Below are 122031 nucleotides of genomic sequence, written 5' to 3' on the forward strand. Positions count from 1 at the left end.
AAACCTCTGACTTTCTTCCCAGGATCCTTCACAGGCCTCTCCCTTCTTGTTTTGTAGGGTGCCAAAAGAATAGTTGGATGTCTGAAAAAAGAGAAGAAACAGAGATGGAGCCCAGAAAAAAACCTCCAAAACAATCCTGCCCTGGCACACAAAAGGCATTTCAGGTCTGAGAGAAAATAGATCGCAGATGTTGCTGCCAAAACCTGAGGAGGAAATGTTTACAACCTGGTGCACCTTGTACACCAAATTGGTGCCAGCAGCTCGGCCTCATATCTCTCTGGTGTTACATCGAAGGAGAAAATCAGCGTTTAAAAGTGACACTAGTTGACAAGCTCTCCAAACAAAAGCATTGAGCAATCAGCATCTCGAAAACAAAGTGTGCAGGGAAAGTCTCACATCAGCATCCAGGCTGTTTAACCTGTTAAAGGGCTAGTTTGACATTTTGGAAAGTACTCTGATTCACTTTCCTGCCGAGTTAGATGAGAAGATCACTCCGGTGTCCAAACGGTCAACACGAAGCGCTTGGTTAGCTTAGCTTAGCACAAAGACTGGAAACAGGAAACCGGCCATCCTGGCTCTGTCTAAAGGTAACAAAATCCATCTACCAGCTCCTCTAAAGCTCACTAATCAAGACATTATGTCTCGTTCATTTAATCAGTACAAGACACGAAATGTAAGACAACAACTTGTGGTTTTGTGAAGGAGATAAAACCTGTTAATTATTAAGCTTTAAAGGCGACATTGGGAAGATTTTTTACATTTGGACGGCCATGCTGTCCATATTTACAGTACAGTCAAAGTGAAACCAGAACTTCTAGATTTTGGAAGTTTGTAACAACACTACTAACTAAGGCGCCTTTGTTTTTCTGAAAACTGTATTAACATCAGGAAAGAGAGGACTGAGTACTTTTGTTAAAGGTTACTTTAGAAGAGAGCATCAGTGAGTTTTATGGACCAAGTAACATAACACCTGCACTGCTGCAGCTACACGTTTACAACTGCTGCAGTGGAGCTGCTTTGTCTTTGAATATGAACATTAAACCCCAGAATCACACTTCACTTTTTCACAAAGACTGATGAAAGAAATGCTGAATGAGAGAATGCATTGAGCTACAGGAGCTAGTGGAACAGAGGCTGGCCAAGACACGTCATGACTGCCTCTGCAGCCGCGAGGGTGGTCAAGCTTCTCAACTCATGTCTGGCAAAGAGAGAATAAGTGCTATGTCCCAAAATGTAAAGTAAATTTGTCTGGATTTGTACTGTCAATTGTGAATGCCAATGTGTAAAATACATACATATAGAAGAACCATCCCATCCATGATTGTACTGAATGGTTGAACTTTCACCCCCTTTTTCAGAATTTATGCGTCTCCGGGTTTAGAGAAAACGTTTCTGTCTCGGTGCCTTCATCTACGTCACCGCTTCATGAATGAGATCATGAGCAGTGGATTTAATAGCTGAAAATCAAATTAAGGTTACGGCTTTCACCTCCATCCATCTGGTCCGCAGGTCATCCTGGAAATCTCCTTTAGAGCAATTTATCAAAATTTAGCAAGAACGCTGGCAATATTGACAATCTAATAACAATGAGAAACGGCCACCATAACATCAGTCATAAGGCGCTGCCAGTGTAAACACTCCATAGAGTGGAAAGTATATTTCTCAACATAAAACACATCTGTCTTCCAGACCATTGATATTAGGCTTCATACGACAGTAAAGGGAGGCTTTTCCTTCCCAGCTGGCCGCGCTGGAACGACCTTGTCGCTGTGCTTCACCTGCGCACTCGATGGTCCGGACGGCTGACGGTGCCGTCTGGGGCTCATCGCTGCCGCCACACACACACAGTCACCCCTCAGTCACCCCACGTGCTGTAAAATAAGCTGCTGCCACATGCCAACCAGGGGTCAATGGTGTGTCAACATGTTGCCACTGTCAAGCAGGAAAACACACATGCACAGGCGCACACACGCACGCAGGTTTGCACTGCTGCAGCTGGGAGGGCCTTTATTGTCCCCAAACCTCAAGCCGTTTTCCTCCCAGCTCCACAAGCTAAACCACAACGTATACCTTAAACCCAAAGCCCAAACCCATAAATGTTCCTTAAAGAAGTGAGGACCGGCCAAATTGACCTCAGTGAAGAATGAATGGCTCTCATTTGGATCGCGCTCACTTGGTGCTCACATCAATCATGTGTTGTGTGCAGGGAGCCTATTGAATCTATACGACAGTGAGGCCACAAGCCAGGAAGCAGTGACGTGGTTGGCGTATTCATGGTGACACGGTGACCGTCTTCTGGTGAGAGAGGGCCTTAAAGAAGCTTCTGCTCTCCTGGTTAAGAGTATCTACCTCTTCATGTGTTCTCCTTCTAACAACAACAAGCAGCCAGTTTGGCCAAAGCCCTTGTGGACCTCTCAGCTCCCATTGACAATCACAGCATGCAAAATAAAAAGACACATCAGGTGCAGCTTTTCACACTTTCAGGCCAAATCAAGTGGAGTCACTTCATTTATACAGCCCAACGTCACAGACCACAATGTGCCTCAGGAGGCTTTACAATCTGCACAGCATGCACAGCCCTTTACAGAATAATGCCCCCCACAAAAACCTTAAACTGGGGGAAAAATGGAAGAAGCCTCAGATTCAACCTCAGATGCATTCACCCACCGACAAAGATTATGAACAAGGTGACTGTAACGTTGCAGAAGAGCAAAGAAAACAAGTTCCTCGACTGTTTCCACGACTTGTGCAGCAAACAGGTTTACTGACTTTAATCCAAACATGAATTAATGCTTCCTCTTAGTCTTCATGGAGCTTTTTAAGAGATAAAGACCATCCTGACATGAATGAACCAGCACCACTTCTGACAGGTATCCCCCTGAGTGCACACCCTTCATTTGTCTGTCAGTTTGATGAAACGTTAACATATCTCGCGGTCATCATGTGTCGACATGTGTGCAGCTTTAAACGCCTGAAACAAAGCGCATCCCAAATTTCTAATATGTTTGCTTTACTGTTGCTGCCAAAGGACGAAGCAAAGACCCTGAACTCCCTCTTTAGCACGCTGCCAGGTTTGCACTTTCACTTGACGCAGCTATTCGTTTTGTTTATGGGGAGGATTCCTCCACATGTGATGTCAATGTTTCTTTAAGGTAAGAAAAGCTTGGTGTTTACACGCAGCTCGGTTGCTCGCAGTGCGCAGCATGGGCGTTAGCAGCGAAGATCCTCTGCCGCCAAACAAGGCCCTCTCAAAATCCCGACACCTAACCCTTGTGTGTGTTTACTCACGCCACTGTTAAACATTTACATACCCATCCAAACAGTGTCAGAGGGAAAACCGCATCATCCCGCTCTGTTTTACATTAGCATGCGGCCGAGCAGTTTGCCGTCTCCTCCGAGAGGGAGGAAAAAGTCCCAAAACATCCATAGTAATCAATCTGATGAAACCAAACAGCAGTATACACAGAGGACACGAGAGTAAACAACTTTTAACTCAGCCGGATTGAAGTCTCATCTCCACGAGGAGCGAATAAGACGTGACTCCATGTTTCACTAACATTTTGTCTTTTAGTTTAAGCTCCGAACCGCAAACAACCGAGCGCCGAGCATCGCTGCGCTTTTGTTTTGCGAGCAGAGACAGAGGAATATTTCTCCAAATGGACCCCGGCTCTCGTAAATGTTTAATGAACGCTTTCTATTCACAATAACTGAACCTTTTCCAAACTCACGTGGCGTTTTTTATAATCCACATAAGCTACGTACAGGACGTGCTCGCACCACATAATCCGTGTTTGTACAAGCAAGTGCACAGACAAAAGTCACACGTGGAAATACAAGTCTCCTGGTCTCCATTTTAACAAGTCTCACTTTTTAATGGGTATATCCTGGTGTTAAATATCTGTAATGTGTTTTCCCTGGCTGTGACGACGGTTGGGCATAAACATGCTATTCTTGCTGCGCCTATAATTGTTCTATTAATAACACCTATAATGTCTGAGTCTCGTTCTGCATGGAAGGGTGCAACAGTATTTATTGTGTGCAAACGCGACTTGTTTCCAGCTGCCACACGTTGTTAATCTCTGGCTACACCTCTGCCATTCACGGCCCATTTAGGTCAGACTCTTTTAGCGCTTGGCAGTCAGAGGGCAAGCTGCCGCCGCTGCCACTGGTGTCCCTCGTGGTCGGGGGTGCCGCCGCCAATCCGAGGCCGCACCTTCGTGACAAGACGTAACGCCGGGTCCTGCAGCCTGACACGTCTAGCCGAGAGCGGCATCACCTCGCCTCCATTACCTCTGGCCCCTCAACCTCGGTCCCATGCTTTAAGGTATTACACAACCCTCTTTCACTGGCAAGGCAGCGTGGACCACCTGGAGTGGCACTTGACAGAGTTGGGTCTAGAAGTCAGACCTGAACCTGGTCTGTAGCTCCAGATCCAGACTGGAAAATGGCAAATTTGAGACTCGGCCCAAGAGCTGAAGCTGTCTAAAACTGACTGTTAGCTCGCCAGGCTAATCCAACGCATTCCCTAAACTTAACTTTACACTAAATCCACCTTCTTGAGTTCATAAATTAATTTTTTTTACACCACGAGTTGATCCGCGTCACTGAGTGAAATGTTCCGTGCAACAGAAGTTTTCTTGCTCCGTGCACTTGACCACCCAAAAAGATCTGCCAAATACAACAACCCTGATTCCAAAACAGTTGGGACGCTGTATAAAACACAAATAAAAACAGAATGCAGCCATTTACAAACAAACTGTGATCCCGAGTCCATGTAGTAACCTCCTTTATGTAATCATGTGTTCACAAAGTGGTGAACCTCGCTCCATCCTCGCTCGTGAACGAGCCAGGATGCCCCTTTCATACCCAATCATGATGCTCTCACCTGTTACCAATGAACCTGTTTACCTGTGGAATGTTCCAAGCAGGTGTTTTTGGAGCATTCCACAACTTTCCCAGTCTTTAGTTGCTCGTGTCCCAACGTGTTTGAAACACGTTGCTGCACCTACGCACAGATCCAAAAGGTCCAAAAAAAAAATTGTTGGTTTGAGGACTGGAAATTTCCAGTTTGAATTACTTTAAAATGATGCTCATGGAAAATCCTCAGCATCCCTCCTAATTTAACCTTGAATGTCACCAAACAAGATCCTCAAGGGAAAATCTGACCCACCTTGATAATGTTAAACTAAAGCTTGAACGCTGCTCTGACTGAAGTGAACAGAACATACATACAAACATTAGTTCACTGTCAGGATTTCTGAGTGTTGTCAGGCACGTTAATAAGCAACATTTCCTCCTTATGATAACAGAAAACATAATGTTTTTTCTGTTGCTTATTAGTTCTATTTAAAGGTAATTTCTAGCAGACATGGCTGAATAATGACACTCACCACAGCCTGTCTGGTATTTAACTGGTGATGAACCACTTGTTCACATCCCCCAGATTTGACTGAAGATCAGGCCTGAAACCTAAAAACTTGTGTTTCCTTCTGAAGAACCTTTATCTCCTATCCTCCCTCATTGCCTTTGTTTATGTTCATATCTTTCAGAAGAGCTTTTGACGGAGTTGACCATCCGATGTGTATTCTGGAGCTCGTTAGAAGATATTTGCATCTCCATGACCCATCAAACCATAAATCCTCATATTCCCTGCAGCTTTTTGTTTAATAGGTATGTGACCCAACTGGCAAATGAGCAAAACAAGGAGTGTGTTTCTATTTCATGCAAAGTCAGCTGCATTGTAAGTACACTCCCGCCTTAATATCCAGGATTAACTTAGGTGTTCACCCTCATTATCACACAGGGAGAGTTAATGAAATTCAGTGTTTTGGTGGATGACTAAGACGCTGAACTAAACCCCAGGCCTGAAACACTTTACAAGAGTCAGTGGAAAAGTATTAGCTTTTAAAGTAAATGCTAAGCAAAAACTTTTTAAAGCTTTGCTGAACCGTAAACCCTCGTAATTTATTTCCTGTTTCTTTTGTATTGATTGTCACTTTAAAGTCGTGTATAATCCAGTGCCTCTACCTTTAAGACGACCTTTTTTAAAGGTAGATGTTTTGGATTTGAAGTTCAGGACTTGGACACCTGAGACCAGAATTTGCATCCTGCATCCCATGTGTTCTTAACTCAGGCTATTAGATTAAAGTGATTGATTGAGGTTAGGAAAAAGGTTGTGGTTTTGTTAAATATTTAGCAAAAGCAACGCATCCTGTTTTTCCTGCTTCTCTTCCATGTTGAATCTCTCAGTATTTAATGAAAACCACAATCTTTTCCTGACCTTAGCCGAGTGTGCTGAAGCGCCTGAAGATGACCATGAAAGCATCACTCATGTTTTAGTTGCCAGGAGTTCATAACAAAGCTGTTTTGGACCAAGTCTGGAGTCTACAGCTCTCACACTGCAGGAAAACTGAGTCTGTGTGTTGACAGTGAATGTTTGAACATTTTATTGTTTTGTTAATGTGAAAAGAACAAAGACATCCCAAACTCTTTGTCAGTCACTTGAACTTCTATACCAACGGCGTGGCGTGACATCGGGAAGTGAGGGACAGGGTGCAGTCAGTCAGCTTTGAGTGTGTTGCGTTCAAACCGACAGCAAACATTCAAATGTCAATGCAATTGAGTTTCATATTCACGTAACTTTTAAAATACACACTTTAATAGAGCAGTCACACATTGTTGGAAATATAATGTAATGAAATGAATAAGATGCATTGCGGAGGATGTTGGTGAGTGAAACCTGCAGCCTGAGACTCTGCATGACGTTTGATTTGTCTGCTTCATACAGAAAGGTTCAGATAAGACGAAGCCGCTGAATCGCCGTCATTAATCTGAGCCAGTGTCACCTCACGTGCTGTTTAGATTGTTGTGGACGAGTGAAAGCCAAGTGACGAGTGAGGAGATGTGAGGTATACCAGATTGTCAATGAGGGAACGATCGGTGGGGCTTCGTTCTGGTCTAAACAACACGTTTGTTGTTTCCTCTGCACACCAGCTGCTGCTGTGAGGACTCGCTGGCAGGACAACAAAAGAGAGCGTTCGCAGGTGCCTTTGCTCTTGTTAGTGCTGTCGATAACAAGGTCTAAATAATGGACAATTAGAGGAAAATGGGACTTTTGGAGCGCATATGATGTGCATGTGTCACAGCGAGAGGAGGGCAGGAGCAAAGTGTACAGTGTTTAATTCAGTCATAAATCAGGAGAGCAGATTCTTTTCAAGACAAGTGAACAATAGTGGAAGAAAAAGAGCCAATGTATGGTTTCACAGGTATGTTTTTCCAAGCTTTTTGACAATGACTGGGACGCTCTCCACAAAGCTAACCACACACACAAACATCTAGTAGTTATCTTCTGGTTTGCAGAAGGTGAGAAGAGAAAAAGGAGACGAGTCCAGGCTCCAGGCTTCTGTCCTCAAGGAGGTTTTTGGTATCCGTTGATAGGGCTCCCTGCCTGAGGACAGAAAAATAAACTGTAAGTGAAGATGACCAAAAGCAATAAACATTCGAAATGTGCAAGAAGGGAAATCGGACAGAGAGAGACGTCCCAGTAAGCAGAGTAATGGGAGGTCAAAAACATGTAGATATCGAGGTTAAAACTGGGCTTCATTTGGCTAAAAGGCGCATGTTTTTTAGATTACGTTATATAACTGTTGCTCCAACAACACATCAGTGACTATATATCAACTGTTAGGAAAATGCAGTTTGGACGTTGGCTCGAACTCCGCTGGAGTAGTTAATGAAAAGGCTGTTGAAACAACTATACTGGAGTGTGCTGCGGGTTTGGTTTCTGCAGGTCTTCAGGCTGATTTGTTAAAGAAAGTTAGAACTGTTGAGTGAGTTGTCTCTGCTATAGCCCTGTTTGTACAATAACCTCAGCTCTCAGCACACTGTGGTGAGATTCAACCATATTCTGTGGTCTCTTATTTGACTACTTTTTGCCCTGAATGATAAAAAGCATGGGGTAAAGAACAAGGTTCTGGGTTCAAACCTTTTTATCCAGATGCTCCAGTTTCCTCCCACAGTCCAGCTCCCCGCCACCCTCTAAAGGGTACATGGGTATACGTAACAAAGACTGTGCTGATCCACTGTGCTCCTCCTAGCTAGCTTCACTGATTTTATGTTTCCTATGAGATCACAAAATGTTTTTGAAGGTGCAACCTGCTGCTAGTTGTAGTAGGTAATAAAATAAGGTTTCAACTCTTTACCTAATTTCTGGGAATTACCAAATCACTGAGTAATGTACGGAGGGCTGAGGTGACAAATGAGGCAAACCTTTGACTTAGCTGTTAGCTTGTTGTAGCCAAACGTATGCTAGCTTCTAAGTGTAACCTCAGTAATCAAATGTTTGGCCAGAGTCAAGTAAAATCTACCGATGGTGAAGGTATGAGCTGAATCCAGAGGGAAAGGGTGGTCCCCCTCACTCAGGTTGAAGGAGTTGAGTTATATGTGACATGAAACACTAAAACAAGTATTAACTTTGAACCAAATTTAGCCCAGTTTTAACTCGGATGCACTCCCACCACTCTGTTTTTATCTATTTGGATTTTATCTCTTTAGCAACTAAGCATGATCTTCATGTCAACAGAATGTGAATCTGCAGTTTATATAAATCATGACAAGGCTGCTAATGTGTTATATCATGGCTGTTTCCTCCATGTCTGCGGCGATCCCCACTCCTCCAGCTACCTTTCCTCCCTCTCTGGGCTCCGCCGGGGCTGAAAAAAAAAGCACCCCGCATCATCTGTACTCAATCAGAATAATTATCCCGAGAAATGCATTGCAGAGCCTGTGAGAGGTGAGGGGAATGAAGCACAGAGGCAATCACCTCCCTCCAGTCATTATTAGTCATCTCTCTGCTGCTTTGGAAGAGGACCCAGACGGCTTGGGAGGAAGCCACGTGCAGCCGACAGACAGACAGAGAAAAGGCCCGATGTGACTCCGGTGCCCAGAAAGTATCAGCGAACTCTCAAGGCTTTGGCAGCACGGCAGCTCCTCTGGGGACTGGCAGCACACGAGTATCAGCCTTATGTTCTGTCTGTCAGGCTTCCTCTTATCCACAGGTTTTAAAACACTGAACGTGTCACTCTGAAGATGTGGGAGCTTTTGAAAATCCCAAAGCGAGCACCTTTTGGGTTCTTTGCAATGAAAAATCCTCCTGGAGGATGAAGCGTTTCAGATCCTGTCAGGATTGGTGAGCGCTCCCGGGGGGCTCTTTGTGGGACATTGTGGGGTTCCTGTTTGATTGCAAAATGGCTTTGTGATCTAAAGTTCCTCAAAGCCATCGAACTTTTTAAAGCAGGCGGAGAGAAAAACTAAAATACTGATTAGACTCCAGTGCCCATGAAGAATCAGTTTTAAGAATGTTCTGGCAGCCCTACAAGTCCACGGGGGACTGGCAGCCCTCTCCAGATGAATATCTCTGTGTTTTGAATTTCTATTTCACCCCTGAGATGTGCACTTGTCTCTGATCCAGAGACTTTAAGACTGAACTGGTTGTTCTGAAGGCAGAGGATCCCAATCCAAAAGCAGCTGCAGCACCTTAACCCTAAAAGATTCATTAAAACCCCTCATATCAGAGGTACAGTGTGATCCCTCTCTGACGAGGCCCCTCTATTATTACAGAAATACATCACATAACCCTCAAAGCTCGTTTACTTTTGAGATTAGAAGCATCTCATGAATTGAGAGAATAATTCTCTGGCATATTCGTTTATCCACCCTTTCAACTTGAGTCTCAGTTTTGTAGTTTTAGCCATAATTTGGGTTATGATAACATTTTACTCACTGAAGTAATGGCTGAGATCTGGAAACACGGTGACATCACTGCGATAAAGTCCCAGCGGGGTAAAACCAGAGTGAGAACATCAAAGTGTTAATAATCCGTCGTCGCTCAGGAGATCTTCTCTTGCACCGTCTGGCTTTTCTTTATGACATGTTGCAGCATTCCTGATCCCCCACAATGAACTTTTTGAGTTTATTGTTATTACTGATGGGGAGAGTTGCCAAAAAATACAAAAATAAGACTCAAGTTATAATATACTGGAATTCTTGTTAAGGATCATCATTTTTATTGAAATTTGTAGATTTTTCATCCAATTTTATGGCCCAAAGTTCCTAAAAATCTGTGCGCTCCCACCTGAAAAAACACACTGATCGTCCCAGTTTACAGCAAAGTAAGTGAGAAAAGACCTGTTGAAACATGAAGAGGTCATAAAATATTTCAGTAGTTCAAACTAAAGAGAAAAATGGAGTGAAACGCAAACAAGCTGCCGATTATGCTGTTATTATTACTGAAGCAATAAATGGTTAAATATCTTCTGAAATCTTATTTCAAAGCATTGTTTTTTATTGCTTTCCACTCATTATTAGTGTTTACTTTGAATACTTAAATAAATTTCTGCGTTTTAAAACACACAATTAACATGTCGCTTTGGATAAAAGCATCTGCTCATAGTTGGTTTGTGTGCCCCCTGGTGGCTGCTGGGTGGTATGGCACCGTCCGTCTGTCTGAAAATGCTCAGCAGACAGACAAAATAAAAGCAGTGATGAGACTCCAGTTCCCTGGAGGGGTTTTAGATGCTGGCACCACAACAAGCCCACTGTGGATTGGCAGCTGTGCCCAGATGAAAATAAGCTCTGCGTTTTGGATTTCTAATATTTCACCCCCAGAGATCTGAACTCGTCTCCGCCGACGCAGAGATTTAGACCAATCATTTTAATCACTGGTCTCTTCTAAAGTTTAAGTTAACTGCAGCCAGTAGGTAAAGTAAAATAGACCTGAAGGAGGTGGACACACTGACATATTAACTTTAAGTTGATAAGCAGTTACAGAGGAGCATCATTATCCACCTGATCGACGCAAGTCAAATATTCACTTAAATTTTAGCTCAGTTCTTGGTCTCCACCACCTCCTGAAGGAAATATCTGGCTCTTGAGCTGCCTGTGATGGCGGAAAACGACAAGATAAGAGCTGTGAGAGCGAACCAGAACAGGAACTTTGTGACCGGAGAGATGAACAAAGAGCTGAAAGTAGGTTTGTCACCAGGAGTCACATCACAAATATCGTTAGTATTAAAATATTGATTATAGCCGTTTTAATGCTCAGTAGAAACGTTAAGTTCATACTCCGTAAGAAGGAGGTCGGGTGGATGGATTTATGTGCAAAACACTCGGCTGAAAGAGACTTTGTACCTGAAAAGCTTAAGGACGTGCTGTCAGTGTCCGATCTCTTTAAGAAACGCTCAGCGGTTATACAATGAGTGCAAAAAGGCAACCTTTGAAAGGCAAAAACCAAAGATGAGACTCCAGTATTCATGAAGTTTCAAGTTCTGGCTGGATGTCAACCCCTGTGGTGACTGGCACTCGCAGCCAGTTGAATATTAGCCCTGTTTTTTTTCTTCTGCTTCAGCCTTCAGATCAGTCCTTGTCTTCCATCCAGAAATGTTTTAATATAGAAGTGGCCGCTCTTAAAATAAAGGTTCATCTGAGGGTTGTAGTAAAACACAGAGAACCAACGAGCACTTGGATTTTTGCAGGTTTCTTTTAAGAACCTCCACGTCATCATGCAACGATTAGCTGATTGAAAGAAAATTGGCAACTGTTTGATGGCATATTGATAGTTTTTCCAGTGTAAATGTCAACCTCAGACGTAAGGATTTGTTGCTTTCCTTCTTCATGTATGATAGTAAACTGAACATCTTTGGGTTTTTGGACAGTTGCTCCAATAAAACAAGGAATTTGAATACTTGGTCTGCATCTTTCAGTATTTTCCGACATTTTATAGACAAAACAATAAATCAAATAAAAGTTGAAAATTAATGGCTGCACATGGGCTGTTATGGCTCCATGTTTGGTTGCCAAAGAGCTTTCAGTGACCCCTACGGGTACCTGAAAGCCTCTTTACTTGTATCAGCCTACAGAAGACAGAAAAACACGCTCAGCCGCCCCGGTTCAACACGTACCTCTAATTTCTGGAAGAACTGACAGCACAGCAACTCCTCTGAGGCTTGGCAACGACGCTCAGATGAATATTAGCCCTCCCTAATAAATCTCTAATATTTCACCCCTGAAGTTTGCACATCTCCCACCCAAAGATTTCAAAACTGGAGCTGGTGGACATTTAGGGAGCATTTACGTCGCCTCACAAAGAGCGAACGCGATGAGACCTTTGCCGTTTCTAGTCGTGCAGCACACGAGCGTTCAGAAGCAGATAATGAAGCTGGTACCTGGTTGAAGAGCTCCTCATACACCGTGTTTGACTTCTCCACCTGAGACTCCAGGTCAGCCTCTGCGTCTGCGTCCCACGATGTTATACTGCTTCAAACACAAAGGACGTTGTAAATTCACGTTGTACTGGAAAGCGAGTCGGGGTGGGCCAAAGTGTAAAGTGTAAAAATGATGCGAGATGAAGAGGAATCTGGTTTTCTTTCTTTCAGGCCCAGTGGGAGTTTCTTAAAAGCACTGCAGAGCTGAAATCTGCTGTCAGACGTGCAGCTTTATCACAGTGATTTGTGTACAGTGTGTTATCTGCCTCATCCACTCCTCACTGTTCAGCATTACCTGTCACAGCGTTCAGAGTCCTGCGGGGGACAGAGGACGCTCTGTGTGGGACCGTCATCGTGGAAGCTCTTCTTCAGCCTCTCAGCCTTCTTCTCCAACATGCTGACCTGTCGCAGCAGAGCTTCTCTGTCCTCCATCAGGCAGTCTTTGAACCTGGAGAAACACGTTTGTTCAAGTGACCAGCTGAGCAGTTAAAGAAGGGTTTAACCTTCTAACCAGCCTGGATGTGCACGCCTGCAGAGATCCTGCATCTCTTCGTTTGAGCAAACTCAGATGTAGAAGGTACAAAACACAGTGAGCGAGTGTCTCATTAAACTAAAAAGGAAGCAGCAACATGCAGTGAGTCGCTGCATTTGGAAGTCTGTAGGATGAATCACTGCCCAGAAATCAGATTAACCCCGTTTAGTAGCAAGAAGCAAAGCTCAGCACCGTGAGGAGGTTAATGCCTGTGAGCGAACCTGTTTTACATTCTGTGGAAGAGCTTCTACTTTCCGATGCTGAGTTCATAGTTTTCATTCTTAAAGCCTGCACATGTTTGTGTCCCACTGCAAATTAAAAACACACACATACACACACTGCATTGTATTTCTGCGTTACATTATTTACATCTATCAATTATCCTCATTTACTATGATTTGCCTTCTCGCCAAGAGTCACATGAGAAGATTGACTTGTTCAAATATGTAGCTACTGACAGACGCTGGTTAGCATAGCCTAGCTTAGCATAAAGACTGCAAATGGCTCTTTCGAGATGTAAAACAGATCTCCCACACCTGCACCTCTCAAACTTGTTTAACTTGTAAAAGTTTTTAAAAACTAAACAAGTCACATGCTAGAAGCTTTTGGAGGCACAAAGGGAAGTTGTCTCCATCAGCTCTCATTTATCACTCGCTGTGTGTGGTAGTAGAAGGCAGTTCGATCAACATCAGGGAGAAAATACCGACCTTTTGACACAACACATCCAGTAGCGCTGCTGCTGGCAGAGCCACTCGAACTGCTCCGCCGTCTCCTGCAGTTTCCCCAGACTGCCCTCGTTCTCCTGCTGCAGCTCCCTCACCTCAAAGACAACACAGCATCACTTTACTTCCCCCTCAGACGGGATGTGATGGAGACAACAAGAAGGCAGCACATCAGCAGGTTGATTGTGGTGCATGTGACTGATGGCTCCTGAACTCACCGCCGTCATCTGGAAAGATGAGCGATTGCAGTCGGACTTAATCTCCGACTCCGAGGACTTTCACAGTAATTCACCGACTTGATCCACCACAAATAAATGTTCTCATTACGTTTCTCACTGACAGGGCGGTCTGTTGTTTTGTTCTCTTGGACTTGTGCAGCTGTCTCATAGGGGAGATAATTGCAGACCTGGATTGTTTGCTGTTTGATGGACTGGTTGAAACAGGGGCCAGTGAGGGAGTGAGTCTTTGAGGCCAAGTGTAAATAAAAAAAATCCTGACAGTGCGTAGGAATGTTTCACTAATGCCCAGATTCAATGCACATTAATACAAACCCACTGCCAGCAACGTCTGAGTTAGGCCGCTCTCTGGGGTGGGTGTAGTTTTTAAAATTTGGCTCCACAACATAAATTTGAACCTTGAGGTTTTATGTTTCATGAAATTAATTGTTCAAAATGCAGCAGAAGACTTGTTATTCACTGGCTTTAACTGGCTCGCTGACACATCGACCTCAACTAGCCTGAGAAAAGAAAGGCCGGCGTTAATCCATTACTTCTGATTGGAGGAGCTGGCAGCAGGAGGATGTTGTGCTGCATTATTTCTGGAGGATTTGGCTTCGAGTTTGACAAAGAGAAATACTCCACATTCATTATAAAACCATTAAAAGTCTGTTATTTATCTATCTATGCTCAACCAGAGGAGACCAAGGAGAGTTTAACAAAGTGTCCAATCCTGACATCTGCTGGACAAAAGTGACATTACAGCCACTGAGCAGCAGGGCCTTTTGGAGCATAAAGCATTTGTATCTCCTGGGATTTCCTCAAATTATTAACAATACAGTAATATAACATACATTATTCTGAAATGGGACACGCTGCATGAGGAGTACTTTTACATTTTGAGCTTCAAGTACATTACACATCACAGGGACTTTGACTTTTTTGTTTCATACATGAGATCCATCAAAAATTGGAATAGACCAAACAGGTAATTGATTAATCTAGAAAATAATCAGCAGATTAATTGATGCATTGATGTCTGATATTATTTTTCATTGGTGTAAAAACACTTGAAGAAGAAGAAGAAGAAGAAGAAGAAGAAGATGAAGAAGAAGAGGAGATGTGTCTCTCAGACCCTTGACGAGGCAGAGCTGCAGTCATCTCTGTATGTTTCTGTCCCAGACTTTGCTCTCTTACCTCCTTCTGATGAGCGGCCCGTAACTCCTTCAGCTTCTCCGTCAGCCTTTTGTTGGTGTCTTGCAGCTCCTCCAGCTCCATCGTCTTACTGTTGGTGACAAACACGAAAGCATTTTTTAACATCTCGCCACTTCATTGAAGCCAGTTTGATTTGAGTCGTTTGGCGTCGTGTCTGGAAGCTTCTTGACTGAAAACTCACTTAAATTGACCTTTAATTGACTTTATATGATGATTTTTACATGTCGGCACTCTGGCTCATGTTGGAGCTCCATCCATCTGATCTGATCTGACCATCCATGATAATTTCGTTGCTTTCTACTTGAAAAAAACAGTGTTTGCTTTTTACAATGCAGTATAACTTATTATTATTCTAACCTGAGGAAATGAGAAGAAACTTTATTACTTTACTTTTTAACTTTACTACTGGAAACAATCTTTGATAGAAAATGAAAAAAGGAAAATGAAAAAAGCAGCAGCATGAAAACTTTTCATTTAAAAGGCTTCATGTTACAGCGCAATATATGACTGTTTGGTGCTTTGGTTGCTCTTAACTTAAATAACGTTCCTTATTTTTGAGTGTTTTAACAGGTGTGTCTTCCACAGATTTATCTATTCATCTGGATTTCCATTTCAACCCTCAGCCTCTCTGCCACAGACAAGCAAATGAGATTAATTTCCATGATTGTATCGATGCATTTAATGTTTGGGACCTCTCCGTTCACGTTAAGGTTTCTTTCATCTTCTGACACGCGGGCCCGGACTCATAATGTGATAACGTATTCTGGCATTAAGCCAACTCTCCACAGGGATTTAAAGTCAGCAGATTGAGGCGCGGCGCTGCTCGGAGGACGACTGCGTTTCTGCTGACTTCAAATCGCAGGTCCGAGTTCCATGTTTTCATTCAGTCTTGAGACAACAGTTTGAGATGAAGTTCTTCTCTGTGGGTTTGCAGAGCAGCTGCTGACAGCTTCACTTGGCTTCAGTTTGCTGCAGATGGTAATCAAACATAGTGGGATTTTTTTAATATTAATCTGAATGTTTCTTTTCTTAGTCTGCATGTGGCCTTATCTGAGTTAATGTCATTTTTACATTCTGCTCGGTTTTAACAGCTGGGTGGAACATGGAGGAATGTGTTTAAATCAGACCATCAGCAATTCAACGCGGTTAAGGAAAACAAGGAGAGTCCGACAGGTTAACACGGCCATTTTTTCAGGTATTTCCTCCACGAGTCAGAGCTGTGAGGCTCCTCATCTGCAGCACAGTAAAGGTTTGTGCTACACTTCCAGCCTACCTGTGGAGCTCTGCATGCAGGCTCTCCGTCAGCACAAGTCTGTGCTGGGCCTCAGCGTGCAGCTCTGCCTGGAGGCTCTCTGCCACCGCAGCTCTGCGCTGGGCCTCAGCGTGCAGCTCCTCCACCAGGCCCTCCAGCTTCACCTCGGAGCTCTGCAGACACAGCAGCTCTGAGCCGACCTGCTGCAGCAGCTCCCCGTCCCGGGAGCTCTCGTCCACTAGGAAGACCACACGCTGCTGCAGCAAGTGCACCAGGTCCTGTGGGGGGGGGGGGGGGGTACAGAGCATAGAATAGAATGGCTTCCAGTTTTTTCCCTGCTGACTTCTGTTACTTACTGTGTGTAATAGCTTCATCTAATCTGACAAATATGCAGCCATGTACATGCATCCAAACATGGGCAAAATACACATAAATGACACACATTAACTATGCATATTGATTATTACTCAATACTTCTTGACCTTTTGAGGTCTCCCAGGAGACGTCCTCATCACAGTAAAATGAACCTGAACAAACTGTGCCCACACCTATTGGTGAAAGAGTTTGTGACAAGCCCAAACCTGATGCTCTAACAAATCTGTGAGGGGAGAGTGAGTCACACTCTCCACATAAATACCACTGAGCTCCTGATTAAACAACCTGCTGACAACCTGCACACCTTCATTCAAACATCCGATTCCTAAATACCTGCATTTGAAAAAAGGTCTTAACATGATCAGCTACTGAAATAATCCAAAAGCATGAGGAGCAATGAGGAAAGGTGATTAATGGAAGAAGAGAACAGCAGCCTTTTTCTGCCAAACAAAATTAGTTTTTCACTGGATCCAGCCTCAAAAGAAATAAGCAGTTAAAGAAAAGAATAAAATCTCTCTTTAGTTAAACTGCTCACAGCTCATAGCTCACGCCTATCCAACCTGTGCCGAGGAGCCAAAAACCCAAAAAGGTTGGTAACCACATTTACAGTAAGACTGGCACTTACTGGTAGCCTAATTCCAGCGTAATTTCGGTAATTGCAGCACAGGTGGTCTGCTGTAAAGGTCGTGCCTTTGTGGATTTAAATTACAGGATTGTAATGAGGTTAAACACTACAAGGTGAAATGACACAAATTTCAAAAATCTCTCTGATTTGGAAGTACAAGACTCTAATTGCAGCGTCAACATCTGAGGTTAAAACAGAGCTGAATGCTGTTTTGGGAAGCGTGATTAGGTGAAAGGAGTCTTTCACAGCGACGAACCAACAGAGAATTATCAGCTAGCTCTGCAGCCCGTGAAGCTTTTAAGCTTTTTTAAACTAATTTGGGGTTTTACGGCACATTTGCTGTCTGGTTCGGTCTCGGCACTATCAGCCATCTCGTTCCCAACAGGAGCAGGCGGCTTGTTCAGGAAAAAACAAAGAGCTGTGATAAAGCCACTGAATGGCACCTCTCCAGCACCAAACAGCAGACAAAACATAGCTGGTGAAAAGGTAGCTAATGCTAGGTAGCTGCTAGCATTAGCTGCGACTTGCTGGAGACCAAAACGGAGCAAAAAGGAGAGTGTTGGACTTAAATGCATCAGACTGACAGAAGAATGTGTCTCCATGATGCTCTCACTCTACACAACTACAAATTACTACTTTTCACTTTGATCATGAAGGCAACGCTAATCTATAGACTATATAGGCTACAATATAGTATAGAATGGAGTACTTATAGTGTCTAGTTTAGAGATATTATAGATCCAAGACGAAAGGCTGGAATGAGAGAAAAGGGCACAATTACAAATCCACCTGCGACTCCAGCACCACGGACAGCACCGTGGATTAATCAATACACAGCTGATAGACTGCTAGTCCAGTGCTAATGTACCAGTAAGACCAGTATTCACTCTCCTAAAGGCTCTGTTTTTATCTCCACCGGTTAGGATATCTGTTTTTTTAGCTGCTCAATGCTCCGCTAACTGCTGTTTGGTGCTGAGCTGATAGTTCACAGTCAGTTTTTAGAGCTTTTTTACTGAAACATCACTGATGAGAGCAGCAAGAAAGAACCAAAACAATGTGCTGAAAGATGCTAAAATGCACTTTTGAGAGGGGAAACTGCTGAGATCTGTGAGTCCTTTCATATACACGGTCATTTGATCCATTGTTTTATATGACAGTACTGATTTCAGCTGCTTTAAGATCTGACAGAACTGTAGATAAATGATCTGTAAAAGTCAAACAGCGGGATTATTTCTGTCTGTCACACAGAGCAGCTCGGCCTCTGGCGCCTCACCTGCTGCTGGTGGATCCTGCCGGTGAGCTGGTCCTGTTTCATCCTGAGCTCCATGTTCAGCTGCTCCTGCCGGTGGAGTCGAGCGGTGGCGGCTTCCAGCTCGTTCTGCAGCCTCCTCTCATGGTCTCTGGCCAACAGCAGCTCCCCGTCGAGCAGCGCTGCAGCCACAGAGAACAGAACCAAAGTCAGGCCGGACCACTCGACCCAAGCTGCACGAATTTCATTAAAACAGAAGATGTGCTGAACGTGAGCCACTTGGACGTGTTTTAATGAAAGGTAATGAAAAAGTACTTCTTTCACTGCCCGCAGCATAAAATAACCATCATGTTTTAAACCATAACACTTTAAATGCAGGGTTGTATGTCAGCTGCTGACATTTCTGGCAAAACGTCCGTCTCTTTGGAGTTTGAAGGCATTCCCACACTCCGATCACCTCATCACTGCACTCATGTGGGAATGAAGAGTCCCTGATATCCCTTCACACACGTTTCTCTTGGATCTGCTCCTGGTCATCAGCAGAGGTTGATGAAGGTCAGATTTCTCTCTTTTTTTTATTCTTCATCCTCGTCTCGTCTCTTCTGTGTTTTCTTGTTCAGTTTTAACTAAATGTTCTGCTGTTACTCTGAAAATCTGCTCCTCTTAACAAAGAAACTCTTGACAAACAGGCAGTTTTAATCGTGTGTGCACATTTAAATTAGACTCTGATGGTTGGCAGCTGTGGGACCAGTCTTTAAAGTTTAATGGGACATGATTATGAGAGTCTCTGGAAACGGTGCGGTGTGGTTGTTTCAGAAGTGGAGGTGCTCAAACCTACTCTGATTACTCAGTGAAGTTATGACGGGTTACTGTCACTAAGGTGTGCTGTAGTTTCACAGGATGTGTCATTTCTTCCTGATTAACACCGACAGCATCAAAACGAACACAACCGGAGAGGCACACTTTCCCTTCCAGCTCAGGATCTTTGAACAAAGTTAAAGGATCTATTTTGGACGACATGCAGAGAAGATTCACGTGTATTAACACCACGTTCATCTCACAGTCAGCATGTAGCGTCAATCTTTATAGTTTTCCTGGTGGCATGAAACTAGATTTAAACATCATGAACCTCATAAAAAATGTAAAAGCCAGTAAATATCACGCACTATGTGTTAGATTACATATTATATTTCATTAGATTACATCACTCAGTACTGTGGAGTATAAAATCTGGGACTTTGCAACCTTGTCATTGTGGATAATAGTCAGCCATTACAACAGTGGAGCTGCGTCTTCTCTAAGTCAACATTAAGTTAGTTATTGGTGCCTCAAGTGTAGTTAATAAAGTTGTTGAAGAGGAAGAGGAGACATGACCAACACAGCCAAGCCTGAAGCTGTATGCTCCAGAAAAACGTGAATGTTTAACTTTATTCTCAGAGGTCAAAGTCTTGACCTCCCTGGCTTACCTTTATCATGAGCCAGGCGGGTGCACTTGGCCGTCAGGTACTGGATCTGACTGTAGTCTTCGTCCCTGTGGGCCCGGAAAAACCTCCTCATGCTCCTCTGCGTCTGAACTGCTCTCTCCAGCCTAAAGCTTCTTCCACCTTCCCATGATCCTCAGGGCAGGGCGGGTGCGTCCCGTCTGGTCAGACAGGACGCGGTGTGCACATTTCCTTTAATATCTCACTCTCCCTGTCCATGAAGGCTGTGTGTCTTACAGAAGACGCACCTACAGAGGGCAAGTTTAAGCATTAATCCAAGCTTCTGTTTTCATAACATGGAGGCGAGGCGTGCTGCTGGTGTGTGTGTGTGTGTGTGTGTGTGTGTGTGTGTGTGTGTTCAGGCCTGATGTCTTTTCTATGACTTGTTTCGTGTATAAATTGAAGGTTTGGTCTGTTATACGCAAATGTGGTTCTGAAATCCTGCCCCGAGGCGGCGAGTGCTGCAGGAGAGAGCTGAGTCGGGCGTGTTGTATCTAGCAGGCGGGTGTTTTTGTAGCAGTAGCCTCAGGTTAGTACTTTTAAATATATGAATGCATACGAGATTCCATGAGGAAAATACCACTGGCATTTAATAACATGCTGTATTTTATGCATCAGGTGTGTGTGTGTTAGTAATCTGCATGTAGAATATAGTCTAACACTGCAGAAAACTTTCTCATGAAGTCTGATCCCTGCATCCTGTGATCATCTGTGCAGCTGGATGCAGAATTCAATCATTTCAATCATTTAGATAACAAATAAATCAGTAATGATTTTGTTAATCAATTATTGCTTTAAACATAATAATGCATCCTAAAGTTTTCTTCATTGCTATTTGAGCTTCACTGGTTTAGTATGATGATGGTTTATGGAATACTTTTGCTTTCCAGCTTGACACTAGAAGCAGATTAGACACAGGAAATGTACAGAATGTTGTGTACTTGTAGTATTAAGCCTATAAAGTACAACAAATGATGTTGAGTGCTAACAAATAGCAGTTACTGAGGTGTTACATGAATAGAAATGAGAAGCTGTTTTCTCACCTCACTCTTTCTCTTCTCTCTCCTCAGAAAGGTGTCGACGGTGTCTGACTGTGCAGAACTTCACCTGCTGCTGCATCAGATTTGATGCCAGCAGAGGGAGACAAAGCAAAGTTGGTTTTGCCAACTTTAAAAGAACAAATTTGTGGGCTCTAAAGTTCATTCATGGAAATCGGTCAAGTTGAAGTGCTAAATTAATACCCCTGCATCTAGTTCTTGGTAATGCTTTAAGTCATCCTATTTAGTATTTCTAAGCAGTATTTAAACCTGTAGCAACACCATAGTGTACTTGTACTATGAAGACATATTTGATATAATTACAGCTGTTGTATTGTCATTCATTATGTGTCTGTACAGCAGCATCCAGTTACAGCCGCCCACAGGAGGAGTTTTAATTGTTGACAGACACATTATTAAACACTTAAATCTGATTACAACTGCATTATAGTGTAATAAATATAATAAAATGTGTGTACAGTGCTGCTGATTCATGCTAAATAGGAGACTGTTGCCAAGTCGTTAAAATTAAATCCTCCATTAAACTGCCGATGTCAGGACGGGATGATCACGCCGGCTCTTCTTCACTATGACAGACCTGTTATTAAAAATTATCGCCCTCCTTCTACCCCACATTACGAGATGTAGTGAGTGTTTTTCTGTCAAGTGATGAACTGATCCTCCTCGGGGCACAGCGCTGCTCAGACAAACTAACTCGGCTGTGCAGATGATATCAGTTCAGCTTATTTCCTGTGAAGTCGTGTAAAAGGAGTGAGTGTCCGTGTGTCTGGCCAGCAAAGCGAATGCATTTGTAGTCATTCAAAGGAGAGGATGTTCAAAAATGGCCTTTATTAAAAAAAAAGAAAAGAAAACCACCATGCTGACTTCTGCCTCTTGAACACAAAAGTTGCAGATAGAAAATGGCGTTGGACATCGACACAAAGCGTCCGATGAAATAAATAAACATCCTCCCAAATCTGTGAGAAACAAAGCGTAACATCTGTCTTCAAACAGAAACACAGAGAAACCCGTCTACACACCACGTTCTGTCACATCGGGGGCTTAACGTCAGACTACAGAACAGGAAGTCAGAGAGCGTTTGACAAACTGAGCTTAAAACAGACGCAGCGTCACACAGACGTCACGTCAGGAGCGCAGCATGGAGGTACCCTGCCTGTCCAACCACACACCGGCTCACAGTGAGTAGACCTACTGCGCCGAGCGCGTTCAGTTAGTGCTGTCACATAACAATATGCACAAATCATGTCAGTAGTTTTCAATAAACACATTTTGAACTGAAACTGAAAAGCTGCCATCGTTCTGGTGCTTTTAATACAATCAACGTCTTCACTGAGGCTGTGATCTCTGGAAGTGTGAAGGGTTCATTTGTAGTAGTGCTGAAAGCCAGACGTCCATTAGTGTTTTAGGAACGTGTTCCTGAAGCAGATTTCCAACTCTTTCCTCTTCCCACAGTGGTTTTACTTTATGTCGGAAACGCTTTAAGAGCAGAATGAACTGAGTGTTTCAGTTCAACCTTCTGACAGATGGGAGTTTATCTTTAGCTTAATTCAGTTCATTTCAATTTTATGTAAATAATTGACAGCCAAATTACCACAGAAGTTGTCCCAACACCTGCACATAGAGCAGGTTTACAGTCTTCACTGATCTGCAGAGACTCAACAACGTCCCCATGAGCGAGTGCCTGCTGACAGTGGAGAAACGTCCTTCTAACAGGCAGAAACAGGCTGTGGGTGGGTTTCATTGGAAATCTGCTGTGCATGGAAATCCATGGTTAAAGCATCTTCTCAGGTGGCCTAAAACATTTAATAACTCAAACATTTAAGTCTTGGGTTCAATTAAAACACAATACATTACTTCAGTCTCATTAATAATTAACGTTTTTATCTTCCAGAGAGCACATATTCAAACTGAGCCATCCACAAAAAAGAAACTCTAAAGAGGAAATGTTTGGCGATCAACCCTCCATTTAACACACCAGCGCTTCGCCGAGGCAGCAGATGCTGAGTTCCCTGTTTAGCCACCACTAATGCAGTTAAACAGCTAACAGGAGAGCTGCACCTGACTGACTGCAGGCTGTGCTGATCCCAAAGCTGCCGACAGATTACCCGAACCAATGTGCAAATTTCCCTCCGCACGGGCCGGTGAACACACAAACAAAGAAATCATAAAACTGTGTTTTTGTCATGAAATGCTGGTGTGAGGAAATGTGACGGCGTGCTCGCCAAATCTAGGCCCAGTGTGCTTCTAGAGACCAACACAACATCAACACTGAGCACAGACGCTGGATTCTTTTATTCTGAAGGAGTCACATTTAAAAGCTTAAGGGCTGTTAGTGGCCAGGCCTTGATTAGAAGCAGCCCAGTTCTTATCTTGGCTGAGTTTCCTACGCGGCTGCTGTCCTCGAGCTAATCCTACGCTAGCTGATGGCTACTATAGGCTTCTCATGCTTTCTTGATCTGCCTTACCCAGACTGAGAGTGAGGTACGAGCTATTATGTGCAAAACAACACGGTGAGTAAGCAGCCTGCATCCAGTTGGCACCTGGGAAATCAAGTCAGTTTAATTTGATCTCTGCAGTGATGGTGAGGGTGTCTGGATGAATCCTCTCCTCTCACTTCAAAGAGGAAACAAACACTCGCATTCTGCTGCTCCTGAACATCGTCTCCTTCCTTTGTGTGATGACACACTGTAGGATTTTTACGGATTTCAGTCATAAAACAAAAGCCAAGGGACAACATGTTCAAGTGGAAACACTTATTTCTAACATGGTCCCAAACAGAAAGAACATACTGGAAAGACAAAGGATTTAAATGGCGTTTACACATGTAACAGGGTTTGAAAGATGAGAGGGGTTGGTGGCAGTCACAGCCTCTCCGTCACAGACACACACTCATCTCAGACTTGTTCGCTTTCACAGCTTAGCAATGGTAGTGTCACATCAGCAGAAAACTAACAAAAAAATCTGCATTCAATCAGCTGAATTTTCACCTTTCATAGACACAGTTTCAACCAATACGACCCGTGTCAAATGGAAATAGAGCTTTTTCTCACTGTGAGTGGTGAGATCTAAACTTGTGCTGTGCAGATTTTCCATCAGTTTTCTGCTGATTTACACAAAACTCCGCACTTGGACTGGAAACACACCCCTCTGTGCTCGAAGTATGTACAGAAAGCTTCTTCCAGAGCTTTTCAGAGCGCCTACTAAACAGAGGAAGGAGCCCAGACAGATATGACCCTGCCAGATTGGTCAGATTAAGTCTCATTCGACATTCAATTTGATTCTTTTTCACAAATTTTCAGAGTTATCATTAGCGCTCATCAGCTCACAATGCTCAAAATGAAAGCGGACACACAAACGGAGAAAACTCACGAAAAAATCCAACCAAAAGTCAGCATTTTCCATCCCACTTGAGTCAGTTGAACATGATGCAGGCGGTAAAAAAAAGAAAAAGAAAAAAGAAAGTATTGCACTGGTTTGGTGTGAGTCTATGGATGGGCGATCATCATATAAATAACAACAACAAGAACCAAACAGTAATACCATAATAATAATAATAATTGTAACGCTAATAAAAACAGTTCAGACTAAGGTCCCCCGCTCTGCCGCTTTACCACTGCTGCCAACTGAAGTCATCATTGGATCCAAAGACCAGGAAGAAGCCCAGGATGGTCCCGAAGATGACTACGTTACCCGTTAGCACGAGCGCGCACGCCCCCCAGGCGATCTGTAAACCAACGCATTAATAATTCAGGTTAACAAATGCTGCTCGGTGCTGCCAAGCTGCAGCACATATTTAGGCCAAAATCAAGTGGGTGTCAACAACAACAGTTTGCAGAATCTCTTCCACACGCTGCTCTACAGTTCAGGACACCCAGCAGGAAGGGACATTAACGGCAGCCGGCAGCTAAATGCTAATCGTGTCCTGGTGCATCTGCCGGCTCCATCAGCTCCTCGGCTATGAAGCCAAACGTCATCTCTTAAAATCATTTTTACTGATGCAACTGCTGCTTTTGTTTAACTTTGTTTCTCTGAACGTTCTTGTTTGTCAAATTAGCATAAATCAGATGCTGAACCTGCTGCTAGAGCCAAAACCAAAGCCTTGCAAACACTGATAGGAAATACCTTGTAGTTACTGAACTCACTTACTGAAGAAAGAATATTTTGGAAACTGGGTCACAAGTACATCTTTTATATCTTTTCAAAAGGCAAAACAATTTTGTAAAACAGCTGATCACTGCAGTTTTTGGCAAATGCTACTGACACAAAAGCAAATAGTGCATTTGTTGGGGACTATTTTCAGCAGAAAGTCTGACTCAGTTTGACTTTGGTTTTGGAGTCTTACTACAGAACTGCATGCACATTCCTCATGACATTACTGTGAAGAGCACTGAGCAGCTTCTGTGACTTACTACGTCAGCTCTTGCGAAGACGATGGGCAGGCCGAAGGCTGAAATGACGATGCCCGTCGTGAGGAAGATGGCCAGCTCTTTGCAGGCGTTACTGGCCGAGTCTGTGTCGTCGACCACCCTCCGCGAGATGCAGTAAGGGATGGGAGAGAGGATGTAAAAGAAGAGGAGGAACAAAGGCCAATATTTGCTGCAGAGAGAGAGAAAAGGGAGATAAATATCCACATGCTGTGATGATAAAGGATGCAGTGAAGTGAACTGAAGGATAAAAGAGCAAACACTGTTCAGCACTCAGCACATTATCTACCTTCACAGGTGTTCATCATGAGGGAGGACGACATACCGCAACCTATTAACTCTGTCATAACTAAAGCCTGAATTTTAGTGCCAATAAGAATAAAAATCTGATTATTTAACATAAACACAAACATTTTGTTTGATTGGGATCCCTTACATTTGATCATGTTGGGGCCATGACAGCAGAAAGATAAACTAAAATACTACCAAAGAAAGCAGATACAGTATGCTGACTGGATATTACATTAGCTTCAGTAACGAGAGACAAACAAATTCAACCAAATTAGACACAAATATATTCAAAATAGTCTGAATTAGAATAAGATATACTATCCATAATAAATAGTGATTACACTAGTATTTGCTGTGGACAAGTCTGTATTATTAATATTAAATCTTTTTATTTTAAATGAATATCTTTAGCATTCCTGTACTGCTGCTATTCATTGACTGACAGTCACACAGATACTGATGTATCTATAATAAGCTCAAACTGGCTGATCATATCAGTCACTAACTGACTTTCTAACAGCCTCCTACACTCTGCAGGACTGAGGATGTCATTTAGCATAATGATAATGGCTGAAATGAGATTAGATTACAGGAGTCAGGTCTTGGGCCGCAGCCCGAGGTGTCCCATGTAGGGAGTTTTGAATAGGCAAATCAACTGCATCCAACTGCACTGGAGGGGGGGCGGTGTGCTGCAAATACACTCTCTTTTTAGGCTCTCTTTTGACACAGTCTCAGGGATGTATTTGATTTCCACCTCTGAACTGAATATTGGTACATCCTTGATGTGTTTTTTTACATTCATGCATGACGCGAGTACCAACTGTGCGAAGCCAGCAGCTTCCAATGGCCCCCAAAAGTCCAACCTTTACTGTCTGACTGTTAGTTTGAGGTCATTTCTGTAACTGTGTTTGTTTTCAAGTAAAACATCCATTGACACAGTGAGTGGCTTTACAGCAGGTCCTACTGTATTAGTTGAAATTGTGGTCCTGTAGGGCGTTAAAATCTAGTTTTAAGACCTTCACTGTTTGAGCTGCATAGTGTGCTTACATGGTAGCCTAGTTTCAGACCTGTGAACTCCTGCCCACATCTCAGATTAGTTCAGTAATTAAAGCAGGTCTGGTGTTTTGCCCACTGGCAGCCATTCCAGCCACTTTGAGAAACAGTCAATCAGAGCTTTGTTTGTAGGACCACGAGCAGGGACGTCTTCTTCTTACATGGCTGACTACACACCTAGCCACCTCCATGAAAACTACCAACAGAATAATAATGATAAGCCTGGATGAGACCGGCACAGCTGCAGGCTGTCCTGACTCCACAAACAGAAATCAACGCTTTGGAAAACTAACTGCTCCTTACAACTGGCACTTGTGCCACTGAAAACACCATAAAACAAATTACCACACAACAAAACATAAGTCACAGAAAGGCGAAGGACTAGAATTTAACTTGATTGTTCAAGAAAAAGTGGAAAACTGTCTCATGTGGCAGTTTGCATTAGCAACCCAGCAGCTCATTTATGACCTGGAGCCCAGGTTAATCCAGTCACGCATTCACACCTGTATGTTGAGCTGTAAACTTGGGATGGGATCACCCAAAGTGCTTCTGGGTGTGACGTGTCCCCCTCCCACACACACACATTAACAGGCTTACATGGTGTGTGATGGTGGTACTTACTCGTACACAGGGAGGGCACATCCTAGCATGAGGAACATGAGGCCAATGGCCCCTCCGAAGGACAGGCTGATGAGAGCTAGCAGCAGAGAGACAGAGGAGAGGATGTCAGCATGGGAAATGTCTCAGAGCTTCTTTCTGAATCTGTGTGTGGTTATCAAGAGACCCTCAACAATCGCGTCGCAGCAGCGGGGCCCCTGGCTACTGGAGCTATCATGTGATGAATCAGCTGATTTCACGTGGAACAGCCACACTAGAAATCTAAGCCGTGCTATTAGGGGCCCATGTTAAACTCTGAGAGCAATACAGTCGGCGTGGTTGCTTGTTAACAGCAATTAATCCAAGCAGATCACTTGAAACAAGCACAGCATCTCAGTCAGCGACTGTGTAATTACAGTCAGGTGCAGCTAGCATTAGCATTATAAGGGCAACTACTAGTTACGCTGTTATACTCCCGTAATGAAATAGCATTATACACGGTATAATAATCCAACGTTTCGGAGCTGCAGTGTGTCAATTAGCTAAAGTTAATATCCATTTAATAGTGGTGACTAAGTAGCGACTGCTTCAATCCCAGGGAATGCAGGCTATTCAGCTAATGCTAACGACTGTATTGGCCCTGCGGCTAACGTTATCTACTTCATCACGTTAACGTTAGCTAGCTGGACATGGCAACGCATGCATCTGTTATCAGGATATTTTGACACAGTTGTATTAACTGAGCCGGATTTCAGAAGCTTTCTAAACATGAATGAAAAGAGTACATTTCTTACCTTTAATCCCAGCCATTTCTCCTGGACAAAAGCTCGACACACAGCCCTGACGAATGACAACAGTGCCCCCCTCCTCGGCTGTCGAGTCGGACCGAACCTCCAACCGTGCCTGTGGTGCTACCTTCCAGTGCCACCGGAAATATCACAATTATGACCTCGTCACAAGAAAATTTACCTAGCCTACCAGAGGAACGGAGAAATATTATCAGCAAAATCTATTTCAAATATCAAAAGTAAACCACTGCTTCTCGCAGTGGTATAGTAGTATTAGTTTGTTAACATCGACGTACAAATATGTAGTAAGTAGTGTAATTTGTAGATCATAGGGGTTGAGCTAATTTCAGTTACTGTATATACTGTTGTTATACTTAAAAGAAATTCTCTTAACTATTCATGTTATATATGTAAAATATTAACTTACAAAATGCAGTACATCCAAAAGCACTTTTCTAGCTCTAAAATATAGCTAAGTATATCAATGTCAAGTATATCTCTGTCATTTCTCAAAGAAAGGCAAAAATGCTCAAAATATAATCTCAAAAACGTAAATCTTGTACATGAAGTCAGATATCTGTGCGCATCAGAGAGTGCTGCAGTACAACAGATCCGCCTTCTACGATCCGTGTTCGGCAGACGAACTTTATAGGAGGACTGTGAAGGCATCATTTGCCTTTATCACTGCTGAGCGAGAAACCATATAGCAATCTTATATTTCCAAAATATTACTAACACTAAAGCAACATCATAAATAAGCAGTAATCGTAAGTTTGTGTTTTTAATTTATTTTTAATTTATTTCAAAAATAAATAAATACAATCTTTGTTGACCCGGAAGTGTACGTGTTGTACTTCCGCAGTTCCATGAGCCCATTCAGCGAAGATGGCGAGCGCAGGGGTCTCGGTCGCTTCGCTGTGGACTGAAGTGAACCGCTGTGGACAGAATGGCGACTACACAAGAGCCCTGAAAGCTCTGACTAAAAGTAGGAATTCATATCTGTCATTGTTGGTCTGAAACGGAATCCGAGCTGTGGGCTGACATTAGACAGGCGCCCCGTTTCTTCTGCCTCGAACCGAGTCCGCTAGCTAAGCTAGTGCCATCTGCATGACCAGCTGTTAGCATGTGACGAGGCTAACGGTAGTTAGCTACGTTTTAGGTCTCACAAACACGGGCTTAGTTTTGTACACCAAACATTTTCTCATGAACATATACGTAAGCGATGTAGCTGCAAAGCTAGGTGTTGTATGTGGGTTTTGTGTGTCGGAATAAAATACTGTTTTGCCCCAGAATTGCACCGTCCTGATTAGTGACGTGTCCCTAGCCTTGTAGCTAACTTATCATGGTGGGCAGCTAATCAGCTTTCAGTCAGCGGTCACCAAACAATTCGAAACCCCTAGTTGATTCTTCTATTAATAATTCTGTTTTCACTCAATACTATGTTTTTCTTCAGTCTGTGTTATTAATGAGGCTTCTGCCATGTGTTTCCTCTTCTGTCGCAGTTTTGCACGAAAACAGGGATGATGTGACGGCCCTTCACTGTAAAATCGTTTGCCTTATTCAGAATGGCAGCTTCAAAGAGGCGCTGAATGTCATGAACACCCATTCAAAGGTGCTCGGCAGGTAAGCAGCTGGCTGAGTGGTTATTCCCACATTTTGCCCATTTATATTGTAGAATAAATGATTTATTGAGTTCTCAAGTTTTATTTTGAGAGCACAGTCTTCTACAAAAGGATTTCAAAGTGCTGCACAGCGAAATAAATAAAAGAAAATAAGCTGTACTCACAAACAAACACAAACTAAACTAACTAAAAAACTAAAACACAGTGTATTTGCTCACCTTAAGTCAACTAAAAGGCGGTTCCATTCTGTAGCATCATAGGCACTGGAGCTCTGTTTGATGTGATCAAAATGAAAGAAATTATCAACACATTAATTGTTAATGACAATAAGCAGTAGTTGCAGCCCTGTTTGATACAAAGCAATACCATTTGTTTAACTAAACACAGAGCTTTACGTATACCACCGACAGATTACTTGCTACATGTTGTATTGAAGGCGTTGTGTCCCCGTTAAAATCATTTTTATTTCTCTTCCCTCTCAGTGAGGTCTTGTTTGAGAAGGCGTACTGTGAGTACAGACTGAACAGAGTGGAAAGTTCCCTGAAGACCATCGAAGGTGCTCCTGAACAGACAGACAAGCTGAAGGAACTCTACGGTCAAGTGGTACGTCTGATTGACCAGGAAAAAAATCATGTTATTGCTGCATGCTTTTGATTCGTAGACTAGGCAGGGAAGCTTGTCTTCCTGCCCGCCCCCCTTGTTGACGCGGCGCATCGCATAAAAGCACGAGATTTGTCCATAAGATCTGGAATATAAAGACTTCTGCTGATTGGAGCCGTCTCTCCTTTGCTTGTCCAGCTGTACAGACTGGAGCGCTATGATGAGTGCAAGTCGGTCTACACAGATCTGATCAGGAACTCCCAGGATGAGTACGAGGAGGAGAGGAAGACCAACCTGGCCGCTGTGGTGGCTTCTATGAGTCAGTGGGAGAAAGCTCCTTTGGTAAGCACTGGTGTGAAGTGTGTTTATATGCTTCTCTGTGTTTTATGTTTCAGTATTGAAACAGAAAACCTTTCATGAACAATTCAAACTGATTGCAAGGTTAGATTCAAACTCAGATGACGTGCTATGTTCTGTTCTGCAGGAGGATCTGGGTCTTCCTGAGTCTACGTATGAGCTGTGTTACAATGCTGCGTGTGCTCTGATTGGCCAAGGACAGCTTACAGAGGCCCTCAATAAGCTACGACAAGCAGAGGGTCAGTCCCGCTCTGTTCTGCCTTCTGTCAAGTTGCTGTTTTACAATTTGACGTTAACTGACTGTTTTCTTTCTCAGAGCTTTGCAGAGTCTCACTGGCTGATGATTCTGTGAGTGCTGCTTTGTTTCTCTCAAACATTTAAGCACGATTCAAGCGTTCATCAACAGTTAGAGAAGGCATTCGTCTTGTTTTTTTTTTCATGTGTTCAGTGAAGTTGTACTGAACAACAACCAGAATGTTCAATTGGCAGAAATAGTCCCAGTAAAGTTTGGGATTTTGAAATTGATCTTTGTTCGATTTGAGATGGTTCTTAGTAAAGATACAGATACGCCCAGACTGAAGTGTCCTCCAGCTGGTGGAGTTCTGCTTTTCCCGGGATTCACTGTCATTGCTGGTTTGTCCCTTTCAGGACGTGACTGAGGAGGACATCGACTCAGAGCTGGCCGTCATCCACTCTCAGATGGCATATGTCATGCAGTTACAAGGTCGGACAGACGAGGCGCTGCAGCTCTACAACCAGGTCATCAAGCTGAAGTGAGTGCCGGGTTCATCACATTTAGTTTAGTCCCACAAGCAGATGAAGAGAAAGTCACACGGGTTGAATCAGTGTTATCGTGTATTTGTGCCAGAACCAATTTGGAGATGGAAACAGGCAGTCCAGTTAGTGTGTCAGCAGTGCAGATGGCAAGTAGATATTCTATAATATGCTTTTAATTACAGACCGTCAGATGTGGGCCTGCTTGCTGTGACTGCCAACAATATCATCACAATAAACAAGGTGGGTGTATGACAGTCTGACCAAGTTGAGTATTTCCTCATAAAAGTATCATTGTGCTTCCAGCTGAGCCAAGTCCAAAATCCTGAGTGTAACACAGTGCAGTGAGTCTGTCGTCCACCCACAGGTGTGAAAAAACAAATCCAACTTGTTTAAGTGTTTTCATTGAAGCTCTTTCTGTTTTCACAGGACCAAAACGTGTTTGACTCCAAGAAAAAGGTGAAACTGACAAACGCTGAAGGTGTTGAGTACAAGCTGGCGAAGAAGCAGCTGCAGGCCATTGACCTGAACAAAGCCCTGCTGGCCATGTACACTAACCAGGTACTGTTGTGGCTGAACCGCCGCTGTGAATCAGATGAGGAGGGCACATACATTTATTTAGATTTCATTACTGATCACGGTTTCTTTGCTGTTTGCTTCAACAGGCTGACCAGTGCAGGAAGCTGTCCTCCAGTCTTCAGTCGCAGAATCCGGGTCACCCGCGGCCGGTCCTCATCCAGGTCGCTCAGCTGTGCAGGGAGAAGCAGCACGGCAGGGCCATAGAGCTGCTCCAGGTAGACACGGCCAGCACTGCTGGTTATCAGTCTGAGTCACATCGACAAATGACTCTACAGTTCGTGGCACACACACTCATTTCACACACCTTTGCTGTGGCTTTGAATTGTTTTTAAGCTGATTTGCTGTTGTGCACACTGGGTGTAGCTCTAAAAAAAAGAGGCATTATGTGCATGTTCTGTTCATCCTAACGGACTCTCTTCTGTTTTCCAGCAATTCTCAGATCAACATCCAGAGAGTGCATCTGGCATCAAACTGACGATGGCACAACTCTATCTAGTCCAAGGTACTGAAATGTTTTAACACTGATCACAGAAGCTACAGGTTCATTATGTATCATCGTTCTACAGCACAGGGTCGTACAAGAAAAGGGTTGTCGTGCCTTTAGGCCACTCACAAAAGAAAAGTTAGAGAAATGGTGGATGTCTTTTACTTCTGCTGAAAACGTCCTTCTCCAGCCAGTAAACATATATTCTTTATTTAACTGAGTAGTTTGTTATCATGTAATCATTGAAGAACAAAAAGACAGTTTTAATGGAAGAATTTCGCTTTGATACCTCAAAAGTTGTCCAGTGATAAACTTCAGTTTCCAGTGATGTTAGGTTTGATAATATAAGTAATGGTATGCACTTTTGTGTGGTCACATTGGCTGTTTGTGTTATGATGTTCTGTTTTTGGGGGACTTGAATTATTATTATTTTGAATCCTCAGGTCATGTAACCAAGGCTTGTGATGTCCTGAGGTCCATTGAAGAGTTCAAGCACAAATCAGGGATGGTGAGTCTGAATGAAAGTTACTCTACAGATGATCGTGTTTGTCTTGGTTATAGTAAAGTCTTTGATGTAGCTTCAGCGCTCTCTCCACCACTCATCCAGACTGTCACTGACTCCTCAGGTTTCAGCTCTGGTCACGATGTATTCCCATGAAGAAGACATCGACAGCGCTATCGACGTTTTCAAACAAGCTATTGAGCACTACCAGTCTGAACAGGTTCGTGTCCAGGGTTTAGATTCCTCTGTGTCCTGGTTAAAAAAATTCTCTGGTGATGCATTTTATTGTTATTATGTTTGGTATGAACAGAAACAGAACTTGTAGCTAACACAGGCAGCGAAAGCTACAGATAGAAAGTCAAACTGTTCCAGCAGAACATTCAGGGAACGTACTGTGACTGTTTGACTGACAGTGATCTGCAGGAGGTGCGGCACAGAAACATTCCATCAGCTTTGCAGACAAAAGTCAAAGATGGAGTCAAATTTAAAACAAATCTTGCCGATCACCACCTGTGGTTAAAGCTGTGGGTCGTACTTTAATGCGACAAGACAAGCCAACGCATGAGCTCGTGTGTGATATCTGAACATGTTTCCACTGTGTAATGGCCCCGTTCTCCTCCACAGCCTGGATCCGCTGCACACTTGGCGCTAGTACGAGAAGCTGCCAATTTCAAACTGAAGTACGGACGGAAAAAAGAAGCCATTAGTGATCTGGAGCAGCTGTGGAAGTGAGTTACAGCCCGACATGCACTCAGATTGAACATGTGTGGAGTATTTGAGGAAAAAAGACACGTAATGTGCTCCTTAGAGGTTATCTCACAGCTGCTGTTTCTGCTTTCTGTTCACTCATCTTGCCGGCTTGATGTCAAGTAACTCAACTCTTTGTGCAGTTCTTAAACTGCTTGATAAACATCATCACAAGGTGCTTTTAGAGCAGGAAAAACAGCAATTATGAAACCAGAAAATAAGCTCACTGTGAAGGAAAAGCATTTATTCATTTACAAAATCACACAGCACATCCGAGAGTGGCTGAACGACCTTTAACCTTTCCATATGTACGTGTTAGTGTGTTGCTGCAAGTCCTTCTTTTACGACAATGAAGCTTGATTGTCATTTTTCTTGAAACAGGCAGAACACCAACGACATCCACACACTGGCACAGCTCATCTCGGCGTATTCTCTGGTGGACACGGACAAAGCCAAATCGTATCCTTTGACCTTCTGAAGTGAACAAAGCTGAAAGTTTGACTTTTTTAGTTCCTGGCTACTGTTTTGAAACGCAATCATTTCAGGTATTCAAGCAAAAAAACTAAATATTCTCTGATTTAGCTTCTGTGAGGATTTTCTTGATCCAAAGGATCTTGTTTTGCTCTGGGAAATCACAATCTGTCATTTCATAGACAAAAGACTTACCAGCTTCATTGTGAAAATAATTGGCAGGTTAATTAATAATGAAATTGTTAGTTGAAGCCCTCCAGAACAGAGCTGCAGATGTTGTTGATCGACTTTTGGATGCACTGTTGAGTAGTTTGATGCTAACTGCAGAGAGTGGACTATGATGGTGCGTATGAAGGTGTGTTAAACCAATGCAGAACAGTGCCTCCTTAGCATTCCTCTGCAGCCTCAGCAAACACCTTCCGTCCGCAGACACAATGGCCTTCAACGTGGACGTGGACGAGCTGGAGAACTCCCACGGAGCGACCTACGTCAGGAAAAAAGCTGCGAAGGTCACAGGAGAAAACCTCCCCAAAGAACAAGGGTAAACCCGCATCCATCTCTTCCACTTCGTGGTGTCCAGGACATTTTCTACGTTTAAATACACGTTCTGGGGTTGACTGTGTTGAGCAGAGTGGGGAGAGTGAGCTCAGGGACGCTTTCACCTGCTTTACGCTAATACAGCTGCATTCTCTTCACAGTGAAGGGGAGATCAAAAAGAAGAGGAAGAAGAAGAAAGGTATGTCCTCCATCACATGCTGACTGTGGGACTGAAAGTAACATTTTATTGGGATTAAAACAAATAATTGATGTTCAAAAAGTCCGTACATTTGTGGCCTCTGTGGACCAGCAGTAGGCATTTCTTCTAACAGATGACGTGTTTCTCACTGACACTTCAAAGATTTACTCCCACTGTGCTGAGCTGCTTTCACCTCCACTGACTCCTCCTCATTCTCTTTTTAGGCAAACTGCCCAAAAACTGCGACCCCAAAGCGACCCCTGACCCCGAGAGGTGGCTGCCCATGAGGGAGCGCTCCTACTACAGAGGCAAGAAGAAGGGGAAGAAGAAGGAGCAAATCGGAAAAGGCACACAGGGAGCGACGGCGGGAGCGTCGGCCGAGCTGTGAGTAACCTCACAATCACACGTGCTCGTCAGCTGAGGGAAGAGTCGTCTGGAAGCAGTTTCCTCTCATTGGAACCTAATAATCAACTCCACTAATGGAGGAAAAGCACCTGAGATTGTCCTTTTGTTGCTCTGCCAACGAGTCCTCAGTGGAGGAGTCCAGCTGCTGTGCAGGAGAAGCAGCTCGAGTGTTATTCAGGCCAAAATCCAGATTATTCACAGTCTCAGCCAGAGTAGAAGTCCAGTCAGCATTCAGTGTGTCTGAGCCAGTAGCAGCTGCTGAGGGGTTTGTTTTAATGTAAAATGTGTTTCTTTTAACATCACTCGTCATTTTTACCTGAATTTGATAAAAATCACACAGAAATCCTCTGCAGGCCGATGACGCCACAGATGACGTTTTTTTGGTTGCACAGTTATATTTACCGACGGTGATGAAAAATAGTCCGTTTTTCTATTAGGTGACTGATAATTGGCTCATTCATTTATTTCTCTGTTCCAGGGATGCCAGCAAGACGGCCAGCAGCCCCCCCACCTCCCCCAGGCCGGGGTCTGCATCCGGCTCATCTACGGCCGCCGCCAGCAACGTGGTCCCGCCTCGACAGCAGAAACCCGCGGCGTCGGGGGCCACGCGCAAAAAGGCACCACAGAAGAAGAAGAAGGGAGGCAAAGGAGGCTGGTAGTCAGGGGGAGGCTACACGTGAGGCGGGGGGGCCATAAGATCCACTGATGTCTGTGTGGCCGAGGCGTCGCCAACAAATCAGAAGCTTTTCTCTTTTTTACGTTTCAAGTTCAGTTTACTTCTTCGTTCTGGCCGTGAAACCAAAAGTTCCCCTTCGCTCCTCTTTCTCATTCATTTGTGCTGTTTTTTAAACGTCCACAAGAGAGAATATTCAAAGGACAGCTCCCCTGAAATTCACTTTTTGTTGCTCTGCAAAAGCAGACGGTTTCTTTAAGGGTTCCGGCTTTGACTTTGTTTTGAGGTCACAGTAAAGAGGATGGAAATCCGCCTTTTCACCTGGAATCACCTGTTTTGTTCTTTCATTATATGCCAAACGGACATCTGTAGAACTTTATAATAAAATATAAAAATAGATTTTCAGGTGATTCAGCCAACAGTTTGAATTAAAACCTTAAAGTCACGTCCTGAGACCTTACACCTTCATTTAGGTTTAAGCACAGATCGCGTCCAACAGCTCGGAAAATAAACTGCTTTTGCAAGTTGACTCAAAGTTCAGTTTTGGGAGACGTCGTTCATGTTTCGGGTCTGAGTGTTGGAACATCACACTTCATACTGTGGCTGTTTGCTTCATGTTTCCTTAAACTGTCCCTCTACTTTCAATCAGCTGCAAAGATTCAATGTTAAAGAATTATTTATTTTTCAGTCCCTGTGTTGGTCTAAATTCAAGCAAAAGAATTTTAATCCTTGAATTACGTTTTATCAGCTGCATGCTTCAGGAAATGAACGACCACACGGGTGTCCCATTTGTTAAGTCTTAATAAAACTCTTCACAGCGACGTGCGAGTCCTGTGTTTCCTGTAACGTGTTGAATAGATCAGACGGCAGCTCGTGAACTTCATTTGGATCAGTGGAGAGGTTTCATTTGCTTTAGCTCATGCTTGGTTTTGGCGGTAGAGCTGAATTTCATCCACTTGTTTGGGGAAAAAGGGACATAAGTGCTCTTTTTCTTTTTTGGTAAGATAGTTTTTGACATAATATCTTGGCAAGTTGACCTTTAAACACGAGCAGTGCTCCTCTGAGCCCCCTGGTGGTCACACAGTAAACTGATCCAAGTTTTAAATTTATAAATTAATCAGTTAAACTAAAACTTTCAAAATAAAAGCAGGTAACAAAATACCTCTGCTGATCTTAAACTTTAACTGATTATTAGCTTGGTCGATCAATATGGGGAATTACTGGGATAAGGAAAATGATTCCTCATCTTCTGTTTTAGCTGTTGTTCTTGAATAAATCCTCTTATAGATTTAAAAGATTTATTATTATCAATATCCACATTCCAACTGGAAGTTGAAGTTCAGTTTACAACTTTTGAAGATAACCGGCTGCAACAGAAGGAGCCTCGGCCTCGTGTCTTCACCCTCGTTCAACCAGTACTTTATCTCATCTTCTTCATCTTCGTCATCCCTGAAGAACTTCAGTGAGCAGCCAGTTCACATGAGTCACACATCACAAAGAAGAAAACAGGTAACTTTGTTTTTCTCCCCTCATGGAAAACTGGATGTATGAGACCTCAAAAAACACTTAAACTCATGATGACTCTTAAATCCTCAGCTGTGACTGCAGACATGATTTATTGATAATGGTTAGAAACCTTTAAAGGTTAATTTATACACAGTTTGTGCAACACACATGATATGTGTTTTAGTGCTATCAGTGTTTTTCTTTAATTAATCTGCTATATTACAGGGCTTAAATAATTTCCTCAGTTAATATTTCGCAGTATCTTGAGGGCTCCTGTCAGCTCAGGGCTCCGTCCACTTGTGGCTGTTGTTCTTTGCCAATTTGCCGGTAACGAGCTTCACCTGCCCTGAATCTGTGCAGAGCTCCGTCAGACTTCAGACAAGCAGTTTGAGAGCTTCAGCGTTTGTTTGCAGGATGCCTCGTTTGCAGCCTTTTTACTCCGATTTCTTCTACAGTCCTCTGACAGAAGACGTGGAGGAGCTGCTGGCTCGTTTCCAGCTGACTGACTCAGTGCGGTTTGAGCACTTTTCAGCCATCTGGAGGGAGATGGAGTTCTCAGATGTCTTTCTGGGTATCACCCGTGCAGGTGAGCTGAAGAGATTCTGCAGAATAACGTTGGCCACAGCCATGAAGTACTTCCTGCCTCCGTACAGCTACCAGATTCGCGTAGGAGGCCTGTATTTGATGTTTGGTTTTTACCACACACAGCTCGCCGTTCCACCTGTGAAGATCAGACTCTCCCTGCGGGACTGGGCTCATGTTGATAAGTTTCTCAAGGACTCGGTGGATTCTGGGCATCAGGATGTTGTTTACATATATCAGAAGCTTGCTGCAGCCAAAGCCATAAACTACACCGCCATGCCACATTTTCTCACCTTCCAGAAGCAGAGGAAGCCAAAGACTGAACCTGTGTGCGCAGAGTTTCTTGGGAGGACCACAGCTGTCCAGGACCTCCTCGCTTCAGACATCCTGGAGGAGATGAACAACATCCAGAGCCACTACGAGAAGATGAAGGAGGGCACGGAGGAGGTCAGCTCCCAGATCACCATGATCCATCAAGACTTAGTCGCCCGCCTGAAAGACTGCATGTCAGAGTTCATCGGCTGGCAGCACAAGACTTTCTCACAGGACAACAAAGACAAGAACTCTGGTGATGATGAGGAGAAGCCAGCCGAGGCCGAGTCCAGAAGCAGCAGGGCCCGGCTCCTGTCCTCCATCAAGCAGAAGAGCTACGGAAACTTCCAGCAGGCATCCAAGTCCAGGAGGCACCGACAGGCCGACACAGTAGAATCCTCCAGCTCGGGGGTGGAGGAGGCAGTGCAGCGGAAGAGGCCGCCCTCGCTGAGGGCTCGGACCTGGAAGACTCTCGGGAAGAAGGAGGAGGAGAGCATGCTCCAGGCCTGGCTCCTGAGTGCCCCCGAGCAGCAGGAGAAGGTGCCGGTGAAGAGGGTCTCCCAGGTAACGCCTGTCAAACCATGATGGGAAGGAAGGAAGGAGGACTTTGAGCTCCACGGAGAAGCTCTTTGTTTTGGTTCCTCTGCGTTAAACCAAGGTCGCTTCAAATGATCCTTTAATTTGATGAACAGTTTGGTTTCAGCTGAACTGAAATCCTTTGTTAATAAATGTGTTTCATAAGCATCTCACCGTCTTGTTTTCACTCCTAAATTTGCTTGTTTGAGTCAAGAAAATGTGAAAAAAAACATTGTTGCAACAAAATCCTCTTAAGCCTTAAATGCACTTAAACTCTGTGCCGTAAAGTTCATCTTTACGGCACAGAGACAAAAACAAACTTGAAACTTGAAAATGTTCCTTTGTGATTTTATTTTCCCAACCAAAATTAACTGAATCACAAATAGTACAACTGTGCAGTAGTACAAAAACACTGCATTTTATTCTCCATATCTTACTTGTGCAATTCAGAATTTTTCCCTGGAGAAACCGAGCCATCCTGTTTCAAGACAATAGTATTTTTAGTCAAATCTATTGTGCTACACAAAATTAAACCAATATGTAAAACAATGATAAAGTAAGTCTAAATCTCATTAACATTTCATTTTGTTCAGGCTGACTTGGAAATTGTGAATTAAGTCTAGTTAAAGGTTATTGTTCATATCCGTAGTAGCTGAATGTTTTTTTCTTCTTCTAGAGTTCTGCTAATATCAAAATATGGTGGCGATTTTGGCGTCATCAAGCGGTGAGATTATAATACTGCATCAACAAAAAGCAGCCCGGAAATACCTCGTGCAGACGTTCCTCCAGCTTCCTGTTTGGTAATCCACTTGTTGAGAAGGACGAAGACGTTAGAAACTTCAAAAATCAGCAGAAGTCGAACCATGGCGAAAACGAACGGGTAGAAAAAAGCGTCAGTCAGGAAAACAAAAGCCAGTGTTTGAGCGCCATGTTTCGCCTGAGAGAAGCCGGTATCCTCGGGGCCTCCGTCGCTTTGGCCGGGGGAGTCGCCTATCTTGTCTGGAACTACGCGTCCTCCTCTGGGGAGAAGAAGCTTGACGCAAGGCCGAGTCAAGACGGTAAAAGAGCCGGAGGGGAAGGAAAGGGAGAGGAGGAGGAGAGAGGAGAGGCGGCCGAACAAACTGTCGTGGTCGCTGCTGAAGCTCAGAAAGCATCAGAGGTAAAACGTTAACTTTACCGGACACACCTTCCAGAAAACCGTTGGTGGGGTCTGTATGTACTCCTAAACAAAGCGTAGAAGAAGACACATTTCCAACGTTACACCCAAAATACGCCAGATTACAGAGCATCTCTAGAAGATAATGTGTGGTTTAAGTTTGTTTTTACTATAAACATTCTTCAGAGTTTATGAACTGCTAACAAAACTAAATAAATGCCTTTATTTTTATGGTTAAAACAGCAACAAGTTCATGCAAGTTCTCTGGGGGTTGCTGCGGGGGATTGTGGGAAATGTAGGACTGACTAAAATAGCTAGATTAGAAGTGAAAAGAGTAATCGTGTCGTGGAGCCTCTCAAATGAAAAAAAAGAAAAAAAAACCTTTTTCTTAGTTTTCTGTAACTGTAAATTGAATATTTTGGGGGTCAAGCAATATGAAGACAGCACCTGGACTCTGGGAAACTATGATGGACATTTTTGACTCAAGAAGAAACTGATTTGTTTTTGTGGTCGAAGGTCAAAGGCCACTGTGAACCCACACACAGCACATTTTTGGCCTTAACTCAAGAATTCATAGGCTAATTATGACAAAATTTCACGCAAATGTCTCAGAGGATAAAATCAAGTGATGACATTTCCAAAAGGTCAAAGGTCAGCCTCACTGTGACATCGTAATGTTCTGCAGAAACACTTTTCTGGCCGTTATTCAGCACCATCGCTCAGGAACAGAAGGGCGGATTGTGGCCATATTTCACATTTGGTCAGATGCTCAACTGGTGACTCTAATCTTGAAACTGCTGATTGTTAAGATCTTCTGTACTGTCGGGTTGAAGATGTGTGTGAAGCGTCCACGTTTTGCAGTTTGTAGCTTCTCAGCAGCAGCATCCATATTTGAGCATTTAACCTTTAATTCAGTTCCTTCAGTCTTCACTGTTATATTATCAGAGTCTGGACAGATGGTGGAGGTGTACGACCATGAGGCGGTTTATGTTTTTGCTGGACTGTTTTACATCAGGGTGAAATTGAATATCTTCTGTGTGTGCTGCAGTCCAGGCCTGTGGAGTCAGCCGCGACACAGGTGCTGGTTCTGGGTCTGGATGGAGCCGGAAAGACCAGCCTGCTGCACTGCTTGGCCACCGGCAGCCCGGAACAGGACATGCGTCCGACGCAGGGCTTCAACGCCGTCTCCATCAACAGAGACGACCTGCACATCGAGTTCTTAGAAAGTGAGTTTGAGCTCTTATTCACGTCTGAACCGGATCACAGGGAGCGTTTGAAGTGGATGAGTTTGAGCAGTGAGTTGGCGTCTCAGCTGTCTGTCTGTCCATCTGTCTGTCTGTCAGTTGGAGGTAAGGAGGAGCTGCGGCCATACTGGCAGAGGTACATGTCCAAAGCTCTTTTGCTGGTGTTCGTGGTCGACTCCTCCAACGCGGAGCTCTTCCCCCTCGCTAAGAGGCATTTACACGAGCTGCTGGCCTCTGACCCCCGCCTGCCTTTAATGGTACTGGCCAACAAACAGGTGAGCGTGACAGAAAAACACTCCAGACTGGAAGAACCCAGAACACTTCAGACTTTGAGTGCAGCTGCAGTTTGTGTTCGGCTGCAGCTCCTGATTATTTTTCAAATGTCTCGTTTTGTCTCATCAAAACTCTTTAACCCAAATACATGTAGTTATTATTAGCTGTGATCGGCTTCTACTTGTATTTGATGACGTTTTTTCCTCCCACGTGTCTCTTGTCTCACGTTTTGCAGGACCTTCCGGGAGCCTGCAGCATCACCGACCTCCATGACGCTCTGTCTCTGTCCGAGGTCGGAGAGCGCCGCTTGTTCCTCATCGGCACCCATGTGAAGAAGGGAGACGCAGAGCTCAGCTCGGGCGTTCGTGACGCTCAAGACCTGATCATCCAGATGGTTTGTGACAGCAGATAAAACACTGAGTGATCAGCACTTAACCCTGTGTTTTCGATATGAACTCATAGGCTCTTTGCACCTTTTCACTCAAGTCTTTTCACCGCAGCAGACTGGCTGGAAGGCTTTTATTTATTTATGAGGGAATGTACACTTTTTTCTTGTTCTGGTATGGTGTAGTTATAAAATTCCTATTCTGGGTGTTTCAGTATAAAACTCGACTGACTTTGAAAAGCATTTCTTTGTTTCACTGTTACCAAATGAGGATCTTAATTTTCATTGGCTTCACCAAAGATTTATTACCTTTTCATCCAAGCAGCGACTTCAGTCAGTGCAGCCATGAATGTAACCGTGTGCTTCTTTGTCCTGTTCTCATTTAGTATGTAAACACAGTAGAAGCATTTTGTGTGCTGCCTTCAGGTTTTATTGTCAGACGGTTCAAAATCAATATGTTTCAGGTTGTAGATTCACTCAGGCGTCCTGTGTAGCTGCTAGCTTACAGTCTGTTAGCATCACACACAGATTTCTGTCCTCACAGCCAGCTGTTATTTTTCTCATTTGGACTTTTTCCCATGATCCACACAATATTTAATACCTCGACAGGAAGATTTAAAGCTAATATGAACCCGTCATATCACCAAAGTGAGGCTCCTGCTCACGTTTATCTCCTCCGTTCTCTTACTGTTCGTCCAGTTCGTGGTTCAGAGTTTCAAAGCAGATTGAAAGCAGCTCTGCTGAGTTCAGGTCAGTGACTCTATGTGATTTCTGGATATTAAACATTTTTCAAACAGTGACCTCTTTCTGCCATTTGGGGTCGCCAACAGGCAAACTTGACTCTGGAGTTACTGAATGCATGAACGGTCGTTAAATGGAGCAGGTGGAGATCCTGACACCTGACACACAGTGTGAACAGATCCTTCCAGCTTCATGCAGTCTTATAAACATATTTCTTACTGAAATAAATTGTTTCCACTAAACTGATGGTGTGACATGTTGTTCTTTCTTTGTAATTGAACTCATGAACGTCCACCCATCAGGACACCCTGCGGCGCCACATTCATGGTTAAAACTAATAAAAAGAGCTTATCCGGGAGCGCGGGCTGACTTCACGTGGGATGAAGAGGCCTCGTCTTAACGTTCACCCCGACAGCGTCTCTGCCGTCAGGCCATCAAAGTGTTTCTGTATGTGGAGTCTGATCCAAACACACTGCAGCAGCCGCTGACCTCGACGTATCGCTTTCCTTTAAACACCCTGCGACGGAAGTCTTGAGACAGAAGGATGGATGGGTCGAGTGTGCGGACTCCAGTTTCAGGGAGTCCTCAGGTGTGGAGCTGGTCGCTAAGGACGCCGGCTCCGTAGCAACAGCAGGAGATCATCGTGACACCATCGACAGGCGGTAAGACACATCCAGCCGCTGCCAGCCGAGATGGTGTCTGGAAAACAAGGTGAGTTCAGCCGCTTTCACGAGCCGCACAGTCCTCAAGCTGCTTCCTTTTTCACTCTGGTTTCTTTTGTTTCTGTTTTTTCTAGCAGGCCTTCGGTCCAGATTTGGTCCATCAAACAGGTGAAGTAACGAACACCATGTTTAGGGATTTCTCACCTTTTCAGGTGCACAAGTTCAGATCATAATGGACATTTTAAAGTAACTACTGAATATTTACCAGTGGTGCTTTTTTGTTTATTTGTTAATCATTTCTATACAGCTATTCCATCGTAATGTTCCTGTATAACAATGCATTCATCACCTTTGGCTATTTCAGCTGTTTATTCGTCACTTTTAGCCAACGTTACTCATCTTTATGAATCAACTTTTAGCTAACTATAAGTGTATGTTAGAAACAGTTATGAATAAACCTTTCAGCTTTCACTTTCAGGAATCACCGTGGAATAAAGAAAAAGTCTAAAAGCCGACGTTTCTCTTTCAGTCCGTCCTTTCATGAAAATGTTTGGTTCTCAGATAAACTCCGACAGTTGTGTCTTTGAGATTGATTAGAGGCCACAGTGAGGTTTAGAGGTCCAAGCCAACTTTTTAACTGAGGAGTACCAGACTTTGGATGTCACAGCTCCGCCAGGAAGAAGAAAACCCTCAGCAGAGACCCACTGAGTGATTGCATGTTCCCCGCGAGCCCAAAGTCTCTGAATTACTCTCGTATTTAAGGCTGATTTTGGGGAATGGTATGTTTTGGGTTTTTTTTTTTTTTTTTTTCAGAATCTTAGATCTGGCGCAGCACAAAACCTCAAAAACTGTTTGGGCCACGACTCCTTGGTGAGTAGCTGAGTCACACTGAGTTTTTCCTCTCCTTTCTGTCCGATAGCGCGTGAACTCATCATCACATGAACTCCTCATCACAGTGGCCTCTGCTCATTGGTGTTTGCAGGACCAGCTCTGTTTGATCGGTCACATTATAGGAAATCACATATTTGTTCATTGATCTAGTTTGAACTGGACTCCAGCCTCCAGGAGCCTCTGTGGTCAGTGTTTCCTGACTTGAGTGCCGTTTTTCTAAACTGCATAATTAAAGACAGCTGCCTGGCGCGCTCTGAATGCTTGAAAGGGCGAAATAATGAGGAAATGAACAGAGGTCACGTTTGATTGAGAGTATCCTTCTTTCATCCGCCGGTTTGGAAAATATTTATTCTGCTTCTGCACCAACATTTTCACGATGGCGTCTCCTCATTGGAAACTCCATCTCTTCATTGATCAGTGAGAGGCTGAGCTGGGGCGGCCGGGAGCCAGCGGGGCCCATCTCCACTGCAGCGCTCGGAGCCGTTCCAAGTGCACGAATCCAACACCTGGCCAGGCACAAAAGAGACTTCTCAGCAAGGGAGGACCCCCGGAGGTAACTGCAGCCTGTCTGCACCCACAACATTATGGATGACTCTATCAGAAAGGCGGGGGGGGGGGGGGGGGGGTGCTTGTGTTCACGCTCCAGCAGACGGCTCACAAGCTTTTTAAGTTGTGGTGCGTCAACATATTTGAGAAAATGTTTGCAAAGCTGAAGGGTAATGACTTGATGGCACACCGTTGATTCAGGAAATGCAAACTGCAAAGTGATGTTCAGGCCTGATGCCAGCTGCGTCCGATCACAGCCGTCGGGATCAATTAGTGCACGAGAGGCCGTGGTGGTAGTTACAGCTGCCGAGGCTTTTATTTTGATGTTTGTTGTTCCCCTGCCTCAGCTGTCACATTAAAAGCACAGTAACATCCAGTGAAATTCAATCAGAAGCCCACGCAGGAAGTGCACCTTCCCGGACAAACACACTGTTTACTGTCAGTGGAGATGACGTCGTCTGCTGCTTTGGTTCAGAGATTCATCGCAGTGTGGACCAACTGTGAGAAGATGAGGCTGGTTTAGGCTGCTGGATGCAAACATGATGTATATATCGGCTGGTTTTGCATTGATTAGCTGAATACTGAACTAAGTTTGTGATAAATATAGCCTGATAATTACACTTCTAATCACATCACTCTGCAGTCCAGTCTGTTCCATTTTCTTCATTTCTAATCTGATTATGTGGCAGACGGCTGCTCGATGTCCTCTAGTTTCTAAACACAGAATCAAATATCACACTGGCGTAAAGCCTCAGTGTCAATAGTGGAGAAATCACAGTGAGAATTTGCTGGGGGTTTTTTTGCTGTTGTACATCATGAAGTCTGTCTGTGGCGCTCAGCCTGGAGTCCACGGGTTCCTGCTGAAGATGCAAATCTGAAGTGAATCTCAGATATGTGCTTTAAAAAAAGGCTCAGTTATACCTTCAAAACTGCAGCGAACTGTTTTAAACTAGCGATATCCAAGCAAGTACAGGGCCGATTTCAGAGGGTGGAGTCAAAAACAAGAGACAGCACTTGTTAGGAGGATGAATTCATAACTCATTTAGTCTTTCATTGCTCAGGAATGATTTGCAGAGACGATTCACTCTTTAAAAATTTCACTACATATTTGACTGTTTGCTTAAAGAGCAAAACAATGAGTCACATTGAGACTGTCAGCAGGGAGCATTTGGCCTTTTGTGTCACTCCTCTGTCTCAACCAAGTGTTTAACAAACTTAAATGTTTTTGCAGTTGTAGACGATTTTCCACTCATACCTCCGTCATCAGCCACACACTGACACTCCTCCATTGTTCTGCACCCCCCCCCCCCCCCCCCATCCTTCTGCCTCAAGACATTCTTTTGTCCAAGCACAACATATAGTGGATGTGGTAATGGCTTCCATTTTCCTGCAGGAAGGAGGAGGAGGAGGAGGCGAGCTTCTTCAGGAAGACCCAGCGTCCTTCCTTCCAGTACGAGCACATTGTCCGCTTGTCAACACCCAAAACCAGGAGGCGCAGCTCCCAGGAAGTCGGGTAAAAGCCTCATTAGACATCAGACACAACCAGTAAGGTGAGAGGTGGAGCTGAACCAAACAAACCCAGGCCAAAGCAGTGATGGTGTTTAAGGTTACCCAACCGGCAGCTTTAAAGCTCAGCGAGCAGCGAGACAGATACATGAGAGCTCGTTGTGGAGGTGGTGTGCATCCACCCACTGAAATACAGGCCACAGGTGAACAGGCTCATTGCTAACAGGTGAGAGTGTCATGACTGGGTATGAAAGGGGCGTCCTGGAGAGGCTCAGTCGTTCACAAGCGAGGATGGAGCGAGGTTCACCACTTTGTGAACACATGATTGGATAAAGGAAGTTACTGCATGAGCTCAGGAACTCTTCAGAAAACTGCTGTCAGTAAACACAGTTTGTTTGCAGATGATTGAATCTGTTTTTATTCATGTTTTGCTCACAGTCCAGACTTTCTGGGATCAGGGTTGTGGGTTACGAACAGTAGAACCACCGACAGGAAACGAGGGACAGAGAGATGAAAGAAAGGCTCCCGTCTGGACTCGATGACGGGATGTTTTCATTCTCGGTCACCTGTTAACCTCTGAGCCACAGAGGCGCCATCGGCCATTGTTTAGCTTCATGTCAGTGTCTCGACTCGACTAAGTACAGTCAGGATGTGCTTCATGTCAAAACAGACTAAATTCTGTTGAAATCTGATGTCTAAAAAAAAGATGTTTAGATTAATGAAGGAGCTTTTTCTCTTTGCTCTTCACAGTTGTTGAGCTGTGGTGTTTGCTTGTTGGTGTCTCTTCTTTTATCACGTTTCTCTCCTGCTGTTCTGACGCTGAAATGATCAGCTCAGTGTGTTTGGAAGAAAATTACTTGAGATAAAGAGTGAGAATCCATCGATTGTCAGGAGGTTGCCCACGTTGGGGTCAGGAGCAAAAAACCTTGTGGTTGAAATTACTTGACGTTTATTGGCTCCACCCTCTCAAATGTGAAGATCTTACTGCCTTCATATAACTTAAATTGAATTTATTAAATATTTGTCTGCTAATCAGACAATGCTATGCTAATCAATGAGTCAGTTAATCCAAAAAGAAGAAAATAATTAGTAGTGGCCGTCCTAAATGTAGCTGAAGTAGGTAGAGGGCAGTGTTAGTTAGTAGTTGAACGAGTTTCAATGTCTTCTTATTGTATTTTGATTATTGCTTTATCTTTTCTCCACCGACAGCTTTGTAAAACTTCTCATTGCTGCTTTAATATAAAGAAGTGTGTTCAGTATGTTTCTGTTTTAGAGATTATGTCCACATCCAGCCCTCCAAAGCTTTTATTCTCTCTCAGGGCTCCACTTTCAGACCAAAGTTTAGCGCTGACTCGCTGCAGAATATAACACAACATACAGTTAAATATGAGAAGGCGAAGCGGAGGCTCGGGTCTCCACGCTGCATAAGGAAGCCAACGTTTGGACATCTGTTATTTCAGTGTCAGGCTGTGGGAGAGCGAGGAGCGGAGACAATAGAGCTCATTGTCCAAAGTTCAGGACCCCTGGGACGCCCGCAGACAGCCGCGGAAGTCTTTTTATAAATCCTGAACACCGCAGCAGAGCATGTTGAGGAGGGATGCATGCAGGCTTCCCTGAATCCAGCACACGAGATGAGTATTTGTTTTCAGGATCTAAATAGCAGACATGACATTGATTGCTGTTTCAGAACCAAAAAATAATCCTCACCAGCAGGCGAAAGCGGATCCTCTCATCTTGTTCCTCAAAAAGGAAACAACACAAAAAAAGCTAAATAAATAAACCAGGCAGCAGAAGCCGCGAGGCAGATAAATATCAAACACTTCTCCCTCTAAAATTAGACACACGTCCTCTGAGAGTACAGTGAAAGCTGCTTCTCATACAGACGAACGGCTCAATCAGAGGGCTCTCGTCTTTCTGCTGGTCCCACAGGCCTCCTCACACACCTCAGTGCGACACAAACTGTCCCATCTGGCACGTCGATGCCAAAGCGAAAGCTGCTGCGATCACCCTGCGGCTGCTGCAGCTCTCCAGACCCAAACGGGAGCATCCGGACTTCCAGAGCAGCCGAGAGGTGAGATCCCAAAGCACAGACACACAGAGGAAACCAGCAGGCAGCCTCATGTCGGCCTTGGCATTCAGCAGAGAAGATCTGTGACCCTGTGATCACAGTCCTCACAGTCTGCTGGTGTTCAAGTGTCTGTAAAGGAGCAGACAACATGATGATACGCTGTAAGAGAACGCAAATGCACCAGCCAGCAGAGAATTTACATTATGTCTTTAATATATATGATTTTATTAGACCACTGCAAGCAATTTAGCCAATCACCGAAGGCTGTCACATTGAATTCAGAGGATGTCTGTTTGTGTTCCACAGAGCGTCACATCCATCGTTTCCTCTGCGTCCAAGACGGCCCGAGCGTCTCAGCGCCTGGTCCAGCTGTCACTGCCCAAACTGAAGGAGAGCAACATCTGCTGGCAGCTCGGCCGCCCGGAGGAACCGATCTGGACTGTAAGAGCCTCCGTCATTCTGCTGCAGTTTGAGGATTCAGGGATTGTTGGATGAAACAGCAAAGTTTGGCCATATGCTTGAAATCACAGTCAATTCAAATGATTTCCAGCTGTTTGAAGCTGCTCTCTGCCATCAACTGTGGAGTTTCACATAATGAATTGTGCTGTCGCTTAATTGTGGAATTTTCCAATAATTTTCATCAGTCGAACGAGTATTTGATGGATCCTCTGCTTGCACAGGTTTTTATGATCAGTGCTTTTGCAGTCTGACTCTTTAATGACAGACAGAAACATGCGCAGTGACTAAAGATCATTTATTTGAACAGCAGCAACATGAGAAACATCTTTTAAGGCATGAGTTGGAGTCGTGTCTGAGTTTCCTGGACGTCCCCTCAGCTCTGAGATTACTGTCAGAATTAAAACTGTGCACTAAATGTCTGAATCTCTAAAATCAGGTCTCAAAGGCGGCACGTGGAGCCACAGCCAGCGCTCGTGTTGAAATGCTGGCGACACCGAAACAGCTCTCCAAGGACTACGTCCCTCCACGAGAACCGGAGTGGAGCCGCCGAAGTCTGTCGTCCACCTGAGCGTCACGGCCAAGTCAGTGCTCATCAGTGTGTGACGCTCATTCAGAGAATACGAGAGCAGATTGTTGAGGTTTTTAGATGATTTGCAGAAATATAATCAAAGTACATCGAACTGCAAACTCCAAACAAATGAAAGACAAATTAATCTGAATTTAGTGGCAGGATGTAAATGGCAGCATGAAAATTAACTAAAACAAATTAATTTAAACTACAAACATGATCAGAATTAGCACATTTTTAGGAAATCAAGTGATCTGGAGGGCAAATGTGAGCAAGAACTCAAACTGTTTTTTCCATTTCTGGTTGTCTGTTGATATCATTACCACATGCATGAAATTTTGGACTGCGATGTTAGAATTGAGGAAATATTACTGGTTTAAATGTCAGAGAGAGAAGGTGAATAATGTCAGGAATAAAATCATGTCTGTGATCTGCAGCTTTTGTCTGAGCCTCGGTTTGATATGATGATCCGCAGGGTTTTCCCTTTGCACATGATCTGGATTCTGCGTTTCAATCACAAGCATGTGTGAGCGAATCCTTGTGCACAGACGAAATCAGCTCGCTGATTTTTGTTCAGAAACTATTCTTCAGAAGTCTTCAAAGAGTCGTTTCTCCACTGACATCTCCATCTCTTTACCCAAGTCTTCCAGACGCTCCTCTTTCTCCTGTAAGAGGTCACAACTTGGTGAAAACACCACAATCTGGCCACAGCTGAGTTCAGAGGTTCAGTCTGGAAATCCACTGTAATCCCACGTTCACTGCTGGAGCCTGGAAGTGAGCGTTGCATAAAAAACGGTCACAGTTGATGTGTCAGAGGTGGACGCCTTGTCTGTAATTTGATTTGCAGCGCCGCAGGCGGTGGCAGCCAGCATGGGCTCAGATCAGCGCAGGTTCGCGGCCCAGTTCGGCCAGACATCAGAGAGATTGAACTCACGCCCCACCGGGAGGCTAATCTGGGATTAGCCCGCTGCGACTGCGACCTGGGGCCGCAAGTTAGTGAGGAGGAGGAGGAGGAGAGAAAGCTGAGGTTTAGCCAAACAAACATTTCCCTGAGGCGGATGTTTGCTGGAGTCTAACTCACAGTAAACAGGTGGAGCCAGAGATCTTTGTTATCGCCTGCCATGAATCAAAACATGGCTCTACAGCACCACCAGTGGTCAAAACCTCCACAGTGCACCTTTAAGAGCAGCAGGTGTGAATGTTTGACTTCAGTGACTCTTTGGATTCATCCAAAGTCTCTTCAATTACATCCACGCTTTCCTAAACTGCATCTTTTCTTTGTATCTTCATGCCTGGAGAGACGCAGGAAACCATGCAAGAAGAGAACAAACTGAGAAATAACGTTTTTAGAGAAATGAGGCGTCTTTTCTGAATTTGAAAGATAAGGGCCATGATAATTGATAATGAAAATAATCAATATTAGCAGCCAAACTTGTATTTTTGTAAGGCTGCTGTTTTGATTTTTGGCATCTGGATGTTGCTTTTGCCGTGTCCACACAGTCCATCTATATGCAAACCATTAATACTTGACAAGCTGCAGAACAGATAATCAGAAGTCTGACTTTCATACAGTAAATATGTAAACTTATTTCCGTCTTTGCACTCAGCGCTCATGTTCACGGTCTCAGTGTCTGTGCTGGTGTTTCGCTTCACACTCGTTTGTTCTGTGCCAACAGCCTCACACAGGATGTCGTGTGCATTCAGCCCACACCTTCTGTTAAACACAGGAAGCAGTTAAAACAAGACGTTCTCATATCGTCATCCTGCTCTGTCAGATAACGAAGGGGCGTTTATTTCAGGTCCTTCTTGTTCTGATGCCTTCCTGCGTCACACCTGAGTGATATGACTAATACTCAATAGAATCATCTCTATGTTCATTTTGCATGATTTGCATGGTGTAACTCTGCAAACAGCCGTGTCAGGGTGGAGTTACAGGAACTATCCAAACAACAACGCTCTGCTAAATGTTTCCTGAGCTGTGAGGAGCTGGCGGCTGTCTGATGCTGCTGTGGTTTTGAGCTGGAACCAGTTGGACCAATACATCTGCTGGACTTTACTCTGCAGACTCAGTATTTACTTAATTAACCACCATTTTTGCTGTGTGGGATGAGGTAAAACCAGAAAATCCATATGGTTTTACTTTGCTTTATTCGTTTGAGCAAATGGTCCAAAACAACAGAAACAGACGAGTGAAAAATGAGAATCTTCGACGCGTCGACTTCAGGAGGGAAGAAAAGCCGCGAAAGGGGCTGCCAGCCCGTCAGAGTTTATCCAGAGGTGTCTGAAGGGATCCAGAAGTCCAGACAAGGTCACATTTTATTCTGAAGGCGCTCTAGAGGCCGCCTGCATGTCAGAGTTTGTCGAGGAGGCTTTGCTTTGTTGCCTGATTCCACTAACTTTCACATTTTCAGTGACAGCATAAATTCACGACAAGTTGCGAACAGATCAGCGTGAAGAGGTCAAATCAACAATCTAAAGGCAGCGAGTACACTGACGAGTGGGGGACCTTCTGGTTGGAGCTGATTTAAAAAGTCAAAGTGTCGTATGGCACTGCCGTCAACTCGAACTGCGTCGACTCTCAAAACATCGTCAGTGAAACTTTTGGAAATGGGAGTCGTCCTCATGCTAAAACACAATCAGGGACCAGAATGTTTTTTGATCATTTTTGTTATTAATAGCACATATAAACATTGACTCTTTAATAGGATGAAGGTTCAAATTCATCAAGCTTGACATCCTGATGAATTCAGTTAAAGGAACAGTTCAGAGTAAACAGCACGACTGGATTTTGGGGTGAACTGTCCCTTTAAAGCCTCCTCCTGTCTTTTACTTCTCTGCAGGAATCAGTGAAAAAATGAGAGTAAGCTGTCAAATGCAGAAAGTATGTCACATGTGCACAAACACAGGCAGCTGATTGGATGAAGAACACAAAAGAGGCCTGAATTGTCAGCTGTTCTTTGTGTTCTTCATTTGGTTAAATGGACGTATTTGTGCACATATTTAGAATTTTAAAACCTCTAACTGTTCTGTGTTCATCCTTTCTTCTTTGATTTTATTTATGTATCATCTAAACACATTGGAGCTGCAACTTATCTGCCAATTATCATCTCAATCAATCAATTCATCACTTGAAACTCCTTCTCGGAGATGTATTGGTGCAGTAACTTTGTCTCTGCCCATTTCTTAAAACTAGTTTACACCTTATCTTTTATTTTATCCATTATATTATTACCTTGATTTTGGGTTTTGTTTTGTTTTGTTTTTTTCAGTTTTTCTTTGCAGCAAGTTTCTCTTGGAATGACTGAACTATGTTTTGTTGTATGCAGATACAACGACAATAAAGTTGATTTAAATTGAGTCAAAGTTTGTTATTTAATGTCAGAAAATAGAGGAAAAATCCCTATTTTAATAATCTGAAAGCCCATCTTGACACAAATTGGTTGTTTAGTCTCACTGTCAAAACCCAAATAAATTCAATTTACTGAGAAATGAAAATACGAGAACCAGTAAATATTCACATTTTACAAAACTGGAACCAGCACAATTTTGGGGAATTTTTGCAGAGTTAGTTGAAGAATCACTTTAAAAATGGTACAAAGATGGTATGGTACAACAGTTAAAGGCTTCAAAACTGAAAGTTAACCAACCTCAGAGGAAGACTGAGTGAGAAATCAGGAGAGTAAAACAGATTAAATTGTGACCCTGGTGGTTAAAAAACGGCGATGAAGTGATCAGATTAGTGTCACATTAATAAGAACAAAAAGTCAGGCTGCAGAAAGCGCCGCAGAGCGAGCTCGGCGGTCTCTAAATGGCAGATTCCCTGCAGCTCTGCAGAGTCCTCTTAGCAACAGACAAAACCAGACTGCATTCAAATTCTGCACACACTCTCATGGACTCTTATGGCAAAGCATCAGACACTCAGATCATCCTTTCAGAGGAGGACTGAGAGGCTGAGGCACATTTCCCCTGACGCAGGACAGCAGGAGCGTTTGTCTCCTTGACCTCGTCTACAGCCAACACAAAACTGATTTTCCACCAAACTAAACAAGCAGGTGAATGTTTGAAACTCTATTCCCTCACTGACTTATGTCACTGAAGTGTCATCTTCCCTTTAAACTGGCTCATATTGCCAACTGTTAGGACAATCAGCTGTTTTTAGGTAATCAGTCAAATCAGGTTTTTACAGGTAAAAATGGAAATTAAAATGTAAATCTTTACAGTCTTTAATTTGGATCATTAGATCGATGATTTGCTTTTCCTGTATTTGCCCCTGTGTGGCCATACAAAGCCTGTCTGACACTCTTTCTTTAAATTAGGATTATTGGGAGTCAACTCTCAAAGCACGAAGTCGTCACTGAGGAGTGTATGACAGGATGCTAAGTATTACTTTATACAGCCATATTGATGCATGTCAGTATATTTCCTGGAAATTCAACTAAAAAATAGGCTTCAGATGAAATAATGATATTTTGGATCATTCAGTAAATTAAATCCCATAAAAACTCAAAGTAGGCCACATTTTACAATCCACTCAATCCAACACTGCCATAATGAGTCTGGCTCACTGACTTCCATCAGTGTCACCAGTGATCTGAAACACCCGGAGATGTTTAGGAGAGACCGTCACATTATACATCGTCATATATTGTCTATTTATCACTGGTTTCATGGTCAGAAAAATGGTCCAGCACAGCCCAGTTTCAGACGTTATTTGACTCTTTGAAGCCGACCAGCGACACAAAAACACAAAAATCAACATCGGTGCAAATATTTCAGTTCAGTATTTAAGTCCACCAAAGCAGCAAGAGCACGGCTGTGCTTTGGCTCTGTGGTTGAAACTGGAAATGAGAAAGTCTACAGATGTCAGTGATTTGCAACTTTTTGTTCCAAAGCGGTGCGACTTTCTAAAGCCAAACATCATGATTTAAATCCTGCATCCATAATCCCGTCAGCCTCAACACCACCACGACCACTTCAACACGAGAGGAGGCACAAACAACCTGTCGCACCTTCACTTTACCTGTGTGAAGCAAACCGACATTAAATGGTGATGTATGGGTGTGTGGGAGACGGCGGGGGCTGGGATGTGATGTGTGTTTTCAGCTTGAACGACTGTGTGTGTGTGAATGTGAAGGGTGTGTGTGTGTGTGTGTGTGTGCGCATTATGAACACATGGGCTTGTTTTTAGCTGAACAGAGGAAAACACCCCCAGGCTCAGGAAACAGACACCACTCTGTGTGTGTGTGTGTGTGTGTGTATGTGTGGGTGTGTGTGTGTACTTGTGAGGATTTAAATGTCCACATAAATAAATAGAAAACATGTCCGGAGTGAGCGGATTTTAAATGAAAGTTTCAGTTTCTGGAGTAAAACGTCAGTAAACAGGAATATCAGCGCTGATGTGTTCATGCTTTATGAATGCGTGTGTGTGTGAGTGTGTGTGTGTGTGTGTGTGTGTGTGTGTGGCAGATGCCAGCGTAAACACTCCGTCACAGCGGCCTGTAAAAAGCAGCAGTGTGTTTTATGAGCAGTTGAACTACCTGTTGGCTCGGTGTCGGTTTCTGTCAAACTCGGTGCAGACAGTTCCCACAGTCACAGCGTTTTCACTCCAGGCTCTTTGGCAGGAAACCTCATCCTCGCTCTCTTTCTCCCACCTTCTTCACTGTCTTCACACACACACACACACACACACACACACACACACACACACACACACACACACACACACACACACACACACACACACACACACACACACACAGGGTTCAGGCTTCCCTTTCTGTCCTGTAAAATGAGCATCTGCAGCCCGTCTCAGTCTCCCGCTCCACTTTTCAGCCTCGGTTTTCTGATTTCATTACAAATTTGTGCAACAACAAATATCTAATACTCACTGTCCAATGAACACAACTTTGTCTGGTTGGGTCAGCCGAAAGAAGATTTTCTTCAAAACACCTCAGACATTTACACCATGTTTCCCACAACCTGGCTTCAATTGCTGCAAATGAGTTTTACCTCATTTTATCTAAAGGTGCCTGTTGTCTCTCTCTGCTCCTGTAGGTCTGAAAACTGTTGGCAGCTCAAGAAAGAAGCCCTCTCTCTCTTTCTGTTAAACTCTGCTGTAATGTGGCTGCTTGAAATATCCCCAAATCACATCACATCTTCATCCACAGGAATAAAGAAAATACTAGAAAGCACAAAGACAGAGAACCACACATCTTCACAAGGCTGAAAAATCCTGTAAGTTTCATGTTAATTATAGATCCTGATCATGGAAATACCAAAAGTAATCAATGCATTGACCAACCCTCTCCGCTCTAGGTATATCTTTGCAGTGTTTTATATATTTTTTTTTATGTCATTTCTCTATATAGTTTGGGCCTTGATGTTTACATCATGTAAGGATCCTAAACGATGGGTGAGAACATGTGAAGTTTAATGTTTCTGCAGGTCGTGACTTTTAGAGGGAGAGGAACCAGACAGAAAAATCAAATCCCAATGTGGAATCAACCTGAACTCTTTCAATAAAAACATTATGTTTGTAAGAGAAAATCCAAAATTTTCTGAAATGGTTTAAAACTCTTAAAACAATCTGGGAAAATTCTCCAAACAAGTCAGTTTGTTAACACATGACCTGAGACAAACTTTACATTTTAAAAACCTCCTGCTAACAAACAAACACACAAACCAAAACGCCCCTGACAGCAACCCAAAAAACAGACATGTTAAAGGATAAGGCTGCTGTTATTCGAGTTGTCTAATCCCACGGAAAGACCAAAACAAACAAACGTGTTAATCCGCCTCTCATTACTTCCTGACTTCACTTTTTGCTCTAACCCACTGATCCCTACTAAAGATGTTATTCTTTAAAAACTGGTCAGAAATACACAATTAGACTTTAAAAGACTCAACAGTCTCCTAAAACAGCTGCTCGCTGCAGCTTTCAGCAAACGTTACTCGAACAGGAAGAAAAGGAGCATTTGTTCAGAACTATTTTCAGCAGCGGATTAATCCACATTTGGTGCTCCAATTAGTATTTATAGCAGCAGGAAGGTGTGTGTGGGACTGAGACAAAATAAACTACAGTGTGTGTGTGTGTGTGTGTGTGTGTGTGTGTGTGTGTGTGTTCATGGTGATGAAACTCTGAGCTCTGTGGCACAGTGTGTGAAGGTATTTTCAGGCTTTGGAAACACACTCAGAGCTTCTTAGCAGCAGTTTTGGAAGTTTTTTGACGCTAAGAAAAATACACAAGATCTTTTGGGGACATCGAGCTCTAACTGGCCGCTGAGATCACATCCTTTTTACAGAGAGCGGACAATGAAATGACATCACCTGTCGTTTGTTTAGCCTATGATGCCGTTCAGCTCAGTCGGCTCACATGTCCCCCCCCCCCCGTACTACTGGATGTGTTCCAGATTTGCCCCTGAAAGTTCCTGGATAGTGGCAGCTGATTCCAGCAGCATCCATTGTAATCCCAGCGCTTCCTTACATCTTTTATAGTCCCGTGAACAGTTCGGCGTCCAGCTCCGCTCCCTGCTGACAGACATACATGTAAACAAAGCCTGAAAACAAAGGCACACTGTCCCCAAACCCCCACCCTTTCTAAACTTCATCCCACCATTGTATAACTCTGCTTCCTCAGTGAATTTGAACCCCAGACGTACAGCAGCCTCAAAGCACACTCGAGCCATTTTTAACTTATAATAACAATATGTTTATTTCTGTAAACATGGCGGTTATATTGGCAGCAACACACAAACACCTTCACATTCAGTACAGTAAGTTAAAATAGCTTCATAGATACAAAAAGAGATGGACACATGGTGGGGGAAATGGATGAGGAAGGGGTGGCGGGGTCAGTTTATCCAGGAGAAATAAGGTCAGCACAGAGCTTCAGGCATCCAGCAGATTCTTCAGCCTCAGTCCAGCACTGATCCCAGTTCAGCCGGAAGACCCTCCGCCTGCCTCCACTGTGCGTTACGCAGCTTGAACCATTTCTGGAGGGAACAAACAAGAAGAAAAGGATGGAGGATGGTGTTAAAAATGGGTAACCAGGAGGGATTTTTGTTTGAGGCAGCTGTGTTTTGCACAAACGGCAGCAGAGCCTGAAACACGAGAGCGATGAGGTAACTGGTCCGCTGACATGAATATTCCTGAGAAGTTCCGCAGGTGGACTTCTGGTATTGTCAAGAACGTTTTGAAGGAAATACTGGGTTCTCCAAATTCATTGTTCAAGCTATTTTTCTCACTCTCAGCCCACTGCTTATATTTACATACACAACATTTAATGATCACTGAGACCTCGGCTCAGCTGTCTGCATGATTCTGAACGAGGTAACCTGATAGTCCTGTTTACATGTGATCTGTTATTATGAATATTTAAGACACATGAGACACTAAAACAACTACAGTACGACTGACGTGCACCTTAAGCACCAATGTTTATACTGGTGTCTGTTACAGTTTGTTTTGGGGTAATCTGAGCATGACGGCCTCATTAGCTGCTAGCCTGGCTAAAGACTTGTAATCTTGCTCATAAGACGACACATCTAGACTATATTCATCATCTCCCGATTATAAAGCCGCCATAACACCTGCTCGGATAAAGAAATAGTTTTCTTTCTGAGAGTGCAGTCAGAACATGTTAACTTAGCTTAGCATGTGCACCAAATTTCCACTTTTTTCACAGCATCAACAGTAAACTTGCATGCTTTCAGCCTATTGACTGGAGGTTAACCTTAAAATTTTAGCAAGCTAACAAGCTCATAAGCAACAAACATTCACAAACTATACTATGTTATAAGTATGTTGATGTTGCTAAAGTTGGTGTGTTTAACAGCTATTATATTTTTACATGCGCTAACATTTAGCATGTAACATTTAGCATTTTTGCATTCTAGCATTAGCATGTTATGTAAAAAGCTACTGAATCTAGCACATGCTGATGTAGCATTTTGCATTTAAGCACTAACATCAACATGTTATCCACACAAACAGCCACTGAATTCAACACATGTTGACATTTAGTGTGTATCATTTTGCATTTTAGCATTAGCATATTATCCATCTAAATAGCTACTGAATTAAATATAGGCTGATTTAGCATGTAAAATTTTGCATTTTAACATGCCACTGTTGGCATGTTAATATAGTCAGAGTAAATGCTAAGATGCTGCTCATTAGCTTGTTATCATACTAGCTCTGGAATATTCATGTGCCTACAGATGGCACATGTATATGCTAATGTTACACATGTAACACTGCTGTTTTTAGGATGGAACATTAAAACTTGTGCTTGTACAAAGCACGCATGAAATATGTTACAAATGATTTCCAAGATGGCTGAAAGGTATATTTTGGCTTCTAAAACAGCAAATTAATGCAGAATTAAAGTTTTGTTCAGGCTGAATAATGAGAAGGTTTCAGGGTGGTCTGAGTTGGAGGCGAATATCACTTGGGATCATGGAGACATCTTCATACCAGCTGTTTTTAGTTTCGTTAAATGTCTTTTGTTTGGTTATTTCTGTGACCAGAGCACAATCGTCAATACAGAAACCCCAAATATGAAGTCTATGATTAAAAGAGAGTCATTAACTGCAGCTATGTTCCTTTCATTATCTTCATAAACACATTACAGTCACATTTGTGGGTGCATGTAAATGTGGTCACTGACTCACAGAGACACAGCAGTGACCCCGAGGCTAACTGTGTCAGGGAAACCGCAGAAGACGAACGTTTCCAACCAGTTTGAAAAGAGAATGCAGGCACTGACTGGGCCTGTTTCTCTGGATCTGGTTCCCTGCAGAAAGCTGTCTGCTCTCCAACCGATGCACCAGTCACTGCTGCGCTGCAGCTCGGGCCAGATGATGACTCGGCCGAGTGCCTCGACACACGCCCGTGACCTGGCGCATTGCTGTTTTGCGGTTCATGTTGTTAAGGGAGTCACAACAATGCTGACATCATCTCGATAACGCTGAGGGGAGAGGGAGGGATTCAGGATGGCGGCCGTAAGACACGAGACCCTGGCTGGCTGTGCGAGACATGTGCCTGGCAGGCGGGACGGTTTCCACATTCTGTACTGAGGACACATGAGATTCTCATTTGGACTCGTGGGCGTCGCTTAAAAATGCAGAGACTGAATCAATTCAAGAATTGGCTGTTCGTGCTGTACTCTGTGTTTTGGCATTTCAGCTCATTTCAATGATGCAGCACATTAGTTTTGGGAGTTACTAGAGTCCATTTATCAGTTAAAAAAGTCCCAGTCTACAAGGTTTTAGCCTTTAAACGTGCCACGTTCTCTTCTAGGTTTTGAATGGAAGTCAGTTGTTTTCTACTTTGCTTCTGGTTCTTTTCCAAAGTACAAAAGATCTTTGAATGTCCTGTAAAAGCGTTACACACCTGCCACTTCAGAACAATTATGGTGAGATTTATAATCCTGCAGACCCATACAACGCGGCTTGTGTCACTGTTCCTTTTACTAGCACCGGATTACATAACGAGGTCTTTCAAACTTGACTCCACCTTCACGCCATTGACTGAAAACAAATAAAACGGCCTATGAAAGGAGCTCACACATGCCGCACAGAGGCTGAAGCAGTTTGTAAATGTTGTTAATGTAAAGCTGGGAGTGGTAGCCGGCGAGTTTCTTCAGATAGACCTCCTCCAATGAGAGCTTTGTTAAATTAAGACAACATGGGGGGCAGCGGGAAATGAAGTCAGGTCTTACGGTGAGGGGCCAGACCTTTACACCACCCTGGACCTTTGTTTACGATGAACAGGCTCCAACACTGGAAAGGGACTTCGGAAGCTGCACTGTTTTAGTTTCAAAGCTGCTCCAGAAAAAGCTGATTTATGCACCTCAGTGGACGGAACGCCTTCGTGGTTCCACCTACAGTTCGTTTGTTGCTGTGTCATAGCAGAGGGCTTCGTCCTCATAGCTGCATGTAGAAACACAAGCCAAAAATCTCCATAGAGCAACCAGGATGAAGATACACACTCGGTTTGGCTAAATCCATCTGAAGCCTCACTAGCTACTTAAATACAAAATGAAGACTGGATTTCATCTTATGCAACATAGTCATGATTGTGGGACTGTTTTACAAACAGGAATGACGACACCTACCATTAACCCTTTCAGTGTTTCAGTGATTTGAACGTGTTGGAACTTGTCCTTTAAAGGGGGATCTATCCACCTGAGATATTAAAGACTAATATCAGTTTACTTTTCATGAGAACTACACAATCTGTACAAACTCTGAGGAAATTACTACAAAGTTTCATTATGGGAAATGTAGGATTTATTCAAGGATTAAATATCAGGATATCTCAATCTCTGCAGCACTCGTTTTGACTGTTTGTGTCCATCTCTTTTCCTTATGGAAATGCTGAATCGCTGGACTGCCCCTATAAGCCTCCAGGCTGGGACACACTTCTCTGGGCTTCACATAGATGAACATACAGGGTCGGACACATTTGCATGGCTCTGCGTGGTTTCACTGAGGCGTTTAAGGGTATGTTTGCCGAAGCATTATTTCAGCTTTACGGGGTTTCTACCTGAGATGAGTTTTGTCCCGTTTGGCCGCATGTCCCTCATTCTTTCTGCACCAAACTGCAAGCCAAAGCCTATTTTTAGGCTTTCGCTCCCTGGCCAGCCTATACAAGGTGTAAACGCGGCTACACCTGCACTTATAACACAAAATACTTAATCTGATGAACCTGTTCACACATGATAACGATCAGATCTGCTGAGTCAAAGTAGAAAAACCAGAGACAAGCATGAGAGTGATGTGCAGAGTTATTCATTTGTGAAACGTACTGAAAGAGTGATTTATGAAAACGACACGTTCTACGCCACGTGAGAGCTCCTGATCTTAACCCGTCTGTCAGCCTCAGAGCACAAACCGGAGCAGAAATTTGCCTATGAAACGAACCTGATGTCAACTCAAATGACAGAATTTACATGCAGGGTTTTACCTCCGAGTGAGTACAGCTAAGCAAACAGTCATGTTGTTTGCCTGCCAAAGCCTGAAGAGGAACACCAGCTGACCATTTTCATTCCAAAATGAGACGTTCACCGTTTAAAAAGACTCATTACGGATGATGAGAGGAACTCTGAGTGCCGTCACAGCGATCTATCTATCAGAAGAATGCTGCTGGAGGTGTCTGCATAACTTCAGTGCATGTTGGTTGTTATCTGCACTCTGAAGCTTCACATCTGGATCCTGATGTGACAGACTTTACAGTAGGAACAAGACATTCCTCAGATAGAGGGATGGTGGGAGTGTTTACATGTGGGAGGGGTCAGGTGGCAGAGATTAAATACCTAAGTCAGAATATGAAGTTTTGTATAATTGGAAGTTTTTCTGCTTCAATTCATGACTGAAACAATGGGTTTAAATGGGCTTTTTGTGCTTAACGATGGCTCTTGCCTCAGTGGAATTTATGTGTTTCTGATTTGAATAATGTGTTTATTCATAAGGTTTAAAGCTCCAATGATCAGTCTCTTAATTGATTAGTAAATGGATAGAAAATTTTGATTCTGTTTAAGAGTTTTTTGGGGGAAAATACATGATCCTGTTTCAGCTTCTCAGTGGGAAAATTTGCAGCTCTTCCTCGTCTTACTTTAACATTAATCGGTTACAAATTGTTAGCTGTCGCCCGAATATTCGCTAACTTGTGAGTCTTCAAGGAAAAACAAAATGGAACAAATCCTCACATTCGAGAAGCTGAAAAGTTTACATAAACTCTTAATTGTCTGGTGATTGTTTAATTAATCGTGAAGAGTTTCAGCTGTGCACTGAAGTCTTTGGTGTGGGAACCTAACGAGCCATAACCACATGTTTTCAGCTTTTTTTTCCCTCCCTACATCAAAAGCAGCTCAGTAAAAACTTGTTTACCACATCTGACCGAACATAAAGCAGCATAAACGCAAGAGGCGACAGCGTCCACATCCACAGCTACAGAAACTTTGTCAACAAAAGTGACATCACACCACAGGCCCGCCCACACGGTTTTATTGACACATGATCCTTCCTTCAGGTCGGGTCCTTTAAACTTTAAGTCCGCCTGTGCAGAAGAATCAGTTTGACTGAAAAAAAGCGGCAGGAAACTCGACTCTGACGTGACTTCATCAGAAAGAACAACCTGGAGCTGCTCCAGTGACGGTCAATGGGGCGATGCTGCCTTTGTGGTCGCTGTTTTACCCCCAGATGAGCTTTACTTCATCACATGCTTTAACAGGATCAGGCGGAGCACTGACAGTCTGCACAAACCTGCTCCGCTCACAGTCAGCAGAGCAGCTCCAGGTCTGAGATCAGTTTTGTAAGTCTTATGTGCTTTTAGAAAAACAGAAACATGTGCGTACACAGTTTTTCTCCCTGTAGCTGATAGAAACTGATAGTTTCATCAAGTTTCCTTTAGTATATTTACTAAAGTACTGTAGTTCAGTACAGTTTTTAGGAGTATTTTTTGCCAACATTAGGCTTGTGTTCCTATATTTCAGAGTGAAACACTGTGCTTTCTACTCATCTCATCTGTATGTACTTACACTTACACGTTACATGAATCTGCACTGAAAATGAAAATACTGCATTAACAGTTGAACAGGCTATTTTTACCCTTCACAGTTAACAGGGAATTTGTCATTTGTTATTTTCAGTGTGTTGCTCATCTGAGTTCACCGATGGCAGACACACAAGACTCACTGCCTGTGGGAAATATTTGATAATGTACAAATACATGTAAGTCCCTAAAGGATTAAGGAATACCACAGAGAATCTATATATAAAAAAAAAACCCCTACAAACTAGAAAATGACCTCTGACATGCTTGAATAACATTTAAATTTGAAGTAATTCCATAGGAAATCACATTTACTTCAGAAGCTTTCTCCATCTGTAGGATACGACGTTCAATAGCCTGACACCCCTGTGACACACTATAATCAATGTATTCCAGTCTAAAACATTCGGAAACCTTAATTTAACAAATTTTCTAATGATTTCTAATGTGATACAGACATGACATATGAGGCTACTCACATGTGTTTCCTCCTCTGTCAGTCCGCACTCCGCAGCGATCAGCATGAGCGTCGTGTCATCCGGTTGCTTGCTGACTTTTTTGAAATTGTCCTCCAGCACTTTGATCTGGTCCTCGGACAGATTCAGACGTCCCATCGCTGTCGAAGCCATGTTCCCGCTTCTGTCTGTCCCGGGTTTGCAGGGTTCAGCCTCAGGCTCTGAGCTCCGGAGCGCGGGGGGGAGACGTGCGCGCAGCTGGACGCGGAGAGGCGGAGCGGTGCGCGGAGGACGCGGAGATGGAGAGGCGCGGAGCGGCGGCGGCACACGGGCAGCTCGGCGGGAGTGTGTGAGCGAGGTGGAGGCAGCGTGTGTGTGTTGCTGTGGGTGTGTGTGTGTGGAGGTTTTACTATTGTCAACAGATGTACGTCATGAGGCCGTTCCCACCAGCAGAGCCCTCCCCCAAACATCTCCGCGCTTAAAGGAATATGATGGGGATATTTGAGGACGATGACAGGCTGATGGTGACCAACAGAAAATCATCAGGAGTTCATTCACTTGACCTGCAGAGGTTTGACAAGGAGAAATGTTAATATATACTGAATATAAATGGGCCAATATAATATTAAGAAAGAGGAAAGAAAGCAAAACAGTAAAACTGAAGCCCCTATGGTGGGAGGGTTAGCTAACGGTCAGTTACATCACGTAAGCCCCTCTAAAACTCAAATCTTGCCATTTCAATTAAGGTTAAACCAACAAGATAAGATGTGTTAATTAGTGAGTTTTAGAAAGTAAGCTGATTTTTGAACTTGGACAAAGCTAGCTTTTCCTCTTGCTTCCACTCTTAATGCTAAGCTAAGCTAACCTGCTAGCTCTAGCTACACAGTGGTATCAGTTGACTCCTCTAATGCTCAACAAGACATGAATAAGTGTATTAAATAATAAAGTTCTAATGTTAGTAACACTTCACAAGATAAAGTAATAAATGTCTTGGATAAAGGTCACTAAAACCTAGCTAAGTAAATAAGCTAACATTAAGCTCATTGGGGGGGAGGGGTTGAAAATGTGTGTTTGGTACATGTTAAATGAAATAAGACGTATTAATTGGGGAGGTTTAATTGTTATTATGCAGATTTTTGAGCTTCTGAAAAGCCTGGCTAGCTATTTCCCCATGCTTCGAGTGCTTATGCTAAGCTAATCAGCTGCTAGCTACAAATCCATATTTAACATACATCAATCTTCTCTTCTGACATTCGGCCAAAATCATGTCAGTGTTTTTCATAAAATGTCCAACTATTCATTTAAATCCTTATAAAAGCAATAAACTAAAATTAGAGGAATGCAGGTAAGATAGCTAGCATGTGATAATAAATGTCTTAAAGCGGATAAAGGTCACTAGAAACATACAGCTACACACAGTACACGTAAGTAGACTGAGGAATACTATTTAACAGCAGACGACAGTGGTTTACTATTAACTCACTGAGGTTCACAGCTGCAGTAATACCTGTATGACTCATAGGACAGTTAGAACCATTTTTATTTCTGACCAACATTAACAGTCTTAAATATACTCCTAATGCTGTGTGAAGGGATATTATCCAGGACAAATGTACCAAAAGTTGCCTAAAAACATAAAACACTCAATAACTCAGTGCTATTAATTAAAACAGACATCGTTTATGTCCCAACAGGAATATTAAGGTGATTTTTTTTAGGCTGCCATTAAACAAAATATATCACTTTCAGCTTAATCTCTCTGTTTATGTTTCTAAGTCTTTTCCGCTCTCGTTACTCAACATGCTGAGTAAGAACACAATGCTTTGAGAGGCACACGTTCAAGCATGACTACGAAGATAAGATGCTCCTTTTATACCATAAACCTCCTCACTCCCGCAAATACACACCCTGGAGAGGCTTTTCTTCCCTTTGAATGTTATTATGCAACTTTCACCGTGTGGATTATTTACAAGACTCACTGGACTCACTTTGATCGGACAGATACCGACCGCCGTGGTGAGTCCGCTGCAAAGGAAATGTCCTGACCGAGCATGTTGAATTTCACATGGTAGAAACAGTAAATACGGGCCTGATAATGCTCCCACAGCATCAACACACACACACACACACACACACACACACACACACACACACACACACACACACACACACACACACACAGAGTTTCTTTTGATGCTATCTTTGGATTTTGATTAGACCCATAATTACGTGGTACTCTCACTGAAAGCTTGACTTAATCAACTGCAAAGCTTGCTGGGCGACTTCCTCTTGCAGGATTTTGGTGGCAAATAATATCTCGCCCACACAAATCCACACAGAAACATCAGCGGTGATGCAAGATGGGACTCGTCCAAACATATTAACCTTTTTCAGATTGTTAATGGATCCTTTAATGCTCTCATATTTGCACTGCTGTTGAGGATGTAAGCTTTGACATGTGTGCTCAGCCTTTTTGGGTGTTTTAAGGCGTGCCTAGCATGCTTGGAACTGTTTATCCTCCGAAGGGTTTTTATCCCGAAGTTTGATCGGCAGAAGTGATCTTGTTCAATGTCATGTGGCACAAAATAACCACACAAACCCATCAGAAAATGCAAGACTGTTGTTCTTGACAGGATTTGTGGTGTTGAGGAAAAGACCCCAAAAATGCAAAGTTTGATCGGTATAAGGAGGCAGATGTTGATATCTGGTGACAAGCTGGTCCTATAGCTAAGCTGAGAAGGACAGAATAAAGTGTGAAGACATTTCTTTGAGTATAAGAGGACAGGATATAAGGCCTGGGAGTGGACTGCCATAGACTGACACCTGTCAATCTAAATGAACCTTTTACCAGCTGCTGTTCAGCTCGCAGGACACGAAAAAGATCATGAATATGATCACAGGTATCAACAAATTTGATAAATCTGGGCTCTTTTTGGTCATTCAAAACAATTGTCCTGGCCTAACAATAATCCAGATGTAATGCTTGGCAGTAACTGAAACACATGGTGTCTCCCTACATCCAAAGCCGTCTGACTGTCAAACACTGTAGTAAATCCTTGAAAACTGCATTTCTCACCACATTTCTAAATAAAATCTTTCACCTCTAACAATGGTAGACCAAATGAAATGAACTGTAAGCGTCCAATCGCACCAAAACAAACCAGAGCAAAACACAAAGGATACTCGTAGGAATAAATATTTTAAAAAGCTGCAGCCCCACAGCAGTTCATGTGTATTTAATGCTGGTTTTCAAGGTTGGTTTTCCAATAAAACAACACATAAATACAAAACTGTTCAGCAGCAAGAAGGAGCCAGATGTTGGACGTTCCACCAGCATGTGAACACAGACACAAATAAATACTGGAGGCAGATCAGACCACCATATGTCCACACTGTCTCACAGTAGACAGACGTGGAAGCTGTCCTAGTATCCCTGCCGAATGACACAGCATATGGTGATCCTGCTGATAACAAGCTCTGAGTTTATGACAGACAAACATAATATGCAGTTATGTGGAACACGGTGGAAAAAGTCCTGCACTTCACACTGCGGATGTCACAGCTGATTGGCTGCTGCTGATCATCCAGGCTGTATTTTAATGATAAGAAATGTCTCTGGAACGGGATCCAAAGTTCACTCGGAGGGCCCGGTCGTAAACATGGTCATTACTCGCTCGTGTTGTTGTAAACGATATGAAGTAAAACGGCAACTTTCTTTCACTGTTTGCACAAGTCATTAAATGTAACCTCTGTTCTCTGATATTGATTTTAGCTCCTGTGCGAGTCACAAGGCGATTATTTCCACCTGTCGCACAACTACCTGAAAGTAATGATGGTTTAATATAAGACAGGATGATTTGAGATTATATAAGAAATACTTTTATTTGCTGGACAAAAACTGAAATAATAAATGAGCAACTGAAAGCTATTAAATAACTGTGACAGGCCAATAAAGATAAAACATTTCAGCTGAGTCATACTACAACAAAAATAAAGATTTGCTGTAGGATCCAGCTTCATCTGTGTTATTAACAATCACTACTTTTGAATAATCTTTAAAAAACTGGAATAAGAACGTTAGGAATAAGAACCTCAGATAAACTGCCTTTCTTCTTGTACATTACATCATTTTTTCATGACTAGGTAAGAGTCTGACTGCTTGTGTCAGACAGAAGACTTTGTTTTGGCAACAATCGGCGTCCTGCAGCTGCTGAGGGAACTGTTGTGTCCGAACACTCTGAATCTTCAGATAAATAAACAGATATTTGATAGACTGCTGACACAGGGAACCGGTCGGTAGCTTTCCTTCCACTGTCGGTGTGAGATAACAGGGCTTATAAAGAGCCCGAAATAGAGAAGACCGTGATAACAGTGAGGGGCTGCGAGTCCAAAATGGATAGGACGGCAAAAATATCACAGGTCACAACCCCTTACTTCAGGAAAGAGTTTCTCTGTCCTGTTGGTCGTGATGTGTGTTAGAGAAGCACGTCTGTGATTGGCTGCTGAGCATATGATGGTAGTGAATGAGTCATATGCTTCAGCAGCAACCTGCAGTGAAGACCTGTGCATCAAGAAAGCTGATTGATTGATCCAAGTCCCGGTCTGGAAGGTTCTTGAATGAAGAACACTCAAACAGGCCAAATGGCTGAATTTTGAGCGTGCTGTCAATAGACACTGTTCTCCCACAACGCAATGCAGCTGAGGAACATTTAAATAATGACTAATCTCTATTGTGTGGACTTAACGGTTGACAAAATTTACCTGATTCAAAACTTTCTAAACTAACTTCTATGAAGAGACCTTTTAATGATTACCCAACATTTTCGTGAGTTTTAAATCTGGCTTTTAAGACCAACATTAGCTCAGCATGACCAGCCTTTTATAAAAACATTATTGTCAGTGCTGTCTGGATCAATAGCGGCCTTCTGTTCCTTCAGGATGTGATTTGTGTTGGGAAAATAAACCAAGCCTGAGGTAAACGCACTCGTGACAGAGTCTGAATCACGGCGATCTCATGCGGCGTCCCTGCAGTGAGACATGGGATCATCTCATCACAAGTCTGTAGGTGAGACGCATTATTGCACCATGCAGGCATGTAGTAAAGAGTTGTTTTCACACATAATTACAGGTACGAGTGGCAAAGTCCCGTCACGAAGTCCGAGCACAGCAGCTCCTGTGATTTCACAGTCGGGCAGGTTGAATGCAGATGCTCAGTCACATTCACAGCTGTTGACTTCTGAGTCAGAGGCTGATGTCATGATCGCATTAGCACCTTGGAGTCAATACAATCTACCTTCAAGAAAAAAAAGATGTTTTAAAGCAGTGAAACATAAATCACATCAATGCAATCACAGCTCCTAAAGGCTTTACCAAGACGTCCATTATCTGTATACAAATCTAACCCTGATGAGGATTCATTAAAGGCTTGAAGTCTGATGATTTTTTTTAAAAGGTTATAGGTTAAAAGAGTTCAATTAATTTGTTTGGAACTTATTTTGGCAAAAAGATTTAATCATCCTAAAGATTGCTGAAATAGAAATGTATAACATCACTAATTCAAAACACAAAAAAAGCAAACAGGATGTTTAACCAGTGACTCAACCACTCGGAAGGAAAGTAAAAGGAGAATCCAAGACAAACACTGGGCTTTGTGTTCAGAAAGAGCCTCGTCCTGCTCATGAGACAGTGGGCCCATGGAGATATTTGCAGTGGGTGGCTATTAATAAACCTGAGTCCTGTGGGAAACACAGAAAACAGATCTCCGGTAGTCTCACCAGTCGCGTCCTCTGTCTTCACCGCTTCACCCTCGTAATTCACAGAGACTTGTTCTCATTAAAGAGAGGCCGCGAGTCAGAACCGACGCCTGGAAGACAGAGTTCATTATTGGCCGAGGTTGGCGGTCAGCACGCGGTCTCAGCCCCCAGCCACCCACCCGCTCCCTGGCCAAACAGAAACATCTGGGAATGCAGAGTAGAAGCCAGATTGATCTGAGAGGCTGCTGCCTTACTGAGCGCTTCCAGCACACTGCTGAGAAAGAGGCACGAGCAGCTTGTGTTGGTAGTGAAATCGAAGCAGATAAGAACAAACCAGTTTGCAGATTAAATCTTTTAAAGATTGTATACATGACCACAAAAGTTTCCAAGATTCTCATGATTGATTCATTGGTGAGATGGCTGTGCAAGCAGTGACTGGTGAGCAAGTGGCTAATGGTGAAGGTGGATGAGCCTGAGTGGCCAGGGGCCCCTGAGGGGACTAATCTTAACCACCATCCTGTGGTCCCCAGGTCAGGTGGGAGATGCATTTGTTCCAGCATGCAGTGGACCTGCTGTGAGGTCTCCTCCGAATTGGACATTTCCATGATACCTCAACATGTCCAGAAGACACTGTGTTCAGCCTGAACCAACCACACGCCCTCCTGTCAGAATGGAGGAGGAGCAGCTCGTCATATGACCTCCTGTGTTTTGAGTTTTGCTGCTGGACTGTTATGTGCACATTTGAGTTAAGGACTGTAATTTTAAGGCAGAAAAACTAGCTTATTGGCTCAAGTGTCTCCCTTGCAGCTCTGCTCTCAATGTTTGTGCAACAAATCCAGCGTGTCTTCATACCCAAACTGGCTTACAACACCATGTGTGGCTACATTTTCAGCATAGTTTTCCCTTCTGGGATGGGAGCTCCTCGCCATGGTATCATAAGAGCCAGAATGGGAACATGGATGGCGACAGAAAGATTTCTATCCAGATATTTTCCGCTTGTTCTTCTCAGGCACTCAGGCAGGCCTTCATAGAGGAAGTGCTAAAGACGTTTCAAACAGCCAGCAAGGGAAGCCAGGACTTGACAGCAGGAAACAACTTCCTGAGGCGGTTTGGGGATCCAACCAATACAGAGGAAGCAGTAGAGGATCTGTACTTTGAGCAGCATAAAGACAGGATCTCTTACGTAACTGGGTGGATTTATACTTTCCACGTCAAACACAGGGGGCCCTCAGCGGGTAACGGACTTCTCTGGGGAAGGGGCTGAGTCTGAAACCCTACTGGTGCTGCCGGCCAAGTACAACAGTCCAGAGCAACAGACTGAAGAACTGCCACCTTTTTATGGAGGAGTATTAAAGTGAACTCCAAAAACAAAGCAGTTAAACCAGCGTTTTGTCCATTTAGGCAGCATTGAAGAGCAGTTAATCCTGCTGAGTATTTAACGCCTCCGTTTCACTCAAGCTGTGATTTGGGGATTGTACAAAATGTTTAGGAGAGGGAATAATGGAGAAACTATTGACACACAGCTTGACGCTGCCTAGTTCACACATTTTTAGTTTTTGTGAATTTTCAATTTTAACTGTACACATGAGACTTAACACACATTCCACATACTGCAACAAATGTAGGGCTGCAGCTAACAAAGAGTAATCTGATTAATTGAAATGACTGAAATTGTCCTTCACAATGCTTGTTTTGTCCAAACAACAGTCCAAAACCCAATTTTATGAGCCCCACTGGATGAGAAGCTCTCACCAGTTTCAACACACTGCTGTGGTCTGCGGTGTGTTTTGAGGCCTCTGCATCCCGGCAGCATTCCCTCTCTCTGAAGTCGTTCTGCATGTGGTTCAAGTTGAGGACTCTGGCCCATCTGAGGAGGAATGCTCATCAAAATAAACTCAGCTGGGCTCCTCTTAGGTGGAGGTTATTCTGCAAAGGACTGGCGTGTTGCTGTGTCAAGCTGCAGGAAAGCTGAACAAACAGAAGTGTTTGTTCGTCACCGAGCGGCAGATAAAGAGGCGTCGAGAGCCGAAAACGTTAACGATGCTCTGACAGACAGGTGGCAGAAAGCAGGCCTCTCTTTGTTTGAAATGTTGAATGGTTTGAAATGGCCACAGAGTGCATTTTCGGGAAAAGGATGCAGGTTTCCATCATGAAGTCTGCAGTGAGAAGAAGGCTGGGCTGCAGGAGGAACGAGGCTTGCTCAACCACAGGGATGAAAACAAGGCACATGAGGTCCTTATCTGGCCCCAGACTGAAATATTTTCCCTCACCCTCCACTAAAAGAAGTTTTCTCTGTATTTTGACTGCCGCCCGCGACTATCTGCACTATATCCGGTGCAACAATACCCCATTGTTTGCTTACAGGATGAACACAGAAACTGCTTTTGAGTGAAGCCAAGAGGAGACTCCCATAGAAACTCCCACAGGCTGCCAAGCAGTATATCAGCAGCAGATAACCTCAGAGAGCACCAGACCGGGGCTGCGTATGTGTCTGACAATCTCGTGTGGATTTCAGAGAGGGTAAGAAGGAAGATGAGGAGGGTTGCCAGGGGGCTTATCATCCAATGGCTGGCTCAAATCAAACCTGAACATACTGCATGCAGCAGTCAGAGACGATTCACCTCCAGCCCTGCTGCTTTCACCGCGATCGAATGCTGGAACGGCTGGAAAATGAACCTTATAACCTTAAGTTATTTTCTTTACAGATGATAATTGTGTATTCCATATAAATGAGCACAAATGAAGATTTGTCGCAGAGGCCGACCGACCGCTGCTGCATTGACTCGAATGACTTTAATATACAATAACTGTCACGTTGGCACGGTTCACTCCTGAATGATTTATCATGGTTTAATGATTCCTAAAAAAAAGTCTGGTGCCAAGAAGCCTTTTCGCGGTGGCTGCCAAAAGTTTTATTGGTTTGTATGATGTAATTAACAGACAGATCATTCCTAATCTTCATTTTATGCAAGAATAGAACATTTTTGTGGATTATTCACAATGTTTTCATGTGCTTTCAAAACTGACTACCTGTGGCACATAAAATCAAATCAATTCCATTGTCACAAGTGGTACTAGTAGTTTTTGTACACACTCTGTATGATCTCTTTTATGAGAACACAAAACGATTCCCTCAGCCACATCAAAAACATTACAAAAGAGCAGAATTAAACTGTATCACTGACTAAAAATCTAAAAATGGGACGTAAATGAAAGCATCGCCTCAGGGACGGCGCGTTCTCTGCTGCCATAAGAGGTAAAGAAAAATGAGTGTGTGACTGACAGGTGAATCACACCAAGGCTGCGTTCACGATGTGCGGAAGCTGACCTTTCACACCAACAGCAAAGTCATCATTAAGACTGCGAAACTCCTTGTATGTGAGCTTTGAAAATCTGAGTTTGCTCTTAATAAACTGGCTGTGCCTGAAAAAGCAAATAGATGACTCAAGTAAGCAACATGCAAAGGTAACGTCACCGATTTAATGGATCTAGTGCTGCACTGTTAGCGCTAAGAGTGTTTCGGCCCTCCACACACCCAACATACAACCGTCGTCACGTGAAGTGAAGCACTGAAAACATCAGCAAAACAGATTAGAACAAAGGGACGTTGTGGATTTCCACCATGAGGGATTAATCTGCCTCTGCTCTCATTTTGGCCCTTAGTGCTGCACAGGAATCACTGCAGAGTCGAATGCTTGAGGTAAAATGTACAGCCAGACGGGGAAACTGTGACTTCACGATCATGAATTTATCAAAGAAAGGTCTGTGGTGAGAAGGAAAGTTGGAGCGGAGTTGCGGCTGAGGTGGGTGAGGGGTGGGCTGGACCGTTGGAAGTGGGAGTGTGAAGGGTTGGACCAGTTAAAGCTGGAGTTTAAATATAGCAGGCAGAACAGCGCTCGCTTGTTGTTCGCTGGTGAAAAAAGAGAGAGAGCTGGTTCAGCGCGTTGGTGACGGTGGCAGGTTTGAAAAGCAAAGGAAGCCTCTGAGCGTCATCCGCTATGGCCTGTGCACATGTATGAGTGAGAGCAGCAGACACACGGAGGCCAACATCTGGCATCAGCAGCCACATTAGCTTCAGACGTACAAAAAGTACGTAAACACGGCTGCTCTGAAGCGCCTGAAATGACTTTTCTAACGCCCTGTTCCAGATGGACGTGGTCGTTTTGTCCAACACGTTCACTCATATTTTGGACAGTAACATGTTTTTATGCTTTTCAGAAATCAAAACAGAGAACATGAGAGCTTTGTGGATGTGCAGCTTTTTGCCTTCTGCCCAGCTGGCACCGAAAGCACCACCGGCTGAAATATTTGAGGTCCTGGCTGCAGTTTTCCGTGAGAACAGCAGCAGTTGGGCCATATGGGAGCCAGATATGTTTGCAAATGGAGCAGCTCGCTGGCTGTTGGCGTGTTTACTACAGGCGATTAGCTTCGGAGCATTTCACAGCTCCTTCTCAAGCAGCTCGACTCCGTTAAAGAAAACAAACTTCGCTCTCAGACCAGGGTCCTCCGCAGGTCTGTGAAGGCTGAAAACTACTGCAGGATGAGTTTTTCATCATTTCCTGCTGTGAAGAAGTTTAAGAAAACACAGAACGAGTCTGGAAGAGCATGGGAAAGATTTTCTAATTATATCCATTACACAGTGTTTGCTGATAAGAGCTCCTCAACTGTAAAATGGCTCAATTTCAGAGCGTACTTTCAGTGTCTCGGGGGAACAAAGACGTTCAAGAGTGAAACGCTGCAGGAAATCTGAAAGAATCAACTTGGTGGCATGAAAACAGTCAAATTTAAGACGCTGAATATCAATCAAACATCTATTTTCACTTTCAGTTTGCAGCAGAGCTGTGATGTGAAAAGTCATATGAAGACTGACTCGAGCTAGTTTGACTTCAGTTGGTCTGTAAGTCTGATTTCTGACAAGTTATATTAACATTTCAGCATCATCTGTGTTTTTATATTTAGCAGGAAAGATTTATTTTTATTATTTAAGTATGGATGTTATTTCAGACTAATTGTAGAGAAAATGGAGACAAAGGTCTGAGACATTTGACTTTAGCCAATCTGTTGACTTCCAGGAGGACGTATTCATTTCTGATTGGACACTTTATGTTATGTAAGAGGAGATGTCAGTTTTTAAGAGTTTTAGTCCTCTTAAGGTTTAATACAGGTGGTTTAATACACTTTAAAGTGGTTTATGGGTATTTTAACAAAGGTGATGATGTAGAAAAGATGCAGCACAGAAGATCAGGATCGGACTAAAAACTTAATAACAGCCTACAAATTTACACCATCATTATTCAGTTATTATTTTTTTTTGAGGCTCATGTTCTGGTTGGTTTAAAGCCACTGTTACTAAACTTAGTAAACTCTGCAAACATGTTTGTGCTGTTAATGTTTCCTGGAACATTAAAAATGATTGTCACTGTCACTTTGTATTGTGGCGGGTGGTCGAGGTTGACAGCTGGGCCCAAAGGAGGGAACACTGAGGTTATTATGTGGAAAAATACTCATCCTGTGTTAATGGTGAAAAATCTTCTGTTTCATCCAAAATCCAAACTTTTCAAATGGGATTTATTTTGAATGGAAAGTCAAAGTTCTTCCTGGTTGTGCTGCTTTAAAATGCTACAGGAGTCGCGGATCCACTGAGACGTGAGGCGGAGGGAGTGGTGGACGATATAAACATGTTGAAACATGAGAGCCATCAGTCGAGGTCCTGAAAAGTCACATGATGTCTGAGAATAGTGAGTGAGTGACATTACATCAACCCCTGATCCAGAGATAAAGGCAGAAAGCCTCCGAAGGTTTGTTCATGCACACGAACTGTGGGAACCTGCAGACTGACTGTGGAGGAATCCGTGAGAACAAATCCTGCTTGTTGTTAACTGACGGCACCATCACATCAAACAGGCAGAGTTCTGTTTTTGTTTTTTATTTAATAAGCTGATTCATAAATTATCGCACATAAAAGATTCTTTTCAATAGTTACAAAGTGGAGAGCAACTTCAGTTAGCGCCTGGAAAAAAATAAAACAAACGAGGAGAAGACTGTCGACAGCGGCGGTGGCGGTGGTTGGTTTGATCTCGACTAATCAGGAGTTCACACAGCGGAGCAGAGAGGAGCCGACGGGGGGGTTCAGCATCCAACCACTGTCAAATTCTATTCCCGGGACACAGACGGCTGTCGTCCGTCCTCAGACTAGCAGCAAACAAACCGGCGACATGCGTTTCGTATTCAGAGCACATGCCGAAAAACAACAGAAGGAATGCTCGTTTCTGTTCTCCAGTGTATTCAAAGAGTCTGAAAATAAAACCGAGGAGCGAGGAGGGGAATAAATTAGAAAATTCAACAAAAAACAGCACTAGCTACATGTGAGGCTCACGAAAACAAATCGAACTAAAACGTGTTGAAGTGGCATCTTCGTGGCTCGACTCTCCCCTTCTCTTCCCAGCAGCGATGGACCTGACGGGAGGCTAAACGAGGGGCCGGCATGACCGAGAGGCAGCGAGGAGCGCTTCAATAACTCATTTCTTCATTTTATTCCTTTCTGTACTTTAATCCTTCTCTACAACTGTCCCCTCCTCCCCTTCTGATGGTCAGATCCCGGCTGACCAATGAGCTTCGAGGATGGATGTGTTTAAAAAGAGGAGAAACGGGAGGTAACCCGCCTCGCTAAGACCGGTCTGAAGGAGCAATGGGAGTCCGTCATTGGCTAACGCTAGTTTTCACTCTACGAGGCTGAAATCCTGTTTTCTGGCTCTGGTTTGAGGACTCTAGCGGCTGCGCTTTGTCTCTGTGTGATGGGAGCCTACTTGGACATTTGCTGCTGAATGTGCTGCAGGAATTCATAGTAGGAAGAAGCCGAATCCGACCGATCCTCCACCAGGTGCTGGAAGAAAGTCGCTTTAGCCGAAGCATCGTCCCTGCAGGGGGAAAAACAAACAGAGGGGAGGGTCAAGAGGGTTTTTTAAAATTTAGATCCATGTAAGGCTGCTGACAAGAGTTCAAACTTTTCATTGAAATCAGGAATTTCCTGATCAGAGAAGTAAAGAGAAGCACAACTCTGACAAGAAATCAACTCGTGAGCTCTAATCCTACACGTTCAACATTTCTGGGTTTGAGAATTCAGCTGGATTCATTTAGAGGGGCTTGATCAAATCATCAGAAATACAACACAGTCACCGCTTTGCTTGATGACGAAAAGGGACGAATAAATTGAGCTTAATGCTGTTTAATCCAAATTTGTTAGTTGGGGCTAAATAAAGAGAAATAACCCAGAATACCTTTCCAAAATCTGCAGACTGTTTGTCAGACAAAACAAAGCGTTTCTCGATGGAGAAGAGAATCAGCAGATTAGTGTGTAATGAAGATAATTTAGGTGCGGCTCCACCGTCATTCAAAGAGCCTAACATGGTTTATAGTCTAAAAACAGTTGAAATTCAAAGCTTTACAACACTACACACAGCCAGTAATGACGCATATGAAGGTCAAAGCCATGGCGTTTGCACAGTGCTGCATTTTTTATCCTTAAGTTTATTGTTGTTGGATGAAAACGTCTTGTTTCAGTCATGATGTAATCGTACGTACTGTCTGTACAAGTGGCTCAGAAAAATCTCGTCCAACCTGTCGCATGCATCTCTCATCTGTCAGAGCGAAGCAAACACGCCTTCAGATGCCGCTCAGCCCGTCTGTGCTGACATCAGCTGACCTGCACAGCAGCACCGCGGTGTAAACATGTGGCTGAGTAACAATGGCGTGCCACAGAGGAGGACGGAGAGGAAACAGAAACAATGCGGTCCCTGTGGAGGCCTCGGCCGCGGCTGTCAGTCAGCGAGCTCGCTCTTACTATGTGTTTACACTGGAAGCATTTTTCTGTCAAACCTCAGGCCGATCTCTGCTGAGAGACGCCGATCTGGCCGCGCCCTGTTTGTGTGCGGCCATGTGCGGCCGAGATCGCTCCTGGAAGCGTGTTTAAGAAAGTCAACACATCTGCGGTGCTGTCGGCGTTTTGTCCTGAACAGCTGAACTATGAGACACACGATCGCACACTCACACGGGTGATGTGACAGTCGCTTCCTCTCGATGTGAGCTGGACACTGAAGCATCGAATTATTAGCTTCAAACAGGTGACTCTGGGGATTCTCAGCGGTCTGGTGGTTCAGACACAAACCGTATGAACTATAACTGCAACATGTCCAGTTCCACTCCAGCCGGGAACATTTCCTCTCACCATCCCTTCAAAATAAAATCTAGAAATTTATCAATTTAAAAAAAAAACGCTTCAATCAGCCTCCAGCCTTCCTGCCTCAGAGACACCACTGCAGACGAACCATCGTCTCTGGCACAGAGCAGACTGTAATCTGTTTCCAAAAAATATATTTATATATACTCCGTCTTCATATTTGAGCACGGAGGCATTGAAACCTGACAGAACGTTTGGGTTTGACATTCCTTTTGGGCGGAGTGAAGAACAAAGTGGGCATTGTGTGGCTTCGGCGCTCTAAAAAGAACCAGAACTAAACAACAACCTGAACCTGGTATTTCACATTTCCTCGTCCACGTCCCAGCTCACTTTCATGACTGAACGCAGGGATTACAGCAGCAGAAGAAGAGAATATGAGTCTCCTTTCTACTGAGGCTCAATCTGAGCCTTCTGATGCCTCCTAATTTTGGGCGTTTGGTAACACGGGCGGTGGAGGAAGTGAAACTCATTCTGCCGTTACGATAATTTGAGGTCAGTGCTGACAACTGACAAAACATTTAAAAGACAAACAAAGAAAACAGCCTCTTCATGAGCCTAATCTCCAGCATCTGGATGTCGCACTGGACCCCGAGTGTGGTCACATGTTAGTCCAGATGTGCGGCGGTGCTTACTTGACAACGTGTATGATGGAGCTGAACGCTCTGTTGTCCTGCAGCCAGTCCAGGAACGCTCGCACCCTCTCAGAAAGAGGAGTCTCCAGCTCAGGAATGTGACTCTGGGATTCATAAAGGAAAGAGAGGAGAACCCAAACATCAACACTGTGTTTTTTTTCACTGCTGTGTGTTTTAGATTGGAGGCAGATAAAGCAGAGTCACAGTCATCTCGGCGACACGGTGCGGTTAACAGAAACATGCCTGTGGTCTGCACTGTGCGGTCTGTAGGTGGCTCTTGGACGCATCAGCCCCCTTCTAGAAAAATACAATAAGCAGCATAAACAAGAGCTGACGGCTGCTGTTTGTTCTGGGTGTTAGCGTCCCGCCCGCGGTGCGGTCGTGACAGAGCTTTCTAGGTAGCTGCACGGTTTGTTAGAAAAGCTGCACCAGCAAATTTGTTTTGCTGCATGAGTTGTTTTTTTTTTACAATACAGAGAGAAATGCAGCACTCTTTATTGTGAATCTGTGACTCATTTTCAGGGGAAATATGTGCAATGCTGCATTGCATCATTCATGTAACGGCTGGGCGGAGGCGTGTCACATAAAAACACCGCCGTTTGCCTGATCGTGGTCAAAGTTCACCCACTTTCCAAATGACAAACATCACATTTTCAGACGACAGCTGCTTTTGTCTCTGAGTTTGTCCGACTGACCATGTTGGGGGGTATTGAAGCATAGTTGGGGCAACCCAGAACGTCTCGGATGAACATGTCGTTGCAGCATTTGCCGATCCACAGATAAAAGACCTGCGCAGACAGAAAGAGAGAGCAGCGTCACAGCAGTCTGAGTCTTTAAAATATTAACATCTGTATGGCTACACAAGCTGTAATAAAGTTTAGTTTAGACAGTTAAATGCTCAAATGTTAGGTGTCCAGGGCCCGTAAGGAACTAAATCAAATCAAAAATAAAAACTGAATCAACAGTGTCACAGCTAAAACACATCATTCCAACATCTACAGCAAACATCCAGGAATAAAACTGTTCAGAGCTGATATTTTCAGTGTCCTTAGATTAAATTTTCTTCTCACAACAATTCAATTTCCTCCGCATTTTATTTTTGTCGGGGTGGAAAAACCCTTAAATTAAATCATGTGGCACAACAGCAACTGGGCAGTGACGCTGCTGTTATCCTTCCAACAGGCCAATATTAACACTGCACTTGCCTTTAATTTACTTTGATTACACAAGTTTCTGATTAGCCGCTTGCTAAAGCAAACAAGGCAATTTGACAGGTTTGTGGCAAAAGAAGAGACAAAATCTAAATGAGGAGAAATCAACATCATCTCGAAGCCTCTGACACTTGAAAAACGGCATCCCGACGTGTTATGAAAAAACAAGGCTGAACTCTTACGTAGCCACAGTCCATGAGGAAAGCTCCATCCCTGCTCAGCCTCTCAGCAGACAGGTGGAGCAGGTGAGGCTGGGGAACCACTGTGTCGTTCAGATGGAGCGCCCCCTGCAGGCGTGACACAGAGGGTGCAGTGGATTAGCTGGAGGGCACTCAAGTTTGTCCCATTTCGTTTGGTTTTATTTTCATATATGAACTAAAGTCGCATAGAAAGTGACACCATCAGCTCAGCTCCCTACTCCCACAATCTGAATTCACTTCACTGACTCATGACATTTAGTCCAGTCTCGTCCGTGTGCTACCTGGTCAGACATGCTGTCCAGCCGGTACAAGTCGGGGTGAACCATCCGCATCAGCTGCTGCAGCGGCTGCGTCTTGAACTCGCACATGGCGGAGACGCGCTCGTCCAGCCGCGTGCTGGTGCCCGTCCGCAAGGCTTTCTGCAAAGACACAGAGGTGCACTTGAACGTGAGCGCTCGTCCTTCATTCTCTGTCCTGCTCCAGTCACTTCACACATGCAATAACACAGCTTTGAGTTACAGAAGAGCAGACGGAGCTCAATCCTCATTCACCGTCTCTGGATTCAAACAAACACACTGCTCAATTGAAGATGATGATGTTTTAACGAGGGCGGATTAAACCAAGGCGTTGTCGAACAGACCGACAGGAGTGTTTGTCTCACATGACACAAAGGGCGTGAGTGTGTCTGCAAGTGGACACACCCTGGATGTATGAATGGACGAGTCCTGGGTGGATGAATACAGTCACAGAACATATAGAAGTCTGTGTGACTGTAAAGCTTTTATTAGGGTGTGTGTGAGTGAGTGTGTGTGTGTGTGTGTGTGTGTGTGTGAGAGAGATTATGTAAAAGCAGCTCATATTTTAGGATGTGTAACACTGATTTAGGGGTGGATCATTGGGTGTTACTATGGAATGTGTGTGTGTCTGCCTGTGCGACCTTGCCCCTGTGTGTGTATGTGTGTGTGTGTGTGTGTGTGTGTGTGTGTGTGTGTGTGTGTGTGTGTGTGCTGATGCCCTCCAGCAGCCACACCTGTTTGAGCAGAGCGAGGATGTAAACGGGGAAGAGGCGCATGCCAGCGGGGACGACGAGTCCGGACTGCTGCAGGTTCGACACGTTGCTCTTGTAGGCGCTCACCAAATCCACCACGGCGTTCACCAGAGCGTCACGAGCGTCTGACAGGCTGGACGATATGGACCGGTCGATCGCTGAAACACCAGCGTGGAGGAGATTAGGTTTGATGTTAACGTGAGGATTAAAAAGTGGCAGCTGAGGGTTTACGCTGTGGACTCACCCATGTTAGCTAGCAGACAAGTGATGGCCTGAACGTCAGCGCCGGCGTACACATCGCTCAGCTGGTTGACCACTGGCAGGCACAGAGTGTGGACCCGGATTCGCCTTTTTCCTACAGGGACAGAAGGATGACCAATCAAAAAGAGTCATGCTGTTTGCAAATAGTCACATTCCAGCTGTGACGAGCAGCTGATTGAAAAATGACTGAATCAATGCTCAGCTTCTAAAACGCTCTCGGTGGGATATGAAGGCGTGCAGAGAATATGAATCAATCGGTGCAATCGAGGCGAAAGCGTGCCTGAGTTTTGTACCTTTACTGGAGGTGTAGAGCAGAGCAGCCTGGAAGCAGGCCAGCGACGAGTCTGCCAGAGAGTCTTCGATTGACATCTGGACAGCGAAGGCAGAGTCTGGGTTCACATTGGCCAGGGACAGCAGGTCGGTGGAGCGCACAAAGAAGTTACCATGGAACGTGTGGATGGACAAACCTGAAAAACGTTCAAAAAACAAGCAGAGAGTCATATTTACGTCTCTGTTCTTCAGCTCCTCTGTGCGTCTGACTGACGTCGTGACTCAGTTACCTTTAGTGCAGCGTATTCTCATCACCGCCTCAAAGCCGATCTTCCTGGTGAGGTAGCGCTCCAGATCCCTCTGGAACTTCTCCAGCTGAGCGAGGTTGTGGATGTGATGGAAGGAGGGGTAGTAAAAGATGCTGCCCGCTGAATACTTAGAGATACACGCTGAGGAAGAGGAGGAAGAGGGGGGAAGGTATTCATTTAATTCCACAGTGACTTTTTCTGTCATGCAGAAAAAATCCCACATAAATTTGCGCATGTTAACATGTGTTTAGCATATTACTGTTAGCATTAAGCTAATGGGGATACTCTGGCTCTGAGAAGTTTCTAGCTCGCTCCTCCTGAGGACAGCAGCCGTGGTAATCTTGGATTAACAGCAGTTTCAATGCTTTGCAATTATAACCCATCAATCATGATCCACCGCGAGGATCAACGACAGATAAGAGGATAATGCTGCGAGAGCTGTTTGAAAAGTTTCAATGCTCTCTGTGCCATAATTCAGGCCCTCCATTAGAACTCATTGTTACTGCTGTGAGTGCAGCTGCCGTCCTGTGTGAAGGAGCAGCCAATCAGCTTTTCAGATCCACCATTCAAGCACGAAGTCACCGTTGCTCAACAGACAGATTTTAGAATATCAACTGAGGCTGATCCTACTAGCTTTCGACACAGCCAGTCACTTAAAGAGAGAAGAGGAAACTCAGACCCAGTGAACCATCTAACAGTCGAGATATTTCACTGTCCATCAGCGTGTTGTGCCTGCAGGTCAACAGACTGACTGACTGACAGACGGACGCTGAGCTGAAACGTCGGGTGTTCTTACATAGCGAGGCGAGGTCAGCGTACTGGGAGCTGAGCAGGAAAAGATCCACACCAATCTGTTGACCGGAGCAGTCCAGTGCCAGTTTCTTGTAGAAGTCTGTGGCCGGGCCGAGGTGCGGAACTCCCTGTAGACACACAAAGAAATGCTGTTCAGCTCAGGAAAGGAACAAATCAGCATCGTCGGGTTTCAGGAGTTCTGCTTTCCTTAAAGCCTCCTGAGCTACTGGACACACGAGTGTTGATGACTGAAGTGTCACTAAATGATGTATGATACGCAGACTGAGAGCCAGATCTGTCAAAAGCATATTTTCCTTTATTTCCATGTTTGTTCTTCAGACCAAAATCCTCCTGAAATCACAGAAGCCAAAGAACAGAAAATCACTTTCCCTGAGAGAGAAAGCACATCTGTTCTCAGTTTGTTTTATTCAGGGATTTTGGAGCGCTGCTGTAACCTCAGATTCAGATCAAAAATAGAACACAGACCATGAAGATCAATAAATCACAAAAACACAGACTTGAGCTCTGCACCGTCCGCGGACGCTCGAAACTGAAACATGAGACCCAGCGATGACGCTGTGGCTGGAGATAACAGGGAGCTGAGGCGTGAATAGAAATATAACACGTTAGTGAGAATTCATCCACAAGACGAGGGGGTGAGGAGTCATTTTCAAGCTAGACTTCATCGGGGGCATGGCTTGGAACGCAGCTCCACCCTCACTTAGAAGTCTTTTTGAAAAAGTCAGCTGATAAAATGGTAAAAGATGTTGGTACAGACTCGAAAACATTTCTCTTTCTCACCTTCGTGCTCGAGCGCTGGTTGGGGTCTTCCCTCGACTGCAGCGCGCCGGCGCCCAGCGTCGGCAGCTGGGTCTGACACACTGTCACGCGGCCCCCGGTGGGCGACATGAGCTTGAAGGCGGCCTGAAGCGCCGGGCCGAGGGCGCTGTGGGTCTCCCTGCTCTGGCTGAACATGGCCGGCAGCGACGTCAGCAGGTCCTTCACCAGCTGGAGGAGGAAGAGGAAGGAGATAATAAATGAGGGGGGGGGTTTGAAGAAATGATGAGAGGACTGGGATGAAGAGTATTTACCTCTTTGCTTTCCTTTAGGTTCACCATTAGACTGTCATGAGACGGGATGAAGACATCTGGAAAAAAAGCGAAAAAAAATATGGATTTATGACAATTTTCATGAAACTTTCAGAGTATTTTAAAATACTTCAAAAAATAAGGAGCCCAAGCTTGTTATTCAGTGAAGTTTATTTTTAGACACAGCTGCCACCTCCTGTAAGAGGTAAAAAACAAAGCTCCTGTCCCGAGTGTGCAGCCTGAAGCCTGAGTTCAGTGAGCAAACGTACCGTCTATGTCCGACACCACCAGCATCTGCGGCTGGGACAGCCCCTCCTGCAGGTTGTAGAAGTGGATGGTGTTGTCGAAGGTGAGGAAGCCCACCCTGGTGCGCGTGTCCCCCGGCAACCTGGAGCACATAACAACCCTGTGTGAGAGCTAGTTCAGGCGGACGTACGACCGTCAGCCGCTCAGGACCATCTGCTTATTTTCCCTCTTCTCGTTCATGTGTTTCATGAGGAAATCACACTATTAGTCATTATTATTATCATCACTCACTTATCGAGGTTGTCCAGCAGAGATTCACAGAAGTACTTAAGGTAACCGGCTTCCACAGCATTGTGAGACACATCGAGAACAAACAGGTAGACCGCAGGCTGAGGAGGCCGCAGCTGAACACACAGGAGGCAGAATCACAGACACGGTCTTAAAAACGTGTGGGTACATGTCAAATGTGAAGTCTGTCTTTGTTGTAGTCGAGCGACACCTCGTGTAAGTACTCTTTGTTTAGCCTGTTAAACTGAAGTCGTCTCCAGATGTTTTAGCAAAGACCAGGCTGCCCTCTAGTGGACAAATGATCACACTACATGAAAACTCCACAAGTTCAGGGCCAGAGGAAGCAGCTCACCATGTAGTCTGAGGAGGCAATGAACTCCACCGTGGAGTTCTGGACCTCTGGTCTCTTATGGGGCTCGCCATACGACCTGGTGACCGGGTTGTACATGAACTCATCTGGAACTGAAAAGAGAGCAAAACAATGAAATAATATCACAATTACAGCACATTGGATTAACAATATTACCTTCTGAGCCAGAATAACTGGGGACTGGACTCATACCATCATTGACCCGATAACAGAGGTTACACTTCCACCTGCGCTGGTCCAGAAAGGTGACGAACGGATTGATGTAGGTGCGACAGGAGCGACAGCGCACGATCGTGTTCGACGTGATCACCGGCAGCTGCTGCAGAGACAGGAAGAAGAAAAGCAGGAGAAAAGGAGAAAATGCTGAGGCACAGCACAGTTGTGTCATGTGAGCTGAATATTTCACATTTTGTCTCAATCGTGACCTTTTCTAAACATTCCTCTCAGCCGGACACTGAAGAGAAGCTTTGTTTCGGACGAACCAATCTGAAAACGTTGTCTTTGTTTGACCCCCTGTTCTCTATCTTCTGTTCTTAGGACAGTGTGACTGAGTGACTCCTCCTGCCGGTCTACTCGGGTCACTTGAGGTTATTCCACACTTTGTCGTCACAGTGTCGACAGATTTTGATGATAACATTTCTGTACTTCGACTTTAACTCACAACTGAGTATCTGCAGATTATGGGGTTTCTAGTTTCACCTAAGTAAAGGATCTGAGTACTTCCTCCACTTCTGGTACCAGTTTCGATCCCTGTGTGGAGGCTCCAACATTAACATTAGTATCTGACCCTCGGATGAACCCAGTGAAGCAGCTGAAAAGCACATTCAGAGTTGGCTTTGTTATTAATAAACTATCAGTGGAGGATGAATGTTTGTTTTATACTTCAAACACAAATCATTACAGTGCAGAGGTGTGCAGTGTGAAGGTGGTGAGCGGTGTCGTGTGAAGCACAGGGTGAGCGTGAAACCTGCAGCAGAGACTGAGCGCTGACAGCTGTGACAGAGGCTGGATGTCTATCCCAGACTGTGGATACACTTTGAAGTAATGCATCTGTTTTACTGCATGAACATAAATCAAGGAAAGATCATTTCATTCAGTGAGTCCCTAGTAAATCGACTTAAAATACACTCGACCCGCTCACGTCTTTTTCCAACTGTTAGAACACAGCGGAGCAGCCAAACGTCGACGCTGCTGCAGCTTCAGCGAACAAAGTTTCCAGCCACTTCCAAACTTTCACAGCCCTTTGGCCGGCGTCAGCCTTCTACTCGCTCCTCCTGTGGTATCACTGCTCTCTGGCAGGACAGTCACCACATTGACGAACACCTCTATAAATACACTCACTCATCCTCCTGCACCTCCTCGTGATCTCCTCCTCCTGCCTGCCCTGCTGCTGACTGTAGACACATCTACAGACTCATCTGCTCAGCTTGTTGTGAAAGGGTATTTAAGTAATAATGAAGGAGACGTGCTTTTATTCACCTTTTCTGCTTAGAAAACAGAAAAAAACAAATCCCCTCAAATATCTAAAACTAATTTATCGACAAGACAGTTTGGCAAAAATCAACAGGGACAAAGTGTACATAAAGAAGAACCTGTCATCTGACGTGTATTTTGATTTCTGGGGGTTTTAGGCATCAGATCATACCTGTAAGTCTCTGAAGGGGTGCAGGAGGAGGCCCAGAGGGAGCCTGGCCTTGTTGAGTAAAGCCTGGGTCTGCGGGATGCTGGTCAGGGTACATCTGAATGTTCTGATCAGCAGAGGAGGGAGAAGGATTACACATCCAGGTGATGAGACAATGACAGAGATTCAGCGAATGTGAGAAAGAGATAACAAAAGATTTCATTCAAATAACAGATATATGAGTAAACTTTACTTACTGAGGACTACAGTTGACCTTCTTGAGCTCGGGGCTGAGGTTGGGTTCGGGGGCTTCGAGGGGCCTGTGGGGCAGCAGGTTCCTCTCCTGCAGCAGGTTGACGGGCCTCAGGGCCTCCACCTCCAGCTCTGGCACCCCGCTCAGCCCCCCCAAGGCCGCAGACAGCTGGGACAGGTTTGGGAATGGCTGCGGAGGAGGGCGGGAGACAGAGCTGGTATTTACTCTTGTGATAAATCAGAACAGATCTGTTTCTGATCTGATCTGTGAGGATCCATGAAAAGAGCAGTGTGGAGAAAAAGTTTCTGCAGCAACTTTATCAACAGTTTTTACAAAGACAAAGCTGACGTCACGTTGTGTTGCATCAGGCTGATGCGTAAACAAACACTTGAGCGACAGCAGACCTGAATCATGCAGACGTCTGGAGCCGGGCAGGTAAAACCTTTTTCACTTGCAAATAAGAAACAGTAACAGAACTCTCAGCATCTGTTTCAGTCGAGCTGCCGCCTCACCTGAGAGTACTGCTGGTAGCTCGCCTGGTTGTACAGGTCACGAGAGGGGGACGCGTCAGCGTGGGAGGGCGGCCCCGGCCTATAGGCAGGCTGCATGCTGGGGTAACCATAGCTACCATAGGGCGGGGCCTGGTTGGTCATGTCGTTGGAAGGCGGCATGGAGTCTGAGCAAGAAGGAAGTCAGCGTTAAAGAAAGCAGATGCATGTTTGGAAGACGGGTGGTTTTAACATGATTACGACAGAGCAAAGATCAGTGTAGCTGTGTGCTGCTTTTTGGAAATATAATATTTATGTGGGAAGTGTGTGTGTGTGTGTGTGTGTGTGTGTGTGTGTCCCATTTTCATCAGAGGCTTTTATATGATTTGAGGAGTGCATCTCATCATCCCTGCACTGCAGAAAAACATCTCTCTCAGATCTCCTCTGAACATTTCATTTTAAGTAGAAAAGCTTCTTCTTGCTATAATTATCCTGCTGCGCTGTTCTTCTGTCCCCACTCTGCATCCACCTGTCGACCTCTGCCTCCGCTTCATGTCTCCCAGAGAGCCGTTTGGCGACACAATAGATTTACTCCCATCAAACCAAAACATGGCCGTATGTACAGTTATCAAATGTAATGACAGTGAAATCTGCTCATTAAGTAAAACTCAATAAGAGCAGAAACTTAATTAAATCACAAAGAAGAAAAGAGGCCCTGGTGTGTGATTATTTGTTTGTATGCCTATTATTTAGATGAAGAGCGTGTTTGGGATCAACACACCTGGATAGTTTCCCCCTTCCAGGGAATCATAGCTGTTGGGCACCGGAGAGGCACTGCCAGTGGAGGAGGAGGAAGTGTCGCCACCTGAGAGAGGCAGAGAGAACGAGGGAAAGGATTAAAAACTGAAAGAAAAAAAAAAACAAAGACTGGCTGAGATGACTGGAAAGAATGAAATGAATGTAGTTAAACAAGATCCAGCAAAAGAAAAAGCACAAGGTCGGAAGATAAAAAAAGAGGGAAGGTCTGAGACTGAAGGACGACTGGAAGAGGAGTCATAAGAACGAAGGAGGGAGGGTCAGTGAAAGAGGAGAAGAACAAAGCAGGAAACATTAAAGAGGCTGGAGAGCAGTTTGTTTGTTTGGCCATGAAGACCGGCGAGTCTGTTCCCCCTCAGGCTTCAGAGACAGATGAAGCAGAGTGAACACAGGAGGGAGATCACGATGAAAGGATGCACTTTAGTCCTGAACCAGCGAGCAGACGAGTGCGTGGTGGACAGCGCGGGCCTCCGAGGACAGAAGACGTGGACGGAACAGAGGACAAATGAGGACAGAAACATGAGAGCAGCAAAAGATTACAGGGATTATGTGACGGGCACAGAAAGGCAGTCATTGTTTTCATCTCTCTTCATCTCTCAAGTCTTTCATTTGCTGGTTCGTACTTCGGTCCATCGTCTTCATTCACTCTCACACACACTTTCTTTCTCCCTTCACACTCTCTAACACACACTTCTTCTTAACTCGTGACTTTAAAAATGCAGCAATTAGCCAGAAAACAGTGGAGAAGAAGTCAAGCTGCTGTAAAAAAAATGCAGATTTTAAGATCTAAAAAAAGCTTTGTTCTATGAGGAGTGAAATGCATTCAACACATTTTAAAGCCTCAAGGAGACGAAGTTCACGTCGGTGAGAATCACTAAATGTAAAGTCAACGGGAAATTTACAAGGAAACTCCACAGCTGATTGGTGATTTCATACACTTCCCAGAATGCCGAGCACCCACAGTCTGATGAGTTGTGTCTACAGGCTAATTTGGCAATTTGTCCCAGAGGAGAAGCACAACATCCTGGTTTGACGCGAGCTCCCACTTCCTGTCTGATTCTCTCCTGTTTTCTACCAAATGAGAGCAAAAATATATAAATAAAGACGGCAGATGCACTGCATGATGGTCTACAGCAGCTACTGCTTTTCCTCTCGTGTCCGATAATGAATAGGTTTTCCAAACGGATTACAAGTGTACAATATTTGAATGAAGCCATTAATCCACGAGGGCCGAAAGGAGGGATCAACAGCAAGCCGAGACACGGCAGGCCTCTGGCACAGAGCTCATTGGACGGGACGCGATCCAATTATCTCCAACTAAATCGGACCAGCAGACTGCTGGATTATGTGATCTGGAGGAGGAGGACACCAGGACAGCTTAGCCTTCTTCCTCCTCCTCCTCCTCCTCCTCCTCTCCTTTGTTCTGTCAGCTCATACATTCATAGAAAGGATGCTTCTCAGAGGTAAACCAGGACTGTTCAGAGTAAACGCTCCTTGTGGAGGGTAATTCAGCCCAGTTTGCCTTTTTCTTCTAACCTTTCTAAGATTTTCGGTCATTGCTTGCTCCCCTGGCTGTTGCCTCCCAGATAATTAAAGATCCAGTCATACTGTGGCTGACAGGATCCCCCTCTGTGATCTGTTTCTCTCATGTGAAGCTGATCTGATTATCTACAATCAGCGTGAACGGAGGAAAAAAAAGCTGCGTGTCCTCTGAGATTTTCCTCAGGACCACACTTTGTCCACATTATGTGATACAAGATGCAACACGTGCTTGAACAATCAACTGAGACTCGCCACAGACCTGCCACGACAACAAGTACATCTTCAGACACTCAGCCGAGACGAGGCTCGTCTGGTCGGGCCGAGCGGCACGATGACTCAGCAGGTTTGGAAGAGGCCACGAGGAGACAAAGCAAAGAAACGTACTGTGTGTGCCTTCAACACACGGCTCTGCTGAACACTGTCAGGGCAGAGCTTTTCTGACATGAGGATTTTCTGCTTTTCTTTGCTTTTCTCTGTTTTAGATGTAGATTGAATCTCTTTGGGTTTTGGACGGCCGGACTGACAAAACAAACATGAAGACGCTGCTGAGCGCTTCAGAAAACTCTGATTGTCATCTGTTTGACCTTTTATGAAGCAAAAGATTAATCGAGAATCCAGATCATCGTTAGTTGCAACCCTGAGTGATATAAACACAGAATATTGTATGTATGTGTGTACGCATGTATGCATATATCTGTGTGTGTGGATACACACACACACACACACACACACACACACACACACACATAAAGTTTCTTCTTTTTACTGCAATTTCCCAAAAATAAATGATTAACTGGACTCTCTCTCTTCACATTGAACTGTGATTATTGCTGAGTGGGAATCTGATATCATCGCTCACAGACTCTATTGGTACCATAATGCAGATCACAGGATCATACTGTTATTTCATTTGACTAAATAAAATAACACTATTGAAGGTTTTGTTTTAACCAGTTGAAGAGTTTTGTCTTAAAGTAATGCATTAAGTTTGAATACACTGATTAATATCACACCTCTGATTCATCCACGAAGCAACAAGCAGTATTTTGTTGCAGCAGACGGCCCACGAGACAGACCAGGCAGAATTAAAGAGGTCACAAGGGGAAAAGCTAAAACAAGTCTCCCATCGAGAGACGTGTAAATGAGTCCTAACCGCGAAGACAAAATCTTCAGCCACTCTTCCTCATGGGGAGCAGGAAAGTCAGCAAACACCCGCACAGAGAGCCCGGGCCCGCCGGCAGGGGAGTGGCTATATTTAAAAACTTGTTAACCTCTGGCTGACGACACATCACCTGAGGGACAGTCATCAGCAGAACACCTGAGCGGTGCATAACACACACACTGCACGCATGACAAGCTCAGCACGGTGCTGTGTTATGTGACACACAGTACTTCAATCTCTCTCTTAATGCTGCAGATAATTAGGTTTATCTTTATTGACTGTAAGCATACTAATGCAATTTAAATGGAACTTTAATGTGGTTTTAAAATAAGGTAAAGTCAACATATTGGTGTCGCACATTGGCATTAAAAGAAAGACAAAAGCATTTTATGAGGCGGACGCTTCAGGGACGCGACGAATGATGATTTTCATTAGTTTGTTTCATCCTGATTCATTCAGGGGATTTTCAGTGAGGGCAAAGCTCCGCGTCTCTCACTGTCTCAAGGTCATTCTCTTGATTATTTTTGATAAAACAAGTAATTATTTTATGTAACCAATGTCAGAAAAATACTGAAAAATGCTCATCACAATTCTTCAGAACCACCGCGTTGCCAGTTTTGTCTGGCGATCAGTCCAAAACCCCAAAACCTTAAATTAATAATATGAAAATCAAGATGGGCAGCAAATCCTCAGACTTCAGAAGCTATGACCTATTAATCTTAATCTTGTCATTAACCATGTATCATCATCTACTTGTTTCAGCACTTAACGCCTCAACAGTTAAGTCTCAAAACACATGAACGTGAGCTTATAATCAGAAGGCAACCAGCTCATATCCACGGCCATGATTCACCACCCGAGCTCTGGAGCTGTAAGCCACCCAGAAGTAAGAACACAAGTTATTGATTCAGCAGATCCATCAGCAGCCGCAGCTGGATGTCTGCTGGTAATTGGGAGTTGCACTACTGACAGATCATCATATCCCAAAGGCTGCTGAGTGAGAGAGAGCGAGACAGCATGCAGGGATGCCTCCCCCCACAGCATGACAATGAAGACGAGCAGAATCTGGCTGAGGCTGCTGAAGATAACCGAAAAGCTAACCCACTTACCTCTCACCTTTCTGAGAGACACAACTTCACATCACTTCTCAGTAACGGAGCAACAGAGCAGAGTACACACAGGTTTAGACGATGATTCAGAGCCGGTGCTGATGACTGTGAGGGGAAAGATGGCGAGCACTGGCTGAACTTTGGGAGAGGCGGCGGGAATGGGAGGGAAAAATCTGATTAGCCTATTAGAAAGGGGAAAGTACGAATGATGAGGGACAAACTGATTAAGGGTGCCGGCAGTGACAGATGGCCGTCAGGCACAGAGGAGGACGTTACATGGGCAGGAAATGGAAACACACCGACAACAAACATGATGGGTGTCGCTCTACTCTGAGCGGACACTGAAAGCGTGAGGGCGTGGGGAGGTTTAGGACAGAGCCGGAGGGGTTCATGGGAGGGCTGAAAGTTTTAACATGAAGGTTGGTGGGAGGAAAAAGCTAAAGCAGACCTGCTTCCTCATCCTCCTCCTCCTCATCATCATCATCATCATCATCATCAGAGCTGGATGACGAAGGGGCTGCGGCTGGGCCTGAGGTGGCAGCAGAGGCAGAGCTAGCTCCGCTATTAGCAACATATCCGTACTGCATGCCTGTTGGAAGGGGGAGTGGGAAAGGTACATGAGAACACTGGGTAATCGACAGCAGACAGGACGGCGGCGGTCAGCAGTAAACTTTACTCCATGTGATGTGTGTTTAAGTGTGTGTGTGTGTGTGTGTGTGTGTGTGTGTGTGTGCGTGTTGAAGCCATGAACTAACTTCTTCCATTCACTGATAAAGTAGCCAGTTTCTCCAGTTTTTCAGACACAACCTTGTGCTGATGATCTTTGTTTTCATACAGAAGAGTTAAAGACCCTCCAGCGAAGTTGAAAAAGCCTCTGAGAGAGTTTGATTGACAGCCTGTTTTGCAGCAAGGTGTGCTGCCTCACATTAACTCGACATTCAAGTCTACATATGAAACCAGCTTTGTTTTAGAGGCCGACTGCCTGCAGTCCAGACCTGTCTGCCGTTGAAAATGTGTGGCACGCTATGAAGCGCAAAATACCAAAAAAACGGAGCAACTCCAGTCGCACATCGAGCAAGAACAGGAAAGATTTTCACTTTCAAAACTTCAACAATTAGTGTCCTCAGTTCCCAAACACTTACTGCGTGTTATCTAAAGAAACAGAGCTGCAACACAGCGTTAAACAGGCCCCTGATCCAACTTTTTTGGAAAGTGTTGTAGGCATCAAATTCAGAATGAATGTATATTTACAAAAAACAATAGTTTATCAATGTGAACATTAAATATCTTGTCTTTGTATTGTGTTCAACTGAACATAGGTGGAAAATGACTGTTTTTAATTACACTTAATTACACAGCGTCCCAACATTTCTGGAATCAGATCAATATTCTAAAATCATCCAATCGTAGTTGCTCTAGATCACTGATCTAGCTCTAGATCACTGATCTAGGGTGAACAGAAACATCTCTACATCCAAAGTACGGCGCACTATCTTCTGATAGTTAGTTAAAATCGCCTTAATATGGGTGTAAGAACAACCCATCGTCGATCATCCCTTCAACTTTCGATATAAGATGTGAGACTATGTGAGACCATGCAAAGCTTCAGTGTCAACAGGCTTTTGCAACTCAAATTCTGATTAAATGCAGGTGCAGCTGGTGCAAGAGCCCTTTGGTCTGAAGCTGCTCAGCAGACAGTGGAAAAACTCACAGGTCACAACTGAAATAAATCAACTGGCTGCTGAGTTTCAGCCTGAAACCCTCAAATTTGCATGGATACTCACCTGCGCTTCTGAAAGTGTGTGTGCGCGCGCAACAGATTACACGTGTCACATTTCCAAAGTACAGCTGTGAACACGTAAACCATTCACATACACGTGTGCTGTAAAATTAGAGCAGGGTTTCAAATATTTAAGTGTCTAAATCTAAACATGGGCTCACTGAACAATCTGGACCAGAACAGACAAAATCCAGGCACCAGAGCACAGCAAATGTTATTTTTCATACAAACACCTCATTTTCAAACATCAAAGCAAAAAAATCCAACCAAAGTATTTTCCATATATACATACATACTTGCATACGTGAGGCCCATTGCTCACATTCCTTTGTTAAAACATTCATGGCCTAACTTTACAAGCTGCTGTTCATCAGTTCCAGCAGCCCTGAAGAGCAGTAACAACGCTGAGTCATCTCTTTGTGTGCATGATGTGAGTCTTTAATAAACTAAAATTAAATTCTGGTCGTTACCTTGGTGGTGGCCCGGTGAGGAATGGACTGAAGTGGAGGGCGTTCCTGAGGGCGGTCGGTCTGCGTCTGCGCCACCACTGCTGTGAGCGACCCCGCCGTAGGAGTCGTAGCTCTGAGAGGCCAGGTGGCTTTGGTCATAGTGTTGGTGGACTGTGGTTTGGAAAGAAAAGTACAAAAAATAAAATGAAGGTCTGCGTGACCAAAGATTCAACACCTGTATGAAGACCGAAAAATCCAAAAACAACAAACAGCTTTAAAAGCAGTAACAGACTTAATGCTGCTGGCAGTCTTCTCAACCCTACAACGACCTGTACAGGAACACTGAATGATTATTCATGTAAGACCAGAATGTTTTGATGATTTTTCACTCTTATAGTGACGAATGCGAACATGGGTTTTGGTCTCGCCTTAAGCACAAATGCAGGCGTAAAGGTGCAGGTGCTGTCTATGAGAAGTGCCTACTCAAGGTAAGTGACTTGCAGAAAAAAGTAAAAGCTCATTAAGTAGTGAGACATTACTTCTGCAGTCAATTTGAAAGACATATTATGAGACACGTGGAAAAACAAACACAAAGTCCAAAAGTGATACCGAAACTGTTAACACACATCCCTTTGCAACACATACAGTGACCCGGTATAAACCTATCATAAGGAATGTCAAGGATTTTTTTCACTTTCCTGCCAGCTGCTGATCAGCCTCATGAATCAAGCACATACCTGCGTTTCCTTGGCCATTAACTGTTGGTACCAGCTGACTAGGAGGAGCCACACTGTACCCCGGCTGCACCGCTGTAGTGGAGACAGGCCGAGAGGCGCTGTACTGATGTAGGGGTGCACCCATGTGGGTTGGCATGGCCCCAGGCGTGGAGGTGCTCTGGGAGGAACTCAAGGTGCCGTACTGGCTACTTCCTGGCACAGACGGGTACGAAACAATCGGGTAGAGGGGAGCTCCAGGGCCGCTAGCTGGCGCAGGCACCAAACTGGGCTGCTGCTGCTGCTGCTGCTGCTGCTGCTGCGGTTGCGAGTGCTGCGCTGGGGCTGTGTGGTACGGCTGCTGTCCATAGTAGGATCCTGGAGTGGCGTAAGGTGGATGCTGCTGCTGGTTGTACTGGGCATTTGATGGTGGTGGTCCTGAAGGAGGGAGGGTGGGATATGGCTGAGAAGGAGGGACAGAGCTGGAGGGAGCACTGTATGGAGAGCGTGCTACATGATGCTGAGGGATGTGGTGGTGCTGCTGCTGCTGTTGCTGATGGTTGCTCTGGTAGTAGTTAACACTGTGGGCACTGTTCGTAATGGGAGCTTTGTTGGGAGCAGGAGTGGAGTGGGCAGGGATGGTGGGGTGGCTCTGATGCTGAGGTGGGGCTCCATAGCAGCCTGTAGGTGGATACATTGATTGGTACGTCTGAGCTGGACCTGAAAAGAGGGAAGGGGTGGTAAAGTTAACGTTCAATGAGCTTGGTGTGAAAAATTATTCGTATTTCACTTCTACTGTCAGGGTATAAATCAAACCAGTAGGAGAAATATGAAGAATAAAGTACAGAGCAGAGGTTAGCAACAAGCTTCAGCACCAGCTGTTACTTCAGCAGTGAGGGTTAATACCCAGTTAGCTCTCAAATGAATCCCTGACAGCACAGCAGCAGCCATCAATAAGAAGTACATTATTTCAGTGTACATTCAATCGACTAGTTGTTGATCAGAGCTCAAATATAAAGTGGACATTATTCAATGATGATGCGCAAAAAGACAAACAGATAGCCATCGGTTTACGTTAGCTTAACAGCTACATGTTAGCCGCTATCTCCTTGGGGTTTCGATGCCCAAGTTAGCTCTTCAGGTAGCTAAGGTTAGCAACAGACTAGCTTTAGCTGAAACACTCAGTTTTTCCGATTTTAAAGGTGGTCTTCCCCCTTTGTATGTAATAATACTATTATAATTAATACCACAAGACAGTTGTGCAAATAATATATTAAAATCAACAGCTCACTAAGTATCTGACATCACAGAGGGCTAGCATGCTAACGCTAGCGAGCCGGCTAATCGCTTCATCCGGCCTGCTTTACCATTGTGGTAGGGGGGCGCAGCTCCACCGTTCGGCGTCGAGTTCTGGCTGTAGCTGACGGAGCTGTTCAGGTTTGTGAAACCCGGCGAAGACATCGCTCGGTCCTCCCGTCCTTATGCCCACAGATACACGGGTGAGTAAATACACATGAGCTGCACTGTCCAGAACCTGGTGTCACCTCAGAAATGCGGCAGAGAGGCTGCTGCTGGTCAGTGAAGACCCGGGCAGCCTGGCCAGGTCCGCTCGGCTGAGGGCTGAAGCTTCCAGTCGGGATGCTGAGGATCTGAACTGACTCCTGCCTGTGGTTCTATCACTCCCTCTTGTGGATTTTCTCTGCAAGTCTACATAATTCAACTAGTTCATTTGCCAACTCTATTTCATTCAAAATACTTGGTTATATCACTTTTTTTTTTTTTTTTTTTACATACAGACATATATCTCTACTTCAGAGTGACTCAGCAAGTCACAGCCCTACCACCTAGACTCGTGATGACATGTAAATGCAACAGACTGCAGACACTATTTTCTTTATTGCATTTGATTATGATCCACTTTGGTGCAGGCTAAGTCTTTAAAAATGAAATGCCAGATGCTGCTTTCATTTTCCTTTTTAAATTGTTAGAAAACTATTCACCTTATTGTATCTGAATGCTGTCCACTTTAGAGCAGTTTAAGTTGAAAATGAAATGTCAAATGACTCCATTTTCAGTTTAATTGTGACTTCAATAATGCTTACATAAATGGAATAGTTGATCACATTTTTATATTGCATTTTAATTTTCAAATTTGAATTAACATGCAAATATTGTCCACTTCAGAACAGTTCAAGTCTTTGAAAATGAAACGTCAGGCAGCTTTTACATTTTCTTTTTAATGTGGTTATCGAACACCTACATGAGTGTGTGAAAAAGAAAATGCAAATTGGATCACTGCATTTTCATTTTTACCCAAATAACACACATGAAAATGAAAAATATAATGTTACTGTGGAATTACGTTTTCATCCCCTATGGGCTTCCATGCTTACGTAAAACATACGTAAAATGATGCAACTGCATCTTTATTCATGAGGGCTCAGGGATTAAAATCACTCACATGCTGAAACCTGCTGAAAATAAGACTTAACTCTACACCTGACTTTACTGAGGGTCTGCTCTTGCATGGTTTCATACCAGCAGGCTTATTCTCAGATAAGCTGAGGTGAATTCTATGAAAAATGTGTCATCCCACGTAAGGCACACAGATGCGTCGGTGCTTGTGGTTTGCAGGTGTTCTGGTGACACCTGCAGTGTCAGTAACCTGCTTCGGTCAGAGGCTGCATGATAGAAATGTGTCTAGTCTGTATGCAGCATGACTTCAAACAATTTTAATTTAAAATTGTCTGTGGATTTGGAACAAATTTAAAAAAAACAAAACATGCAATTAATATAAATCACTGCCAAAGCACTGATTTGGGGGGGAAAAAGGACAACCCCCACCTTTTTTTAAACACAAATCAACATGCACACACAGCTTTCATTACTAAGATGAGGCAGTTTTATGAAATTCTTGTAATAAAATGCAGATGCAGTCTTAAATTTTCCTTGATAAAAAGATTTGCGGATGGCTCCGTCTTCAGAATTAAACTCCTTAAATACAGTAAATCTGATTTCATTTCTGACATTCATATAAAAAAAGTCATGGCGTTAAAATATACCGTAAACCCTCCACAAATTCTGGTTGTACATTCTGATTAATGTGCCAGGACAGGCAGCGTTTTCCTGTGGCTGCGAGCACTGATGTCCAGTCATAACCTCTCTATCGCTACACATCCTGAGGGATCCTGGGACGTCCACCAGTACACTCGCACTCCTCTTTGTGATGCAGAACAGCGGGGGACGCCTTGCTCTGAGCTCGTCCTTTGTTCTGGCAGGTGGGGCAGCAGGCGGTGTGTCCGTCCTGTCTGCAGCCGGGACAGGACAGAACCAGCTGACAGCAGAACTGGGTGGAACAGAGCTTGTACTGGTCCCAGGGACAGCGGCAGTACCTGCAGTCTGGACAGAGACACAGAGTTGTTCACAATAACTCAATGTTGTTTATTAGTGTTTTCTGATACAGCTAGCACTCTCTTTCTGTGATTCAACATGCTGATAAGGATCTCTGTGCACGCACTCACCTGAGATGACGTCATTGTTGGAGGAGATGGCGTAACGTTCATCAAACACAAAAAGTTTCCCTCGATAGAAACCCTCTGGAAATCGCTCCAGGTACTTGTGGATTCCACCTTTCAGCTGGTAAACCTCTTTACAAACATTCTACAGGAAGGATGACACACAAGAACTTTCAGTGTTGGTTGCTCTGTGTTTGGTGCTGAATATCTGAACTACAATTCAAAAATGAAGTCACAGCTGGTGTGAGGCCACATGCAGACAATGACTCAATAGATCCCCGCTGTGAGTCCCTGCATGACGAGCCAGCTCCAGAAGCTGCTTCACTGTTAAAGAGTCCATTCTTTAGTTCACATCAAAGACAGGTGGGCTTACTTTTGAGCGGAGGTAGGCAGAGCCGCGCTCACAGCGGATCCCTCCCGTGCAGTACATTAAGACCTTTTTGTCTCTGAACAGTTCCAGATTCTGATCCACGTAGTCTGGAAAGTAGCTGAACTTGCGGATGTCTGGAGCCAAACACTGAGTGAACTGCCCCTGGAGGGAAAAAAATAATCATGGTTCACAATGATAAACATCTTTTTCTGGCTTCTGTCCTATTTGATTATGACGTTTGTGTGGAAATTGGTCAAAGTCAAAAAAAAACATTTTCTACTTAATACAAAGTTGTTCAAACCTCCACGTACTTACTGCAACAAGTTAAACATAGTAGTAATATTTGTTTTAGGCAGTTTGTGTAGATTTAGCACAAATGGAGTAAAATAAAGATTTAATAAAATAACAATATTTCAATATTACTATATCTTGTAGAACATCTGCAAGTCTGTGTTACTTACTATTTTACTCTCATAAAAATTGCGGCAGTCTAAGAGGATGGTGTCATTGCACAAATCCCCTTCAGCCAAAAGAGCCTCCACTTCTTTATGAAACTCCTCCGGCTCTAAATGAACCCCTGAGAGGGAAGAAGGAAAAAAACACACTTTTACTGCAACACTAAAAGCAAAACAGTAAGCAGCAACAGCATAAAAACACCTTTAGAATTCTTACCAGTGTCTGTATATGAAATAATACAGCAGACTGGAAATAACAGAGCTATAGGCAGCTATAGGTATCGATGGTAGTAGAGAGGATTTTACTGCAGTATTACAATAGTATTATTGATTTTACAATCACACCTGCCAGTCGGTAGGAAAGAACATCAGGATCCACTCCGATTGGGACGATTTCCTTATAGACCCCGACCCTCAGGTCTGTAAAACACTCTGCGCCACCATCACTTGTCTGAAGACACACACACACACACACACACACAGACAGACACACAGACACAATTTACATACAATCGGCACTACTAACAATAAACTCATGACAAGAAAGGATGGTGTGACAATTATTTCTCAGAAAACAGGTGTAAAACTCAGCAGCTGCGGCCACCAAGTGGAACAGAAACAGAGTTCATATTCATGCAGTGTGGAAACATTATGTGATGTGTTATTGAATACACAACAGGCACATCTGTATATTCAATCTCACCTTAAAATCTGCCTTATCCATCCTGAAGAGAGGGTGTGAACACATGGCGTCGATGTAAATGTCGGTGGCCGTGTTGGTGCCGCCAACTGTTCCATTGATGCCTTCAGTGGCCACCCTCACCTGGAGAAGATGATCATGATATATTTCAAGGGGTCAGAGAAATTGAATTGAACGTTGATCCTTCTTTTTCAGAATTTCAGAAACATATCAACAAATCTTCATCTGTTCTCAGTGTACACATTCTGCAGTGTTCCAGCTGGAGGCAGGATAAGAGAATTTATTCACCTTGCCAGTTAAGTGGAGTTTCTCACACAAAGCTTTCTGCCAAGCACAGATGACATGAGGATCTTTCACTTGGCAGTAGTGATAATAGAGGAGAACCTTCCCTGGACCCCTGAGAAGAGGAATTACATTGAAAGGCATAAATATTTTATAAATCCCATATGTTAATAAAACCATACACTGGATTTTCACTTTAAAACAGTTCAAAGACATGGACTGAACTGAACTCAGGAGAAAGAATCAGTACTTTTGAAGTTGGTCCTCAGAGATGTGACCTGTCTCAGGGATCCATGCAGAAACGTCCACTGGCTCAGCCTCGCGCTCATTCGGCTGCTGTGTTTCAGATTCTTCCTCCAGCTGGCTTAACAAATGCTCATATGCGGCCTGTGTGAGCTGCTGTATTTCAGCATCGTGAATCCTGGCCACATGTTTGTGAATGGCAGAGTGTTCTTTAAAGGTACGGCCGCAGCAGCACCAAGACGTGCTTCCTTCTTCCTGACGGCCATCCCTCTTGGACGCCACGAAAGCAGCAAACGACTGTGGAGAAGAAAAAGCATGAAGTGCTTTTAAAGTGGCAAAGTCAAATCCTTTTTTAAAATAAAAAAAAAAAATAGTTAAATGTGTTTAAGCATTACAAATCGTATGGATTATATCATAGTTCCCAACATTTGTTGCCTGAGCCCCATAATAGAAAGCCATGACCCCCTGTTTAGGATTATTACCTCCAACAAAGGAGGATATGTTTCTGCTCCAGTGAGAAGAAAGAACCCATTAAGTTTTGGAGTGGATCTGAATCACGGGGCAGACGTATGTATTATTTGACCCTTTCATTAATGCCGCATGTTTTTGTTCTTTCTCTTCTAAGCGCTTCACTCTGCTGTACATGTTGTGGGCATTTGGCTTTGGCAGAACAATCCCACACATCTTAAAATCCAGTGGGTGGTTTGTAAAGTTCAACAGTGACAAAACACTGCCGATCGTAGAAACACGATGACTCCATTCACAATTCACATATCTGGTACCAGTGATCCTCTGGGACAGCTGACACGTAGTTGCTCAAACTTCATGCAGAAAACAGACATTGTGAAGCGCTCGGGGACAGTGGTGTTCCCTTACCATGTAGTTAAAAAAGGTCAGATAACAAGATGTTAAGTGTTTGTTGTCACTCACCTTCCTCCTACAGAAGCTGTAGTACCTCCTTTGTGAGGCAGACAGTTGTTTCTCCTGTTTTAACGTTACTTCATTAGATGACGAGGTGTCAAGCTCCAAGTCCGTGAACTCTGAGCAAGGTGTATCTTCCGCTGCCATGTTTTTTTAAGTTTTTAAAAATACATTATCAACTTAGTTAGCCAAGAACACTTTCTAGCTAGCTAAGTTAGAAGATTCGTTAAAATTTAGAAGGAGCTACTTCCGCTGTTTGGTCCGAGTAATGCATCGTCGAAGCATTCAATACTGACCGAACCTTGGCGAACATTCAATAAAAACTCTTACACGTGACAATATGCGCATGTCACATATCCAACTACCATTAAACGTGCAGCAGAAAATCCAGCAGTAAACACCGGACGAAAAAAGACGGTGCACCTTCCGGTTGACTCCCGACTGCCCCGGATGTGCCTCACTTGAATCAGACCGCTATTATTTTTCTGCACTAGTAGCGGCCAGGCTGAAGGATCTGGGAGCTTGTTTAGCCGACTTATTATTTTGTTTCATAGCCATTTTCTTGCCGAAATACCTTAGCGCTGCTTTTATAGCGAGCGAAAGATGTCCAGGAGACGACACAGCGACGAGAATGACGGTAAGAGGACGATACGTGTGTAATTCAGACGTTAGGCTAACGACTGGTGGCTACCCACCGTTAGCGTGATTTTGGTAAGGTTAACGTTAATCTTGTGCTTGGTGCTTTCACGCATGCTGATTGATGGATTGCTTGACGAGGCCGAGCTTTAGTTCTTCTCGTTGCGATCTAAAAATGCAAAACACTTATTATCTCTTTATCTGTTCTCGCATTCGTGGCTGGAAAGCGAGAAGATTGAGCAAAGTGAGATATTAGCGGAAGATTAACCGGTACGCGGTTATCGTTAGCTGCTATGTTAGCTTCTGTTAACCTGGGTAGCTAGTAGGTAGATATGGGGGCGGTAACCCAGTGATTTGAATAATACAAATACCTCAGTGAGAGTAGTTTTTATAAAATGGACTAATGCCCATTTTATCCTTACAAGGTTGCGACCAACAGCTTAAGGGCTGATTAAAAGTTTACGTATTAAGTAGTAGTTAAAATCCATCCTTAAACAGAATGTACGTTGTGCTACTTTAAGTAGCAATGTTAATAACGTTAACGTTACCAGTGTTTTTTGTCGTTATAATGCATTGACTCTGAGATAATGATCGACTTAGTGCATGGTGTAGATACGTTCAGACATTACTTTCCAGCTTTGAATCAGAGAAAATGTCAGTGTCACATTGAAATCTAATGCAATAGAGGCAGAGGCAGCCCGAGTTTCAGTTCCTAGTATGGGACAAGCTCCAGAAATAAACGGAACATTAGCATCTTTTTTTTTTAAGAACACAAAGTTAATAGATAACCAGTCTTTGGTAAGCTGCTCATATGTTAATGTGGTGAAGCGTCCCTGTAAGGAGAGGCAGCTTCAAAATGACAAATTAAAACTGGGCTGTGCACTCTTATACGAATGTTGTGTGTTAATTCTGTTTTCGGGTGGATTTTCCCATCCTGGCTGCCCTGACTTATTCTCTCAGCTAATGCTTCTGGCTTCACTCACTCTGTGATCTTTTTGTGACTCGTTTACCCTTCCAGGAGGTCAGGCCCACAAAAGAAGGAGAACATCGGAGCCCATTGAAATTGAAGACCGCCTGGAGTCACTGATATGTCGTGTGGGGGAGAAGGTAAAGAGTCAGCTCTGGCAAAGGGCTGTAATTACATCAAGTGTGTGAGATTCTGTTCCATCTCACTCTGATTAAAATGGCTGCACTGCTTTACCTCTAAAGGCAATCAAGACAAAGAGTATGGCTTTACAGACTCAGCACGGAAGTGATTTTCATTCATTTATTCGCTAATTTCATGTGGCCCCTGGCAGTGCAGACTTATTTTAGTTGAATTAATTTGTTGGATATTGCGAATCCTAGATTGTTTCATGTTTCTTGGCAGAGTACATCGTCCCTGGAGAGCAACTTGGAGGGCCTCGCTGGCGTGTTGGAGGCTGACCTTCCAAACTACAAAAACAAAATCCTGCGTATTTTATGTGCTGTGTAAGTTCAGCTCTCAGCCTTTTCTGATTGAAATGATGTGTGTTCGCGCGGTCTTTTTTCACTGAGTCATCTTTTGTTGGACAGCGCCCGCCTCCTCCCCGAGAAGCTGACCGTGTATACGACTTTAGTTGGCCTCCTGAATGCCAGGAACTACAACTTTGGGGGCGAGTTTGTGGAGGCCATGATCAGACAACTCAAGGAGACATTGAAAAACAACTTGTACAATGAAGCTGTTTACTTGGTAAGATGACTTTTTATAAGTTTTGAGTCCCCGATGCTTCCACACTTTCTTCTTTTAACACTGTGTTCTTTTTGTAGGTGCGTTTTCTGTCTGACCTGGTCAACTGCCATGTCATCGCTGCTCCTTCCATGGTGGCCATGTTCGAAAACTTTGTCAGTGTTACTCAAGAGGAAGATGTACCACAGGTAGGTTGAATGCTGCGGTGGAGTGGTCCCGCCATTTTGTTAACTACACTGTGGTACTGAAGGAATCCATGAGCGTATTAACTGCAGTCTTGGCAGCAGTGAAGGATCGGGGTGAACTGTAGGTTAAAGAGAGTAAAACGCTGAAATGTTTTGAAGCTGTTTTTATCACACAGATATGTTTACACCTCCTAAATCCTCTAAGATGTTCCCTACAGAGTGACAGTTCCTTAAATTAAGAGTTCAGCGCCAAAATAACCGCTGACTTGAACACCACATGACATTAAATTGGGAAAATACTACTGTGATTTTCAGTCCTGCTTCACGTTGAGGCTGAAGTGACGAGGTCTTGTGTGCGTCCTCAGGTTCGGTCAGACTGGTTCGTGTATGTGGTGCTGTCCTGCCTGCCCTGGGTCGGTAAGGAGCTTTACGAGAAGAAGGATGTCGAGATGGACCGACTTCTCAGCCAGGTCGAAGGCTACCTCAAGTAAGACGTCTGCCGTGGTTTCCTGCTCATTGCTCTCGTTTGGTCTATTGTCTTTTTACTTTTTGCTAAATTTCTTGTCATTTTCTCAAAGCTTTAGTCGCTCCTTTTACCTGATTCCTTCATCAGCTGAAAGTCGTATTTTTCTCTCATTTTTAGGGGGCGAGTAAAGACACACGTTCCCATGCTGCAGGTGTGGACAGCAGAGAAGCCCCACCCACAGGAGGAGGTGAGAGGCAGATGGAGGAGCTGCACGTGTCCCTTTACTGTTTAGAACATAAAGAAAATTGTCCAAAGGTCACTTTGGTTTCAGTCATTATCTCTGAAGGCTGTGCAGACATTATGGATGTAAGGAGAGAAGAATCAGAGCGATCAGATGAATCTTCTCTGCTGGCAGAACCACTGGCACCATTTTAAAGAACAAGTCTTCAGTCAGATCCTCTCTGTGGGTCTCTGTTCTGACCCACCTGAACTGTCTGGTATTTTGCAAGATATTAAATTTGAAAGATTTTGCATGAATGCACAAACTCGCCCTGTGGTTGAAATTTTCTGCAGTGTCTGCTCTGACCTCGCTGACTTTAGCTTCACCTCGAGAGCTATTACAGCGGCGGCTGATATTTTTCTCCTTGTGATCAGAAACGATGTGATGGCTTGGCCTTTCCACACACTTGCATCGTCTGTCAGTTTCTCGGTATGTTGTTAAACACCCCCCCCCCCCCCCCCCCTCCCTGTCAGTACCTGGACTGCCTCTGGGCCCAGATTCAGAAGCTGAAGAAGGACCGCTGGCAGGAGCGCCACATCCTTCGTCCTTACATCGCCTTTGACAGCGTGCTGTGTGAGGCCCTGCAGCACAACCTGCCCCCCTTCACCCCGCCGGGCCACATGCCCGACGCCCAGTACCCCATGCCCCGGGTCGTCTTCCGCATGTTCGACTACACCGATGCCCCAGAGGTGCTTTAAGGCTTGTCTTTGAAAACACGTCACTATGTTACTGATTAGCACTCTGTTGTTGATGTTAAATAGTCAATATGATTTTGATAGGATCCCTAAAACCTTCGTCCTCTTTGTCTTTAGGGTCCTGTTATGCCCGGCAGCCACTCTGTGGAGAGATTTGTCATAGAAGAAAACCTTCACTGTATCATCAAGACTCACTGGAAAGAGAGAAAAACATGGTGGCTGACGAACTCGGTCATGTTTCAGTGATATCTGAGAGTTGAAAACAGACTGTAATGTTTTAACGTCTGTGATTTTTCGTTTGTATCTTTCAGTGCTGCCCAGTTACTCAGCTATCCAGGGAAAAATAAGATTCCACTCAACTATCACATCGTGGAGGTGTGCATGTTTTTAACGAGCCACATGGTGAGAGATGAATAATTCAATTCAAATCAAAGGCCTGTTTGAAGTGTTTATGTTTCTGTGTTTTCAGGTGATCTTTGGAGAACTCTTCCAGCTGCCCTGTCCACCTCACATCGACATCATGTACACCACGCTGCTCATCGAACTCTGCAAACTGCAGCCGGGATCTTTGCCACAAGTTGTATCCTTGATTGTTTGTGTCACTGCAGTTTTCCAACACAGCCTGAAAGGCGCGAGCTCTGAGAGGTCATGGTGTGCTGCTGTGTTTGTTCACCCTCAAAGAGACTGCGCCTTAACGTCTGCCTGTTAGTTGGCTCAAGCCACAGAGATGCTTTACATGAGGCTGGACACCATGAACACCACCTGCATAGACAGGTCACTGAACTGCACATTAACTCCACCGCACGAGTGAACAGCTTCCTGTCTGTGGTTGAACTCCGTCACACTGTGTCTCCATTTGCTTTTTATTTCCAGACTAATCAACTGGTTTTCTCACCATTTGAGCAACTTCCAGTTTCGATGGAGCTGGGATGACTGGTGAGCCTCTGCAGCTGCTCTTTATTCTTTTAAACTGGGTAAAAAAAAAAAAAAACCCGCTCAGCTGACCGTGATCGTGTGTCCTCTCTGAAGGTCTGACTGCTTGGCCACGGATCTAGAGAAGCCCAAGCCCAAGTTTGTCAAAGAGGTTCTGGAGAAGTGCATGAGGTATTCGTTTTAAACGTGGATTCTGCTTGTGCTTCGTCTTTCTCCTCAGAGACGTCAAATATCAGTCGAGTTTTTTCCTCGATGAAATGTTTCCTTTGATTCTTTCATTTTGCAAAGTGTCTCCTTGAACTGAAGTGGTCGCTTGTCCCCGCAGACTTTCGTACCACCAGCGGATAGTAGACATCGTCCCTCCGACCTTCTCGGCACTCATCCCAGCCGAACCCATCTTTGTCTACAAATACGACGACGAGAGCGCCTGTAAGCACGCACGTACATTGATCTGAGCCCCGATTGGTCACACAGATCTCGAGTTTAGACATGGACTCTTAGTAAATTGTGTCTTCTGTCTCACAGCTTCGTTACCGGGTTACCCACTGTCCATCACCGTGGGAAATGCCATCAAGAACCGAGCGTCCAACGAGGAGATCCTGTCCATCCTCAAAGAAGTGCCCAACCCCAACCAGGAAGACGACGATGGTCACTTTCTTTTTTCCTTTTGATTCCCTTCTTGGTGGCAGTGTTGTGGTTTTCTGTTCGTGGTTCTTTTTACAGTCCGACAAAGAAAAAAGTCTCATTTCCTTTCAGTGTGAAAGAAGGACGATCACAGAAGAATAAGTGATAATGTTTGTCATTTGTTTGGCTGAGAGTCCTTCAGCAATCGTCTTTAAAACATTTGGATATTAAAGTGTGACATTGTGGGTGGATTACACAACGTCTGTCACTTCACCCCAACAAGTCCACTTTTCTGCTTTAAGTGATGATGACATTTAGCAGCAATCAGCCAGCGAGTTTGAGATTTACCCAAACATCATTTCATCCTGCGTAAAATGGCCTTTTCACTCTCATGACTCTGTTCTCTTTCACTCCTCTTTCTTTCTTCCAGATGAGGGCGAGAGTTTCAACCCTCTGAAGGTCGACGTGTTCCTGCAGACGCTCCTCCATCTGGCTGCCAAATCCTTCAGCCACTCCTTCAGTGCCCTCGGCAAGTAAGTTCACACTTTTCGCTTTTTACCGTCTTCATGTCTTTCACCTGCTTTTAAGAGTGTGTCTCTCAATACAAACCAAAGATGTTGAAACCATCATTCATTCACCAAAAGGCTAGTGTCGATCGTACTCACATGCTGCTCATCCACTGCCCTTTTTTCCTGTGTGATGACTTAAACTGACCCTGCTCAAACACACACAGGCTTCACTTGGATGCTGCTTGGCTCACATGCTCATGAAAGTAAAGAGAATTAGAGAGGGAAGAAATTCAAAGAGAACACAACACTGACACAGTCGAGCGTTTCACTGTTGGCCTCACCCGATTCCTCCAGGTTCCACGAGATCCTGAAGAACCTGACAGTCAGCGACGAGGGCAAGCTGCACATCCTCAAGGTGGTCTATGAAGTGTGGAGGAATCACCCGCAGGTACCGCAGTCGTTCATGGTGTGCGTGTTTCTGTGTGAGAATGTGTGTCTGAGGTAATGGAGGTAACCTGTCCTCGCTGCGTCGCAGATGATCGCCGTGTTGGTGGACAAAATGATCCGGACGCAGATCGTGGACTGTGCCGCCGTCGCTAACTGGCTCTTCTCTCAGGATATGGCTCATGAGTTCACCAGGTGGGATGTGGGACATTTAACACGAGGAGGACAGAGCACACGTGAAGCTTTTATTGTGTCCATTTTTCCAGGATGTAAAAATCAGTGCTCTGTTTTCTGCGTTGTTCTTCACGCGCTGCCTCTGGAGCACCATGTTTTCTCCCTGCAAGAATAAAAAACCTCTTTTCCTCATCCAGGCTTTTCATCTGGGAGATTCTACACTCGACCATCCGAAAGATGGACAAACACGTCCAGAAGATCCAGCAGGAGTTGGAGGAGGCCAAGGACAAACTGGAGAAACAGCAGCATAAGAGGGTAACTCCATCCACCACACGGTGTCCATCAGGGCCGCGCCAGCTGATGAGAAATGACTGAGCTGGTTAACGTGTGTGTGTGTGTGTTCACCTTCAGAGGGACAGCGGTGACGATGAGGACATGGACAAGGCCAGCGAGGATGAGGAGGGCCAGTTGGAGGAGCAGATCGAGAGGCTACAGGAGAAGGTGGAGTCGGCTCAGAGCGAACAGAAGAACCTCTTCCTCGTCATCTTCCAGGTACTGAAGGGGGGCGAGGAGTCCTAAACCTTAGACCAGGACCAGAGGGTCCCAGCAGGGTTCTCAGGCTGCAGCGTTTTTCTCCTCGTGGAAGTCAAACTTCATTTAAGCCGTTATCTTGGAGACATTATTCCACGTCCGAGTCCCGTTTGGTGCAGCTTTAACATTATTATTTGCTGTCGTTGAAATGCTTTTTGCCTCCGCAGCGTTTCATCATGCTGTTGACGGAGCACCTGGTCCGCTGCGAGACGGGCAGCGTGGACATCAGCACGCCGTGGTACAAAAACTGCATCGAGCGGCTGCAGCAGATCTTCCTCATGGTAAAACAGTCTCTCTCACACACACACACACACACACACTCTCTGCAGCGGTGCACGTTTGACGTTAGCGTCCCCTCGATGACGTGGCGTCTCTCCTCGCTCCGCAGCACCACGTGACCATCCAGCAGTATATGGGAACCCTGGAGAACCTGCTGTTCACCGCAGAGCTCGACCACCACATCCTGGCCGTCTACCAGCAGTTCTGCGCCCTGCAGCTCTGAGACGCGTGCTGACGCGGGATTGGACGGCGTGGAATGTGTGCTTGTGTTCACACAGTACCTGTGCTAAACCTACACATTAGAAACTACCAGCTCTTGCATCAAGAATCTCATCACGGGCTTTATTTTTAAACTTCCCTGTTTTGTGTTTGGTGCCATTCGGAGTCGCCCACGTCTGACGGCGGCCTTCACAGTAGGAATTCAAACACGGTCGGTTTGACGAATCCTGTCGTTAATTTGCTGTAGTGTTTCCTTTTTTTGTTTTTGTTTTTTTTTTTGTCTTGGTTTTGAATTTTGTTCATTTTTACATCCTGCTCTTATTCTTCTGAATGGATCTTTTTAAAAACCGTATGAACTGTCTGAGTCCAGACGGAGCTGCAGAAATGATCGTAGGAGAGATTTCAGGTCAGCTCGCTTTCATTCTGAGTCGAGAGAGCGCTCTACTTTTTTATATTTGTTTTATGTGGAATTGGGAAAGAATTAAAACTCGACAGAGTCTTTATCCGCCTGCTCGTTGGTCGTGTTCTTCCTCCTCCGCTCTGCTTGGTCATGACCTGAAGGTGCAGATTCTCTGAAAATAGACGGAGGAATCCAGATGATCCAGAAAACAGCACAACAGGCGACATTGTTAAAGAAATTGGTTATGAAACTTCAGAGACGAGTCAGCACTTTTGTTTGCTCTTAAAATTAGAGCAACTTGGAGTTAAATGAAGTTTCAGATTTTAGTCCCCTCTTTATTCCCTTTAGAATGAACAGAACATTAAGCTTTAGCTTCAGATCGGCTCATTTAAGTGTCATAAAGTGTCGTTTTGCAGAATGTGTGTGATCCCCCTGAGAAACGTGTGATTGGTCTTCATCCAAACGGGCTCTGAGTCACAGAGGTTTGACCTTTTCACAGCAGCTGTTTTGATTCAGAACATCACACCTGGAAACACATGAGGTCTGCAGTCAGTTCAGGTGTTTAAGCGTTAAAAATGACGGTTCAATGTCGTGCTTTTCCTTCTGTCACTGAAAAACATCTGCCTCGCTGACGCTGAACGTCTTCAGTGTCTCACGAAGGTCTAAACAATGTTTGAAAGACAACACACACACAGAAGAATTAGATTCAGTGAGAAGGAACTGAATGCATTTTATCAACATTTTAAGGCATTAAAACAAACTATCGTTGTTGTGGTCTCGGCCTTGAAGTGAGAAGAACTTGAATTTGACGGATTCTCGTTCCAGATGATCAAATCTGAAAACACTGCATCGTCAGTTTACATCATTCAGGTTCATCAGTTTTCTAAATCCTTAACACTTCTTTGGAAACACAAAACAACAGTATTATTGGTCTTAAGTAGTGGAAAGAAATCACATTTATTTAGAATAAGTGTTAATGTTGACAGTGGACACATTCAGACTCGCTTTATTGCACAAAACCCACATTTGTCTCTGTGAGGCTTCAACATCTGCAGTCCTTTAGCTGGAAGTGTTTTTCCAACTTTAAGGCATTAACGTGTAGTCGAGTGCTGTCATGAGGAGCAATGGCACACACTTCAGTTAACACAGAGGACGATCAGTGAACATTACTGACAAACAGGAAACAGTTCTGATTCCAGGTGGTCGAGTCTGAACCTGCAGACAAGCTGCTGAACATGTCAGTTAATACGTTCATTCAGCATCTTTTATAGTGGCTTTAGTACAACAGGAGGAGGCACGTCTGCCAGCAGTGATGTGACAAAAGTGACTGACGTTTGTTTGACATGTAGATCAAAGAATCATTCAAAGAGGACATCTAAGAACCAAAGTGTCAAAGCGAGAGTCAGATCCAGTTTAAAGCAGCTGGAGATCATCACAGCTCGCTGAGAACACTGAATGTACCTCTGTCTAAATCCAGTCAGGGAGTAAATCCAGCTGAACTAGACCTGCTGAGAGGTAACCAGCCCATCTATGAGCTCTGTCAATGAAGTATTAGTTTAAAGGTCATCAGTGAAAACACATTCATTCGGTCCATCTGTTCCAGCTTGAAAACTTCAAACGTCTCTGTTTCTGTAGTTAGAGCTGTCTGTCTCTGCAGGACAGAGTATGTGGAATTACTGTTTTTCAGAAAATGCTGCAGGTTTTGTTGTCAGTCCCTGAGGGTCAGAGAGACTCTGCAGTTCTTCTCTGCACAGCAGCAGGAAGCAGACGAGAGCACGGAGCAGCTCGTACATCAGGCCACGACTTCGCTTTGGTGAGCGTTCAGAGAAATCCTGACGGCAACAGCCTGTTTTTGGTTTGTCTTCATTTAAGTTTTGCTAAAACTTTTCTCCAGACAACAAATACACTCGATCAGTGTCGGAATGTTAAGCGAGCTGCTTCATCAGCTGACTGCCATTTCTGACCCGACTGGTTTCGAGCCTCTGGGCTACAAAACAATACACAAATCTCCCTACAAACTACTTTTTTGTGTAAAAGTATACAATCTTTAAGTGCATTATTACAAGAACAGATTTCTCATTTTTGGAATGATGCTAGTAGAAACAGAATTAATATAAAGTCTGTTCCTGTAACCTGACGTACCAAAAAAAAAAAAAAAAGGCCCCAATACCAAAGGAAAGAAATCAATTTCACCCATGAAAACAACCTGCAGGCGTGATCACACCCATGAGTCCCTCCGTCGTCACGAGCCCGCAGCAGGTTCACGTGTCCACGGTGGCGGCGTCCTTATCGGCCGTCGAGCCGCCGCTCTGTTGGTAAGTCGCTTCTTCCTCGGCCTCCAGTCGTCTGTATCTCGTGTGGAAGAAGATGACGAAGCAGCACGAGAAGAGGCTGCACAGTCCCGCCATCACCAGCATGGGCACTGAGGGCGAGAAACGAGCACGTTAAAGTGCAGCAGGTCCCCGAGAGTCTGCATCCTCAACGGCTTCAATGATTTTTAAACGTTTCCATAACAAACAGGCCAAATTCACATATGATCGAGGCACTGCGAGCTAACAGTACACAGCTGGAAACTTCCTGCATTTGAATGAACTCATGTGCACCGTAAAATCTGTTGTACTTGAATACCCAGAAACCTTTGAGCTGAGGTCAGTGAACTCGCTCAGTGAGGTTGCCTTTGTTCAGCGCTCGCGGCAGCGTGACATCATGTGACCTACCCCTCCAGCTCAGGACTGCGTCCCCACAGGTGGACAGGGGAGACTCGGTGAGCCGGTGGGTCAAAGCCTGAAGGAGGATCATGTAGAGAACAGACTGAACCTGCCTGGAAGAGATCACAAGGAAACGATGAAGTCCAGGAAGCGACCTGTGTCTGTTCTGAATTACTCTGAGGGCTGTGGAGCTCAGCCTATAATAATGTGTATTCTGTGTGTACTGGATGCTCAGACAGTAGTACCCCGATATGAAGATGAGTCCGGCCGATGTGGCTTCTCCGACGGGGTACGTGCACTCCACAGACAGCTCCATGGCCACCGGGTAAATGGAGAAACCGAAGAAGCCAAACAGAGAGCAGACGGCGGCCACGGCAGCTTCCTGCTGCTGCATCTGAGACACCTGAGAGGAGGAGAGCCAATCGTAGAACAGCTCTGAATATCAACAGGGCAGCAAAAATGGCTCATTCATCACCCGAAAAAGGTTCAATAAGAGGTGCTCGGTGTACCTTTCCCACCCAGTAACATCCATATGAATGTAGAAAAACACGTAACAGGTGACAAATGTTAAGTTATTAGCGCTGGTGATGCTCCTGGTTTTGGTTGTTTGCTGCTCAGTGGATACAAAAATAATTCCGTTTTTAGAAAACATGTTTCACTTTCACCACCACGATGTAAACACTTAGCATTTTCTTGTTTTGCTGTCTTTTGTACTCGTTTCTTCCTCTTTTCTTTCCTCACCGCTCATCAGAACACTGAATGGATGCACTTTTGTTCTCTGAGCACTGAGAGCTCCACACGGAGACAATGACAGTAACTTCCACCTCCGACGCTGAACCTTGACTGCGTGGAGGGACGTGAACATCCACGTAGGTTCTGATGAGGCGTCTTCACTCATGAAGTGCTTCCTCTGCTCTGACCATAACAGAGTGAAAAACTCTTCTTCCCACCGTGGGTGTCCTCTCCGTAACCTCTCACACTGACTTTATTTATGCTGTTGTCTATTGAACGGCTGCATTACAGTAAAACAAAGTAAGTGTCAAAGCAGGTTGATGAACAGCAGCCATCTTTAAAGTGCTGCTCATCAAACACTGCTGCTGTTCTTATTCCCGTTCTTTGTTCACCTCGTCAGCTCCTGTCTCAAACTGCAGACGTGCACTTAAATAAATGTTCTCTAAATTTCTGCCAGAGAAAAGAAGTCGATAAAGTCGGCCTCCGAGCATCTGGGAGCTGCCATCTCCCTGAAAGATTTCACTGCAGAGCAGAAGACGATTTTCTAAATGTTTATTTCTGTCATCAAAGATTTGAAAGGCATGCTCTGCAGCTCATGTGACACTTACTTTAAATGAATGCCTCATCAACACAGACACAAGGATTTTTTCTTTCCTCCTTCATTCATCAGAAAAATCTCATCCACACGAGCACATTTCAAAAAAAGACTCTGTTTCTCAGTCTGCAGGCAGAGTTTCTGAAAATCTTCAGTTCACCAAACGCTCCGTTTTCAGGGACCTAAAACTGTGTTTGTGCGTGAACGACCGAAAGGTACAGTACATGAAATCAGTCAAGTAAAACAAAGTAGAAGCAGGAGCGATGTCCTCACCACTGAGAAGGCGATGCACGTGAGGGCAGTCAAGCTGATGTTGATCTTTGTGGCTTCTGTGAACTTCTTGGTCTTGTCGACGTAGACACCCAGAGCGCCGGCGCCCACGATGCCAAACACGATGAAGAGGGCGCCGCAGATGCCAGCAAAGTCCTGCAGGGACGAGGTTTTATACGTTCATTCGGTATCTGCATCCAGGCTGTGAAACAGCTCGTTTTCCTTTCCTGCAGCGCACTTACATTGGTGTATCCTTGCACACACAGGATCTGCTCCAGCAGAGCGGAGAAGCAGGTGAAGACGGCCATGCCCGAGCCGAAGCACAGCAGCAGGACCAGGTAGGCTTTGTTCTTCAGTAACTGCAGAGGACACAGCAGCAGGATTTAAAGTACGGTCACTGCAGCTACAGCAATCAGCGGGGGGGCGAGAGCATCAGGAAACAGACAATGAGCGATTAATGGGAAAATAAATACAAGCTTCACTCCGAAAAAGTTGGCACGCTGTGTAAAACACACATAAACACACAAATAAGAACAGGATGCAACAACAGGATCCTTCACCCAATCACATGCTCACTAAGTGGTGACCCTCACTTCTGAACGACTGAGCTGAACTTTCCCTAAGTGAGGACTGTGTTTAAGTCAGAGTTTAAAGTTTAAAGTTGAAGTTTAAACTCTGCCTGATGCAGCTTAAAGTTTGAGTCTGAGTGTTTTAATCCACTTTGGCTCCACGTTTATACGATCTGTCATCAGGCTGCATGTCCGTGTTGTCCTCACCAGTCTCAGCCCCTGTACGAACGGCTCTGAGCCAGAGGACCCGGCGCTGGCTGATGGCGGCGTGGGGGGCTCGCTGCTCCGTATCCCCACTGTTGCTAGGAAACAGATGATGCATGCCGGGACCGCATAGGCAATCAGCTGGAGGAGGGAAAGAAACACACGTAATGTGATGAAAAATGGATGTTAGCACCTTAAATCAAAAACGATTCATCATCATTAGCAGGTGAGGTGGGCGGAGCCACGGACGCTCACAGTTCAGCTCTTTAGTTTTCAGAGCAGCAACAATGAATTGTTTTTCCAGGAGAACTTAGTCCTCACACACGTTTTCATCTTGTGGAGTTGATCAGGGCCTGTAGCTGAAAACAGCAGCGCGCTCCTGTCAGGGCTCAGACCACGACAGACTTTCTCTTAGTCAACCTACCAGACCTGGGATTTGTTTAGGCGTTTCAACCACCATGGGGGAGATGATGTTAGCCAGGAGGATGCCCAGGGGATTGGCTGGGGAGAGAAAAGGGAAGTGTTACTGAGTGTTATTCTGGTTTCAGACTCAGCGCAGCCTCACTCCACTTTCTGTTCCCTGCTTCAGTCACACCGCTTCTAATTTTTAAAGTTCTGCTGACGACCTGGAACATTTGAAAACTGTATCTTCAAAAAATGATATTACTCTGATCTTTACGTGTAAACATTAAAAGTAAAACAGTTTGTTTTCCACTGGTTATTGATCTCTGGACACATCTTCACTTTGCTGTGTGCACATTAAAAGTTTGCTGACGTGTGAAAATCTAATCTAAGCAGCACGTGTTGAAACTGACTCAGTTCCTGTTACACAAAGCACAGACATGACATGAGGCATCACCACTGACTCAAAATATCATCCAACATGTCCTAATAAATCCTAATCCTGATAAAGAGGAAAATAAAAGCATGCAACAAGACCTTTTTTCAATTACTAGTCCATAGTTAATTAGTAAATTACTGTTTCAGTCAATCTAAACACTGAGATGCAAAGTGAAAAGACCAAAATTCATAAGCTGCTGTCATAATTCAACTAAAATATAAATAAAGCTTATTGTTATTATTATGATTATTATTATTATTATTATTATTATTATACTCTCCTTTGATTTCTGATGACATGCCACAAAAAGTAAAAGGAGTTTTTATTCCACCATCTTCAACTGTCACAATTAGATATTGAAGCTGTCGAAAAAATACACAAATATCAACATTCAGACTAAAATAATGAAAAAACGCGGCCAGCACTCAGTAATAAACAGTAAACCACTCACACATAGAGGCGATCATGTTAGCTGTGGCGCGCTGGTGGTCAGGGAACCAGAGGGCCGCCAGCTTTGTGGGGGTGAAAATGATGAGGGGCTGAGCCAAGGCGCCGAGGGTCTGCCCCAGCATCACTACAGGGAACATGATTGTATAATCCGGGGACGGCGGTGAGCCGCAGAAGCGCGTCACTGCTCCGAACATGTTCAACCAGGATCCCAGAACCAGCTGCAGAGTCAGGATGGAAGGCAGGAGGTTAAAACCCTGAAATCTACAGAAAGTCATTGCCAAGTACTGCTTCTCTGTAACTGTTGTGTTTCTGACAAATAAAGAACTTTATGTTCCCAACTCTGTTCACATCATGTCCGTCATAAACCCCCACGGTCAGTTTTCCAGTGTTGACATACAGTCCTTCAGTTTTCTCTCTGTCCATCCACACTAGGCTCGTTACACTGCATCAAACAGAACAAATGACACTGAGCCCCGGGGACGCTTCGTACCGTGATCCGTAGCCCGAGGGTGTCCAGCATCCACGTGGTCCCAAAGCTGAGCGGTATGGCCACCACCATGTAGACCAGTGACAACCAGTTGATTTCCTCCAGGCTGACCTTGAAATACTGGGCAGACTGGTCTGCGACTGGTGCAAAGGTCAGCCATAGCTGTGAAGATACATGAGGAGATTTATTGAAAAATCACGTCTGTGTGTCACGACAGTGTGTGACACCTGCACTCACAATGAGATTGCTGATACTGGATTCATGAAAATAAAACTGCTCTTCCGTCCAGAGGAAAAAGTTAGCAATTAAACAGTTTTAAAGATTGAGATATCCGAGACACCAATTTTCTTAGACGATTAGATATTGATTATTATTTGGGAAGGCAGCTTCTACATTCCTTCAGCATCATCAGCATCCTGCAAAAAGTTTCATTTTAACCCGAATGTGCACTGATCAATGAAGTTTTCACTTTTTGGGGTTTCAGGAGATGCAGCTTTACCCAGCATGCAATGGTTGATGTGAATGTGGTGTATCAGCAAGATCAAATGGGAAAAGCACCTCTACGGCAGCAGTGCAGGGGGATAAAACGGCACATTATTAGTTACAGTGCATCTCTTGTATGTAAAATAAAGAACAAGCTTCTAAAATTGTAAATAAGTTGATATTTTACAGCCTAACCTGTCAAATAAAACTGAGATTCATTACACTTCACTGAAAAACTACGTGCTCTCTCTCACCATAGAGCCAACAAAAACTCCCGACATTCTCCAAATCACAGCCATAATCTGATTTTTCCAAATAATCTGATTTGTTTTGTGCAAAGGCAGCGATGCAGCATCCAGATTACAACACTACAGCCACAAATCTGTGCTGAGTTGGTGTTCAGTACACTGGTCACTTGTTTGACTGTCCGATGATGCTTCAGACATCTGATCTGCTCTTGACAAAGCGTGGATGCATCTTGGCTTTCAACTTCACAACACCGTTTCACTACATCATCGCCATGACTCTAGTTTCCACCAGCAGAGTTTCATATTGCACTGAAACTGCAATGCTTCACACAGATGAAGGCACATCTAAACAACTCAAACCATTTGTGAATCCCACCCTGAACCCTCAGTATGCTGCTAATGTCACACGGATTGATGTCTAACTGGCACATCAGCTGTTATTTGCCACATCATGAATGACTCTTCGCCAGCTGAGCATCCTTTGTGAGCGGGAACACCAGCCCCACGGAAACAATAGCTCCCATTGAGAGGGCGAGTCCCGTGGGAGCTCGAAAGAGGTGGGGGGGGGGGGGGCTCAGTTTGCAAGACAGAGGGGCACACTTGCCTCCAGGCACACTCTGCTTCACAATGACAACATCCCCGGGGAATTATATCAAGTTCCTCCAAACATAAAGGCCAAGCACATGTCATCCACCTGCACCGGTCACGACCACATCTGCTGTTCAGCACGAGAAAAAAAGTCAAAGAATTTCAGCAATCCAAGTAAAGGACAACAAGCCGTCAACTCAAGGACGTAATTACAGTTTAGAAGTGAAGAATGTGGCACACAGGTCAGTGCATAGAGGTAAGAAGGTGTGTTAAATATTAATAAGACGGTGTGCTCTATTAAAACAGTGAATAACAGTCTTGAAAAACACATTTCAACCTACACAGTTTATCTAAAGTGATGCAAGGGTCCGCCTCAGCAGAACAACCACCTGTGTGCAGTTTTCTTTGCATCTATTTATTTTACTCGTACACATTCGTTCAAAGGCTATCAGCAGAAATGATTCGCACAGTAAACCAGTACAGAAGTGCAGTGGGTGAACAAAGGACAAAAGAAAAAGCAGAAGAGGAAATGGAAACATCACGGATGACAAAGATGAAGATCAAAAGCTACTGAATCGAAGTCCAGTCGAAATCGTGAGATATTAAATCTACATCTAATCGTATTTCAATAGTTTTGTCTTTGGAGATGGCCTCTGTGTCACATTAGGTGATAGTGGATCTTGGATATATGGGCCTATCAGAGAACCAGTATGTGGACAGAAGAAATTAAAGCCATCAGGAGACAAACACCCCGAAAAAGGTCATCAAATGTGCTGCTGCAACGTCAGCAACAGCGAGTATTGGTATTCTCTTTTGAGCCACATTTTTGAACCTATATCTGGATCTGAAAGTATGCCAAGATAGCAGCTGTTTTATTACAGGCCATATCGTGTAATTTCCAGATGGATAAAATGAGTGAGTTAAATTATAGAGGAGCACAGAGAATATTTCATCTTACAGATTCAGACTGATGACACAAAATATAAATCAACAGATAAATCACGTTTCGTAATGAGTACATAACAGCAGTTTATAAAATGATTAAAAGGGGCTCAGCCTTCACAAGCTGCAACATAACTGATGCTGAGACATTAATGCATATATATAAACCTATGATAATAACATATACTTCTACACTTAGTAACTGCAGTACAGCTCAGTAAGTAAGGTTTTGAATGCAGAAATTTTAAGTTACTTTTAACAGAGTATTTTTACACTTTTATGGCAGCAATGAGCTTCCATACTCTTAACGTTCATTATCTTCTGTTTTGGGGCGCTTTCTACCATAAAAACAGATATTTAAATGGGAGACTGGTTCTCATTTATTTCACGGAAGCCGTCGATGTTTGTCTTTGTTGATGGCTCGAAGTTCGCCAGCAGAAATCTGGGGCACAGATCTTAACTTTGTCATTAGCTAACTTCACTGTCAGATAATCAGTCGGCCGTTAACTCACCGTCGCGTTGGAGCAGTTTAACAGACACAGCACCAGCAGAATAAACCACCTCCTCTTGTAAACTTTAAAAACCAGCAGTTTCTTCAGTTCGGTGTTTGGTGTCTTCGGAACATTAGGGAAAACAGCCTGGACCTCAGAGGAGGCATTCCCATCATCCTCCATTAGTTTTAACGATGTCGACGACTTTGCCGGTTAAGCTAGTTATGCTAGTAACGTTAGCTGACAGTGTACAAACATTGCAAAGTTTATGTTCGCGGTCACTGGGTCGGTAAAATCACAGCTAAAAACGCTTGTAAACCCTTTGAAATACAAGCTATAAATCCAGGATGTTGTCTTATGGTGGACTGTTAAGTTGTTTATCACCCAAATGGACACGGGGAAATCAGTCCGACAGCTAAAGCAGCAAACACGCCTTCATGTTTCGGGTCAGTTGCCGGGTGTGTCGTTGTACTGTACCAAAGATCCTCTACAAGCACGATGAGCCACTCTGTCGCTAAAACAACGGTCCTGGAAACTGTGTCCAAAACTTGAATATGACAATACGGGATACAAAATATCAAGGATGATACAATAAATGTGGTCCTCTTGTCTCACCAGCTTGTCCATCAGGGCCTCCCACTGAACAGTTTCTGGCTTCACCAAAAGGTAATGTGTTTTTTTAATTGATAATCAATGAGCAGGACTCCAATATGCTTATCTGGGAGGTAACTCCTTATTTGTTTCTCCCCAGTGGTTTTGATTATCTGAGAACAGTGGTTACTAATGACTAAACAAACTGGTGCCACGGCTTGGTAAAATATTTGTTTACCTGTCGTCCCATTTGAAAGTCTAATAAACATTAGTGCAAACTGATGTTATATCGGACATTTGAATGATATACAGGACGACGATTATCTCGTCTTTCAGTGCTTCCACTTCATCAGGGCTATAACACACCCCCGTGCTTGTTTGCCAGCTTTTATTTGAAAACTTCCTCTCATTATTAAATAATGTGATCAGAGCGCTGTCCTCCCACCGGTGATGTTTATTTCTTGGAGCTGGCTGTTGGAGCAGAGTGAGAGATCTCACTTCTTCACCTCCTCTGCCTGCACGCAGCAGAACATCCCTCCTCCTCTTCCTGAATTCTTCCTCAATAGTATTTTTTTCCTCACAGCTTTGCTTCCCAAGAAGTCTCATTTAATGGAAAGTGAAACAGTCTCAAGCAAGCCATAACTGCACTTCTGTTTACTTATCAAAATGTACAAACAGTTTATAAGATTAAGTGTTTTATGCATCTGTTCTCAAATGATTTAGAGTTCTTTGTTTTTAGGCCTGGGTGTTTACAGATTTGGTCTTATAGGCATAAAAATCCTAAGATGCAACTCTGGTCTTATTTGTACAATTAAAGATAAGTTTGATGTTGTGTTAAGACAGCATTTGGACCCAATAGCAGACACAGACACGCAGACAGGGGGAAAGGGTAAAATAGGAGTTTATTGAGTGGATAATGAAGGGAGACTCCAGGTATGCAGGAAACTCCAGGAATAGCAGGTGAGGCACGAGGCACTGAGGTGGAGAGCAGCTCAGAGATACGCTGGAGTGCACAGAGCTCAGCTGGTGTGAGTGCAGCGTTGAAGCCACATGGTGGTGGAGGCACAGATGAAACTGGGTGGTGATGGCTGTGGACTTGAGGATCAAGGTAGCATGGAGGCAGAGATACTAGAGGTGGAGCTCAGTGCAGGAGAACTCACACTAAGAGGCAGAAACAATCTGGCAGAGTCCTCTGCAGCCCACAGTCTTTATGCTGTGCTTGATTGTGATGAGTCCCAGCTGTGTTGGAGCCAGCTCTCAAGACACCTGGAGACCCACACAGGTCCACCAGCCCAGTTAGTTTGAAACAACAATGAAACAGGCTGCAAACACACACAAACACTAAATAAATAAATAAACCTGTCATGGGAATGCTTCATTTTTAGGTTGAGCCTACCCTGAATTCTGTGTTTCGTAAAAGCACTTACAGTAAATGCATGCTGTCAGCCAGCGGTGGAAGAAGTATTCAGGTTCTTTACTCTAAAAGTACTGATACGACGCTGCAAAAATACTCTGTTATAAGTAAAAGTCCTGCAGAAAAATGTCTCCTGTGACTGTTATAGATTATTATTCCTCATGCATTAATGTGAAAGCAGGATTTTACTGCCATAGCTGGTTGAGGTGAAGCTCATCTTAAACTGTTTTGTACAGGACTGCAGCTAATGATGATTTTCATGGCTGCTGATTATTTTCTCCATGAATCGACTGATTGTTTGGTTTGTAAAAATTCAGAAAATAGTGAAAAATGTCGTCACGATGAACCAGAGCCCAAAGTGACACCTTGAAAATGTTTGTTCAGTCCAACCACTAAACCACAACCACTAAACTGTCGAGTAGATTAATTCACAATAAAGGATCATATTTTATAAGGTGTTTGCGTGTTTTTTTTAATGTAAAAATGGTGGCTGTAGCATGGCGTGGACTCAGACGGGAATGTCAAACATGCAAAGCCTCTGAGGGTCACCAGATGTCGGCCTGTGGCTCTGCTAAAAACTGAGATTGTGGCCGCTGTGGCCAAGTTTTGTTTCCCCATCATTATTTCCAGTTAAGAGCGTGCAGCGCGCCGTATTTCATGACAAGAGTTCAACCACATGTTTTTAAGGGTGCCATCAATCCTGAGCAGAGACCGAAATCCCACCCACGCTCTCCCCCCACCACAACCACACCAAGTCCTCACGTATCCCAACCATCCCTGAGCTGAATCCAACCATTTCAGCCACCTCAAAGCCTTTAATACGTTTTCATTCTTATGCCAAAAATAGCATTTCTGGTCATTAATCTGCTGGGATCACATTCATTGACATGTAACATATTAAAAACCTGAAAAAATACAGAATGAAAATGACTGATACTGCTGTAAGAAAACATCTGTTACACTTTGAAGCTGGTGGACAAACAGCAAAATCTGACAGTTTAATGCAATCTAATCTAATCTTCTTTACTTATTAATGTCAGTGTTGGTCATGACTTTTGTCATCGTCACCACCATCAACACATTGTTAAGATGTTTCATACAGACCTTCATGACCATGAATCCTAATGACTTTGATAATCCCTGAATTTCCCTAAAGGTCCCTATTTCTTTTTATTATTTCACCAGATACACAGAACATCTTCTGCACATGAGTAAAAAAGGGCTGAATTAAGTCAATATTGTCATTTTTTTAAACCTTCTATCATTGACACAACAGTCTGGCCACAAGGTCCTTTGGCTTTGAGTAGCTGCTCTCAGGCTATTGATCGGATCACATGACTCCTCAGCAGATGGAATTTGCTCTGCTGACATGAAATTGTAAAGTGTTCAGGGTTTTTTCTGAGACTCTGTGTTGTCTTAGAATTTGAGACTGAAGGTTCGTTCTTGACCCTGGAAACAAAACAGTCTCTTGACTTGAAAAATAATAGCTGTTTTTTCTCAACAAGTATTTGATGTTATTAAATTTGCCACAGACTTTTTCTTGTTTTTTCATTTGTTCACCATCAGACTGTCGTGTGTGACA

General features: G+C 44.1%; 11 protein-coding genes across 15 annotated transcripts; 5 read left to right on the top strand and 6 right to left on the bottom strand.

The window, feature by feature from the left end:
- Nucleotides 1-7162: 7162 nt before the first annotated feature.
- LOC143325770 (uncharacterized) lies at nucleotides 7163-21691 on the bottom strand. 2 transcript variants are annotated; one of them, XM_076739082.1, is made up of 9 exons: nucleotides 20970-21691; nucleotides 19912-20174; nucleotides 18470-18627; nucleotides 16218-16474; nucleotides 14927-15014; nucleotides 13500-13612; nucleotides 12556-12708; nucleotides 12222-12312; nucleotides 7163-7447 (listed from the first exon to the last, which is right to left on the bottom strand). In XM_076739082.1, the coding sequence occupies exons 2-9, from the start codon at nucleotides 20000-20002 to the stop codon at nucleotides 7409-7411; spliced, it is 990 nt and encodes a 329-aa protein (XP_076595197.1). In that variant the 5' UTR covers nucleotides 20003-20174; nucleotides 20970-21691; the 3' UTR covers nucleotides 7163-7408. The 2 variants fall into 2 exon arrangements, with proteins under 2 accessions (XP_076595197.1, XP_076595199.1); XM_076739084.1 differs by having other exon boundaries at nucleotides 12222-12309; nucleotides 19912-21691.
- Nucleotides 21692-21792: 101 nt separating this feature from the next.
- Nucleotides 21793-28241, bottom strand: LOC143325771 (leptin receptor overlapping transcript-like 1). Its single transcript, XM_076739085.1, has 4 exons — nucleotides 28144-28241; nucleotides 27374-27449; nucleotides 25394-25580; nucleotides 21793-24708 (listed from the first exon to the last, which is right to left on the bottom strand). Exons 1-4 carry the CDS (start codon nucleotides 28157-28159, stop codon nucleotides 24592-24594), a joined length of 396 nt encoding a protein of 131 aa, XP_076595200.1. The 5' UTR covers nucleotides 28160-28241; the 3' UTR covers nucleotides 21793-24591.
- Nucleotides 28242-28995: 754 nt separating this feature from the next.
- srp72 (signal recognition particle 72) lies at nucleotides 28996-36908 on the top strand. Its single transcript, XM_076739396.1, has 19 exons — nucleotides 28996-29122; nucleotides 29640-29760; nucleotides 30242-30362; nucleotides 30558-30701; nucleotides 30844-30955; nucleotides 31033-31064; nucleotides 31365-31489; nucleotides 31676-31733; nucleotides 31920-32051; nucleotides 32156-32284; nucleotides 32499-32571; nucleotides 32997-33061; nucleotides 33180-33275; nucleotides 33680-33783; nucleotides 34184-34261; nucleotides 34677-34814; nucleotides 34972-35009; nucleotides 35234-35393; nucleotides 35893-36908. Exons 1-19 carry the CDS (start codon nucleotides 29023-29025, stop codon nucleotides 36071-36073), a joined length of 2007 nt encoding a protein of 668 aa, XP_076595511.1. The 5' UTR covers nucleotides 28996-29022; the 3' UTR covers nucleotides 36074-36908.
- A 1099-nt stretch (nucleotides 36909-38007) lies between these two features.
- On the top strand, nucleotides 38008-39072 carry LOC143326237 (snRNA-activating protein complex subunit 1-like). Its single transcript, XM_076739787.1, has one exon. It carries the CDS (start codon nucleotides 38008-38010, stop codon nucleotides 39070-39072), a length of 1065 nt encoding a protein of 354 aa, XP_076595902.1.
- A 772-nt stretch (nucleotides 39073-39844) lies between these two features.
- On the top strand, nucleotides 39845-43104 carry arl9 (ADP-ribosylation factor-like 9). Its single transcript, XM_076739599.1, has 4 exons — nucleotides 39845-40222; nucleotides 41268-41445; nucleotides 41563-41738; nucleotides 41972-43104. Exons 1-4 carry the CDS (start codon nucleotides 39992-39994, stop codon nucleotides 42146-42148), a joined length of 762 nt encoding a protein of 253 aa, XP_076595714.1. The 5' UTR covers nucleotides 39845-39991; the 3' UTR covers nucleotides 42149-43104.
- A 54-nt stretch (nucleotides 43105-43158) lies between these two features.
- Nucleotides 43159-52814, top strand: spmap2l (sperm microtubule associated protein 2 like). 2 transcript variants are annotated; one of them, XM_076739601.1, is made up of 8 exons: nucleotides 43159-43573; nucleotides 43662-43692; nucleotides 44338-44394; nucleotides 44834-44968; nucleotides 46355-46474; nucleotides 48397-48538; nucleotides 48842-48976; nucleotides 49431-52814. In XM_076739601.1, exons 1-8 carry the CDS (start codon nucleotides 43555-43557, stop codon nucleotides 49560-49562), a joined length of 771 nt encoding a protein of 256 aa, XP_076595716.1. In that variant the 5' UTR covers nucleotides 43159-43554; the 3' UTR covers nucleotides 49563-52814. The 2 variants fall into 2 exon arrangements, with proteins under 2 accessions (XP_076595716.1, XP_076595717.1); XM_076739602.1 differs by lacking the exon at nucleotides 44338-44394.
- Nucleotides 52815-57252: 4438 nt separating this feature from the next.
- Nucleotides 57253-63959, bottom strand: hopx (HOP homeobox). Its single transcript, XM_076738485.1, has 2 exons — nucleotides 63596-63959; nucleotides 57253-57553 (listed from the first exon to the last, which is right to left on the bottom strand). Exons 1-2 carry the CDS (start codon nucleotides 63743-63745, stop codon nucleotides 57476-57478), a joined length of 228 nt encoding a protein of 75 aa, XP_076594600.1. The 5' UTR covers nucleotides 63746-63959; the 3' UTR covers nucleotides 57253-57475.
- Nucleotides 63960-75234: 11275 nt separating this feature from the next.
- On the bottom strand, nucleotides 75235-95842 carry sec24b (SEC24 homolog B, COPII coat complex component). 3 transcript variants are annotated; one of them, XM_076739042.1, is made up of 24 exons: nucleotides 95575-95842; nucleotides 94232-94927; nucleotides 93516-93665; nucleotides 91714-91854; nucleotides 87418-87501; nucleotides 86661-86824; nucleotides 86153-86337; nucleotides 85920-86022; nucleotides 84467-84593; nucleotides 84257-84366; nucleotides 83908-84020; nucleotides 83640-83758; nucleotides 83374-83429; nucleotides 83084-83290; nucleotides 82287-82410; nucleotides 81473-81631; nucleotides 81206-81379; nucleotides 80896-81006; nucleotides 80634-80809; nucleotides 79885-80022; nucleotides 79586-79690; nucleotides 78888-78980; nucleotides 78193-78296; nucleotides 75235-76241 (listed from the first exon to the last, which is right to left on the bottom strand). In XM_076739042.1, exons 1-24 carry the CDS (start codon nucleotides 95666-95668, stop codon nucleotides 76127-76129), a joined length of 3648 nt encoding a protein of 1215 aa, XP_076595157.1. In that variant the 5' UTR covers nucleotides 95669-95842; the 3' UTR covers nucleotides 75235-76126. The 3 variants fall into 3 exon arrangements, with proteins under 3 accessions (XP_076595157.1, XP_076595158.1, XP_076595160.1); XM_076739043.1 differs by having other exon boundaries at nucleotides 84467-84590; nucleotides 95575-95802; XM_076739045.1 differs by lacking the exon at nucleotides 91714-91854 and having other exon boundaries at nucleotides 95575-95802.
- Nucleotides 95843-96321: 479 nt separating this feature from the next.
- Nucleotides 96322-101099, bottom strand: tstd2 (thiosulfate sulfurtransferase like domain containing 2). Its single transcript, XM_076739046.1, has 9 exons — nucleotides 100703-101099; nucleotides 99780-100069; nucleotides 99536-99644; nucleotides 99251-99370; nucleotides 98893-98998; nucleotides 98554-98669; nucleotides 98096-98254; nucleotides 97729-97867; nucleotides 96322-97606 (listed from the first exon to the last, which is right to left on the bottom strand). Exons 1-9 carry the CDS (start codon nucleotides 100838-100840, stop codon nucleotides 97377-97379), a joined length of 1407 nt encoding a protein of 468 aa, XP_076595161.1. The 5' UTR covers nucleotides 100841-101099; the 3' UTR covers nucleotides 96322-97376.
- A 33-nt stretch (nucleotides 101100-101132) lies between these two features.
- ncbp1 (nuclear cap binding protein subunit 1) lies at nucleotides 101133-108939 on the top strand. Its single transcript, XM_076738623.1, has 23 exons — nucleotides 101133-101330; nucleotides 102348-102436; nucleotides 102699-102799; nucleotides 102884-103040; nucleotides 103118-103225; nucleotides 103588-103709; nucleotides 103866-103935; nucleotides 104442-104657; nucleotides 104781-104878; nucleotides 104975-105038; nucleotides 105133-105243; nucleotides 105373-105437; nucleotides 105537-105599; nucleotides 105693-105767; nucleotides 105922-106025; nucleotides 106122-106244; nucleotides 106651-106753; nucleotides 107084-107177; nucleotides 107265-107368; nucleotides 107545-107662; nucleotides 107759-107899; nucleotides 108106-108219; nucleotides 108327-108939. Exons 1-23 carry the CDS (start codon nucleotides 101297-101299, stop codon nucleotides 108438-108440), a joined length of 2388 nt encoding a protein of 795 aa, XP_076594738.1. The 5' UTR covers nucleotides 101133-101296; the 3' UTR covers nucleotides 108441-108939.
- A 600-nt stretch (nucleotides 108940-109539) lies between these two features.
- Nucleotides 109540-118908, bottom strand: slc49a3 (solute carrier family 49 member 3). Its single transcript, XM_076738624.1, has 10 exons — nucleotides 118466-118908; nucleotides 115696-115854; nucleotides 115207-115423; nucleotides 114339-114415; nucleotides 113918-114055; nucleotides 113384-113500; nucleotides 113145-113297; nucleotides 111790-111947; nucleotides 111554-111657; nucleotides 109540-111258 (listed from the first exon to the last, which is right to left on the bottom strand). Exons 1-10 carry the CDS (start codon nucleotides 118625-118627, stop codon nucleotides 111098-111100), a joined length of 1446 nt encoding a protein of 481 aa, XP_076594739.1. The 5' UTR covers nucleotides 118628-118908; the 3' UTR covers nucleotides 109540-111097.
- Between the last annotated feature and the right edge of the window lie 3123 nt (nucleotides 118909-122031).

Source organism: Chaetodon auriga, chromosome 9 (genome assembly GCF_051107435.1).
Source record: "Chaetodon auriga isolate fChaAug3 chromosome 9, fChaAug3.hap1, whole genome shotgun sequence".
NCBI classification, from domain to species: Eukaryota; Metazoa; Chordata; class Actinopteri; order Chaetodontiformes; family Chaetodontidae; genus Chaetodon; species Chaetodon auriga.

What these genes read in the sequence shown, in the direction of transcription:
- LOC143325770 (XM_076739082.1), bottom strand. Translation starts at nt 20,002, where the DNA reads ATGAGGAGGTTTTTCCGGGCCCACAGGGACGAAGACTACAGTCAGATC. An exon ending in GCAGGATCCACCAGCAGCAG is followed by an intron (nt 16,475 to 18,469) that starts GTGAGGCGCCAG and finishes CCCCCCCCACAG; the next exon opens with GACCTGGTGCACTTGCTGCA. An exon ending in CTGCATGCAGAGCTCCACAG is followed by an intron (nt 15,015 to 16,217) that starts GTAGGCTGGAAG and finishes TGTCACCAACAG; the next exon opens with TAAGACGATGGAGCTGGAGG.
- LOC143325771 (XM_076739085.1), bottom strand. An exon ending in TGTGCCCTCCCTGTGTACGA is followed by an intron (nt 25,581 to 27,373) that starts GTAAGTACCACC and finishes CTCTCTCTGCAG; the next exon opens with CAAATATTGGCCTTTGTTCC. An exon ending in TCTTCGCAAGAGCTGACGTA is followed by an intron (nt 24,709 to 25,393) that starts GTAAGTCACAGA and finishes GTTGGTTTACAG; the next exon opens with ATCGCCTGGGGGGCGTGCGC.
- srp72 (XM_076739396.1), top strand. Translation starts at nt 29,023, where the DNA reads ATGGCGAGCGCAGGGGTCTCGGTCGCTTCGCTGTGGACTGAAGTGAAC. An exon ending in CCTGAAAGCTCTGACTAAAA is followed by an intron (nt 29,123 to 29,639) that starts GTAGGAATTCAT and finishes CTTCTGTCGCAG; the next exon opens with TTTTGCACGAAAACAGGGAT. An exon ending in TCTCACTGGCTGATGATTCT is followed by an intron (nt 31,065 to 31,364) that starts GTGAGTGCTGCT and finishes TGTCCCTTTCAG; the next exon opens with GACGTGACTGAGGAGGACAT.
- LOC143326237 (XM_076739787.1), top strand. Translation starts at nt 38,008, where the DNA reads ATGCCTCGTTTGCAGCCTTTTTACTCCGATTTCTTCTACAGTCCTCTG.
- arl9 (XM_076739599.1), top strand. Translation starts at nt 39,992, where the DNA reads ATGTTTCGCCTGAGAGAAGCCGGTATCCTCGGGGCCTCCGTCGCTTTG. An exon ending in AAGCTCAGAAAGCATCAGAG is followed by an intron (nt 40,223 to 41,267) that starts GTAAAACGTTAA and finishes TGTGTGCTGCAG; the next exon opens with TCCAGGCCTGTGGAGTCAGC. An exon ending in GCACATCGAGTTCTTAGAAA is followed by an intron (nt 41,446 to 41,562) that starts GTGAGTTTGAGC and finishes TCTGTCTGTCAG; the next exon opens with TTGGAGGTAAGGAGGAGCTG.
- spmap2l (XM_076739601.1), top strand. An exon ending in CGCAGCTCCCAGGAAGTCGG is followed by an intron (nt 46,475 to 48,396) that starts GTAAAAGCCTCA and finishes CTGGTCCCACAG; the next exon opens with GCCTCCTCACACACCTCAGT. An exon ending in ACTTCCAGAGCAGCCGAGAG is followed by an intron (nt 48,539 to 48,841) that starts GTGAGATCCCAA and finishes TGTGTTCCACAG; the next exon opens with AGCGTCACATCCATCGTTTC.
- hopx (XM_076738485.1), bottom strand. Translation starts at nt 63,745, where the DNA reads ATGGCTTCGACAGCGATGGGACGTCTGAATCTGTCCGAGGACCAGATC. An exon ending in TGACAGAGGAGGAAACACAT is followed by an intron (nt 57,554 to 63,595) that starts GTGAGTAGCCTC and finishes TGTTCCCTCCAG; the next exon opens with AAATGGTTCAAGCTGCGTAA.
- sec24b (XM_076739042.1), bottom strand. Translation starts at nt 95,668, where the DNA reads ATGTCTTCGCCGGGTTTCACAAACCTGAACAGCTCCGTCAGCTACAGC. An exon ending in CTCACCGGGCCACCACCAAG is followed by an intron (nt 91,855 to 93,515) that starts GTAACGACCAGA and finishes CCCTTCCAACAG; the next exon opens with GCATGCAGTACGGATATGTT. An exon ending in GAGAATACGCTGCACTAAAG is followed by an intron (nt 81,380 to 81,472) that starts GTAACTGAGTCA and finishes AACGTTTTTCAG; the next exon opens with GTTTGTCCATCCACACGTTC.
- tstd2 (XM_076739046.1), bottom strand. Translation starts at nt 100,840, where the DNA reads ATGGCAGCGGAAGATACACCTTGCTCAGAGTTCACGGACTTGGAGCTT. An exon ending in ACAGCTTCTGTAGGAGGAAG is followed by an intron (nt 100,070 to 100,702) that starts GTGAGTGACAAC and finishes TCTTCTCCACAG; the next exon opens with TCGTTTGCTGCTTTCGTGGC. An exon ending in AACTCCACTTAACTGGCAAG is followed by an intron (nt 99,371 to 99,535) that starts GTGAATAAATTC and finishes CATCTTCTCCAG; the next exon opens with GTGAGGGTGGCCACTGAAGG.
- ncbp1 (XM_076738623.1), top strand. Translation starts at nt 101,297, where the DNA reads ATGTCCAGGAGACGACACAGCGACGAGAATGACG. An exon ending in CGATGGAGCTGGGATGACTG is followed by an intron (nt 105,600 to 105,692) that starts GTGAGCCTCTGC and finishes TCCTCTCTGAAG; the next exon opens with GTCTGACTGCTTGGCCACGG. An exon ending in ATACGACGACGAGAGCGCCT is followed by an intron (nt 106,026 to 106,121) that starts GTAAGCACGCAC and finishes TCTGTCTCACAG; the next exon opens with CTTCGTTACCGGGTTACCCA.
- slc49a3 (XM_076738624.1), bottom strand. Translation starts at nt 118,627, where the DNA reads ATGGAGGATGATGGGAATGCCTCCTCTGAGGTCCAGGCTGTTTTCCCT. An exon ending in CGTGCATCGCCTTCTCAGTG is followed by an intron (nt 111,948 to 113,144) that starts GTGAGGACATCG and finishes TCCTCCTCTCAG; the next exon opens with GTGTCTCAGATGCAGCAGCA. An exon ending in CGCAGTCCTGAGCTGGAGGG is followed by an intron (nt 111,259 to 111,553) that starts GTAGGTCACATG and finishes TCTCGCCCTCAG; the next exon opens with TGCCCATGCTGGTGATGGCG.